At 35.4% G+C, this 141,984-nt stretch overlaps 11 protein-coding genes, 2 long non-coding RNA genes, 2 other non-coding genes and 1 pseudogene across 25 annotated transcripts; 10 read left to right on the forward strand and 6 right to left on the reverse strand.

The window, feature by feature from the left end:
* Nucleotides 1-27,478: 27,478 nt before the first annotated feature.
* Nucleotides 27,479-29,399, reverse strand: LOC131005258 (cyclin-D1-1-like). Of its 3 annotated transcripts, none has more exons than XM_057932136.1 (5): nucleotides 28,815-29,399; nucleotides 28,616-28,702; nucleotides 28,224-28,530; nucleotides 28,036-28,145; nucleotides 27,479-27,883 (listed from the first exon to the last, which is right to left on the reverse strand). In XM_057932136.1, exons 1-5 carry the CDS (start codon nucleotides 29,022-29,024, stop codon nucleotides 27,668-27,670), a joined length of 930 nt encoding a protein of 309 aa, XP_057788119.1. In that variant the 5' UTR covers nucleotides 29,025-29,399; the 3' UTR covers nucleotides 27,479-27,667. The 3 variants fall into 3 exon arrangements, with proteins under 3 accessions (XP_057788119.1, XP_057788120.1, XP_057788121.1); XM_057932137.1 differs by having other exon boundaries at nucleotides 28,036-28,106; nucleotides 28,815-29,382; XM_057932138.1 differs by having other exon boundaries at nucleotides 27,867-27,883; nucleotides 27,975-28,145; nucleotides 28,815-29,382.
* A 9,374-nt stretch (nucleotides 29,400-38,773) lies between these two features.
* LOC131005259 (nucleobase-ascorbate transporter 4) lies at nucleotides 38,774-44,769 on the reverse strand. Of its 2 annotated transcripts, none has more exons than XM_057932139.1 (14): nucleotides 44,164-44,769; nucleotides 43,805-43,902; nucleotides 43,523-43,699; nucleotides 43,337-43,437; nucleotides 43,172-43,247; nucleotides 42,739-42,798; nucleotides 42,095-42,279; nucleotides 41,603-41,699; nucleotides 41,253-41,339; nucleotides 41,108-41,166; nucleotides 40,179-40,270; nucleotides 39,993-40,070; nucleotides 39,453-39,613; nucleotides 38,774-39,365 (listed from the first exon to the last, which is right to left on the reverse strand). In XM_057932139.1, exons 1-14 carry the CDS (start codon nucleotides 44,261-44,263, stop codon nucleotides 39,147-39,149), a joined length of 1,590 nt encoding a protein of 529 aa, XP_057788122.1. In that variant the 5' UTR covers nucleotides 44,264-44,769; the 3' UTR covers nucleotides 38,774-39,146. The 2 variants fall into 2 exon arrangements, with proteins under 2 accessions (XP_057788122.1, XP_057788123.1); XM_057932140.1 differs by having other exon boundaries at nucleotides 39,457-39,613; nucleotides 44,164-44,430.
* A 2,952-nt stretch (nucleotides 44,770-47,721) lies between these two features.
* Nucleotides 47,722-49,169, forward strand: LOC131005260 (cysteine-rich and transmembrane domain-containing protein WIH2-like). The gene is made up of 3 exons (XM_057932141.1): nucleotides 47,722-48,100; nucleotides 48,199-48,424; nucleotides 48,874-49,169. The coding sequence occupies exons 1-3, from the start codon at nucleotides 48,043-48,045 to the stop codon at nucleotides 48,917-48,919; spliced, it is 330 nt and encodes a 109-aa protein (XP_057788124.1). The 5' UTR covers nucleotides 47,722-48,042; the 3' UTR covers nucleotides 48,920-49,169.
* Nucleotides 49,170-55,353: 6,184 nt separating this feature from the next.
* Nucleotides 55,354-59,787, forward strand: LOC131005261 (telomere repeat-binding factor 1). 5 transcript variants are annotated; one of them, XM_057932142.1, is made up of 7 exons: nucleotides 55,354-55,501; nucleotides 56,031-56,191; nucleotides 56,304-56,521; nucleotides 56,991-57,075; nucleotides 58,223-58,306; nucleotides 58,422-58,769; nucleotides 59,226-59,787. In XM_057932142.1, exons 2-7 carry the CDS (start codon nucleotides 56,042-56,044, stop codon nucleotides 59,247-59,249), a joined length of 909 nt encoding a protein of 302 aa, XP_057788125.1. In that variant the 5' UTR covers nucleotides 55,354-55,501; nucleotides 56,031-56,041; the 3' UTR covers nucleotides 59,250-59,787. The 5 variants fall into 5 exon arrangements, with proteins under 5 accessions (XP_057788125.1, XP_057788126.1, XP_057788128.1 ...); XM_057932143.1 differs by having other exon boundaries at nucleotides 55,373-55,501; nucleotides 56,020-56,191; XM_057932144.1 differs by having other exon boundaries at nucleotides 55,388-55,501; nucleotides 56,005-56,191.
* A 5,235-nt stretch (nucleotides 59,788-65,022) lies between these two features.
* Nucleotides 65,023-73,754, forward strand: LOC131005262 (uncharacterized). 2 transcript variants are annotated; one of them, XM_057932147.1, is made up of 18 exons: nucleotides 65,023-65,264; nucleotides 65,592-65,651; nucleotides 66,213-66,306; nucleotides 66,431-66,539; nucleotides 66,630-66,668; nucleotides 66,910-66,993; nucleotides 67,200-67,261; nucleotides 69,493-69,595; nucleotides 69,848-69,997; nucleotides 70,871-70,939; nucleotides 71,045-71,101; nucleotides 71,451-71,717; nucleotides 72,031-72,114; nucleotides 72,186-72,296; nucleotides 72,457-72,527; nucleotides 72,750-72,944; nucleotides 73,117-73,210; nucleotides 73,293-73,754. In XM_057932147.1, the coding sequence occupies exons 2-18, from the start codon at nucleotides 65,594-65,596 to the stop codon at nucleotides 73,563-73,565; spliced, it is 1,920 nt and encodes a 639-aa protein (XP_057788130.1). In that variant the 5' UTR covers nucleotides 65,023-65,264; nucleotides 65,592-65,593; the 3' UTR covers nucleotides 73,566-73,754. The 2 variants fall into 2 exon arrangements, with proteins under 2 accessions (XP_057788130.1, XP_057788131.1); XM_057932148.1 differs by having other exon boundaries at nucleotides 65,026-65,264; nucleotides 66,436-66,539.
* Nucleotides 73,755-74,628: 874 nt separating this feature from the next.
* TRNAP-CGG (transfer RNA proline (anticodon CGG)) lies at nucleotides 74,629-74,700 on the forward strand. Its single transcript has one exon. It is a non-coding gene; the product is annotated as a tRNA-Pro (tRNA).
* A 948-nt stretch (nucleotides 74,701-75,648) lies between these two features.
* On the forward strand, nucleotides 75,649-75,720 carry TRNAP-UGG (transfer RNA proline (anticodon UGG)). Its single transcript has one exon. It is a non-coding gene; the product is annotated as a tRNA-Pro (tRNA).
* A 1,735-nt stretch (nucleotides 75,721-77,455) lies between these two features.
* On the forward strand, nucleotides 77,456-82,295 carry LOC131005263 (DNA polymerase kappa). Of its 2 annotated transcripts, none has more exons than XM_057932149.1 (14): nucleotides 77,456-77,878; nucleotides 78,028-78,200; nucleotides 78,443-78,616; nucleotides 78,724-78,847; nucleotides 78,940-79,040; nucleotides 79,142-79,252; nucleotides 79,923-80,018; nucleotides 80,098-80,218; nucleotides 80,454-80,582; nucleotides 80,763-80,854; nucleotides 80,992-81,103; nucleotides 81,269-81,558; nucleotides 81,671-81,999; nucleotides 82,086-82,295. In XM_057932149.1, exons 1-14 carry the CDS (start codon nucleotides 77,791-77,793, stop codon nucleotides 82,204-82,206), a joined length of 2,061 nt encoding a protein of 686 aa, XP_057788132.1. In that variant the 5' UTR covers nucleotides 77,456-77,790; the 3' UTR covers nucleotides 82,207-82,295. The 2 variants fall into 2 exon arrangements, with proteins under 2 accessions (XP_057788132.1, XP_057788133.1); XM_057932150.1 differs by having other exon boundaries at nucleotides 79,166-79,252.
* Nucleotides 82,296-89,945: 7,650 nt separating this feature from the next.
* LOC131005264 (uncharacterized) lies at nucleotides 89,946-98,629 on the forward strand. 2 transcript variants are annotated; one of them, XR_009095241.1, is made up of 4 exons: nucleotides 89,946-90,196; nucleotides 90,892-91,023; nucleotides 91,534-91,622; nucleotides 92,179-98,629. It is a non-coding gene; the product is annotated as an uncharacterized LOC131005264 (long non-coding RNA). The 2 variants fall into 2 exon arrangements; XR_009095240.1 differs by having other exon boundaries at nucleotides 98,082-98,629.
* Nucleotides 98,630-103,284: 4,655 nt separating this feature from the next.
* LOC131005267 (uncharacterized) lies at nucleotides 103,285-106,307 on the reverse strand. The gene is made up of 8 exons (XM_057932152.1): nucleotides 105,905-106,307; nucleotides 105,197-105,307; nucleotides 104,961-105,095; nucleotides 104,690-104,794; nucleotides 104,298-104,467; nucleotides 104,101-104,200; nucleotides 103,761-104,011; nucleotides 103,285-103,649 (listed from the first exon to the last, which is right to left on the reverse strand). Exons 1-7 carry the CDS (start codon nucleotides 106,157-106,159, stop codon nucleotides 103,769-103,771), a joined length of 1,119 nt encoding a protein of 372 aa, XP_057788135.1. The 5' UTR covers nucleotides 106,160-106,307; the 3' UTR covers nucleotides 103,285-103,649; nucleotides 103,761-103,768.
* Nucleotides 106,308-110,337: 4,030 nt separating this feature from the next.
* LOC131005265 (uncharacterized) lies at nucleotides 110,338-112,773 on the forward strand. The gene is made up of 4 exons (XM_057932151.1): nucleotides 110,338-111,415; nucleotides 111,496-111,693; nucleotides 111,765-111,856; nucleotides 111,939-112,773. The coding sequence occupies exons 1-4, from the start codon at nucleotides 110,777-110,779 to the stop codon at nucleotides 112,630-112,632; spliced, it is 1,623 nt and encodes a 540-aa protein (XP_057788134.1). The 5' UTR covers nucleotides 110,338-110,776; the 3' UTR covers nucleotides 112,633-112,773.
* A 1,980-nt stretch (nucleotides 112,774-114,753) lies between these two features.
* LOC131005268 (prefoldin subunit 5-like) lies at nucleotides 114,754-116,251 on the reverse strand (annotated as a pseudogene).
* Nucleotides 116,252-116,889: 638 nt separating this feature from the next.
* On the reverse strand, nucleotides 116,890-119,555 carry LOC131005269 (uncharacterized). Its single transcript, XM_057932153.1, has 5 exons — nucleotides 119,444-119,555; nucleotides 118,499-118,875; nucleotides 118,271-118,409; nucleotides 117,401-117,486; nucleotides 116,890-117,274 (listed from the first exon to the last, which is right to left on the reverse strand). Exons 2-5 carry the CDS (start codon nucleotides 118,793-118,795, stop codon nucleotides 117,128-117,130), a joined length of 669 nt encoding a protein of 222 aa, XP_057788136.1. The 5' UTR covers nucleotides 118,796-118,875; nucleotides 119,444-119,555; the 3' UTR covers nucleotides 116,890-117,127.
* Nucleotides 119,556-129,168: 9,613 nt separating this feature from the next.
* On the forward strand, nucleotides 129,169-134,955 carry LOC131005270 (vacuolar-sorting receptor 3-like). The gene is made up of 12 exons (XM_057932155.1): nucleotides 129,169-130,066; nucleotides 130,551-131,243; nucleotides 131,323-131,411; nucleotides 131,517-131,586; nucleotides 131,661-131,744; nucleotides 131,820-131,896; nucleotides 131,972-132,053; nucleotides 133,105-133,187; nucleotides 133,269-133,335; nucleotides 134,055-134,183; nucleotides 134,260-134,369; nucleotides 134,489-134,955. Exons 1-12 carry the CDS (start codon nucleotides 129,757-129,759, stop codon nucleotides 134,585-134,587), a joined length of 1,893 nt encoding a protein of 630 aa, XP_057788138.1. The 5' UTR covers nucleotides 129,169-129,756; the 3' UTR covers nucleotides 134,588-134,955.
* Nucleotides 134,956-136,370: 1,415 nt separating this feature from the next.
* On the reverse strand, nucleotides 136,371-137,321 carry LOC131011909 (uncharacterized). The gene is made up of 2 exons (XM_057939811.1): nucleotides 137,231-137,321; nucleotides 136,371-137,125 (listed from the first exon to the last, which is right to left on the reverse strand). The coding sequence occupies exons 1-2, from the start codon at nucleotides 137,319-137,321 to the stop codon at nucleotides 136,371-136,373; spliced, it is 846 nt and encodes a 281-aa protein (XP_057795794.1).
* Nucleotides 137,322-137,378: 57 nt separating this feature from the next.
* LOC131005271 (uncharacterized) lies at nucleotides 137,379-138,936 on the forward strand. Its single transcript, XR_009095242.1, has 2 exons — nucleotides 137,379-137,684; nucleotides 138,693-138,936. It is a non-coding gene; the product is annotated as an uncharacterized LOC131005271 (long non-coding RNA).
* Nucleotides 138,937-141,984: the final 3,048 nt, after the last annotated feature.

Consider the following 141,984-nt stretch of genomic DNA (forward strand, 5'->3'; position numbering starts at 1 on the left):
CATATGTCTCATTCCTTTTTTGACAATATATTCTCTCTCTATATATATATCTAATATTTAAATAATTTTTACTAACCCACTTTATTTTTTTTACACATTTCTTAATCTCTTATCCAAAAATACTGTGACATTTGTAATGGGACGGAGAGAGTAATTAATATATTACTCTTCATATATTAACTATTTACATATTCTACCACATAGTGGGATCTTTTATCCACTGACATTACAATTAGCTATTATTATTAACACTATCTTTAAGGTGAGATATTTTCTCCACTCACGATATACTTAATCATTTTTACTAAAATTGGTGCCATTTCCTCCTACACTGTCAAATCCAGCATGGGACGTTGGGGGTATAACTATACCCAAAAAAATATATCACTAATATTATATAGTACTCCCTCCATCCACGAAATAAACTCTCATCTGATGCTCGATACGAAAACTAAGAAAACTGATAAATGCGTTGTGAGTTAAATAAAAGGGTAATTGACAAAAGTGATAAAGGTGTTGTGATGTGGGCCCATTAGTGATAAAGGTATTAAAGTATAGAATATAAAAGTTATAAAGGTGTTGTGAGGTGGGCCCATGAGTGATGAAAGGTACTCCCTCCGTCCACCAAAGATATGCCACAATTTTCTTTTTCGTCCGTCTCTAAAAAATATGCCACATCCATTTTTAATAGTAGGGTACACACCATTCCAATCACATTTAAAGTGAGACCCTTACTCCACTACCAACTTCACTCACATTTTATTAAAACTTGTGCCGAAAGTAAAGTGACATATCTGTGGTGGACGGAGGAAGTAATAAATATAGAAAATAAGAAAGGGTATAATTGTCAAAAAAGCATAATAGGAGTATATTTCATGGATAAAATTTTAAGAGCAAATGAGAGTTTATTTCGTGAACGAATGGAGTAATATTTTGAACCTCTAAAAAATTTAAAATTGTTCTTTAATTTTATGTCCTTTTTTGCTTCTTTTTTTTCTCCTTACAAATTTGAGCAGAGAATAAATTATCGGTGAAAGAAATGGTGTTCGTCATCTGATTCTCACCTCTTTATAATTTTAAATTTTAAATTCACCACTACTTTCTTAGAACTATTTTTGGAGGACGGGGTAAAAATATTACTCCATCCGTCCACGAAAAAGAGTCTCATTTGGAACTCGGCACAGATTTTTAGAAAGTTTGTTAAAGTAGATGTAAGTAGAGAGAGAAGTAAATTTATAAGGGTAGTGTTAATAACAATTTTAATTGCTTAATCCTAAATTAACTTTTGAAGTTAATATTTTTACTTTAATGATATTATTCCATTAATCATCCCACAATTTAATTTTTCTATCTTAATTCATCCAATTTTCGATTTATTCAATTTCTCCAAACTTTAATTCCAATTTATTCAGACTTCAATACCTAGTGGTTGCATAAAAAAAACCTTACAAAACTTCAAATTCAATCAACAAACTTCGAATTCAGACTACCAAAACTAAAGAATACCAGTGGTGGCATAAAAAAAAGAAAAAAAATTAGTAACCCTCAGACACTAGCCAGCAATTGTCATCACAGGGCAACACAGACCAAGGCAAAGCATCAAATGCAGATTATCCACAAAAATATGGCATCGCCAGCCCCCATCACAAAACTAACAGTTTCAACTCGCAAAGTTGTTTGACCGGTGTTCTTCATCGTCGATGAAGCCATCCACGGCCAGATCCCGATCGGCGTTCTTCATCGTCGATGAAGCCATCCACGGCCAGATCCTCTGAAGATTAGTGATTCGGCCTAAGAGGAATCTGTCAGAGGTGACGCCTTAAGGTTTAGGGCACAATGAGGCGGCGATTTGGTTTCGAGCTCAGAAGGCGACGATTTGAGGGAATAGTGAGGGGTTGTCGTTGTTACCTAAGAAATAGAGAGCGAGGGTTGAAGGGCGACGACGGCGGCGTTCGGGTCCTCCTGCGATTGCTGATTGTTGCGTCGCAGAGAGAGGCGGTCGGCGGCGGCGTTCCTCGTTGGGGAAGAGAGGCGGCGCCGCGCTGCACGATGTCGCGCCCCTTTCTTTAAAATCCCGCTGCCATCGCCGCGTTCGCTTGCGCCATCTACTTAGGCCATCAATGGTCACCGACTCGGGCCATAAGGAGGGGCAGCCTCGTCGGAGAGAGGCGGCGCAAGTGTGGAAGAAAATTAGGGTTCCAAAGAAATGAAAGGAAGTGAAATGTGCTGTGTTTGATGGAATTAAAAAATGGGAAGAGTTTTAACTTTTAATTAAGAAAATAATTAGGATTTAATTAGAGAAGTAAGGAGATTGTTTATTAGGTATTGTGGTGAGTTCATGAATGACAAATAAAGTATATATGAAAAAAAAAAAGATAAAATTATATTAAAAGTGAAATATGACTGTTTTTTATGGACAAAAAGAAGAAGGGAAACAAAGCTCTTTTTCGTGGACGGAGAATGTAGCCTATTGCTGGTCAAAACCACGAGTAGAGGCACAATCTATTGAAGTTTTGGGTTGAGGTTGCGACCGTACAGTTATAAGTAAAAAATGGTTAAATATATGTATTTATTGATTGATTGATAGTGACAGAGGCTTATTAGCCGTCAAATCGCGAGACAGATGGAGCCATGGACGGCGGCACATTGTTTTCTTTTACGGCTGTCTCCCAACTCAGATCCTTGTGTGATCCTATTCCATCTGTGACTCATCAATGGCACCGCATAATTCCAACCCACAATTTGCTTCATCTCTGCTATTTTAATTCAAATTCCGGCAGTGTGAGTGTTCGTTACTTGTATTATTTGTCGACTTAAATAGATCGATTATATGAGTGTAACTCGAATACCGTAGAAATAAATACTTCTTCCCTTTCAATAACACTGGAAAAATAACACACGCAAATTAAAAAAATATACATAAATAAAGAGAGAGATAAAGAGAATAGTAAAAAAAATAAGAAAAAAATAAAATAAATAAGTAAAGAGACGGAAAGAATAGATAAAGTAAAGTATTTTTCTTTTTGGATTGAGATATTACAAAATGAGGCGCCAAAACAAAAATTTGGGACGTTATTATTGGAACGGAGTAACATAATGAAAAAAAAAATTATGTTTAGATTTAAAAAATAAACACTTAAATCACAATTCACATTAACAATTTTAAAACAACGATTTTTTATTTTTTTGGATTGTCCCATAACAAATGTACTTTCAACAACATTTGCACTTCAAAACTCACAATTAACATGAACAAGTCTCAACAAAAAAATCACTAACACAACCAAAAAAATGCTAAAAAAATAAATAATAATAAATAAATCACTATAAATTTAATAGGTAATTAAATATGATACTTCCCACGTCCTATAAGTCAATAACAAATGTCTACATTTTCTTTGATTTATCCCATAACAATGTTATGTACTTTCTAAAAAAAGAAAGAGAATTCCACTACTTTTTATCTTTTTATCCTTTAATCATATTCACCTAAATTCTACTCTCTCCGTCCCACTCCAATAGGATCATTTCTTTTGGGCACGGAGATTAAGAAAACTTACTTTTTAATAGTAAAGTGGTAGAAAAGTGGTGTAGTCCACACCAATATTTAAGTACATCTTTTTTTTACTCAAAATGGAAAACGAGCCTATTAGAGTGGGACATCTCAAAAAGGAAAACGAGTCTATTGAAGTGAGACGGGGAGAGTATTATTCCAACAAAAGAAAAATGGGCTCCACCACTTTTTATCATTTTACTTTTTTATGATTCCCATCTAAATATTCGTGCTGAAAAAAATAGATATTTGTTATGGGACAGAGGGAGTAATAATTACTTATTCGTGTATTACAAGTATACAAATTGGATAACAAATATTCCATACTCGAAAATTTATTGAACTTTTGTTCGTTTAACATACAAATAGTGTTAACGAGTACCTAAACATCAAATAGCTATGAGAAATCTAAATACCTGATATCCAATTATCACCCCGAACTACATCTCATTCACGTATCTGTTGGAATAAATAGCATATTTAATACCATAATTACTTTGGTAATTAATGGAATTAAATGATATTTTTGGAATCTACATGTTGAGTAGATTAATTTGATATATTTACTTGTTCAAATCTGTAAAGAATTGAATGAGTAATTAATGCCCAAAGATATCTATGGTTCGGACCACCTGTTTGTCCCAAACAGTGCACGTGGCGACGGTTAAAGACCGAAAAGACACGACGGTTCGGACCACCTGTTTGCCCAAACCTACGTGGCAGCGGTTGAGGACCGAAGAGACACGATGGTTCGGATCTGTTTGTCCAAACAGGGCACGTGGCGACGGTTTAAGACCGAAGAGACACGCCAGTTCGGACCTCCTGTTTGGCCAAACAGTCACGTCAGTTCAAGGAAACCCCTAGACTACTATAAATAGGGCCCTCCAGAATGAGATTAAACACACCAACGAATTCAGATAATCAATTTGTCATATTAGTTTAGTTTACATACTCAGTCCCAAGTATCAAGTCGTTCGACCGGATAGCGAACTCCTAGTGCTAAGGACTCGTCTATCATCCCTAAACCGTTGTATCTTGGGAGCAATTACTGTAGATCCGCGAGCACATAGCGGAAGTAATTTTGCCTTACGGAGAGAGAATTTATTCTCGCCTCGGTTCTGCATCCTTACATTTATCGTTATTCTATTTTCTACACTACCAAATAACAGTATCGTGCTAAAAAAATCTAACCTTATTATTGGATAAATAAAAATTTTAAAAGTTATATTACGATGGATTCAAATTATGAATATTTAACCTTAAAATTAATCGCTTTATCATTATATCAACACATGCTTCTTTCTATCTTTTATAAAGTGTCTTGCCTTAGGTTCATTGCTGGGGAAAAATTACTCCCTCCGTCTCAGATATTTTGATTCGTATTTTTTTTTGGGGTCATCTCAACTATCTTTAAAACATTTCTTTATATATATATCAAAAGTTTTTTTCCTTTATTCATATTTTCACTTTTTCACCTACCACACTTAACACACTAAGTACTACCCCCTCCGTCCAATTACAAATATCTCATTACTTTTGGGCACGCAAATTAAGAAATATGTAATTAGTAGATAAAGTGAGTTGGTGGAAATTATTTAAATATTAGGTATAGAGAGAAAATATTTTACCAAAAAAGGAATTAGACATTTGTAATGGGACATCCCATTGTGAAAAGTGAAATATTTGTAATGGGATGGAGGGAGTAGTTTCTTAAATGTCGTGCCCAAAAATTGTCTCAAGATAGCCGGAATGGAGGGAGCTTATTTTAATAAAATTTATTAACTGCGATGTTGTAGACTTAGAAGGTGTTTGAGTAAGCTTATTTTAAAGAGTTTGTAAAATATTTCAATAATTTTGTATTTAAAATGATAAGCTCTTAGAGTTTATAAAATATTTTAATAACTTTGTATTTAAGATGACAATTGTAACGTATTCTTGATGGATGGATAGTGCGAGTAAGTTATAAGCTCAGCCGAACCCTGATTTAAAAAGACGAATGAGTAGGCTTAAGGCCCATTAAGGGTGTAGGGGTAAACAACATTAGTCGAAGTTGATATTGTTTTCATTCTCTGTCTAAATTCTGACACTCATGTGTGCCAATCCCCAAACTGTGGACCCTGGGCTACGTGGCATCACCCTGTGTCCCCTTCATCACCACGCGCCACTGCTGCGAAACGTTGGAAAGAAAATCAACATGTAGATCAATTTGGTTGAAAAAGAAAAAAAATAAATTAAGAATATTTAATTACAAATTTATTATGAAAAAATAAAAAATAAAGAGAAATTTCAATCATTCTAATTTTTGCATCTCATGTCCTTAAAGTAGAAAACATAATTTATCACATCAATACTCAAAGAAAAATGATATTCCCCCGTCCTACGAATCTTGACACATTTGATTTCGGCACGAGAATTAAGGAGTTGTAGATTAGTGTTTTAAATGTGTAGTTAATAAAGTATAAAAGTGATAAAGTAGAGGAGAGAAGGTAATAAAAGTGATAAAGTATGAGTGAGAAGATAATAATTACCTTATTTGGAAATATGTCAAGATTCGTGGGACGACCCAAAAAGAAAAACGAGTCAAGATTCGTGGGACGGAGGGAGTATCATATTAAATTATTTAATATCCTATAATAATATTATCATAAATTATAGTGAAAATAATTGCACGAATTTTTATCCATCCTGCTCAAGAAAAGTTACTCATTGTACAAAATATGTGAAAATAGCAACAAAATAGTCATAGTATATGTTTTCCACATTTTTTTCGTCAAAGATAACACACCCTGATAAAGAAAGCAAACCGAAAAAATTCGTCTTGTACAGTAACTATAAACAAAATATTCTAATAGTGCTCTTTAAAACAAACTATTTCAATAATAACATAATTTTTAAAGTATATATCATGAATGTCACAAAATAAAATTATGACATCTTGTGATGAATAGTTATTATGAATGTCACAAAATAAAATTATGTCACAAGGTTTAGTGACATTTGAGGGTATAGTTCATTTTGTGATACATAAATGTGTAGATACTTTTGATACATATGAAAATGTAATTATTGTTTATGACAATATATTATTTAGTTAATTAAAGTAATAAAATAAATGTGTCTATGTATGTATGTGTGTGTGTACATGTGTAGATAGAGCAAAAATATATTGTGATATATGTGTAGCAAAAATATTTTATGATAATTTTAGATGTAACAAATTTAGTTATATGGATCAATGTCACAAAAATTGTTACATTTTTTTAATGTAACAAAGTTTATTTACATTTATTGTATAGATGCATGTGTTGGTGTAGATAAACTTTGTTACACTTAAGATATGGAGTAACAAATTTTGTTAACACATTTATTTATGTTATTAAAATTATGTTAATACTTCATCCGTCCACAAAGAATTTCTTATCTTTCATTTTTGGGACGTCCACAAAAAATTTTCCTACCTATTTTTGGACTATACCCCACCACTTATAATTACTTACTTTTTCATTTTTTCACAACTTCCAATATTAATTATAACATCTTTTCACCACTCACAATACACTCAACAATTTTTTTTCTACTCTCAATGCACCCAACAATCTTTTTCTTAAAACACATGCCACTCCCTCCTAAGAAGTTCTTTCATGGACGGAAGGAGTATTAAACAATTTTGTTGTAGTGAGAGTAAAATCATTTTCTTAACTAATATTATTAATATATATATCTTAAAATAATATATATTTTCAATACGGAATATTAATATTTATCTAATCAAGTTTACTTTCAAATCAATAAATTTATGCAGTCACCATAAACTAGTTAAATAGGGAAATTTTCTATTTATGTAAATTTATTTTTTTAAATTTATTTTACTTTATTATCTGTATCGTAGCTATTTTTTAAGTATTCTTTTTATTATTTTTTTATTTTTTATATAAAAGTTACAAAAAAAATTACTTCAATATGAATAATATAGTAAAATAACTAAATTATTCTTTTATTTTGAAAAGAAAATTTAATAAATAATTAAAATTCCTATTTAACTTAGCTTGTGGCAAGCTGAAATATGGCTATTAGCGTCACTATATTCAAATTTAGAAACAATATATTTTTTGGTGACAAAAAATCTAGCTAGCAACCGAAATCTTCAGTGTAATTTACCTAACATGAAAATAAGTAATCACTTGTGAAACGAAAACGACGTTACTTTGGTTTGAAAATTAATTTTTTTTTTATGAAACTCTTCAGTCTTCTCCACCTATGATGGAGAAGAAAGAAATCTTTAAAGTCTGAATCAATCCCTCTCAGAAAATCCGATTTTCTAGAGGAAGAAGAATTGGGTGTTTCCTCTTGTTTTTCTTACAATATATTTGTGGAATGGTTCATTAGGTCAATTTTATGCTCCACCGTATCTTTGTATTTTGTGTTATTCTTGGAACAAAACGTTGTCTTTTTGGAACAACATGTGATTGGTTATGTAATTTATTCAGGCGGATAAGTTCTTCACATGTGAAATCCTACATAAGTCGACCGCCAACTAAACATGCTGAAAATGTGGGTTCATCTAAAATTTAAGCAAACTCGATTTCATAAGCATGAATTGATGTCGATTCACCCTGAAATTTATGAATTGATCCGATTAATCCGCTAATTCGAGATGGTTAGCATTGTAAATTTTTAACCTAATAAAAATTACAATTTGAATAGCCCGACACCTGATAAAATCGGCCCAAAATTAACTCGAAACTTTATAGGACTCTCGTGAAAATAATGTGTTCGCTTGATTATATGAAAAAAAATTCATTATTTGAGTTTCAATTTCATTACTTTACTTATGAAAATTAGTATAATATTTTTTTTTAAATGTGAAATATAATTTGATTCAATATTAAAAAGTTATACTCATCATTTCTGATGAGGAGTAATATGTGCAGAGTAGGGAAAGAATACAAATCAGAGGAATCGACCCCACTGGCGGGACGAATATGGCAGAAGAGATACACTCGCCAGAGAAGTCAATGCCATCAGAGAAGTCACCACCATCAGAGAAGTCATCCCCCTCAGAGAAGTCACCATCGTCAGAGAAGTCCTCCATGCCAGAGAAGTCATCCATGTCAGAGAAGTTCTCCACGCCAGAGAAGTCATCCACGTCAGAGAAGTCCTCCACGCCAGAGAAGTCATCCACGTCAGAGAAGTCCTTCATGCCAGAGAAGTCATCCGTGCCAGAGAGATCGCCTCTTTCAGAAGGATCGCCAAAGACGCGGAGGATTTTCCCGCGTGAAGATGAAATTCCTGATATACCCTTCAATCACGTCAAACGCATGCACTAGCATCGATTTTACCTTTTTACCCTCAATTGTAATCTATAAATAGGCCTCGTGCTCGTGTATTACATTTTTTACGCTATCATTTGCTCTTGAATACTACAGTTATATTTTGCTCTCGTGCTCGATTCTCCGATTGTTACTTCATCCTTTCCGATCAACTTTACTAGGTATAGTTTACGCCTTTCATTCCGTAGTTTAGGTGTTGGTTTCGTTAATCACCAACTGGCGCCGTCTGTGGGAAAGTTACTGAGCTAGGACGTGAGATCATGGTCGCCGGCGTACGCAGATCTGAAATTCCAATCGGATTTGCGGGCGTTGGCACCAATCGAGCCGATAATTCGGACACCCAGCTGTTTTTAATCGGTTAATTGCGTCTTCTGGTTTAATATACTGATAATCTGCTGTGATTTGCGTTGATTTATGTTGGGGGTGCATGGGGAAAGGTGGCGATGGGCATAAATCATGAATCGGGGAATTCTACGTTTATTCACCGTTTGTTTGGGTTAATTGTTTACGCACGAAGGGTTTCCTTGCAGAATTAATGTTTTCTTCACTGATCTAATGTTTTATATGGGAAAATTGCGGTGTGAAGCTCTGTTTTGATTATGTCGGGTGCTTTTTTCTTACAGATCTAGTGTTTTGCGTCGATGAACTGTGGATTGACCTCGTATCGCCGGTATCTTGGGTTTATGCTGTTAGTATACGGGTGTTTTACGTATGAACGGGATAATTGTGGGTGATCTTCATGTTTTCTCCGATAATCTTTGAATTATGCTTGTGGATTATTGAGTATTATTCTGTTTTTGGGAGGATGTGAGGTTTTGTTGTTAATTAGGGGCTTTGCACTGATGAAAGATTATTTCGCATTTTGTCTCTTTTTTCGTAAACTTCTTTACTGATTAATTCACGGGTTTCGCACCGATTAATACGTCGATTAGTGTTTTGATGTTGTTATCATGAGGTTTGTGTTGCTGATGGGCGGATGTCCTTCAGGCTTGCTTAAACTAGTTTTCGTCCTATGTGTTGAATACTGCCTTACGCTAATAATTTGGGTGATGGTCGCAGTAATCCTGTTGTCTATAAGCTTTGTGATTATTATAGGACAGGATCATGTTAATCTTGGGTTGATTGCCGTGTTAATCTTGTTCGTTTCCTTACATAGCTCTCGTTTATCTATCATTTCTAACGTATTACGCTAATAAGTTTGTTGATGGTTGCCCTGTTTTTGCTTGTCTTTGGATTTCCTATTTTGGTTCTTTGGTTGCTCTGTTTTCTCCGTCGGACATTGATGAGGGTTCACAGGGGAAACCACCGTTATGCGGGCTCTGTTTTCTCAATCTATGCCCTGGGTTTATTTCCCAGTGCATAGAGTTACTGTGTGGGGAATTTTCTAAACGGTCTCTGCACTGGTAGCCGGGATTTCTTATTGGATTTCTTATATCGGGATTCCAATCGGTAATAAGGGGTTTATCCTTTCGTCGTTAGAATGGTTTCTCACTTTGTTTATGTGTAGGTACCATGGGATCCTCTGATGCACACCGCAACCTAGAAAAGGAGTTCGACTCCGCTGCGCTTACCACTGAGGTGCCTACCTCATTGTTCAACAACTTGCAGGGCAACACAACCTTCGCTACGCCACCGGGATTCCCCGCTGTCTCGGTTACTCCGCTGATGGGATTGAATGGTAACTTACAGAGGTCTGCTCTGGTGACGCCAGGATCAGAGGTGCCGAGCTTGGCCCCCACATCTGGTGGGGGATCGATTAACTTTGGGATAGCAGAGCAGATGATGGCCTTGCTCAGTTACGCTAATATGCGCCAAGCAATGGGAACTCCAATGCTGTCTATGGTTCCTACTGTAGCTCCCCTGGTTGGAGCAGCAAACCTGCAGGGCACTGAGGCCCCACCTCCAGCTGCTCAGGAGGTAAACACTTTAGCAATCAACAAACAAGCTGCGATGCCTCTGGAAATGCAAGGGGACCCGGCTGACAGGGAAGTGGAAAGAAGACCAGAGGGGAGCCGGGTCAGACTTAACAGTGTTGTAAGAAAGGAGAGGGTTGACGAGTCTGATAGTCAATCCGTCTCCCTGGTGTTCGAGGAAGAGAGACCAAGGGAGAAGGCTCAGTTAAAAAACCAAGTGTCTCAGCTGAAACATCAACTCCAGGATCTGGAGGAATCACTGAGGGAGAAATCCCGAAGGGAGGACAGGGAACAAAGGTCAGGAAAATCGCACCGGGTAGAGAAGTCCCATCGATCGGAAAAATCGCGCTACACAGAGAGGTCAGAGGAACGGGAGCTGGAGTATTCCTCTGGCAGACATGAGTATAGAATTCACAAGCGCCACGCTCGTGACACACCCAGGGACAGAAGGGAGCAGGGGAGGCATAAGGGGGACAAGAGAGCTAAGACATCAAGGTTCCACCCGATCAACAACCGCAGTCCTTTCTCGGACGATATCTTGGCAGATACCTTACCTAGAAGCTACAAGCCCATCTCACTGGATTACGATGGCACTACCGATCCGGAGGTACACCTCAATCGGTTTGAAGGGTTGGTTACGCTGCACATGTACACGGAGGGCATCAAGTGCCGCATCTTTTCAACTACGCTTACTGGACCGGCTCAGTTGTGGTTTGGGATGCTTCCCCCGAACTCTATTCATTCCTTTGAGGATCTACAAACTCGTTTTTTACGTCAGTTCGCGAGTTCACGGAGGGTAGGGAAGTCAGCTCTTTCACTGATGGACATCAAGCAAGATCAGGGTGAAACGTTGCGGGAATATACAGCAAGATTTAATCTCGCTGCTCTGGAGGTGCCAGAGGCAGAATCGCAAATCAAGAATTGCGCCTATGTCAGAGGACTCAGGCCAGGAATTTTCTTTGACGAATTGCAAATTCGTCCAGCAAGGGATTTTGATGACATTATGGCAAGGTTGCCAGGTTATTTGCCGTTGGAGGATGCCAAAATGGCAAGAAAGGCAGAAACTGATAAGCATAAGATCAAGAAAACCGAGGAAGCACCTGAAAGACAGAGACACCAGGATAGGGCCCCATTCAGAGGGTTGCCTCCGAGAGTATTGCCACCACAGGGAGGAATGCCATCCCACCAGCAGCGCACAGTGAATGAGGTTACGCGGTTTACCGAGTACACACCCTTGAATAAACCACAGGAAGAAATTTTTCAGTTGATAAAGGATCAGCCGTTCTTTCGGGCACCGGGAACCTACCGGACTGGGCCGCCACAGGAGGGGCCTAATAATAAGTTGTGCGAATATCACAATTCCTTCGGGCATTACACGAAATATTGTGGACATCTTAAACACCAGTTGGAGTTACTGGTGCGTCAGGGATATCTCGACCACTTCATTGACAGAGGAAATGAGGGCCAGAGGAGGACTGATCAGAGAGATCAGCGAGATCAGAGGGATCAGAGGGATCAGCGAGATCAGAGGGATCAAAGAAATAACCGGGATCAGCGACAAGAGCAGGGAAACAACAGAGATCGCAGGCTTGATGACAACCGGGATAATCGCAGAGAGGGGGCAGACAGGCAAGCTCCTCCTCCCCTCCCATACAGGAGGGAAGTTCACATGATTTGCGGAGAGAACGGGATGCCCACATCAAATCGGGCCAAAAAACAAGTCGTCAGAGCAGTAAAAACAGGGTACTATCCTAAAAGGGTCATGGAAATTACGAATGCAGCAGAAGAGCCTGCGATCACTTTTGGAGCAGAAGATATACGCACATTGATGTACCCGCATGATGATGCGCTGGTCATTACGGCAGACATTGCCAGCTGCATTATTCACCGCATTTTCGTAGATTCGGGCAGCGCTGTAAACATTTTGTATAAGGAATGTCTTCAAAATATGGGAATCAACGCTCGTATTGAGCCGACAAATGCCCCTCTGTTTGGGTTCGGGGGAGAAATGGTCATGCCCCTAGGATATGTAGAGCTGCCATTGATTCTTGGCAGTGCAGTTGCGGGCAACAAAACAAGGATGGTACGGTTCTTAGTGGTGGATATGCCTAAACCCTCGTACAATGTCATACTCGGCCGGCCTGCCTTGACGGCATTCAGGGCAGTTATCTCTTTGTTTCACCTAAAAATGAAGTTTCCAATCGAGGGCGGAAGAGTGGGAGAAGTTTGCGGCGATCAAACAACATCAAAAGCATGCCACGTACAAATGCTCACACAGTCAGCGAGACAGAAAATGGAAAGATGGACAGAGGGGTCGGACGCTCGGAAGAGGGGGAAAGTGGGCGAGGTGCACGCCCCAGCAGAAGAGCGCCAAGAGTTGGCGGATTTGTTAAAAGACAGAGACTCCACAGAGAAGACCGCGTTGGTGTCCACTAGCGATGTTTGCAATATGATCGAATTATTTTCAGGGAAAGAGGGTTTCCAGACAAAGGTTGGGTCTACCATGAGTGATCAAGTCAGAGAAGAGCTCATTAGCTGTCTTCGGCGAAATGCGGATGTATTCGCATTCAGCACTGCAGATCTAAAAGGAATTGATAGAGAATTAGCAGAGCATTGCCTCAATGTGGATCCCAAGGTTAAGCCGGTGAAACAGCGGACAAGGAATTTTGGGGCTGAAAAGGACGCTGCAATCAGAGAGCAGGTCTATGAGTTACTAAAAGCCGGGCATATTGAGGAGGTGCAATATCCAGAGTGGATCTCAAACGCGGTGATGGTACCCAAGAAAACAAACACTTGGAGGATGTGTGTGGATTTCAGAGATTTAAACGCTGCTTGTCCGAAGGACCACTATCCTCTGCCGAGGATTGATCAATTGGTGGACTCTACTTCAGGATGTGCCTTATTATCCATGATGGATGCGTACCAAGGGTATCATCAGGTAAAGATGAACAGGGGAGACATCGCCAAAACGGCCTTTGCCGTCTGTTGTGGGGTATATGGGTGGAAGAGTATGCCGTTTGGTCTGAAGAATGCAGGAGCCACGTATCAGCGAATGATGGAAAAAATTTTCAAAGACCAACTTGCTAAGAATATCTCAGTATACGTGGATGATATGCTTGTTCGGAGTATGAGGGCAGAGGATCATGTTTCTGACCTGGAGGAGATCTTCACGGTGGTCAGAGACCATCGGCTTATGTTGAATCCAGCAAAATGCACCTTTGGAGTCACAACAGGGAAGTTCTTGGGATATAAAGTCACGCCTGCAGGAATCGAGGTTAACGCCGAAAATGTCAAAGCTATTATGGACATGACGCCACCCAGGGGAATCAAGGAGGTACAGACTCTGAATGGACGCATCACTGCTCTGAGCAGGTTCATCTCGCGATCAGCAGAGTGGAGCATGCCATTTTTTAAAGTATTGAGGAAGGGCAGTAAGTTTCTGTGGACAGAGGAATGCCGAGCGGCATTTGAGGATCTTAAAGTGTACCTAGCGAAACTCCCGACTCTGACCAAGCCGGTCCCGGGAGAAACGTTGTATCTATATATAGCGGTGGGAGAGGATGCGATCAGCTCTGTGCTTATCAGGGAAGAAGGAAGCCATCAGAAGCCCATCTATTTCGTCAGCCGAATTATTCAAGGTTCCGAATTGAATTATACAGAGATTGAGAAGGCTGCTCTGGTAGTCATGATTACGGCAAGAAAACTGAGACCTTACTTCTTGTCACATCGGGTGGTGGTGCGCACTGCTTTACCTTTCAAACAAGTTTTGGGACGCCCGGATTTGTCAGGGAGAATGGTTAAATGGGCTGTGGAGTTGGGGGAGTATGACGTGGATTATGAACCGAGAACGGCGATCAAGGCGCAAGCGCTGGCAGATTTCCTACAAGAAACAACTCGGCGTCCCGTGCCAGAGTTCTGGGTTGCTTTCGTGGATGGATCAGTAACAAAAGAAGGGTGTGGAATCGGGGTTTATATCACTTCGCCGGGTTATGGGACATACCAGTTCGCCATCAAATTCACTTGTCGGTTGTCTAACAATGAAGCGGAGTATGAGGCCGTGGTTAGAGGGGCTCACATCTTGTCAGAGCTTAAAGCCGAGTGTGTCATCATAAAGACAGACTCCCAGTTGGTTGCACAACAGTTCTCGGGAAGTTATGGTATCAAGGATCAGAGGATGAAGGCGTACCATACCAAAATTAGCGAAATGAAAGAAAAGTTCATGGAATTTAAGCTCGAACAGATTTCTCGGGAGGAGAACACGAAGGCCGACCTACTGGCGCGCATGGCTAGCGCAGTAGAGCAAACTTGAAGCGACGAGATTATTTTACTCTGTGATACCAGAGAGATGGAAACTTCGCGGGTGTTCTCGGTAGAGATCAGAGATGATTGGCGAGCTCCGATTATACACTTTCTGAAGACAGGGGAGCGGCTGAGCAGAGAATCCAATCAGAGGGCTCGCTATGAGAACTACTGCTTAATCAACGATCAACTCTTCAAACGATCTTTCACTCAACCTTTGCTAAAATGTTTATCTCCAGAGGAAGCTAATTTTGCTTTGCAAGAAATTCATGCAGGTTGCTGTGGTGGGCATACGGGATTTCGGGATCTTGTGCGCAAGATTATCCGGGCCGGGTTCTATTGGCCTCACATCAACAAGGAGGCCAGAGAGTTCGTCCGCAAGTGCGAAGCTTGCCAGAGACATGCAGGGCGAATCAATGTCCCAGGGGAGCCTATGGGTGTCATGTACGCAGCATGTCCATTTGACAAATGGGGCATTGATATAGTCGGGAAGTTGCCTACAGCACCGGGAGGGAAATGCTTTCTCATCGTGGCAGTAGATTATTTTTCTAAATGGGTCGAGGCCGAGGCTGTGGGCAAGATTGATGAAGTTACAGTGGAGCACTTTATTTGGAGAAACATCTGTTGCAGATTCGGGGTACCGAGAATCATTGTATCTGATAACGGGACTCAGTTCACAGGGCAAAGGATCGCGGATTTCTGCGGCCGAATGGATATCACACAGCGTTTCGTCTCGGTGGCCCACCCACAAGCCAATGGCCAGGTGGAGCTGGCTAACAGAACTATTTGTGAAGGGATCAAGAAGAGACTGAATCAGAGCAGAGGGAAGTGGGTTGAAGAATTGGATACCGTCCTCTGGGCTTATCGCACCAGTCCAAAGACGGCAACAGGGGAGGCTCCTTTCACGCTGGTATATGGATCCAATGCAGTGGTACCAGCAGAAGCCAGATTGGAATCATACCGCATTATCACTTATGATACGGAACAGAACGCCGATCTTCGGAGAACAGAGCTCGACCTTGTGGAAGCACAGCGAGAGGAAGCTCAAATCAGAGCAGCAAAATATAAAAGTGTCATCAAAGCAGGGTACGACAAAAGGATCAGAGCAAGAAAACTGGTCAAGGGCGATCTAGTATTGAAAAGAGCAGACGCGTTAAAGGCAGTGGGCAAGTTTGAAGCAAATTGGGAAGGACCATTTATCGTTACAGAGGTTTTGGGTGGCGGAGCGTACATATTGTCAGATTCAGACGGCAGAACCCTCCCCAGGCCATCGAATATAAATACACTCAAAAAGTTCTATGTATAACTGCTATTTAGCAGGAGTAATCATTTGTAGACCGGATACTCTTTTTCCCCACAGGGGTTTTAACGAGGTCCGGGGCCATGATATCAATAAAACAGATATGTGGTTCTAGGGAATTCCCTTGTGTTGTTTCATTTATTTCAATTCTTGCTTTCTTACATTACATATGCTACTTAACATGTTTGTGCAGAGCATTGCACATGTCACCAGAGGGGGGAGTAGGGTGTATACCCGTAATCCCCAATTTTTAAATTCAAAATGCAAACTGCTTCTTAGCAGGACAAGGGAGAAACAAATACAAAAACTGCTTCTTAGCAGGTCAAAGGGAAAGCAAGCATCAGGGATGGACGTCTCTTCTTCCACGATCCAACACTTCGAGTTCTCTTTCGCTGCCGGGACATGCTCATTTCTCAGATCTACTTCAGCTCCACCACACGCCTGCAGAATATCCAGAAAAATAACAAGTCAAAATGCTACAGAGAAGGAATACAGAAAAGGAGCAAACCAACGCCCAGATCTGGGGAATCAACGCCCGGATCCGGAGAATCAACGTCCAGATCTGAGAAACACGGCAATAATGCTCTCAAGTACGGGAAGTCCGCTCATTACAACCACAAAGTTAGAGATCTGCACCAGAAATACAGAGGAAAAGGCGGAGCCTTTAGGGATGTGAGTGTTCAGAGGGGAACTTCCCTTACCTGAGTGCTTTACAACCAAGATGGGGAAAGATACATAACAAGAGAGGCAAAAGGTTGGCAGATCTAGGGTTGGAAAGGAGAGCAGTTCGGGACGGAGGAAAAGAAATGAGGAATTATAACCTAGATCGCGAAGGGGGAAGGGTATATATAGAGGCGATACTGGGCTTAAGAAATGGGCTAAGAGATAATGGGCCCACGCGAGTTTATGGGCTGAAAACGGAGTAAGGAATAATCGGGCCAACATGTTCATAACAGAGTATTGCACATGTCACCAGAGGGGGGAGTAGGGTGTATACCCGTAGTCCCCAATTTTCAAATTCAAAAATGACTTCTCAACAAGTAAAGGGAAAAACAGAGGGATCACGCTCCAGCAGAGCAGAGGGAAGCGCTCGTAAGCCGCGAAAGTTGGTTGCGCCATCTGGGCCTTCCATGCTCCGCGCAGAGGGAGGGAAGCGCTCGTAAGCCGCGAAAGTTGGTTGTGCCATCCGGGCCTTCCATGCTCCGCGCAGAGGGAGGGATACTATTTAATCGTAAGCCGCGAAAGTTGGTCGTGCCATCCGGGCCTTCCATGCTCCGCGCAGAGGTGGCACATAATCGTAAGCCGCGAAAGTTGGTTACACCCCCCGGGTCCTCCATGCTTCGCGCAGAGGTTGTCCTTAACCGTAAGTCACGAAAGCTGGTCACACCCCCCGGGTTTTCCACGCTCCGTGCAGGGTGTTCTTTCAATCGTAAGCCGCGAAAGTTGGTTACACCCCCCGGGTCCTCCATGCTCCGTGCAGAGGTTGTCCTTAACCGTAAGTCACGAAAGCTGGTCGCACCCCCCGGGTTTTCCATGCTCCGTGCAGGGTGTTCTTTCAATCGTAAGCCGCGAAAGTTGGTCGTGTCATCCGGGCCTTCCATGCTCCGCGCAGAGGTTGCACATAATCGTAAGCCACGAAAGTTGGTTGCACCCCTCCTGGGTCCTCCATGCTCCGTGCAGAGGTTGCACTTAACCGTAAGCCACGGAAGTTGGTCGCACCCCCCGGGTTTTCCATGCTCCGTGCAGGGGGTTACTATTTAATCGTAAGCCGTGAAAGTTGGTCGTGCCACCCGGGCCTTCCATGCTCCACGTAGAGGGTTACTATTTAATCGTAAGCCGTGAAAGTTGGTCGTGCCACCCGGGCCTTCCATGCTCCACGCAGAGGGTTACTATTTAATCGTAAGCCGTGAAAGTTGGTCGTGCCACCCAGGCCTTCCATGCTCCACGCAGAGGGTTACTATTTAATCGTAAGCCGCGAAAGTTGGTTGCACCCCCCGGGTCTTCCATGCTCCGCACAGAGTGCTCAAGCTTGGATGGGAAGCAGCTTGGATGGGAAGCACGAAATCGCCAACAAAGAAATTAACCAAATCCTCGTTAGAGGAGGCGGTAAAATCCTTTCCAGAGGAATCAACCAAATCCTCGGCAGAGGAGGCGGTAAAATCCTTTCCAGAGGAATCAACCAAATCCTCGGCAGAGGAGGCGGTAAAATCCTTTCCAGAAGAACCAACCAAATCCTCGTCAGAGGAGGCGGTAAAATCCTTTCCAGAAAAACCAACCAAATCCTCGTCAGAGGAGGCGGTGAAATCCTTTCCAGAGGAATCAACCAAATCCTCGCCAGAGGAGGCGGTGAAATCCCTTCCGGGGGAAATCAACCAAATCCTCGTCAGAGGAGGCGGTGAAATCCTTTCCAGAAGAGTCAACCGAAGTTCCTGCCAGAAGAATCAACAGAACCCCCACAGCGGAAATCAGAGAAATCTCGAAGGAGAAAATCAAAGAAACACTGACAACCAGCATGATGAGCCAAACCAAGCCAAGCACAGATTCAACATGAACGTGAAAGCAACAAAAACAGCACAAGTAGTGAAAGGGAAAAAACAATACAAGCAGGGAAGAAATTTCATATAAACAGGCCGAGAAGGTGTAATTGCATATCAAAAACGGGAGGTAAATGTTAAGTTCATACAGACCAAAAAATTACAAAAATTTTATTAACTCAGGCAGGAGGAACGGAAGCATCTCTATCAATGACAGAAGGGGCAGGAGCAGAGGCAGATGAAACCGGGGGTGGAACACCACTCGTAGAGACTTGGCCAGAAACGGCTCCCTCTGCGAACACGGGCAACATGCCAGCTTCCTTCACCGCGGGAAGGCGGACCCCCAAGTCCACCAATTTCACAGCTTCTTGTACGAACGTTTTTTCATCTCGATACAGGGAAAAAAGCTGATCCATCGCAGAGGAGGAGGAAGCGGAATCTTCAGAAATGGAGGCCGCCAAATCAGAGGGCAGAGGAGGCACCACACTATACTGGGAAAAACTCCGGGTACTTTTGTTGGTGGGATCCCGCAGCCGGTTCACAAAGCCCGCCAGGGAAGCAGAGACAACAGGCGCATACAATGGAGCGGAGGGCACTGAAGCAGACCCAACCCTAAAAGCGAAATAGGGAATGGCCCTCTCCAGCACTGGATACCACCATTCTCGCTTCTTCGGGGAATTCGCAGGGATCCCCATCAGCCTATTTATTTCCTCATCATTGAGGTTATCCATCAGGGCATGCAAATCCAGGGTAGCGAGCTGCTCCGAGGTCGCCCCTGCCATTTCTAACGCCTTGGAGGCGGACTGCTGTATCACATAGGCAAAGAGGGGTCCGAAATCCTCCAGGTATTCTTGAGTCCGCTTGAAGGCCGCCAGGGTGCCTTCCAGCATCAATCCCAGAAAGTGTTGACCCTGCGGAGACAAGAAATACTCCAGGCGTTGATCTCGCGCCCCCAGGACGTAGGCACGATTCTGCGCTTCCACGAGCGTTTTCTTCCAATCACGCCGAGTCGCCTTGTAGGCTTCCTCATATCCAGCCTTGAACCTAGCCAGGTTCTCATGACTTTCCTTGGTTACCCTTGTTAGTTCAGAAACCAGGGAAGACTTCTCCACATCTGCTTGGGCCAGCTGAGCCTTCAACTCAGCTATCTCTGCTTCAGCCTCACTCAGACGTTCCACCACTCCAGCGACATCATCATCACGCTTGGCGATGTCCGCCTGCTCCTTCTCTCTTTCTTTTTCTGACATATCATAGTCATGAATACACTTAACAGCTCCCCACATCCGAGCCTCCACCTGCAAGAAGACAAAAAGGATTCCGACAGAACAATAAAGAGGTTAGTAATTTCGTTTTTACTATGATAAAAGGTATAAAAAGTAAGGTACCTGAAGAGCTAACTGGCACAACTGAGTAACTAAAACCCCCCGGGTTAGCTTCTCCACTTTCTCCTGGTCCTTGGAATGGACACGAGCTATCAAGGCATCGACTAACGCCTGCCCCGACAGACTCGAAATCGGCCCAGGAACAACATCCTCTGGTTCTTCGGCAGAGGCCACAGCTTTGCCCTTGCCTTTTCCACCTGCAGAGGGGAGGGTCTTTAATCCACCGGCAGGCTTCTTCGCTGGTTCCTTACCCTTTCCCCCGGTGGAAGGGAGGACCTTCGAACCACCAGTGGACTTCTTCGCTGGCTCCTTAGACTGACCGGCCTTCTTCAGGCCTTCTTGTTTCTCCTTCTCCCCCACGGAGATCAGAGAACCCCTCTTTCTTTTCTTCGAAAGTTCAATCAGGGTAACATCGGGGACCGAGTCAGGAGAAGGAACTTCATCAGTAATATCCACAATCTGGATATCCTCTTCACAGGTGCCAGATGCACCATCAGTATTGGGACGCCTGCTCCTATGAACAAGGGCGCCTGCATCAACCTCCTCTACATTAAAGGGGCGGGAGGCTCCCACATTTTCCTCTGGGATTTCTACCACAGGAGGAAGGGCGACTAGCTCGACCCCAATTGGCTGTTCTGAGGGGCCTGTCCCAGAAGCAGAACCCCTGGAGCCATGCTCCCCACTGGGAACATGAGAAGCAACAGCGGGCAGATTGTCCCCACATTTCTTTCTCCAAGACATGTCTGCAATTTAAAACGCTACATCATTAGCATCCGGGTAACAAAAGTTAATATATTTTTCTAATTTATATTTTTTACCTATCGATTTCTTTGGATATAGGGGAAATAGATCATTGTATGCCAGTGCCGAATTGTTCTCAACAAGATATTTACAGTCTAAGGGCTGGGCCTCGTTCATAGCATTAAGATGAGCTATAATACTCAGATCACGGGTTGAAGGGGCGTCGGAAGAGGCTGGTTTATAAGTAGTGCGAGGGTTATGCCACTCCAGCTCCGAAACGTGATACTCGCGCCAAGTGCCGAAGAGGGTGCGCACATAACAGTAATGGCTCAGAAAACCCTTATCAAGGGAATTTAGAGAGGAAAGAAAGGTAGTAGGATATTTGGGAAGACCAGCAAAACTATACAGGGGACTGCCCTGCATGCGAAGAGATTGGGTTTGACAGAATAGTTTGGCGGTATCCCCAACACCGTGAGCCCGACATAGAATATGGAAGGCGTATAACCTTCGGATAGCAGAGGGGGTGACTTGAAAGAAAGGGATGCGAAAATGATTACAAACATCAACCAGAAGGGTAGGAGGAGGGAGCCTTAGGCCAGCATCTATTTGGGCTTTCCAGATGACTATCACCTTGGGATGGCGAAGGCTTTCGGGGGGTGTTGAATCTTTAGAGAAGGCTTCGAATTTTAAACCTTCGGGGTGTCGGGATTTACTCTTCAGTTTCTCCACCGCTGCGACATCAAGACGGGATTCAGGAACACGCTTGGGAGGCTGGGGTGTCTTTCTGGTTCTCTTTTTAGATGGAGAGGGACTCGGAGTAGCTTGGGAATTGTGAGAGAAAGAGGAGAAATGAAGGTTTTCGAGTTCCTGGGGTTGGGAAGAAGAAGATAAAGAATTTTGAGTAGAAGGCGAGCGCGAGGGTTGGGGAGCGGAAGTAGAGGCCATTGTCGGAAAATTTCAAATCCTAGGGTTTCTAAACACACTCAATCAGAGCACCAACAAATTTCGAAACTACTTGTACCAAGCACAAAACTGCAGAAGAAGAAGAAGATGCGCGAATTACCTAGACCAAAGAAAGATTGATGATAAAACCTGGAACGGAAGGATCACAGGAGAATACGCCGGAACAGGAAGAGAATCGCCGGAAAATGCAGGAAAAAGAGTTCGGAAACTTGGAGAAGAAGAATAGTGAAAAATGGGAGTTCGAATCGACTAAGTAAAATATACGCGGGCAACTACCAACATGCGGGATGAACGACACGCGGCATACGGAAATAAATCGACGGCTAAAAATCCCTACGGAAAGGCGAAAAGACGCAAAGGCTAAAAAGTAACCTCAGGGTACGGGAAAAAGCACTGTAGATTGGGCAGGCATTTAATGCAGGTGACATCATCCATATGGGCGAATCCTCTGACTAGTTGCATTATTCTAAAAGTGAACTAGCCAGACCAGGGGAGGGGAGTGACAAAAACACCAGAGAGCAACTCACAGGACTTACCTTTATTTTCGTAAAATATTAGAGTGTTTATATCTTCATGACTTGCAGGGATCAGGGAAAACATCATAGCACCAGCTTTAACAATACTACAATGGTTGAACACGAAGAATACCCGGTTCAACCAGACTAGAGGGGGGAGTGGTTGATGAGGAGTAATATGTGCAGAGTAGGGAAAGAATACAAATCAGAGGAATCGACCCCACTGGCGGGACGAATATGGCAGAAGAGATACACTCGCCAGAGAAGTCAATGCCATCAGAGAAGTCACCACCATCAGAGAAGTCATCCCCCTCAGAGAAGTCACCATCGTCAGAGAAGTCCTCCATGCCAGAGAAGTCCTCCATGTCAGAGAAGTCCTCCACGCCAGAGAAGTCATCCACGTCAGAGAAGTCCTTCATGCCAGAGAAGTCATCCGTGCCAGAGAGATCGCCTCTTTCAGAAGGATCGCCAAAGACGCGGAGGATTTTCCCGCATGAAGATGAAATTCCTGATATACCCTTCAATCACGTCAAACGTATGCACTAGCATCGATTTTACCTTTTTACCCTCAATTGTAATCTATAAATAGGCCTCGTGCTCGTGTATTACATTTTTTACGCTATCATTTGCTCTTGAATACTACAGTTATATTTTGCTCTCGTGCTCGATTCTCCGATTGTTACTTCATCCTTTCCGATCAACTTTACTAGGTATAGTTTACGCCTTTCATTCCGTAGTTTAGGTGTTGGTTTCGTTAATCACCAATTTCATTTCTTTGTATTTTTTTTATCTAATACTTAATATAAAATATTTAGATGTAAAATTAAAAATTAATACTTATTTAATAAAAATGTTGCATCTTTATAACTCTAAGACTTGCATATTAGTTAATATGTAAATCGATGTTGAAATGTTACTTAAATATGTGTGTATTTATTTATTATAAATATAATATTTTAAATAAATTTTTGAGCCCAACTAGTTCGATGGGCTAGCCCGAAACCCAAATATTTAGGGTTAAGGATGGAAATTCTAACTCGAAATTTTTTTCAAACCTTTTAATCCGCACACGAATAATTCATAAATTGATAGAGCTAGCCCGAAACCTAATGGATTAACCCGACTGACATCCCTAGATGTCATCTTTGAACGTATAAAATTTCTTAAACAACATCAATAATATCAATTAAAAAGTTATATATTTACCTGCAAAAATGAAATGATATGTTTTGGCGATAAGTTCCACATCATTTTCACGCATATTTAAGTTGAAGGTTGAACATTCAAATTCGTATTGATTATAACTGCATATGAAGTGTTGAACATTCAAATTTTATACTCCCTCCGTCCCAATAAAAGTGGCCACTTTTTTTTTGGCACGGAAATTAAAAAATTGAGTGTTATATGTTTTAATAGAGTGTGGCCTACAATTGTTGACCAAATTAGTGAGTAATTGTTGACTTAATTAAAGTAATTTTGGCATTTTTAGAAAGTGGCCTACAATTGTTGACCAAATTAGTGAGTAATTGTTGACTTAATTAAAGTAAACTTTTGTCATTTTTAAAAAGTAGCCACTTTTAATAGGACACCCAAAAAGGAAATGTGACCACTTTTATTGGGACGGAGGGAGTATCTTTCTGCAAGATTCAAGTTGTCTTTCAACATTCATTTCGAATTTTATATAATTCAATTTTTATTACTGTTTTCTTCTTTATTATATTTTTTATTTATTTCCTGATATCTGGCTAGTTTCTTATTTTGAACCTAGGATTTGTACATAGTTGATTGAATATGTGTGCTTAATTTATTAATATCAATTTGTCTTCCAATTTGTAATTTATGATTCTTAGTGCTTGATTTCTTGTGAATTACCTGATCAATAATTTGCATGTCTAGCTGTTCAGTTTGAGTATTAAATGTGATAATTGTTCAGCCAATTTAGCAATGTGTGATATAGTTTTGCCTTGAGTCTTAAATGTGATAGATGAGCTATAAGAAGTTATTTTTTGTGGTCTATTGAGAGTTAATTTATTCCCTTGAGACTTGAATGGTATAGGGAATTTATTAATCTATTTTCATAGTTGTTCGTTAGAGAAGATTATGAATAATATAGTAATCTTTCATCAGAGCTGGATTAAAACTGATAATGGAATCAATAAGTTGAATGCATGTGTTTGATTAACGATAGTACATCTCTAAGGTTAGAGTCTTTTATTATTTGATTTATTGTCCTGTTTTTATTTGTTTGTTTTGAGTTTAGTTTTTATTCATTCATCTTATTTGTGTTTGCCTAAATATTGTTAGAGTTTTATTAGGATTACTTAGAGTGATTTCGATTATCAGTCTTTGTGGATACAATATTTTACTTGCTAATTATACTACGATTACACCGTGTTATTTGTGATATTTTTATTGCTATAAAAATAGTGATCAGGACATGTTTTACCTTCATAGTTACTTCAAAACATTCAAAACACTCAAATCTGCAATAACTGATCAAAATTATACCTAAATTTCAGGTATTATTTTGATCAATTAATGCAAATTTGAGTGTTTTGACATCAACGAATTGTGATAAAATCGAATCAAAAGACATCATATAAATGTACAAATCGAGCATAATATGCAAACTAATTCAAGTAAAAAAAATATGTAAAATGAGCATTCATCACTCGGATATATACAAGTTTATTTTGGAGATGCAATGAATAAAATCACCCACCTTCCCCTCCCCCTCGTGATTGTAACAACCATCCAACCATATGCATTTTGTCTTCATGTATGAAAATTACATTTTGTCTTCAAGTATGAATATTACATTTTGCTCCAACAATCCAAATTGAAGTTAATATATTCCCATAGTTTTTGTATCAAATAATTCAATATTTTCCGAGCAATCAAGCTTGACGAAGACTCCCTAACAGTGAGCTTGTTGAATCATCATTTTTGAAGAGCTTGTAAGGGCACTTCACCACCCAATGTAATATTTCCATTGTCCCCTTTATACAATTAAATCCACTTTCATTTTAAGATATTTCAATTATGTAATCCTATTTTTTATGTAATATTATTTATAGTTTGTTTATTAATACTTTGTTTGAAGGGGAGTTTGTTTATTAATATACTCGTATATGTTTTTATAAGGAAAATTACAGTTTAGTATACAAATTATTTCTAACATTTTAAGGAAAACATTCCAAACTATACATAATTACAACTAAACGTCCATATTAGTTACATAAAAATTATCCAACTATATATAACAATGATTAAATACTCAAACTATCAAAATATTTAATAAAAATGTTCTAAATTCAATTTACAGTCATGGAAAGATTGTGTAGCTTGTCGAATGCTAACTTGAATTTTAACATAAATATATTGAAAACTAACTAGCATCAAAACAATTGTGCTTCACTGCCTAAAATTTAAAGGTTTAAAATTGAACTTTAGGATATTTTTTATACTTATTAATTAAAACTATGCAAAAAGACATTTCCTTTAAAATATTGGTTGTTTAGGCATTTATAAGTAATTATATACAATTGACAACATTTTCGTTAAAATGTCAATAATATTCAGGTATTATATCGTAACTTTTCCTTACATATGGCCGAATTAAAGTACTTATTATGCTTGTATATATGAAAATGAAATAAGATCAAATTGTCAAAAGTTTGTGTACCTTTTGTTATTCCAATATTGTTTCTAATCTTGTGTAAAACTAAAGTGAATTGTATATTATGAGGGTTTGATATGTGGCATATATGTGATAAGTTGTGATATACTTTGATTAGAATTTTTTTTATTATATGTCATATTAATATCATATTTGACAGAATGCATTAAACTATATATAAAACGTATGTTGTATTAAAAAATTATATATAAAATTTTAATTCCTAAAATGTCGTTATAATTAAACTATTTGATAATATCACTTTAACTGGTATTATGATAATTAAATATATTCTATAATTAAGATTGATATTACATATACAGCCTCAAAAGTGGAATGAAAAATAACAAAAATAACTGGTATTAGGATAATTAAATATATTCTATAATTAAGATCTGTATAATTTCATCAGACATTTGAATTTATAGAAGGTTGTGTATATCGCACACTTCTTACCAAACAAGATATTATGGCATCATATTTATAATATACACTCTAATAACTCAGGCAAAATATTATGATGTCATAATTATAATATACACTCTAATAACTAATACCAAACCAGCCATAAGCATAAAAAGATAGGCCATTAGACAAACATTAGATTGCTACATATGCATTATTAGATATATAAATATTATATAAGCCGTGACCCAACTGCATTCAATGATACTATCATAATATCATAGATAAATAAAAATGTCATTTGAACTTTATTTCGTAATGATATGCTGTAATAAAGTTTCTAAAACATTTTTACTTAGCTTTTTTGTGGGTGACATAATAAAAGTATTTAAAAGCCCAGCAAATTAAACGACAATGAACCACTTAATGTACAGTGTAAAGTTTAAGATTCCAAATGAAACAACATATATAGAAAAACTCAGATTGAAAATAAAAAACCCTAGAATCTTTAATGCGTTATTGATCGTTCATTCTATTTTCTATATACAGACATATTCAGGAAATATATCTATAAATGGATTTAAAACGCCTAACAAGTTTATCAATAAAGCAAATATAAAAAATCAATTTAAACATCAATTTGAAGAAATAAAGATCGGAAAGAAAATTAAATTAAAAAGAAGAAAAGAAAAAAAAATACTCCATACCAAAATTATTGGAGTAGAGAAGTACTACTTGGAATTGTTTCAAAAGGCAAGAGACCTTTTCTCAACCAATCAAATAATTTCAACTGAGAATTGCCAAACGCACCCCTTTTAATAAAAGTTTCAAAATTAGAGGGCAATTTAATTATACAGAGCTCCCTTCTTGGACTAATAAATAAAGAGTCCATCCTTTTAACATTCAATTATGGAAATAATTACGCCAATTGAATCAAAAGTTTCACACCCTCCAAATCCTTATAAGGAAAAAGGCAAAAATAATAAAAAAGAATATAGGGTTTTTTTTTCCTTTTTCCGGAGAAAAGGGAAGAATACCTAACGCTATCTATGGTTACGATTCCTGTACATCCGGTGCAGACAATCTCGGCCGCTTATTTTGAGGGTCGGCTGGATTTTCGGAGTGGGTGTCGCAGCTGGCACAAGCCGCCGCATCGAGGACGCCGAGAGGACTCGGCGGCGCGGCGCTCACGAGTTTAAGACCGTCGGACGACGGACACGTGTCCAACAAGTATTCCTCCATTAGTTGATGACAGCTTCTCACCATTTCCTGCCCGCGGGGATCGGAAAAACACCAAAATCAGAAAATATTTCCTTTTTAACCCCACCACCCTGGAGAACGTCAAATTCCATTTTACTACCTCAAATTTATCATAATATTTCCACTTTACCCCCCACAGCACAAACGAACGCGAATCTTACTCTGTTTATTCTCTCATCGAGCGTATCGGGCAGATCTGCACCCGCGCCGCCGGCGGAGATCGCCGCGGCTGCTGCAATCACCGATGGAGGAAACCTCATAAAATCTATCACTGATTAATCCAATACAGCGGGGTTTAGATCGACTCTGATAAAAACTTATCAACAGTTATAGGCGATTTGAGTTTTACCACGGCTGGTATTGAGGATTATATTGGAGGCGACGGTGTGAACGGCGAAATCGAAACTCGGCGAGGCAGCGGAGGAAGGAAGCATGGAGATGAAGTGATGGAGGTAATCGAATGGAGTGACGGAGCGCAATCTCCAATTGAGAGTCGCCAAAACCAGAAGCTCCATTCTCTGTATCGTCTTCGGCTCGAAAATGTAGGTGCGCTCGAGTGTTTGCAGGTCTAGAAGCCACGGAACGTGCAATTCCTCCATTTTCGCCGCAAGAGATAGGCAAGCCACTGATAGAAGCTGGAACGACCATCCAGTTTCCTAATTAATTTTGTTAACAGAAAATTAATGTTAAGTTCAGCGCCACTAATCAAAGTATAGATAGATAGAGAAACGGATCAAGTACCGGAAGCGAATGAGCGGCGAGGAAACGGTCGAAGTAGTTGATGGAGAGGAAAGCCGTGACCGGTTTGAATTCGAAGTGTGCATGTACCTATATGCAATCATGAGTGCCATTATTATTTCCCCAATTAATTGCCATCAACAAACTCAGCAGGTATGTAGTGTATAAATAAGTGCGTGTTGGTGCGTGTGTTTTGGCATACCTTGAGGATGGAATTGATGGAGTCCTGGCGAGAGGTGAGGTGGATGGAGCGGTTATGGCAGAGATGGATATAATCGGGGTGGGGCATATGGTGGGGCTCCGAATCCAGCATTCTGGCGATGAGAGCGGTGGATTCATCGGATCTGACGGCGCCGTCGGGTGATTCGTGGTGAGACATGGCGGCGGAGGAGCGGCGGCGAGAGAAGGGCATTGGTGGTGGGAAGCGGAATTGGGGGTGGTGGTAGGGATTGACACATGGCCGTTTATGATTTGTGAAGGAGTAGTACCAGTGAGGACATCTTTGTTTCTCTCTCTAAATAAGTAGCAGCGCGAAATGTGAAGAGAGAGAATTGTGTGGGAGGGAATGGGAATGAGATGGTGAAAGAGAGCAAGGCAAGATCCATTTATGTATGGGCCTCTCAGACTCAACCAAGACACTGCTTTCGAACTACTAGGATCTTGGATTACAAACAAATCTAACCTCATAATCCCTTCCTATTCGGATTCTTTTCTTTTCTTTATTCTTTTTCATTTTCTTGTGCCCTAAATACTCACGACTCGTTTGATATACGGTATGAGGGTTTGTTTGTTAAGTGGTATGATATGTTGATAATATCTTAAAATATAAGTACGTTGTTTGATACTCCCTCCGTCCCGCGAAGCATGACACACTTTTCATTTTGGGTTGTCCCACGAAGCATGACACACTTCTATAAATGGCAAAAATTAGAAATAATTAGGGGTAATAACTATACTTAAGTAATGGGCTAACCCATCTCAATTACTAACCCAATTTCAGCCTATTTTACTTCCTCTCTCTTACGCTGTCTTCTCTCTCGCCCCAAGCGCCGCTCCCCCTGAAATTCTGATCTAGGGTTTTCTTTTGCCGCTCTCCGTCGTCTTCTGCCGCCGTTCTCTCCTACGTTTAATGGCAGACGACGATGGGTGGGTTAACCCTCGCCTCACCCTCACCCTTGTCTCGCCCCATCGTCGGCCTTATGCAGTTCGCTCTTCCCCTCTCCGCCCCCCACCGTGATTGTCTCTGCAAGCGGTGGGCTCGCCAGCGGCGAGGCAAACGAGCATCCCTCGGCCCCCCTCCCCCTCCCCAAGTGGAGGTATGGTCAGTTACGGCGACCTCCTCCCTCTTCCTCCGTCCCACTCCTTCCTCAGCCACCTCCTCCTTCCTCCTCCGTCCCACTCCATCGCCACCCCCCCTCGTCTACCGATTCGTGTTGGATTCACGAGGGTCTTCAACTATTCGAGCTAGAAGCTTAATTCGGCAGGGATCCCGATGGGCTTGGGGTCGCCGGCGGCATGGAGAAAGAACGGTGCGAAACTGGAGTGGAGGTGATGTCGCCCATGGATTTGGTGGTCTGATTGACCTATATGCTATGATTTTGCCTTTGAATGTGGTGGATTTTGCCTCTGCATTGGTGCTTTGAATTTGGTGGTCTGATTGACCTATGTGCTCTGATGTTGCCTTTGAATTTGGTGGATTTTGCTTCTGAATTGTTGCTTTGAATTTGGTGGTCTGATTTACAAAAAAACGATTAAATCATTGTTTAATTCATCTACTGTTTTATAATCTGCCATAAAAGTTTATACAAAGAAATTAAAAAATTTCAGTATTTTGATTATTTAAATAATTAATTAATTAATTAATCATACTTAAATAATCATAATAAAATGAAAATAAAATATGAAGTTGGAATCATCAAAATAAAAGGAATAACAAAAGTAATCCTTAAACACTTATTCACTTTATTAGCAAAGCCATTTAAATCACTAAACGCACTCTCCTTAATTCCCGTGCCGAAATGAAGTGTGTCATGCTTCGCGGGACGGAGGGAGTACGATGTATTGAGATTGGAGTATAAAGTTAATAATTATAATTAAGATTTGTATTATAATATGATTTTTGGTATGATGTATTAACATTGAAGTATTAATAAGAGCATATAAGGTGGTCCCCACCTTATCGCTCCAATTTTACTCTTTTATTTTAAAAATCAATATTTCATTAAAAATAGATACCAACATTACATTAATTAAAATAAAATAAAATATTTAAAACATTACATTGATTAAAATAAAATAAAATACTTAATACAAAATTAAATTTAAACAAAAAGCTCAACAAAAATTAAATAGGACAACAAAATTAAATACAAAAAGCCCACACAAATTGAACAAAAATAGGGCAACTCTCTCTTCTCTTTCTCAACCTCAACGAGCGCCTTCTTCTTCTTCGTGCATATGTTCCAGACGTCTTACATAACAACTCTATCTCGTCTTTCTCTCATTTTCTTTTATTTTTTTTAAACTACGTGCATGCACGACACGCGAACGCCTTTCCTCACCTCTGTGCCTAGCACCATCGGCCGCGTCCAGCACGAGTCCACGCGTGTCAGCGCAGTCCGGCACGCAAATAGTTATAATTAATATTTGTATTACGTATATCATCTCTATATCGGAGTATAAAGTTAATAATAATTATAATTAAGATATGTATTACGTATATCATCCTATGTATACAGAATCTCTCGTAATATTATAATTGGGGATGTTCCCGGTTTGAGTTGGTACGATTTCACATTAAAATCAAATCAAATTATAAAATATAATTTTGTGATTATTAATAAACATTAAAATCTATTAATATCAAAGTTAAATCAAATTAAATTGTATTAATATGATTTGGTGCAATTTGATTTGCAATCTACATATAATATCATTAAAAAAAACAAAACTAAAAGAATAGCAACATGATGGACCGATGGCGATGATGGATGAGTAGGAGTTAGGAATTAAGATTTCAATTTTGTCGGTTAATTTGTAAAAGAGTAAAATTTTGAAGTAGCCAAAATAAAGTATAAAACATAATTTATGGCCACACATTGAAAAAATATAAAATTTGACCATTTTTATTGATTTTGATGTTTTTACCCTTAATGAGGCGGACCAGGTAGGATCAGGCACTTATGGCACTATTAGTGTCATAAGTGTCAAGATTTTACTTTGATTTTATTTTGGATGTCCGTTGGCACTTATGGCACTAATAGTGCCAAAAGTGCCAACGAAAATCCAAAATAAAACCAAGTAAAATGGTCCTTTTGGCACTTAATAAATGTCATACGTGCAACAGAAACAACAGTAATAGAATCAAGAAATCATAAATAGATCATCTAAATCCTAAATGGATAATCTAAACTCTAAATAGAACATCTAAACCCTAAATGGAACATCTAAACCCTACGGGGAAGTGTTTAAAATGGTCCTTTTGGAACTTATGGCACTAATAGTGCCATAAGTGCCAACGAAAATCCAAAATAAAACCAAGTAATAAAATGATGCGTATGGCACTATTAGTGCCATAAGTGTCATACGCGCAACGGGCGCTGGCTTTTTTCCGCGAGCGCGCAACTCACCCATAAGCTTCCAACGGCCGCGAAATCATCCCTGCGGCCGAGCAATCACCCCAGCGGCCGAGTAAAAAGGGCAAATTAGGCATACCACCTAATTAATGGCCATATTTTGATGTTTTAAGATTAGGGGCCAAAAATTGATTTTCAATCTTTATTATGGCCATTTGACTACATTGTTTCTTTGGAAAAATAATTATGAATATAATAATAATAATAATAATAATAATAATAATAATAATAATAATAATGCTAATTAAATAATAAAATATCTTAACGGAAAATGAAAAAAAACATGAATGTGATTGCAATTTTGAGATTTTGTATTGATTTTGGGTGCGCGTAATGTGTAATAAGTAGTTTGTGTTTACAATTGGACTTTTATATGTATTTATAGATTAAAAACATTGAGAATCTTAATACGAATAAGTGATTGAGTAGAACTACAATTTCTCGAGTTTATCCATGCTTTCGAGCTAATCTCCTACTTTATTGGATATGTGATAGCTTCAAGAGAATCATGGTTGTCGCTGAGCTAGCAGCAGTCTGCTCAGGTTGATTTTGCCTTAATTCGTCGGTTTTTTGGAAATGCATATTTTTGTCCTCATCAAATATGTTTCCTTATTTTGATTTTATTTATATTTTTCAAAAACCAAACCAAAATCATAAATCATAATTTTCTAAAACTATAAATCAAACTATATCTTTTAAACCACATACCAAATCAATCCACACAAATACAGTTTGATAGCGATACAGTTTGATAGCGTTTGATTTACTGTTAAACCAAACTATGAACGTCCCTAATCATCATAGGTGTATGAAAAGTTATTTTTCAGCATGTGTGGGTTTATATATTCCTAATTTAAAAATATCTATACTTAAATTTAATACAATGTAAAGTGATCATGTAAAAATAGAAATAAAACAGGTAAAGTCAAATGAATATTTTCAAAAGAAATACTCTCTCTATCCACGATAAATGTAATATTTTTGTCATTTTTCGTCTGTTCTTGATAAGTGTGATTTTTCATTTTAATTTTTAAGATATATAGTTTTATACTTTTACCCTCATTCACACACAATATTTAAAAAAATCTCATCTCACACACCATTAATTATTTAACAATTGAACTTTGGTGGGATCTTTTCCTCACTTTATACATATCTCTTAATACTCCTTTCGTCCCATAAAAATATGCATTATTTTCTTTTTTGTCTGTCTCATAAAAACATGGATAGTTCATTTATAATAATACTTCTCTCACTAAACATCATAATCAATGTGGAACTCTTTCCCCACTCACACTACATTTTACAAGATTTCTTAAAACCTCTGTCGTTCTATTTTATGCATATTTTTATGGTACAAATGAAGTATTTTCTTAAAATCCGTATAATTCCATTCACGTCACATTTATCATGGACGGAGATAGTACATTGTAAGTTGAATTGGATGAAAGAGTGATAAACAAATAAATAAGATAACTTTCGATTTCTTATCATCTCAATTGACTCTATCTTATTATATTTTTAAATATATTTGTATATTTCATGTTTATTAGTTTTTTAGTTCTCAGTTCTAAAGAGTTTATAATTATCTATTAAGAAATTGACGTCTTGAAGAAATTTAGATGTCACTTTATGTCAATAATAATCATGCTAGGAATAAATCATAGCTTAAATGATTTATTACTCTTCATTAATTTGTGCCTCAACATTATTGATTGAGCGATGTAGTCTTATTTAAGCATTTAATAATCAGTGTATGTGCCGACTCATTTAACTTCTAAATTCACATGCGTTTCTAATTTGATAGCCATGAATAATTAAATTTAGAATTTTCAACGCAAAGCTAATCAGAACGAATCGAAATATTTCGATTGGGTTTAAATTTGTTCGGTATGCTAACTCGGTTTGATTCGATGTTGAAAAAATATAATTCGATTTGAATTTGTTCGGCTTCCATTTGATTTGCGACAAACATTTCGAATGCTCAAATTTAAAAAAATCCTAAGCTCCATTGATAAACTACTTCCAATTAAACAAAGAACAAATTATAGTATAATTTGTTTTGGAGCATGTTGGAAACTTATTCATTTTAACCAATTTGCTAATTTTAGAAACTGAAAACCGTGCATAAAAAAGTGTATGAAAATACTTATATTTCTACTTTTCTATGGAAGCAAAGAGGTTTAAAAAAGAAAATTTCCTTAAATAATAAGCACAAAAATTGGAAAAATTAGTTTGGACTTGAGTGTGATTAATTTTGTTTTGGAGTTGGACTCAAGTGGAATTTATAAATTAGCAATTTTTAAAATCACAAACTATTAACCTTGATTTTGTTTCTTATGTGCCATTATGATCACATATTTGGTAGGTAATAAATAATTTGTATAGTGCATAGTATAGATTATACAATAATTTCACATGTTAATAATGTTGGAGTAAAAGAAAGACGCACAGAGAATTTTCAAGAGTGTAGGTAGTTTGGGAGTAGGAATGAGTGTCACTGTACATTCGCGAAAAATACTATGCACCTCTCTCCTACAATAGAATGATTTGATTTGACTATGCAATAAAAAGCTACTACTTATATTTCTCTTTCTTTATTCTTCTATGATTGTACACGTCGGCTTCTTTCCTTTTGTAATATCAATTTTTTTTGTTTTTTTAATTATTGTAAAAGTGTAACTTAAAGATCATATTAACACTTAAGAGTGAAAATTTAAAATGCCCTCCGTTCCAACTAGCTTGATCATTTTTTTTCCTACATAAATTTTAAGAATTTCATGTTTAGTGTGATAAGTGTGGTAAATAAAAAAGTGAAAAAACAGGGGAAAAAACTTTTGTCATAGACTCATAGAAGAAAAGCAATCAAATTAATTGAAACAATCCGAAAAAAATACTGATCAAATTAGTTGGAACACATGAAGTAATATTTATTAAAATATCATAATATTATGTTTATCAACAACTTATACCACCTCAACCTTTTAATAAAATATTCATTTATTTTTCTTTTATACACAATTATAATTCAACTTAATTATATAATCTTTACGTATTTTATTGTTGATCCGCTTCAATCTAAAAAGTTGATGAAAATAAATTTACTTATCCAATGATAATATATATGACATGTGTAATCACCATAAATGATGAACTTGATTTTCTAAAAGTTGGTGTGCCAATTTATGCAACAACCGGTTATTCATGATTTTTCATCCCTTTCTTTTATAAAATATTTTCTTAGTTATTTAGTGATGATCATCATTGATAAACTTAATTTTATAGAACATTTCTCACGCCACTAAACTACTATACATATCATAGACATGCGCGGACGCAGAACAAAGTTTGGAAGGGAGTTGTATCTTTAAAATTATTAATTCGAGATTTTGAGAAGATAAATTTTACACGATTTAGTTTGATAATGGGGAGTTTTGCACAATAATTTATATAAAATATCGATAATTTAATAATTTTATAAGAATGAAAAAAGAACTCCATGTATTCACTAGTGATTATAGACATAAAAATAGCCATTCTGGGTAATAAAGAAGACAAATTTATAAAGAGTTGCTTTGGATAGTGAACAAAATAGTAGGAACAAACTTATCAAATAAAAAAACATTAGTGACTCTTGCGAAAATACCCTTCAATAAAATAATTTACATATTTTACAGATATCTATTGGCGCATCAATATATAATACACTTAGCATTCACACATATATCTCATTTCACTAACAATTTGGTTTGCCTCATTTATCAGACTTCATTGAATTATGATGTTCAATTATTTATTGATCCATATAGGAATGATTAATGTGATTAATGTAGACTTTTTCATGGTAATATATATTGGATCTATAAATCAATATTGATACTCCCCCGTCCCGCCAAGTTTGAGCAATTTCTTATCGGCATGGTTTTAAGGAGTTAATATTTTGTGTGTTAAGTGTAGTAAGTGAAAAAGTAAAAAAGTGAATAAAGGGAAAAACTTTTGCCATATAAGGAAAGTGCTCAATCTTTGCGAGACAACTTAAAAAAGAATACTGCTCAAGTTTTGCGGGACGGAGGAGTATTTCATATAGACATCTTATCATTTCTTTTCAACTAAGTACTACCAAAAATTACATATGCCCTTCTTTTTGCACAGGAGTCGCACCACAAGATAATCTATATACGATAACGGAAATAATTCGACACGATAAGATCAAACACGAACACGATCCATTAAAAAATTATTTGACACGAATACATACTTATACAATACGATTTACACAAACACGACACGACACGATAACAATATGATTAAATAAAACCTGATTACTCATGACACAATAGCCATACGATAACAATAGCATTAATACATTATTTAATAGAATAATAATGTTTTAAGTTTTTAACATTAACAATAATAATAACAAAATTAACAACAACGTTTTAAGTTTTTAACAAAATATAAAATGTTATTGGCAAAATACAAATAATCAGCAATTCGATAATAAACTTAAAATTTACAACTTCAAAGTTACAAACAAACCCTAACTATAAGATAGGAATTAAAATAATTATTTAATAGAATAATAATAGTATTAAGTATAATCCGACACAAAATTATCGTGTCGTGTCACGATAAGAACACAAACACGATAAGACTTAATACTAATTCATTAATTTCGTGAGTGCTAGTATTGTATTTTTGTGACGTGTCCAAAATTATGGGTACTAAAGTATACAATAAAAAGGGAAAGTTTTATTTTATTACTTTGTCATCTAAAAAAGGCCATCCAACATTTTATTTTATTTTGTTTTGTTTTGTTTTATTAGATTACCTTTTCGGTGCTATAGGGCTATCTTTTCATTTGTTTACTCGACACAGCTAAGGGTGCAGTTTTATATTTAGCCATCATTTTTTGCTTGATCTTGAAGCAAAATAAACTTATTGCATTGCATTAATTTCATTTCTTTTATCATTTTGCAATTCTTTCTCATATATAAGTGCTATTCGTACCTCTTTTATATAGATTGCTGTTACATAATACACAAAATGTACAGATTTTACAATTTGAAAATATATTTAGTCTTAAAAGTGATGAAATTATTAATTGTATGATATATAGTGATTCATAGTTACAAAAGAAAAAGAAACACATATGTATACATAAGCTGAAATCCTAGTCATCATGATGTCTTTTTTACAATTAATTTTAACGGACATGATTCCACATGATGACAAGTAACGGTCTTAACAGTTCAATTCGAACGAATTAAATACACATTACGTGAGATCTAATTATAATTTTAAAAATAATGTTATTATATGTACAAGAAACTGATTTTCGACTATAGAATAGGAAGTGTACTTTGATATTCGTGATTGACTGGTCTTTGCTACTTTTCACTAACTCTGCTTACTTATTTTCATTTTTAATGCTCTGTGAGCTACGTACAACTTTCAATACAGGGCATGTGCACAGCTGGTTAATTTTTTTTTATTAATTTTTTCCCCCTCTTTTAAATCTATTTTTTTATTTAATTTTTTTTATATATATTGCCATTGGTGTTCTTTTTGGGGGGCTGGGGTTGCTCGTGTCATGTACAAGGCTGTACTAGTTGGATACTTTGAATTGTTATTTGAATCTATATTAAATATTTGTGATCCAAATGAGATCATGGCATTGATATAAGTACTTATCATTAGATTATTCTATTCGATATATTCTTCTGAAATATGTGTTGTATAAATTTTTTGACTCCAAACATTAAGAAATATTTATGCATTTATACTGGTACTAAATTCGTGATGTAGAAGATCAAATTATAGTATTAGTAGTAATCAATTTAAATACAAAAGTAAATATCCTTAAAGCATATTATTATTTATATTCAAAAGTACTATTTCACAAATTTTTCGTTCATAAAATTACAGGATGGAGCGATTGTGATACATACATTGATGGAACATGCTCTTTATTCTTTATGTTTTCATTTTTCTTTTGGATTTATACACTTTTGTTGTACTTGCAAATGAAGAAATGCATTTCTTGTTGAAATTAATGATCATAATTAACAGTTCATTAATTTCTAATAAAACCATAGCTACCATACTTTACACCTATTTAAAATAAGCTTCTTCATAGATTCACCACAATTATTGAGGAAACCCTTTATTGCACTGCATACAAAAAGGACCGGGACATACATTTGTACTTAGAGTCCTTTCTTTTTGACATAATGCAAAAGTTTAAGCCCAAGCAGCCAACCCACTCAATTTTAGGACCAACCCTATCCACCTCAATATGGTTCGAGCGAGTCAATCGGGCTAAGCATCTTTTCGGCTAGAAATTCCCGAGTCTAATTTTTCTTTCATTGGTTATTCGAGCTGATCGGTAGGTTTCAAGCTGGATTGATATCCGTATTTATAAATATGTGCATGTGTGTCTCACTACACACACTCTACATGATAGAGTATGTAAAAGATTAATGGTGATACAAACAATGGAAACACACCACCAGATACTAACATCTCACAAAAATACACTTAAACATAGATAGACAATCCAAAATAATAAAAGATTACATGTGTAAGTTTATACAAACAACACACACTTGTATCAATTAGTAGGTATCTCATGAAAAAGAAGTGGTATGATCGACTAATTATACATTAGAGGAGGCAGCTAATCTAACTCCTAAGTGCTACACATATGGGGCAAATGGGAAGATGGTTTAACCATAGAAAATCATGAGCAAGATGTTCACATGGATATAAACATATCTATGGCTAATTGGTTGAATTTAACAAAGCCTATTTCTTCCCATGATATGTATTCCTTGAAGCAAAGATCTTATGCATCTCAATAGAAATGACATTCTTAACTTAGGATGAATGAGTGGGTGTTAGTAGGAAGGGAAATACTTGGAAAGTCCATATGGAAGAGAGTAGAACTCTTCACTCCTGGGATCTTTGTCAAAATACTTGAACTTAGCCCACCAGTGCCTGCCACTGTCTCGTCGTGTGTTGGCATGTTTGCGCGCAAGAGTCAGGTCGAGAAACATGGCAATGACTCCTGCCACAGCGGCTGGGGATGTGAAGAAGACAAGAACCATTTTGTTGAACTGCACACAAATACGAGTTAGGCATAATTCCTTCAATTGTAAGAGGAAGTTGGAAAAGCATGGGGGTCATGGATATCAGTTGCATACCCACATGGAATGAGTGTGAACCGGACCGCGCCCAGAAGTTAACACATAGTCACTGAAATATCGTGGCACCGAAAGCCCCATGAAGAAAGAAAATCCTAAAATGAACTTTGTTCTGAAGCTGTTGAGGTTGCAATATTGCAGTAAGCCCAGACCAGCAGAAGCTGTCAAATATGGTTACCCATGAACATGCATTAACATTAATACAATCGTAGTTCAGATGATTTAGGCCAAGAAAGAGGAATACTTGCTTATATTTCCTATAAATAAGCTTACTTAGATATGCTGAAGATAAACAAGATCATTTTGGTCATGCAAAAATTGAGCACACATGTCTAGTTATTTTCTTCTAGTGCTTTGATTGGTTGGACTAGAAAATTTAGAAAGATATCCAATCTTGTAATTCTCAATAAGGCCACATTCACATTAATCATATTTGCCTTCTAATTTATGAAAGGAATGAAGAAGGTCAAGAACAATCCATGTAATCAATTATAACAAGTAAGACATTGCATCTTATTAGAAAAAAGAAGGTAGACATACACATGAGAGCGAACAGGACGCAATACAGAGCTCCCACAATCGGTAGGGGAATGGAAGCAAGAATGGCTCCAAACTTTCCTGTTTATAGTTATTGTAGAAGAAGACTATACTGTGAGAATGAAATGCAGACCAACTGTATCATGTGATAATTAAAGAATAAATTAGAGCGGGCATCGAATAACAAACCTAGAACTGAAAAGAAGAGCATGAACCCCGCTGATATCTGAACCACCCTTCGGCTTCCAACTCGTGTCAGACCCAATAGTCCTACATTTTCACTGCACAAGAATTAAATAAATTAGAGAATGCAATGAAAAGAAATAGATGAATGCATTGAGTGAAAGGTTTGAAAGTGTGATATACAGTTTCTATTCCAAAGGGATCAATGGCAATTTTGAGTTCTGATCTTATGAATATAACAATATATAGTGGCATTTGCACATTGTATCATCGTAGTTTCTCCAAAATGTGAAGTAAAGAGCGACTGAAAATGATCCAGATTGTCTAAATAATCCTTATTAGTGGTTCACAATTCTAAGAATGAAACTTAACTTCAATTCTAGTTCATATTCTAAGCAAGACTTTCAAAGGGACAATTGTGCAACCAGGACTTGAACGCATCTATGTAAATGCCACCACATCAATGTAAGTCAACCAAATACCAATTTTGAAGGCAAATTTCAATTTAGAAAATGTTCCCAGAGGGTTCTAATTATTAGAACAAGGTACATCAAGACACATGCCTATTTGATCACGAGCTTTCTTTTAGATAGACTGAAGTATATAGTTAAGGTAGTTAAGACAAATTTGAGGCCTCAGACTAATCTATTGCATATATTTGAGAAAATTACAATGGGCATACAGTTTTCAATGCATGACTGCATATATATTCTTAATAGAAGCAATCGCGTTCTCACATTTCTAATGAAATTAGGCCAGACTATCATCATTGTGATTCTCCACATTTTTCATGTGTTCTCAGAATTTCTTTCTATTTATATGCACTTCAGCTTTGGACACAATGATGGCATGGATGGTCCTTAATAGGCTTAAATGAAATTAATTCAGATTGCTTAGTTGAGTTAATTGTTTCTTCAGAAAGTTAGCAGCATTACACTGACACAGTAGATCCAATTCCTGTGCCAAATAAACCGTCCAGGAAAATGCCAAATCCCTGTATCTCACAGAAATAAATAATGAGACCGAAAATTATGTTGAGCAACTGCAATCTGAAACATGTATAGTTAACTCTCTTCCTACCAGCCAGCCGATTCCTCGGCTAATAACAGAAGATGGGATATGCGTAGCACTCCCGTATCTAGATGCTGCGATAAATGCCCCTGTTGACTGCAGAAGAAAATAAAGTGGAACTAATTGAAAAACTCATCGTCAAGGAGGCCAGAAATAAATGTGGAGAAAAGACTACTCTAACCAGGCAGAAAAAGAAGATTTTTCATCAAACATATTACATCACTTATCAGTAAATTTTAACAATATCATCACCTGACACAATTATAAACACAAACTTCTACAAAGCGGAAAATGTTGGAATTGAGTGGTGGAAATTATAACAAATATTTCCATAATAATAGAAAGAAATTGGTACGAACCTCAATCATAGCAACAAAAGCTGCTGCTAGCATTACAAAAACTTCTCCAACATTTAGAGTGGGTTGACCCCATTGAATTGGATATGGAAAGCTAATCCTGCACATTAAGCTGTAGCATAAGCACTGGAATCAAGTATTAAATTTTGATCATCAACAGTATTCATAATGTTTGTACAACCATGATACGACCGGTTTTCAAGTATTATTTTGGTAAAAAAGAATACAAAATTATCTTAATTTTGAAGTATTCTTTATTTCAGATTCAAGCTTTCAGATATTTTGCACTCATATTGATGGAAACAATAAATAAACTCAAGTTTTAATGAAAACTTAACCAGCTGTACAAGAATGTCAATTAAACTAGAACAGGATAGTTTCAACCGCTAATTTTGTAATTTCAACCATTTTTAAAAAAATGGTGCATCAAATGCATGGAACTATAGGGTATGTATACTGAAGATAAAAACAACCCCTACAACACTTTCCACTTACCATGATGATCCACTTACAAATCCAGACCGGTCGACACGGCAACTTAACTGGGTGTTTAAGGGCCTATTCCTGTATGCACCAGCTGCTGTCAAAAGGGCTGCATAAGCCCACACCACCCCAACAGACAATAGAACCGCAAAACGATCATAAATAGGACGTTTGGAGCTCCAGAAACTAGGGATGTACTGAAACACAATTTAATAATGCGTGAGCCAAGTACAAAATGTTATGGAGCTTGACATGTTATTTTGTAAAAGTGGCATCAGTAGCCGCAGATAATAGAGTTTCTGCTCTAAGTATGCTCATAAAAGCCAGTATCCCTTTTCTTGTCATTGAACTGATGCTTTGACCCAAAAAGGTATAAAATGGCGAGTCCTGTGTAATTTCCTCAGTTGAAATCAGTGTGATCGTGCAATCTCCCTTATTTGGCCCATCTTAAATCAATTGCAACACAACAATCTAAAGTATGAGCAACTATCGGATTTGACAACATTCAGCAGCAAGCACATGTCAGAGTTCTTCCTACCAATTCTCTTGAAATAAATAAGCTAGAGATGAGGATGCCAATTTTATTGTATAGAACTACATCCTTGAAGAGAAAGAAACTGAGATAATACATTTTACTATAGAGTAAATTTACTTACATGAGAGAACAAAACAAGAATAATTAGCTCTGGAAGCCCAATTTCCACACATTCTGCGAGCTGCAAACATCAACCAATGAAAACAACAAACAAGAATTTGTCAGGTTCTTTTGCTCAGTTCAAAAGTTCCTAATCAATCATCTTTAGTACTCATATAAGTAAAACGCCCTAGGCTCTGATTTTAAGGAAATATGAATTCATCCTATGATACTCCATGAGAAGCACAATTTTGCCTTCACCAAAGCCTTCAAATCTGTACACACTCAATATCTGGATCTCAAAGTTTCGGGGCATCAATGAAGGAGTCTACCTTGGTTTTGCATCGAACTTACAAATCACATACAGATTATGGTTTCAATTCCATGCAGACTTCACTAGGGTACTGAATGGTGAAAAGTTTTAGTTCACAGCTGAATAGAAAGTTAGCTCATACCAGCGGGAAACCTTGTTCATAGAGACCGAATCCAACAAGAGCTATCAAAGGCACAGCAGCAAGAGGGCTCAGGGACCTGCATAGTTAGACTATCTGGATATAGTTATCAGTTATCAATTATTTACAAGATACCAAAAATAGCTTACTTCATGTCTTAGCACCCACCTCACAACAATTCTCCAAATCCCAAGAAAACCAAGGAGCATCGGAAGTACTGAAGCGACCATGAGAGCACCTTGTATTCCCCTCATTGTTCTTAGAAACCTCTTAATCAACGAATGGAGAAAGCATTAATTAACAATTATGTGGATCCTTAGTACTATATAGCAGCTGTATTAAGAACCAACTAACCACTCTAGGATTGAAATAGATGAGATATCTTTGGGCGAAGGTAACATAAAGAGATGGAATTAGGAATCTAAGCGAACCGCCTATCACGACTGGCATCCGGGTTCCAAACCATGTTTGCAGCAGTGTGTTAATTCCAGATACAAACAACAGAGTTTGCATCAGTTGAGCCTTCTCCACCTAATAATGATTGACATTCATAAAATTTAATTTCCAGAAGGGACTTCAGACAAGTAATTAACGAAAGAAATAATATAGGTTGATTGGTTAGAAATAAATACTAACATTGCCACCACCCATGTAAGGAACAAGAATGGTAGGAATTATCACAGTAGTTCCAAGCATTACCAAGTAGTGCTGAAATCCCAGAATCATAGCTTCAGCTGCAATAGATTAGTGCTCAGAAATCCAGAAATGAATCGTATGCTGTGTCTATAAATTGAGCAAAAACTCATGATGTGAAACAACACTTGATGATCAATGATGATAATGTTACGAAATTATTTAGGGATGATCATCCATATGCCCCAATTTAGATGCATGTGAGACAGAGAGCTCAATTCAAAGCTCTGTTTCTGCAACTGGACTAATCCGCGAATCGACACGCATGCATGAACGTTCATAGTAGAGAGAGAGAGGCATACCCCATGAAGGGTTGCTGTTGACACAATAATCAACGCCGGGGAGCTGCTCTTTGACAGGGTGAGGCCCCAATTCAACCACCGCCTTCGCCGCCACCGTCATTTTTTTCTGTGTACAACCTTTCCAACTTAGAGTACTCTCAACTCCCTAAGGGAATAGAATTTCAAGCCTCCCCTTCCTCTATTTCTCTTTCGCGCGCTCTCTCTTAGTCTCTCCCTCCTCTCTATATATATATATACAAACTATATAGTGTACACACACACAATTTTGTTATAGTGTATAGATATGGGTTTGGGGTTATAAGAGCATCCGGAATGGGCTTACTTGATAGTCTACTTGATAGTGGATTGTGTTATTGAGTAAGTAGTGCTGCATTGGGGTTACTTGATAGCCTATTTGATTTTTTTAGTTTTTAAATAGGAGAGAGATATTTTTAAAGAGGAGAAGAGAATTTAAAAAAAAAGTAAAAAGAAAAAAGAAAATTACTCGTGCATACTCGAAGACTCGAGTAGCATTCGAGTAAACCCCCCTGCGACGCCCTACTCGAGTGCAACGCTCTACTCGAGTAGGCGCTCGAGTAAGGGGGTTGCCAGTGCTCTAATTTTGTTAGGAACTTTATGCTATCCAGAATTTCAGACAGTTTATTGCAGTATTTTGGAAATTTGATAGAGTTGGTGGCGACTGGACAACGGCTACAACTCCAATCTGTCGAGTGAAAGTGAATGGGTAACAATTGGTGTAACAAAAATTATCAACCTTGGTTTTTTTACTTTAAATTCTTTTTGATCTCTTATTCTAATTGCTTGACTTGGGTCACGTGTATCCAAAATTTTCCCTAAATTTTTCCAATTAATTTCCATTAGTTAACAAATTGTATGGATCAATAATAAAATGCTAATAAAGGATCGATCCTCGTTAAAACCATCTTAATGAAAATTCAAAGAGAATAACATTAAGATGGAAAAAAAAGTACTTATTATTTATATTCAATAAAGAAAACTCATATCATGTATTAAGTAATTCGAAATCAATGAAGTCAGAGAAAAGAAACCATATTCCACTTGGACAGAGCCACATAAATCAATGAAGTATCGTTTTTGTTTGTCTAAGCATTTACTTTCATTTCAAGAATATCCATTGCAACAACAATAGGAACATTTTAATTACGAAAAAATATTACTCCTTTCATTATGTAAAAATAGTCTCGGGAATAAATTATATGAATTTTAATTACTTATTATAGTTGAATGTATTATGAACGGATAAACTGATCTAGCTACTTTAAACATGGTGTTAAAGTGGATTAAGAGATCCATCTTAGTGAATAATGAAATTTAGTTTAAACTAAAATGGTGAACTATATATGATAATAGATTAATAAATTGGTATATTGGAGATATTTACTAGAGAAGTTTAATCACACTTTTGTCGAGGACCACCCAACAATGCAATTTTATACCAGTTGCATATGATTTAAAATATTCAGTCATTACACTGTATATATAATAGTATGAATTAATGTTTTTCGAAAAAATAATTGCTTTATCAAGGTTTAGTGAAAATGAAGAGAACTTTTGCAGAATATGGGTAGGCAAAGAAGTTGAGAAATGACAAAAGGAAGGCAACCAATGTGGTGAGCAGCACAAGACTTTTAATATCCTTGTTTGACTCTTCATCAATAATCCATCTCGTATTGGAATACCTAATTCACCAACCCAATGCCTTGCCTTTTATTTTCTTGTGGGAAGAAGAGTTTTAACACGTATTATATAATAAATATTTCCTAAATTAAATTTGATTTTCAACTTGTTGAATCGAGTTCTTAATAGCATATTTATAAAGATGGAAAAAATTAAGATAAAGAATTGAAGGATAAATTGAATTTGAATTGTATTGAAGTAGAGAGAAGGGAAAGTTCAATTTTTAATAAGGGAATTATTAATAGCTTATGATAGTTGCGCATGAAATTTTATTTATAGCCTATAAACTGGTCATAATACCAAGGCCTATTAGTTCCTTGCTCAAGTCTTGTTAAAATATCTTTGGTAAAAATTCAATGAAAAAAAAATATCAATACAGAGAAAATAATACTTGATCTAAATAAGTAATATAAATATAATTTGGGTTACACATGTTTTCTTGCGTACGAGATATATGCGCATAGCTTTGTCGATTTAGCTTCCATAGCTGATATTAGCATCGATATACTATGATATATGCCTTCAAGTCTACTAACTGTCTCCCTTAAATTTGATTTTTGTCTTCTTCAGTTCTGACTTTCGTAACATATTTCTCAGCTTTGGATATTCTTAGACTTGATGTTAATTTTCTGAGCTTCTAATTTAACCTATTATCATTTATGTAATAATTTATAGATATTTCAGTAATGCAATCAAATTCCAAGCAATATTGTGAGTTTCATGTGATGTGATTTACGAAAGAGATAGTAAAAGCGTTTAAAAATGATGACTTGAAAGATTTTGTGACCACCTTGATAACAAAATACATTCTTGAAAGTTAAGCTAACTTTGTTAGTAATTACTACTAAAAACTTGGTATATGCACTTGTTTTGTTTGCAATTTAAAGATATATATAACACTTCTTTACGCATATACGTGACAATGTTAAAACATTTTTTAGTAGTGTTTTGGAAATTAAAGAAGAGAGAGAGAGAGAGAGACTATTTTATGAGTTACGTCGACCAATAATAATGTTCACTCCACAAAACACTTTTAGGTGGAAACTCAAGTGAAGTAGTCTTGAGGAAGTTTACCAACCTGCAAACTCGAAAACACCATCTTTTCTAATTATTTTACTATTACAAAAATATGTTCTTATAAATACTAATATAGCTATAGTATTCTTAATTTAATTTTTAAAGATACATAAATGTCTATATTAATTTTTTGGGTTATTAGCATCTAAATACACCAACTTTGAGGGTAGTTTGGTTTTGCACATAAACTTTGAAAGGTGCAAATAAATACATGAACTTTAATGTTGTAAAATTTTTATCACAAATTCAAATATAAGATATTTGAACTCCATAAAAATCTTACAATTTACGAGTTTAGAGATGTATTATACGATATCTTTTAGAGGTGTCCAATACGATGTCACAAATTCAATTTATTCTCAAATTAAAGCTAACGTGACAAATCGAAATATCAACGTGTATTCATCGGACATTTTAAAAAATGACACCGTATAGGACATCTCTAAAAGATATCGTATAAGACATAGCTAAATTCGTAAATCGTAAGATTTTTGTGGAGTTTGAATATCTAATATTTGAATTTGTGATAAAATTGCTACAACATTAAAGTTCATGTATTTTTTTACACCTTTCAAAGTTCATGTGCAAAACCAAACTATCGCCAAAGTTGGTGTATTTAGGCTCCAATAACCCTAATTTTTTTAAATGAGCTATTATATATATACTACATAATAATTAAATCACTAACTTTTATGTGAGCTCAACCAGTTATGAGTTAGCTAGTTTAATTGAAATCTTAACTTTTTAAATATAATATAGATAATGACCCTCTATATTTAGTCAAAATCTATGGAGTAGATTAATTATTTAGTTCTTAGATACTTACTAAGGATGGATAATAAACGAAATTACAAAATAAGGAATTAAATAAGTAAATAAACAGAGTCCGAAAGCCGAATTTATCGTGGGTCCAAATCTAAAGCTGCTCGGAATGCACACACATTACATGTGCAATAATCTGTTTAGAAATTCATAATAGAATTTGGTGTTGCGAAATAAAAATCTCTCTTGTTAGAATATAATAACAAAATTTAAAGTGCGAAATACGAGCTTTTTTTTAGAGTTGCAGAAATCCGATCTGATTGGCAACAACAGAGATCGATCATGAGTTATTACAATCAGAATAATCAACCGCCACCCGTCGGCGTTCCTTCTCCTCAAGGCATGCATTCAAACTCTCCTCTTCAATTTCATGCATATTTATATATGATCCGATCCATCGCATTATTAATTTTATTTGGCCTTGATCTAATGTTACAGGATATCCTCCGCCGCCGCCGGAGGGATATCCGAAGGAGGGTTATCCGCCGCAGGGGTACCCGCCCCCAGGTTACCCACCCCAACCCTACCCACCGCAGGGGTACCCGCCCCCAGGTTACCCTCCCCAGCCCCAGTACCACCCCTACCCCCCACAGTACGCTCCTCCTCCGCCGCCGCCGCAGCACCATAAACCTAGCGGCGGCGATTCCGGTTTCTTGCAAGGATGGTACGCCTCTATTTATATGCATTTCCTTGCTTAATTGAATAAATTTCTTGTGTTGATTTGATATATTTGGTGGTTTAATTTGGGATGTACGCGGCTTTCATTCCTTTCTGATATTGTACACAAATCGATTATCTCATTGATGTTACACTTTATCAGTTAAATATATATTTAGGCAGGTATAATTAGCTAAAAAATCAATTAATATAATGTTGGAAAGTGGAGATAATAGTTGGGAGTATTATATTATGATCTCTAATGAAACGAGAATAGTTGGAGAAATTTGATTAAGCTCTGTTTATTTCTTATCGTAGTGCATTCATGGGATCATTTATGAGTATTGGGGTTCAATTTATACAACATTTCTTCTAAGTCCTAATCTTAACTAATTCTAAATAACATTAAATAAATTAATTATGTAGTCGTGGTTTGTTAATAAACTTGTGTTGCAGTTGTGCTGCACTTTGCTGTTGTTGCCTGCTCGACGCATGCTTCTAGTGAAGAAACGTTGAAATGAAATGCATGGTTGGTCGCTCTCGCTGGCAGTGAAGGCTACGCTCCTATATTCATTTCCTGATTAATTAATAATCATTGTTTAATTTGCTAGCTCTTTCTAACAGCTTGGTTTTCAGTGTGATTAATTTGGAATGGTGAGAGTTTCCAAGTGTTTTGTCTCCAGCTCATCATTCCATGCTTCTTTTCTTTTCATTTATTTATTTATCATTTATAGCAAAATTGCTTCCGATTATTTTAATTTCTACGAAATTCGCCTTCTAATTGTACAGAGAGTATCAATAAGCTCAAGAGAAGAAAAGATAAGAAAATAGTTGTTCGTTGTTGTAAAATTTCGAGCCATTTCACACTCAGATTCTTTATCTCGCGATTATTTTAATTTCTACAAAATTCACCTTCTGATTTGACTAAGAGTATCAATAAGCTCAAAAGAAAAATAAGATAAAAAAAAAGTTGTTCGTTATTGTATAATTTCGAGCTATTTTCACACTCAGATTCTCTATCTTAACTTTTTGTAAATAACAAGTTCGACAATTTATAGATGTTGAATGTGACCTGATTGGGGGCATTCCAAGCCACAAGACACATAGTGTTATCAATTAGTATTAAATTTTCTTTCTATTAGCGAAGCTAATTTATCTACTCATTAAAATTCATAAGTTAATGTTTTTAAAATAAAAAATAAAAAATAAATAAATCAGAAGTTAACTTTCTTTGCTTATTTATATTTGGGCTTTTTCCTAAAAAAAGTTATATTTGGGATTTACTCAACCCATTAAGCATTAGGCCCAATATTTATGGTCCCATTATATGAACCGCGGCAAAGAAGCTAAGGGCCAATTTGGATAAGAATATTTTCGTATTTTTTTTTGTTAATGGTGCTTGAATATATAAAATTTAAGTCTATATTGGTTTTTTCTATAAACTTTGAAAATTGTCAAAAATACACAAATTTTATGATTATAGCAATTTTACCATAATTTCAAATACGCTTAAATTGAAACTAACATGACATTCTAAGTGACAAAAATTAAATAAATTATCAGCAATGTGGAAAAAATAAAATGAGATTATAAAATTATGTGATGTTTTTCTTTGGGACATCTAGTCGAAAAGATAGTGGGCCTCCATCATACCCTTGTGTTTTGCTTGATGAACAACATATCTCAATTTCTCAAAAAGTATTAAGCGTATAGACATATTCTTCTTCGTGGTTGAAGTTAACTATTGCTTCATTCATCCCCTTATAACTTACATCTACTATATGCAAATTAATATCATTAGTTTTATCTATCTAGTTCTATAACATATATATATTAACTCAAAATCAAATCAAGCTTAGATACTTATTTGAGTAGGCATGTTGTCGAGACAAATGGATCACATATGCCTACACAAATTGCACAGTATTCATCACTCAAACTCCAATTCTACAAATCGAGGTCAATATGCACAACAAGATCAAGGATATTAGGATGAATCCCTATTTTTTTGACGGGATGGACCTTAATTTTATTTTATTTTTAAATTATTTATTTCACTTACCCTTGTGAAACGACAACGTTTTAATATGCAATTTGTATGATTTTGTTTGTCAAACCGATTATTTTGTCCATGTTGAATTTTTGAGATGTCATGTGACTATTTCACTTTGGACATAATTTGCCCAATTTAAAATTATGATAAAATTATTAGAGATAAAAATTATATATTTTATATAATTTCCAAATTTCATGAAAAAAATCAATATAGACCCAAATTCTATGTATTTATATACTAATAATCTTTTTTCACTTTTTACCATAATATCTTCAAAGTTTTTATGAATGTTCAGCGCCACTCTAAAATTATAGTTTTACTTTGCATATTGTTTTTGAAAACAAAAAAAGTACTATCGGAGTTTTCGAGAAAAAAGAAATTACAAAAAGAAAAAATTAATTTAACACTTTAATTTACAAATTACCCAAGAAAGAATATATGATTACAAACACGTACATGAATTAAACTTTTACAGCATATTTCGGAATAAAGGCAAGACAACCAAATCTCACGAGGCAATAATCATAATTCATTTGCTTAGGAGTATAATACTATTTGTAACACACAATAATCATATTGAAACTAATCCCATAAAAAAAAATCATATTGAAACTAATTTAAAAACCAAACATATAATGGATATTGACGAAATAAAATTTTGTTTACTTCTAAATTCTAATAGAAATACATTCGAAATACTTCTGAGGATTTAGGCATATTTGTCTTTTCTAATATAATAATTATATATACATATATTATTGTGTGAATATATGAATCTAGCCTATTTCATATTGTAAACTTAAAATTTAGCCTATAGGATTAAAATTTAAAATTTTAGCCAGTTTTTGCGTGAAATGTCCGAAATGCCCTTGTATAAATAGTGAATTCTGCCATTTGCCATGTTGCAGCGTGAATTCTTCTTCTCTCCTTCAATCCTCTCTCTCTCTCTCTCTCTCTCCCTTCGGCTCCCCCTCTCCCTCTCGCTACCCGTCCGCCGCCCGTCCGCAGCGCCGCGCGGCCACTCAATCTCCGGCAGCACCGCACAGCCACCACCACCGCGACGCACAACACCTCTTTCTCATCTCCTCCGGCGACCACAACTCTTGCTACAGCCGCCGCCTTCAACAACTCTCCATCTCTGCTCGAGATCCGGCGCCTGAGCCCTAGCTCCCCCAAATCCAGTCGCCCTCACCCCTACCCTTATCTCTCTCTGGCGAAGAGAAGCCAGATCCGCCGGCCATCCAGATTCAGGCAGATCTTTCTCGATCTCTCTCTCAATTCGACAGATCTCTCTCGATTTCTCTCTCCCTCAACAGATTCTTTATAATTTTCTAGTTTCTCTCTGTGTTGGTGGAGGTTTTGGAGCTGGTGGAGGTTTTGGTGGTGGAGGAGGCAGGTTGGGATCTGTTGCCTCTTCTGCAGATCTGTTGGGGGACGACGATCCCTCCGCCGCGGGATGGATGATACCGGCAATGAGATCCGGCTGCAGGTGGACCATCGCCGAGTGCCTGGCCGGCGGAGACGACGAGTTTGAGCTTGAAAGGCGCAGTGCAGCAGCGAGCGGAGGAGCGGCGAGCGCGCGGAAAGGCGCAGTGCAGCGGCGCCGCTCAGAGGCGACGCATTTTCCCAGGCAAAAAAACCCTAGTTCCATATCTGAATAATTTTGGGGATTTTTGTCTTAATTCCCTGAAAAAAAACTTTAGATCTGAGACGTATGTGAATGATTTTCATTCTAAGATCTGTTGAGATTGTTGATTCAGAGATTGAATGCTGAGATTGTCGATTCGAAGGAATTGTTGTATTTTGATCGTAGATTGAATTGATTCAGATAATATTTTGTTGTATTTTGATTGTTGATTTAGAGGAATTGATGTATTTTGATGGTAGATTGAGTTGTTGTATTTTGGTGTTGTACACAGTTTGATTGAGCTGTATAATTATTTTTTTAATGTTCTTAAATTCACAACCAAATTTATGAATTCACAGCTTAATGTTTTTGAATTCACGACCAAATCTATGAATTCACAACTTAATATTCTTGAATTCACAACCTGATCTATTAATTCAAAACTAAAACTCGAATTCACAATCAAAATAAATTCTAGTTTTAGTTGTGAATTCAAACTTTAAAAACTCAAATTCACAACTACTTGAATTCACAACCAAAATAAATCCTAGTTGTGAATTAAATTCAGGTTGTGAATTCGACTGATTGTGAATTCACAACCAACATAAATCTGGTTGTGAATTAAATTTTGGTTGTGAATTCGTTTGTTGTGAATTCACAACCAAAAAATTCTAGTTGTGAATTAATTTTTGGTTGTGAATTCGACTGGTTGTGAATTAAATTTTGGCTGTGAATTCGACTAGTTGTGAATTCACAAACAAAAAAATCTGGTTGAGAATTCTCACTGGTTGTGAATTGCGGGATTTTTTAAAGGGGTGATGTAAAGTGGCCATTTTTTTTAATTTTTAATGTGGAAGGGTATTTTGGTAACAGTGGCCATTTTTTTATGTTTTTATTTTAGTGGATAATTTTTAAGTTTACTATTTCAAAGTGGCCATTTTAAAAATCCACTCTATATTATTTAAGTACATAATGTGTACATATTTAAGATAATCAATACTAATATCTTACTAGTCCATGAATAAAATTTATACACGACTTTTTTTTTTTTTTTGAAATTGGATCAGTGTGGACAATTAAATTTAAAGATAGTGCAGTGTGGACAATTAAATTTAAAGATAGTGCAATGGCTGAAAATGGTTCTCCGGTCTTCTTTTATTTATGGTTCTTTCTTGAACCTCTCCCTATATATATATATATATATTGAAATCAGGCTTAGTAATTTTTTCTTAGAGTGGAAAGATGTCTTTTTTATTTTTTAATTAAAATTACAAAAAATATCTAAACATAAATAAATAAGCAACTCGCATACAGACAGGGTACATCTATATCACACAAAGGTGAAAAAATAACCGCACGCAAACGAAATTGAATCTAAGACCTTACATAAATGAATAGTTTTTCGGTGCCTCAGCTTTGGCACAGCGCAGAAAGATGTCATTATTGAGATTTTCAAGATAACTTTACTATATACTCCCTCCGTCCCGTTAATAAAGACACAGTTCTTTTGGGCACGGGAATTTAGGAGAGTTAAATTAGAGAGTAAAATGTGTTAGCCTCTTTATTTAATAAATTTAATTAAACTTGTTTAATTCTTCTTTTTCTCTATCTTCTCCTCTCTCACTCCTCCCTAGTCCCTCCCTCACCCCTCCCCCATCCTTCTCAGTCAGTCGAAATTCTCTCTCTCTCTATGAATTTGAGAATCACAGCTCCACCATTGTTGTAACCTCCATTTACTATCTTTTCTCCTCTGACGAAATCGCTGGCGACCACCGTCGAAACAAAGAGCTGCAACACAACCATTCCCATTCCTCACATTTTTTGTGAGAGCAGATTATGAAAAAAATACCCAAATCAAAAATGGAAGAAACAGAACAAAGGGGTGGCTAGGGCTTAGAGCGGCGGCGGCCATGGCTGCCGTTGCAATCGCTGGGAATCGAGAGGGAAAGTGGTGGCTTTGCTGCTGTCACTCTGAATCAGGTGAAAGAACGGCGATGGCGGCTCGTTGTTAGTGATTCGTCGGAGAGAGAGAGACGCCAGTCGATGAGTTGTTGACTGGTGCGTGAGAAAGAGAAAAATGGTGAGATGATCGAGGGAGATGGAGAGGGGCGGGAGGTGCATCGGCGGCTGTGGCTTCGCCGGCGGCGGTTGCTGCGGCTGTGAAGATGGCCGGTTAAGGTTGGAGAAACCATGGCTACTGTGAAGAGATAAAGAGAGAGAATTGGTAGGTTGGAGAAATAGGTTTGTATGTGGCCTTAATTAATTCACTAATTTTATGTTAATTTTAGCCCAAAATAGAAATGTGTCTTGTTTAATGGGACAACCCAAAAAGGAAAGTGTGTCTTAAATAATGGGACGGAGGGAGTATTTTATAGGGGGCCGCTCCAACGAGACCCCCTAATTTTAGTGAGATCTAGGACACGATCTGGTGCGTTTATTTTATCAATCCCATGGCTGATATTGTATCTGGAGGGTGATTTTTTTTCGCAGGGTTCGAATCCTAGAGGGAGCATAATATTTTAAATTTTGTTATTCATCAGTATATACTGCATTGTTCATCAGTATGGCCTGTTCATCAGTATATATATTATTCATTACGAATTTTTAATTTTTTTTCATCAGTATATACATCTTGTTCATTAGATATACGTTTGGTTCATTAATATTATATGTCTTATTCATTATACTCATGGTAGACGAAAAATAGGGGGTCTCACTGGTAGGGGTGAGCAAAAAATCCGAAACCGAATAACTGAACCGATCCAAACGGAAATTTTAAAATATGGTTCGGTTTTTTCGGTTTTTCGGTTCGGATTTTTTAAAACCGAACAAAACCGAAAAACCGAATTTTATTTATAATATATATATAAATATATATATGTATATATATAATATTTTAATTATAATTTTATAATATCTAACTTCTAATATTTTTTAATTTTATAGTTTTTTTTTTGGAATTTTCGGTTTTTCTTTCGAAAATTTCGGTTTTTTCGGTTTTTTTTCGAAAATTTCGGTTTTCTTCGGATTAATTCGGTTTTTCGGTTCGGTTCGGTTTTAATTATAAAAATTTTGGTTAATTCGGTTCGGTTTGTTCGGTTAATTCGGTTCGGTTCGGTTTTTTTTTTTAAACCGAACTAAAATATGGTTTGGTTTGGTTTTAGCAAAAACCGAACCATATAACCGAATGCTCACCCTACTCACTGGAGCGCGTCCCATATTTTTTTATATATATATATATAATTATTTATATATATTAACTCTATCAAACTGCTGAATTACCGTTAATTGACGCCCATACAGTTACATTTTCGTATTGGACAGAAGATTAGGGGAAAAGGGGGGTCTTTGACATTTTGATTATCAGATCTCCAATTCACTATAGCAATCTCCGCCTTCAGGTAATATTTCTTGTGTATTTGATAATTAATGACTTATTTCAGCTGCAATTAGAACCCAATTTCCAGATATTGCCATTTCTCTTGCGAAATTAGGGTTAGGGTTTCCGCTTCTGCGCTCAACCAGTTCTATTTTTTTTTTTGTGCCGTGTAAAACGCCGCTGGCTTCGATTGAGTTTCGGTAACTGACCTACGATTATAATTGGATTTGATCCGTGAAAATATTTGGAACTTGATGGGTGTGGTTAGGATATTTTAATTGTATTTGATCCGTGAAACTAGCTGGTAGCAGATATGTTTGTTTTTACGGATGTAGTTGTCCCCATTTCCTCCTCTTCTGTAGATGATAGGAAAGGGGCAGTTGCTTGATCTTCGAAGACCATTCCTTCTGGAAACTTAATTAATGGTTTTTGGGATTAGCTGAGCTGCTTTGGATATAAACTGAAGTGAATTACTTGAGATTATGCAATTAGCGTTGTTTGTTGCTCTTTGACCTTGGTATGCAGTTAATCTCGTTTTAGCGATCTGTCAGTTTTTAAAATAATGGGAGCACCTAAGCAAAAATGGACTCCAGAGGAAGAAGCAGCTCTTAAAGCTGGAGTCCTTAAGCATGGGCCGGGAAAATGGCGTACCATTCTGAAGGACCCACAGTTCAGTGGAGTTCTCTATCTGCGATCCAATGTTGATCTGAAGGTAGAATTTTGTAGTCCCCAGTTCTTTGTTATTGTAATGCAATTTACATCGTTTTCGAGTTTTTCTGTTTTAGAAAGTTAGATGTTTCTGATTTCATGGTAGTGTTGGTTAGGACAAGTGGAGGAACATGAGTGTCATGGCGAATGGATGGGGCTCACGTGAGAGGGCCAGGTTAGCTCTAAAAAGGATGCATCCTGCCCCCAAGCATGGAGAGAGCTCTATGGCTTTGTCCACCTTTAGTCAAAGCGACGACGAACTAGTAGATGCTAGGTCTCTTGATCCTTCAGGCGGTTCTTCACCAAATGATGGACCAAAGAGATCTATCATGAGGTTTTACATTTTATTACAAGTTTTCATATATATTTCCCTACTGAAAGTTACAAGGCGTTGTCACAATTGCACATAAAATTTTTAGATTTTCATTCTTTCTTCCCTTCCATTTTAGGTTTGCTTACTTTTTTGATAAAACCATGTATGTAGATAAGTTGGATTAGCACATTCTTGCTTCTAATCAGTTATATATGACTATCCTTTTCTTGACTTACGCCTGCGTATCGAATAGCATCACATAAAATTTTGTCACCCGTTTGTTAATGAGCAACCTTCTTTGGATGCATTGTGCTCTGATTTTGTCGACTAACGGCGTACCTACATATTTGATATGTAGTTCTATACACACCACGCCTGTGATTTGGACATACATACTGTGTGTTTCTAGTAACTTTATAGTAGCTCTGTTCTAACTTCTAAATGCCAGGGATCGACTGACAGTGGATGTTTATGTTTTCTGTTACTGAAGGCTGGACAATCTCATAATGGAGGCCATAAGCAACCTGAGGGAGCCTGGTGGCTCTAACAAGACATCAATAGCTGCATATATAGAGGTGATATATATTTCTTTTACTATGTCATTAACTGATTCCTTTTTTGTTGGTTAATGCAAACTTGCAGCTTGTCTGTATGTACTTTGCAATTGACATTGACCTATATGCACATTGACCTAAAGTGCATTCTATAATACAAAGAGGGTACTGCCATATGCTAGTAACTGCATTCTTGTCATATCCTCCTTACTCCTTAGACTTAATTTTGGTGAAAATGCATTTTTCTCAACATATATGTATTGGTGGAGATATAAATATCAAGTGAATTCCTTTGAAATATATTATTTATTGTTTACTGCTCGGACAAACCTATCAGGTGAATATTTTTCAAATTCATTCTTTCTGTTCTTTACTGTTTAGTTGGCTGATATCCATTTGTTTATGATAAGTAACTGTAGAGGTCCTCATGTGGCTCGGAGACAATCTATAGATTTTATTGCATGAGCATGGTCGTGTGCGCTTTCTCTTCCTTCCACAATTAGTAAATTATCAATTCCCTTTTGAGAAACTTAAACGAGTTTACTATGTTTCTTGAGATATCTGAGGCTGGGGAGTTTCAGAGAATTCTTCTTTTTTCTCATTGTTTCATGCTTCTTCTTGTCACTACGGGAATATCTGGATGTGATTGTTATAGTAGAAGTTATTGGGAGAATAATACAAGTTTGGGTGGACTGTAATCCGTCATGAGTAGATATAATATGCATTAATTAACATAGCTGTGTTTAGTTTATGCTTCGAGGGAAAAATTGTTTGATAGAACAGACAAACACTGTCATTATGTTTTTTAAATTCTCAATCTAACACAGCAATTCTTGTGTCCTGGAGTTGCTTTTGTTTTCTTTGCCAGAAACAATAAAATAAACGTATCATTACACTTTTGTTTCCTTGTCGTACTACAATTTAATAATTCCAGCATATTTTGTTTACTTACTAACTGTTACTGTTTATAATTTGGAACAATAATTGATGTTTGGGGGTGCGGCAGCACGCACTTGTACAGTCTACTGATTGTGGACTTGCATGCATTTTTTTTTACCTAAGAGCTCTTGGCTTTGTTCTTGCCTTGAGGAATTGATTGGGAATTACAGTTGCTGAGTCTATATTCGCCATCTTCATCTAATCTCAGTACTAGTTTCTTTTTCCCTAGGATCAATACTGGGCACCTCCAAACTTTAAGAGAATATTGTCTGCAAAGTTAAAGCATATGGCTGCAACTGGGAAACTTATTAAGGTTTCTCCAAATTCTTTTTTGCTCTCAACTTCTATTTCTGAGTATTAATTACAAATCAACTCCTTGAAATCTTAATTTAGCTGATGAAACTTTGAGGTCTTTTTTTGTTTTACAGATGAAACGCAAGTATAAAATAGCCGGAGCTTCCACATTATCTGAAAGAAGAAGGAATCCGTCTGTTGCTGTGGAAGGAAGACAAAAGATTTCTCCGAAAATTGGCCATGATGACATTGGTCATCTCACAAAATCTCAGATTGATGTAGAGTTAGCCAAGATGAGGAGCATGACTCCACAAGAAGCCGCCGCAGCTGCTGCGCAAGCAGTTGCTGAAGCAGAAGCTGCAATGGCTGAAGCTGAAGAGGCAGCTCGTGAGGCTGAGGCTGCAGAAGCTGATGCGGAAGCCGCCCAGGCTTTTGCAGAGGCAGCATTGAAGACACTGAAAGGAAGAAACACCCCCAACATGGTGAGATGTTAATGGCATTCATGTTTACTTCCACAACAATTGCATATTTGTTTGCTACAAGTATGTAGAAATCCTGGTAAATCAGAAATTCATGCAAAAAGTTTCTTTGAAAATCTTGAAATGAAAACAAACAATCTTCAGTTTGCATAAGGATGTGGATTTCCTAATTAACCTATAGAGGGAACTGTGTATACATAGTATACCCATTGAGTCATTGACTGGTTGATTTAACCAACCTCTGTCTGCAGTCACTGACACTTACCCCACCCTCAGATGACGAAGAAGAGTTATCTTTTTGTGCAACTTGTGTTGTATGTATATACTATTTCACTATGACCATTAGTTTGGTAATTGGAGCAACTAGATTGTTAGTTTTGTATGTGTTCACTTATTTACCATTCATGCAGTTTGATGGATTAAATTTTCTGCTCACATGATTTATTTTGGTCTCAACAGAATGTACAGATGATTCATGCGTGATGGGGTTCACTCTCTCTCTGATCACTAGCCGCTTACAGATTCTCTCGAATGAAACCTGGTTGATTGTCTTCCATAGTTCCATGGACTTGATCTATCTTGTAAATATAGCAACAAGATATTTAACCTATAATATGAGGGAGCGGGGAGGTGTTCCTCCAGGCGAGTCTGGCACTCGTCGTTGTCATTTTTTGGGGGTTAGCTGTATGTTGATTCATTCCATTGTAGAAATTGATGCTCGTTTGCTGAACTCTTTTCTGTATTAGTGGAAGATGGTGGAGAGATGTTTGCTGGGAAAGAAAGAAGAAAGAAATAGAAAAAGAAAAAGAAAAAAGAAAGACCCGGTGGTGATAACATAGATCTAGATGTTTGGATCCACTGCTTTTTGTTTCTTTTAATAGGCGTAAAATGGATGGTAGATATGGGGGCAATTCTCTTTTAAAATTGTTGTAGCAGACTGCAGTATACCCTTTTTTTGTTGTATGATAATAATATTGATAATAAGAATTATAATCATGAATCCATGATGGAGTGAATATAACCACCAGACTGCATATAATTTGACTATGATGTACTGCTTTTTTTTTTTTTTTTTTTTTTGAGAGGGACTTGTTGTTGGTTACTTGTGCATTATACAGTTATTACAGTTTGGTTGCTTTTAAGATTTTTTATAATTTGGTGGCTAGAAAATTTAGTGCTTAGATTAGAATGTTTTATATGGCACGATTAATGAATGTATCATTCGTATGTTTTGACGCGTTATCAAAAGAGCTGCATTCCTGTATGTTGTCATCCTAATCCTAATTATTTGATAATTATAGTTTTAATCAAATTTTTAATATGAATTAATAAATTTTAATTGTGAATTAATAATTTTTTAACTGTGAATTGCTAAGTTATAATTATGGAATGATAAGTTCTTACTAAAACCTTAATTACCTATAATTAAAATCAATGAGACCTAACTCTAATGGCAAAGTTGGGGCGCCTAAAAACTCTTTTGCGAGAAGTCTTGGGTTCAATCTCGTCTTCGTGCAGTGTAGTTTTCCACACAAAAGACTCTTTTGTGAGAGGTCTTGAGTTTGTGAGAGGACTTGGCTTCAATCTCGCTTGCGTGCGGTGTAGTTTTCCTACCCTTGTATGGGTAGTGATCCCCCCTGCGTGCGTAGTTTTCCTACCCTTGTATGGGTAGTGATCCCCCTGCGTGCGGTTATTTTCTCACATTTGTGTGGTGTAGGGGTCCCGCTTACATGCGAGTGGCTTATTGAAATTTAATCTTAGATAAATCGTATGTAAATGTATGAATTTCGGCTTATTTTAAATTTAATCTTAGAGAAATCATATGTAAATGTATAAATTCTATGCAGAACACGTATGAAATCATTGTATAAATGGTTGAATTGCGAAAAATAAATTATTTTTTATTTATGAAATTTGAACTTAGGGTCATTAATTCATCCAATTGTATAAATGGTTGAATTACAAAAATTAAAATTTTCGTTATTTATGAGATTCGAACTTAGGACCATGAATTCATCCAACAAAGTGATGAATCAACTATAGATCTATCAACTATAGATCTTAATGATCTAAGGTTAAAAATATTTATTTTATATTTTAAAATGCGTTTTTATTTTAGACCACTCTTATTTATATTATAATATATTTTGAGAGAAATAAAATATTTACTTCTTAACATCATCATGGAGAGTCGGATCAACAACTTGGAGAACTTGGCTCATTAACAACCTTTTACATTTTAAAATTTATCAAAATTTTAATTAAGTCAAAATATTAGTATAGTACTCCCTACGTCCACGAAATGAGTACCCATATTTCCTTTTTGGTCCGTCCACCAAATGAGTACTCATTTCCTTTTTTGGTAAGTGTACCCCACACATCTCACTCACAATAAAAGTGGGTCCATTATTCCACTTACACACACTTAATCAATTTCTTAAAACCCGTGCCACCCCCAAATGGGTACTCATTTCGTGGACGGAGGGAGTAATATTTATTTAGTAGTTTTAGTTATTTAAATAATTGCTACTAAATATAAAATAATAGTTAACAATAATCTAACTACTTCAATTTGAATAGATACAATAAATCTATATAATCTATATATCTATATAAATATAATATACTATAAAATAGGAGTTTTCCCCTCTCCATTTTCTTCCCTATCTCTTTTTCTCTCTCTTCTCCCACCAATCTTTTCAGTTTTCACTATTTTCTCTCTGTATTCCTACTAATTTTTTCTCTCATCTCTCTCTTTTTAATTCTTTTATGAACATCATCAAATTTGATTCATGAAAAAAATCAATATGAATCTAAAACTTAAACTCGTGATAAGATCTTTAATAGTATGATAAAAAAAAATAATCAAAAAGGAATTTGAAACAAATTAGTTATGAAAGAATAAAAATTTAAAATATTTTCTTCTTCTTCTCTCTCTCTATATTTTTTACAACTTTTTATTTATGTTTGTGTATTTATTTATATTTTAATTATATTTAAGGTTAATAGCCGAAAAATACACAAAGTTTCACCAAATTTGCATTTTGCATATGACCTTTAAAATTAGATCCATAATACACCAACTATTGATTTAACAAGGTGAGAAATCCGATTAAAATTAACGCTGACGACAATGACGTGGACTATTTTTAAAATTATGTGGGACATTTTTAACACAGTGACATACTGACATATAAGACATAGAATGAAGGAGATGGAAAGAAATAACGTCACCGCCTCTAAAAATCCAGCAACCGCATCGCCACTTCCTCCCTAGGCGTCGGCAATGGCAGCCGCAGGAACAAGCCACGACCTCCGCCCCCAATCTTTCTCATTTCTCCGACTAATGACAGCAGCGTGAAGGCGTCGCCCCTATCATCGTCCGAAACCCTAGCCCCGCTACCACCTTTTTCCTCTAATTCTCGGCCACGACAACCAAGTGCCGCCACCGCTGACTCTAGCCTCAAGCCTCCTTCTCTGAATTCAGGCAAAAGTGCCACTGCCACCTCTAACCTTCTCCGATACACAAACACCACACAGCAACAAAACTCAATTCAAAATTTAATTACCTAAAGATGCCAGCCACCGCAACATCTAGGATCTAGGATCGAGATGAATGAATTCGTAACTCTCCTGGTTACGGGCGACGGATGTGGAGGCGCAATGGGCCAGGGAAGAACAACGGCGGCAGAACCCCGCTGCTCATCCAAGTTCAGCGAAAAGAGAGAGGGGATGAGGAGCTCGCGCCGGAGCTTTTGCTCGAGGGTGACCCGTGGACCTACTGCACGCCGGATGAAAAACAGAGCGGCGACGACTCGCAGGGCCCAGGATCAACGGCGTGACAGCGCGGCGGACAAGCTCTAGACGGGAAGAAGAAGGTGTCGCGTCCTCCAAGCGGCGGCGCTCGCCGGTCCCTCGGCGGCAGCGGATTGGAAACAGAGAGGAGGAAACTAGGGCTGGCCCCTTTTTCACCTCAAGCACGATTCCACACCCCTATTTTTAATTATACTCACTCAAAACGACGTAGTATTACATAAACGACGGTGCATCCACGTCCGCAAATTCTGGGAGCCACGTCAACTAGGATTTAGGTTATAGTCAACGCGTGTGCAAATTGCAGTTAAATCAATAGTTCATGTATTATGGAGCTAATTTTAAAAATCATGTTCAAATTACAAATTTAGTGAAACTTCGTGTATTTTCCGGCTATTAACCCTTATATTTATTTATTTTGATATGTCGTTTAATTTTAATGTTTATCGTGCATCGCACGGATGAACGTAGTAGTTAGAGTAATATAATAGTTGAAACATTTTTTAAAAATATCACTATTGAGTTGAGTTACAAAAAAGGTTAATTACGTGAAAAATCATGAACTTTGGTGCGATTTCCAAACTTTCCATGAACTATTTTTTTTTTTTTATCAAATATTCCCTGAATTTAAATGCCTGAACAATTTTTCCACGGTTTTTACCTCCGGTGAAGGTTCGGTCTTAGCTGGCGCCTATGTGGCAATACCGAGCTGACATGGCGCCTACGTGGTAATACCTACTTGGGAAAAAAATAAACAAAAAAAATAGAAAATCGATTATTTTCCTCCCTTTCTCCAGGTCGGCCGGTGGACCGCTGCCTTCCTCCGGCAAAGCAGCACTAAGGGCCACCACCTCCGCATTCCTCCTTCGCGACGATCACCTCCCTCGATCTCAGACATGAAGGCCCGCCTCCGCCAAAAACCGAACCCCCAAACTGCCGTTGTTGTGCTCGCGCCGTTCCAGACCTCGTCCACTTTCGCGAACCATCCACCGCAGACCTCGCATCATTCCAAAAATTCTTCTTCTCCCCAGACCTCCACCGCCGCCGTCCACCACTAACCTCACGCCGTTCTTCTTCTTCCCCAAACATCCATCGCCGCTGTCCACCTTTTCTCCCTAAAAAATTATTCTTCTTCACCAGATCTCGCGCCGTCGACCTCACACCTCACTAGGGTTTGCGCCCTCTTTCGCGCGGCGCCACCACCCGACCCCGCGCCGCCTAGGGTTTGTGCCCCCTTTCTCGCTGCGCCACCACCCGACCTCGCGCCGCCTAGGGTTGTGCCCCCTTTCACGCGGCGCCACCACCCGACCTTGCGCCGCCTTTCATCGCTCTGGCGAGAATAAGGAATGAGAGATTTGAGAAACTAGGGCTCTGCAAAACTGAGGGCAGGGGCGGTCCGATGGGCGGCTCTTCGCCGGAGTTCAGAGAGGAGAAGATGGGAGCTAGAATTTGAGGTAAAACGACGTCGTTTTACGCCCAACTAAACGACTTCGTTTTGGTTCCCGTCCGGCAGTGCCATATCATTTGGAGATTTTTGAAAATCATGGAAAGTTTGAAAATCAATTTGGGGATTTTTGAAAATCATGGAAAAATTATTCAGAAGATTAAATTTAGGGAATTTTTGATAAAAATAAAAGTTCATGGAAAGTTTGAAAATCCGACCAAAGTTAATGATTTTTGGCGTAATTAACCCTTACAAAAATTGATATTTTTATCCTGAACTACCAAAACTAAAAGATGAGGTTTATATTCTAATATGATCATCCGCACATGAGAATTTGTGAAAGTAGCACCGGGGTAGCCCCTCCCAATTTTTGAATTTTTTTAATAAATAAATAAATATAGTAATAATGAAAGTTATAATACACAGTTTTAATAACTATAGTATTCATTATTAATTGTTTAACATTTTACATTGATTTGCTATATTTATCCTATTTTCTTTTGTTAGTTAATTTTTAATGTTGAATTTGAGTCAATCCACATGTTAAAGTAAAATTATGAATTATTAATAAAGAAAATTAGTTCATTCTTTTTAGAAGATGAAATATATATATATATATATATTTTAAATTATAGAAGTAGATCTTTATATGTTCAATATATTTTTTGTTGAATTGATTGAATTGTAAAAAATATTTATTTTATTAAGTGACTATTAAAAAAATGCATGCAAATGTACTGTACGAAATGTCAAAAAAAAATTGGCTCGAGGTCTCCCGCCTCCGAATCTCGTGTAAATATGTTTAGACGTCATAGTTGGATAAATTCAACCCTCCCTAAACATAAATCCTAATCATTGATTAAGTTTAATTAATAGTATAATTTTGTATGTAGATAGTAGAAATATCCCGAGACAAAGGAATCCGAATAGCAAGCCTTAAGTTAGGTAATAAAAATTCAAAAATATTGCATAACACTCATATATAGTGATATTCAAATAACAAATTGATGAACTTTTTCTATATAAAAGGAAGAGATCTCGGATTCTATCCCGCTGCCCTCTCCTTGTTCAACTCAAAAGAATAGATAACATAAAATTCCAGAAAAAAAAATTCGTGAAAATTGATTAAATGATTAAAATACAGACAACGCAATCATAATTACGCCTCCTCATTCGGGCTCCAAGGAATCGAATTACAGAAGCCCGGTTCCAGAGCTCCGAATCAAAATTTGTATTTTCCGGTAACTCTTTCATGGTTTTATCTTATTTGCATATTGTGTTTGTGCTTCATGCTTATTTTCATTTTCTAGAATTTTCTTGACGAAGTTTATCTTCTAATGCGTGAAAAACCTTAGTATTTGGTGACAATGTTAATTGTTTTGATAATCTGAAGTTCCAAACCGAGAATCGAATTGGGCTTCGATTAAAGCTGCAATCTTTTTTGTTTTTCTTTATAAATTTGGTGTTCAAGTAATAGGTTGCAGGTTTAGTTTGTGTCTTTAATTGAGTTATGTTTTGAATGTTATGTTTTCGAAGTTAAAATCTGAACGTAATCCGATGTAATTCAGCCATGGATCAAAATCCCAATTACGAATCAATGGTTGCTCGTGTTCAACAGTTGGAGCGAGGTATGCATTCATATACTCTTTTAGCTACTTCATCAAGATTTCTGTTTCTGTTTTAGAAATATATATTCTTAGTTAAATAGTTTTCTTTTTTCTGAATGACTGATTGTGAGTAACAATTGAAATTATCAGCTGCAATAGAAGCTTCAGTCTTTCTAAGATAGCACACGGGATGTATATACGTGTTAACACTTTATGAAAAAACCCGATGGGGCAAAGAGTAGAGATGGGAATCATTCAGGAAATTCTCAAACCTTTGTGAACTTTTTTTATTTTTCTCATTTTCTGGAGTCCTGTTAGTTTCAAGGACTCCACGAACTTATGTTTTCTTGTAAGGGTATAAAAAGTATGCCGGGGTGACTGAGTTGAAGATAATTCATTCGATGCAGCCTAATGTTTGAACATGGCTAATCGAGTTTATAAGGTGACCTCTTGGATGAACGGAGGAATTTCTTATGACTTTCGATGTTTGAGAGTCTATCAGCTGACTAGGATGACTACAGTTATTGTTGGTACCTTTGACTCAAGTTTGCTCATCTGGTGTTATGTTGATCTCTTATGCAGAACGTAATGAACTGCAGAAAGATATTGAACAGTTGTGTATGCAACAAGCTGGACCTGCCTATCTTGGAGTGGCAACACGATTGCATTTTCAGAGGTAGAACTATTTTAACAATCGCAGTCAACTGCCTATAACTGATACCACATATGTGCATTGAGGATGGATCATGTTGTTCTTCTCTCAATAAAAATGACGTCATTCTTAATTTTTCTCAAATTAGGACAGCTGGGTTGGAACAGGAGATTGAGAACTTGAAAAAACAGTTGGCTACTTACACAAGACAAAATCAAAATCTTCAAGAGGAGCTATCTGAGGCTTATCGCATTAAAGTGAGATTTTCTTTAATTGATTGGTTCCACTTGTGCGGATTTCTGTTATTCTTCCTAAATACATCTTGTCTTACATGTTACTTATTTCAGAGCCAAATAGCCGATCTACATAAGGCTGAAGTCTCAAAGGTATATCTCTCTCTCATGGTATAAGCAGAACTGATTCTTCTTAATACACGTTCCCGTATGCCCTACCTTTTGATGTTTAATTTCTGCAAATTTTCTCTCCAGAAGTACCTAATTTTTGTTTTTATATGTTGATATCATCGCCATATTCTGGGTTTAGACATTAAAAAGGTTAGGGATATTGATAAAAAGTTCATATGTCAAGAGTCATTGACTACGTTTTACTGTTTGCTTTCTGTACCAGAATGTTGAAGCTGAGAAACAGCTTAGGTTTTTCCAAGATTGTGTAGCTGCTGCCTTTGCTGAGCGAGATAATGCAATAATGGAGGTAAAAATTTTCTTCTCCCTTGTTCCGTTCTCTACCCTTTCCCACTTCCCAGATCCCTTTTGTCTTTGAGTCCATCCTATTAATGCTTCCTTAGCTTAGATGGATGGCTTAGACTTTAGGCTGTAAGGTGTATGATAGGTGCCTTTGATGGAAAAGCATAGTGGGTCTTTTGGTGGTTCCAATTTATGCTACCTTCTTTTGAACAGGCTGAAAAGGCAAAAGAGAGAGAGGAGCTCCTGCCACAGGAACTGACAAATTTTCAGAGAAGGTATTCTATGTATTTTTTATTTTTTTTACCTTTTCCCTGTTACTAAAACCATGTTTTAAAGCTCGCGATGTACTTTTGTTTTTTGTTTTATGATATTTGTTGGAATTAACGGTTGATATGGAGAGGGGACATGGACAATGAGTGGATTCTGCATCTTTATTCTGTTTAAGCCTGTTTATCAGGATGGTAGCTTAATTTGTGAAATACTACATCTAGAAATGAGTAGGGATCTTTTGTACTTATTGTGATATTCAAGAAAGCAAAAGCTGTTCTCAACTTTTTATTTAAATTAATAGTTGTTAAAGTGGTACCTGTGGCAGAAGGTACCACCTAGCGCAACCTGCGGTGCCTTAAAATGTCTAAGGTGGGTGCTATTCTACAATCACACACGAGGGTGCACTTGGGGCCTCAGGCGAAGCACTCCAAAGGCATGCCTTTGAGACAAAAATTACAGTGATAATTGAAGTTCTGTATGAGGATGAATGGGCTTTTTTCTTTTTAGTAGCTCTGAATATCAAATGATAGTCTTGTCTTCAATGACATAGAAGTGACATAGGCCATATAGGAGGTTCTGGTTTCAAATATCTCTGCTACCAATTTATGTATGCCAGGTGCAGGAATCAGAAAGAAATGTAGTTCTTATTGCGCGTAATATGGCATGCTAAAGTACCAGATGGTTAAACTACAATGCTCCGTATAAGATTTATATATATATATATATATATATATATATATATATATATATATACAACCTTTAATCATGGATTTGCATTCGGGTCTTCTGCCTTTCGTTTTGATGCCCAACTACGATTAAATCAATATATATATATATATATATGTATATATATAGGGTGTCGTTATAGTGAGAACAATGCATTTTCCTATAAAATTAATGCATCACTGTAAAATATAATGCATCCGAAAAACAAAATTTTCGCTTCCTCTAGGATTAGGTGCTGCATTCATCCATCAAGATGACACATCTACCGTAGATCTTCACGATCTAAGAATGGTTCTACGTTCTCATTTTAAATAAGGATTCTCATTTGACCTCTCCCTATATATATATTACCAAATGTGTGAGAAACATTTGTGAATGTGGGGTTATCTGTGTATGATATCTTCTTTTTTGTTCATCTCACATATGGCTTCTCTTGGCTGCAAATGAAATAAGAGTCTTGTCAGGGCCGGCCCTGTTGTTTATTTGGTGGGGCAATTGCCCTGGGCCCCCAAATTTTGGGGGCCCCATAATATTGGCCCAGTAGTGTTAATACCTAGTAAAAAAAAATTTATTAAACCTATTTGTGTAGAACTGATTCTGCCAGCAATTAGAGAGTGAGAAAAAGGAGGGGTTACTATGTGCTGTGCATTTTTTTGTTGCAGTGCAGTGTGACAAGATATTTTAGAGAGAGGGGGGAAAGGCTAATGTAGGCGGCTGAGATTATTTTGAAAAGAAATTGATTTTTATGCATAATTGCTAAACAAAGCTTATATTAAGAGAATTGAGATGGAAATGGGAAAATAATTTTGAACAATTGATAATTTTTGAAGACAATTTTGGCTTTTTATTTAATCATAAGATGTTATCTTCACTGGATGAGAATAAATTGCATAAATATTGTGTTTAAGCTTCAAGATGCCCTGAAACATAATGATAAATTTGACATTGATGCTGAAGATTTATATTCTGAATTGCAAGTGCGTGCTATAAATGTGTTTACCATCTGAAATGAAGTCGCTTGGTGAAATTCTTGAGTTTGTTAAAGTTTCTGATTGCTTTCCTAATATTTCTATTGCATATAGAATACTGTTGACTATACTAGTTGCTGTAACTTCAGCAGAAAGAAGTTTTTCAAAATTAAAATTGATAAAATCATATTTGCGTTCTACATTGTCCCAAAAAAAGTTGAATGGATTAGCGGTTTTATGCATTGAAAGTAGGTATTAGAAAAACTTGATCTGGAAGAAATTATTGATAATTTTGATTATCAAAATGCTAGAAGATCTAAATTATTTCTATAGTTATTTGATCATTATTTTTTAGTTTACTGCACTTTATAGTTAATGTTACATTTGCACGGCTATCTCAAATTTGCTACAACTTCTCGAAGCTTGATTTATTAGGGGGGCCCCTTTTTTTCTTCTTCGCCCAGGGCCCCCGAAATGTCAGGGCCGGCCCTGAGTCTTGTAAAGGGCACAGTATATTAAAATATACTTTCTATTACCTACAGGGTTGAAGAGCTGAGTGCCGAACTTCTTGAAGAAAAGAAACTTGCAGCAAGTCTCCGTATTGATTTAGAAAATCACGAAAGGCAGAATGAGATATTCAGAGAGGTGGTTGTCTAGATTCTTATGATCCATATGGAACTTGAACAAATATGACCTTAACTAACCTCTGCTACATCACATTTGTGACACCTTGATTATTCCTACAGTGTAGTATGTACATTTGAGCATTGTTGTCCTGCCACTTGCAAAAACTCCCTTAATAAGAATCACGTCTTGGACTTTAGAAATGACAATCACTTGCTCAAGTCCTGCCATTCATAAATTCTTCTTTTTAAGGATTTGCTTTCTTCATAATAGGTGATTGATAAATTCTACCACATCAGACAAGATTCCCTTAACAGTTTTACTGATGGAAGTTGGGAAGAGAAATGCCAGTGTCTTCTGAATGATTCAGATGATATTTGGAGGTTCCAAAATGATGAGGATGCTTCGACCTCCAATTACATCGTAAGTCCTAATAAACAATGCTAACAATTTTCCATTCTTACTTGAATTTTGATTGATTAGTTTAGCTGTTCATACGTTGCCTTGCCTGATATCTGAAGTGCATGTGTGTTATTTATTTCTTTGGTGCTATTTGAGTTATATTTTCTCTCTGTTTGTCATTTTGCTGCTCCTTCTATCCCTTCTTCTGGATAATCTCCGTTTTGTTTCAAAACAATTCAGAAATGGAGCATTATGTCCTTTCTATCGCATGCATTTACTTTATAGCAGCAAACTGCTTAACATATCCATGTATTGTAAGAGGCAGATCTGCAAGTTCTTTCTCTACTTCAACTTCTATATTCCTATGAATAGATTCTCTTCTTTCATCTAGAATTTCTTGTCCCATATGTTCAGACTTCATTCTCGAACTTATTTGCATGTCTACATTTCGATGTCATTTGGCTGCATATAATAGGGACTCATTTCAGAGTCCCAATCAATCAGTTATGAGCTTAATTTATTCAATTTACAAATGTTGAGGTGATCTTGGCTAGGTGCCTAGTTATTCCAGCATTATCTTGGAGATGGTGGTTTGGGTACCGGGGTTGGAAGTGCTGTGAGAAGGAATTGGTGTTTGGGTGTTGTTCAGAAAAAAGAAACTGGTTTATCTTGGGAAGACATCTTCTTACTGTTTTTGTTTAATTGAAATAGTGATCAATGATTAGATCAGTGCTTGGGTGAATAGTGAATATTAATGTTAATTTTTCAACAAAAGGATCGTGCAGGATGTATGGTCGTTAGCATTGACTAAGAGCTAGAAGGAATTTTGAATATTAACATATCTATTGTATGACTTACTATTTGAGATTTATTGATTAAATTCCCTTCAGACAGAATTCTCTTGAAGCAGAGATAGAAACTCTGAGGAGAAGTCTGGATAATTTGCAAAACAAGTTTCGAGTGGTGAGCTTCTGATTTTCTTCACTCTTCTAATGCATGCTGCCACGCATGACATCTGCTGTTCCCACGTTGTTGATAGTTGTTCCATTATTATTGACTGATGATTAGGGACTGGAAATTGAAACTCACTTGAAGAAGAAAGTTCGTGATTTGGAGAAAAAGAAAGTAAGAATGTTTTTCTCTGTAGTGAAGATGTATAATTTCCAGTTGCATTTGGTTGCTACTTTTTTTTGATCGAAAATGCGAAAGTTAAATAAAAAGAGAGGATTACATACTATACTTGGGCGTACCCAAGGGATACAGACAGTGAATATTAAGTCACGGCGGGGAAGGGAAGTCCAATTACTCACAGAGTAATAAGACCGAATCACATACAAAGTGAAAAGCAAACTCACATTTAGTTGAGAATAAGTCGCAATCAAAACAAATTGAAGCCTATGTGATAAACAAAAGTCACATCGGGGAGGGGAGGTTCAATTACTTGGTACTTACTTTCAAACTGTGTAATCTGCAGATCCTTTCAAAAGAGAAGAATAAAAAGCGGATTTTGGCATTATCTCATCGCCATTCTCAGTACAGAAATGGTATCAAAAGCTTACTTGATGAGGGATATTTGGAGCTGAAATCAATGAGTGATCTGGTAGTTGAGAAGATCAAGCAGCTTGAACTGAGTAGAGAATGCAATTTGAGATCTTCTCAGATACAAGAGAAAGAATTTGATGAGAGTGAATGCAGGGATGTCCATGTTAGTGCTGATTCTAGTCCAGTTACAATCACTAAGGCATGTTCGAGCTATTCCTATCGTGTCTACATATGTTTTTACCTTTTATTAGTTTTTTTCTCGGTACAAGCTATTCCATCTTAATACCTCCTGTCTAAGTATTGGATCTGTTTAGCTCCTCTATCACTTTGTTTCGTTCAATGATTTTGGTGCAGAAATGAGACCAGTTAGAGAAAGGAAAATAAAGCTGTCCAATTTTCTCTCATTATTTGTTTTCGTTATTAGGCAACGTACTTGAGAGACCATTACTTAATACTTGGTAATTTGGTTTAACTGTATCAGTGTAACATTGGCTTTTTTTCTCCCACTTCAGAATAGTCATCCTGGCTTGCCAATTCCAAGTGCTCGTGAAACTGGCGATGCATCTGAAGCCCTCGCTCTGGCATTGCATGATAAGGTTATCTACAAAACTCCTTCCTGGTTTTATCACTGTAACATCAGACTTATGTTGTTATTAATGGTTTTCAGGTGTCAGCATTATTACTTATGTCGCAGCAAGAAGAAAGACACCTATTAGAGAGGGAAGTAAATGCAGCTTTGCAGAAAAAAATCGAGGAACTCCAGAGAAACTTACTGCAGGTGATTTTGAATGTTTACCTTCTACAATTTATCATCTTTATTGCTCCCAGTTTCTTATTCCGAGAGTCAATTGCCCTATAAGATATTTCCTGGTTTCAGATCTCTATTTATCTTTCCTTATCCCTATCTGATGCTACTTCATAATCTTTTGTTGGTCTAGGTTACGAATGAAAAGGTGAAAACTCTTATGGAGTTAGCACAGCTGAAGCAGGAACTATGTACACTACAACAGTACGTTCTTTCATTTTATGACGAGCTTTGCTATAATGTTTCTTCATATGCATTGCTGTTGTGATGGCATCTACATTTCTATCCGAACTCAAATTTGGTTGCCACAGTAATATTCTGAACTGCTGCTCTGTGTTTGTTAGATTATTATTATTATTAATATAATTATTATTATTGCTGCCATATTTTATCATAGCATCTTTAACATAAGCTACAATGATGCAGAAAGATCGGTCAGGACAAAGTACAAGGAGTTAATCCTGTAGAGACTGCAGAAAGAAGAATGGTACCAGAAAAAGATGGGAAATTGAAAAGTCTGCTGAAGAAAACTTACTTAACACGTTGGGTCGGAGGCTCAGAGGGAAGTGATATATTGGCACATCTACATAATGATAGACCACATCAAGTGGATTTCGCAAGGTTAGAAAGTACTGGTTACAAGATTGGTGGTTGTGGTATTTCCGTGAGTAACATCTTAAGGCAGATGCTCATAGCCTGTATTAGACATATGATGGTCTTCCGTATCCTCCACTACTGCCACGAATCGCAAGTAAACAATAAAATTAATCTTGCTATTCTATTATTCCTACAGGATGAAGATCGAAAACGCCACTCTTAAGGAGAGCCTGGACAGTATGGAGCATCTACTTTCTTCAGTTCGAAGACTCCGTATTTCCCTCTTAAAGGTGACTACTTGTCCCATTTATCTTTACTCAACACTCTATCCTGACCAGAAAAGTTAAGCTTTCTTGCAAATGTTTATTACAGGTGAAAGAGTCAGCCGCAGCAAAAGATGGAAACATGAGCTGCTTTGAAGATCTGGAGCAAGTTATTGCAGAAGCAAACCTTCTGAAGACAGCCCTCGGCAGCTCTCTCCCCGTTAGTTGGTTGGATGAAACGGACCGATCATTGGACGAGATAAGTGGGGCTGCTCGGGATTCTGCGCAAGAGAAAGTAGATCTCGTTTCTGCAGCTGGATTTGAGATGGTGGAGCTCTTGACATTTGCTGCTCAGAATCTCAAGGAGTGTTGCGGTAAGTGAAAAGATGAAGAAAACTCAACATGTGTATATTAGTTTTTGACTAATCCGAAAACAAAGCAGTGTGAAAATAGAATGTATATTACTTGCTCTGTGCAGTGGCGTTTGTTTTAAATCGTGTTGTATGAGTAGAACGAGTTGTAAATTACAAAGCTTATATTTTAGTTTAATTTTAGCACATTTGCTTCTCAATCTGAAATGGCAAAATTGCCCTTTTTTAAATATTTATTTCATGTACATCAATTTTTTTTTTTTATAAAAAAAATCTAATCTATGGTGTGTAATACTACAAATTAATTATTTCCTTTAGATCCTATGACAAACTTACAATTCCTCTCTTACTATTTTCTGTAAATCTGTCTTCTGTTAATATTCTTGAAATAAAATGACTTATTTGCATTTCTAATATAGGTTGTGTTCATAAATATTGTAATGTCTTCCATCATTTATATCATTCAATTGGGGATTATTTTCACATCGGGTGTATCTCAGTAAACATATGTACATGCTTCAGAGAGATTGTTGTCTTGAGTCTCTTGACTAATAATTATTGCCTTTTTTATTCACATGTAAATACACAAATTTTTAGTCAATTAATGAATTGCGCGTGAACTTTAATTTTGGTATCATAATATATAAATTTTCAATTTGTCATGATTTTACCATGGAACTATAATTCTCAAATTTTTGAAAAGAGTGGTGCATAGATTTTTATTTTTTGCATCGTTTGCTTGAATTTGTATAGTATTTTAATTTGTTTCTTCAATCCTCTTCAAAGTCATGGATTTTAGCTTAATTGCCTTTGAAATGAACTTAAATTTGATAATTATAGTTTTGTGGTAAAATCGTAACAAAGTGAAAATTTATATATTATTATACCAAAATTAAAATAAAAACCAATTGGGAGTAAGGCAGTAAATAGACTATAGCCCACCCAAAAAAGAGAGAACTATGTGCGTTTTCATTATCCACATATCCTACGGATCCAACCATCAAAACCCAAAATTAGAAGTTACGAACTATGATATAAATCCGAAATATAATTATATAGTCAAGTATGTCAAATGGGCATTTGGTCTAGTGGTATGATTCTCGCTTCGGGTGCGAGAGGTCCCGAGTTCGATTCTCGGAATGCCCCCTTTCTTTCTCTCTCTTGTTTTTTAAACCCATCAGCCGTCAAGCACAAATCTTCCATCGTAGAATTAGTTTTTTAGATCCCAAAGGGAAATTTTCATTAATTTCGACATAACTAAATATAAAAAGAAATAGGATAAACATGACACATTTAGTAACAAAATCGATCCAACATCAAAAGAATAGAATAAACAAGAGTCCATGCTGGAATAAGGAGCAAGATGCACAAAATTAGCATCAGATGACCTTAGTTACTCTCCTTATTTCGTTTACCATTAATGATTAGATGCTGCAATGACATTACAAATTCCATAAAATTTCAAGTACTAGTGTAGTTAGATTGGATACGACTCATGCTGGTGTTATACTACATTACTAGAAATCGATTATAGTTGGGAGTCAAGATTATACGAATGGGTTAATCCAATAATTGCAAGATTTTTAGTGTTTAAGCAAGTACAAGATCTTAGAGTCAAGAAAAATGTGCACACATTTTTTCAAAAAGTAGCTCAATTGAACGATCAATAAACATTATCGCGTGCTTAAAGCTCATCTCACTTTATTAATGACCCTGACTTATGTTTATTAATAAAAGTGATACGAAAAGAGAAATATGTATTATTCAATTTAAAATTGTAGAAAACAACAATAGATCTTAAAATTCACCAAAAAATTTGACGAGATTAATCACTATTTCATCGACGGATTCCATAAGGTGGGAAGTGAAAGCCAAAATTGAGAATATTTTTTTAAAAAATTCTGAAACTTTCGAACATAAGCTATCATTAACGAATTAGGGAAGATTGCAGGGTTGAGTCCGTGCATCATAAGTTTATCGATCATTCTTTCAGAAGTAGCTACTCAAGCGAACATCGGACTAAAGCCATACATATCAATCTCGAGACCAAGAAAAAACTTATAAAACGATAAATTAAAACAAAATAAACATACTGGGCATTTGGTCTAGTGGTATGATTCTCGCTTTGGGTGCGAGAGGTCCCGAGTTCGATTCTCGGAATGCCCCATTCGTTATTTTTTTAATATCTTTAAGAAATGTGAATGCCCCATTCGTTATTTTTTTAATATCTTTAAGAAATGTATGGAATGCCGTGTGAATAGATTAAGAGTCCCACTTTTTGAGTGTATTAATTAAATAAATGTATGGAGTAAGAGTCTCACTTTTTGAGTGTATTAATTAAATAAATGTATGGAGTAAGAGTCTCACTTTTTGAGTTTATTAATTAAATAAATGTATGGAGTAAGAGTCCCACTTTTTGAGTGTATTAATTAAATAAATGTATGGAGTACACTTGCCAAAAAGAGAAATGTGTACTCATTTTGTGGTGGGAGGGAGGATCACCGTTTTTCCTTTGTTTTGTTATCCCTTTACTTTTTCTAATATCACCGTTTTTCTTTTGTGGGATTTTTATACCTGTAAAAAATATCACCTTTTATATTTTCTCCGTCTCATATGCATGTTTTTATGAAACAGACGAAAAATGAAAATTATTCATATTTTTATACTCCCTCCGTCCGCCAAAAATATTCCACTTTGGCCGGGCACGAAGTTTAATAAAATGTGTGATGATGTTGATGTAGTGGAGAAAGGATCCCACCACTTTATGAGATGTGTGGTTGAGATTGAATTTGGGGTGAGTTTTTTGTAAATAAAGAGTGTTTGTAAGGATAAAATATAAAGGTGGATGGTGGGACCATGGCTTAAAAAGGAAAGTAGTTAACTTTTTGCGGACGCCAAATATAGTAATTGTGGAATACTTTTGGCGGACGGAGAGAGTATAACTTATCGAGTACTACATAAGGGGACTTTTATACTTTATAAAAAATATTAATTTTATACTAATTAAGAGCCCATTTCTCCACAATGGGGATCTCTATACCTGAGCCTTTAAATTTTATTTTCTATTTTATTTCTATTTTAATATATTTTTAAATTAAATTAAATATTTAAGTTAACAACATAAACTTTATTAAAATTAAAATACAAAATTACATTTATTATGAAAAAATTATAATAATAAAAGACAATTAATAACAGATTAAAAAAATTAAAAATAGATTAAAAACATTTAAAAAAATAAATAAAAGACTTATTAAACATTAAAACACATCAAAAAATAGATTAAGAAGTAAAAAAAAAAACGATTGGAAACAGAAAAAATACCTCAAAATATCAATTTTTTTTTCATTTCCCCCCATTTTCCTCTTTATTTTATTTATTTTTTATTATATTTTCAAATTAAATTAAATATTTAAGTTAACAACATAAATTTTATTAAAATTAAAATACAACATTACATTAATTATGAAAAAATTATAATAATAAGAAAACAATTAAAAACATATTAAAAAAATTTAAAATAGATTTAAAAATAGACAAAAAAATTTGAAAGACTTATTAAACATTAAAACACATAAAAAAAACAGATTAAACAGATTAAGAAATAAAATAAATAATAATAAAAAAATGATTGGAAACAAAAAAATACCTCAAAAAATATTTTTTTTTCATTTATTCCCCTCTTTTCCTCGTTAGTGCGCCTCACGTTCTTTCTTTCTCCTTTTCCGCACTCATGCGCTCCTCCGCGTCAAACATCAAGCCCCCCACGCCAACAAGGCAACTCGCACTTATATGTCTAATCACAAAAAACATGTTAAGTTAAAGAAGTCCTCTCTCTTTTCATAAAAAATAGTGGTTCATTTTTATTATTTTGAGATGTCCATGAAAATTAGTTCTTTTTTTATTTTTGAAAACCATCAATCATATTGTGAGTCGTATTCTCCACTTATTACAATATAATTAATTATCATTATAAATAGTAGTATAATTTTTTAAATGAGATCATGACTATTTTTTTATGGAGGGACGGAGTGTTTCCTTACCAAAAGAAAAAGATAAAGAAAAAGAAATTGGTGCCCTCTAGCACTAGATTATTTATATTTGGCGCCTCTCTCCACTTTGTTTTTTTGTAAATTTTTGCCCTCCATCTCTCGGTTTTCATTTGATTGAATTGAGTTCCCCAATTTTCAACACCGTCGTCACACTCCTCAAATCCGCAATTGTTACACCAAAGCAATGACAGAAATTGAAAAGTCAAATTCCGGGAATGATTCGGCTCGGCCATGGCAAACCTACAACACTGTTTATACTACCGCAAAAGCAGGTTTCTTTATTTTATTTATTAATTTAAAATTTCAAGATTACTATTGAATCTCTCCAATATTTACTAAATTGATGTTTGCCATCTGATTATGATGATTGTATTTGTTTATTTTGGCCGAATTGAGCTTATGGAGTCTTGAATTTTTTTAGGGATGGAAGGGGTGGACAAGGAAAAAGTGCAGAGGGTAGTATATGAGATGAGCAAGGGGTCCAAGTATTTTGAACACGAGGAAAAGAAAGAAGCTTACATGAAGCAGAAAATCGAGAGTTTTCGGGCGCAGCTTGCAAAGCTTACGGACTCAGATGTATCACACCATCAGAAGGTATATATTAGTCACAGGTGGAAAATGATGAAGAAAGAGTTGAATTGAATAATTATGATGAGTGGGAGTTTCTTATTGTTATGCCTTAATGTGATGCCTGTCTCTTAAAGTTTGATAACTTAGAAGAAGGCAATAAATGGGAGAATTTGCAAAAGTGGAAGAAGTGAAGCTATTTCGGCTAGCCTATCCTACTGATCGCCAATATAATATAAACTCAATGAAAATTTAAACATCTTTTTCAGATTGCTGATAGAAAAATTGCAGAATTGGAAGCCACCCGTGATCTGTCAAGGATTTGGTTACATGTAGATATGGATGCTTTTTATGCAGCCGTTGAAACACTGAGCAATCCTTCTCTAGAAGGCAAGCCAATGGCTGTTGGTAGCATGTCTATGCTATCAACAGCTAATTATGAGGTTGGTACAGCTGAATGAGGGTTGTATTGATCATGAAGGTCATTGGTTGAGCTTATAATACAATTTGGCAGTTACATCACATGATGAGGCACAGCTATCTTTTGTAGGCACGGAAATTTGGGGTTAGAGCTGCAATGCCTGGATTTATTGCACGTAAACTGTGTCCTGAACTAATTTTTGTTCCAATCGACTTCAAGAAATACACTCATATTAGTGGTTTAACTAGAAAAGGTTAAATGTCACCCTTTCCTCTAGATTGATTGTCTTTGATAGGGATATTTTTACCTTTTACTGAGTTCCTCAGTGCACTTGTTTGCATTTAGTTTTCCACAGGTACGATCCGAACTTTCTAGCTGCAAGTTTGGATGAGGCTTACCTAGATATAACAAATTTCTGCAATGACAAAGGGATGACCGGTGCACAAGTATGTCAGGATGATTGATGAAACATTCATCTATTCCCTTAAATACCATTCGTTATCATTTCATCTCTGGTTTCTAATTTTTCTACTTATATTTTCATAAGTTCTTGGTGATTATGTTTCCTAAGGTGGCTGAAGAGCTTAGAGAATGTATTCACGAGGAGACTGGACTCACATGTAGTGCTGGGGTGGCACCAAATCGCTTGCTTGCCAAGGTGCTCAGTGACAAACACTGAAGATTTACATTTACTTGGTTGCTTATTTTTCACCATTTGTATCATGCATAACTCAAACTTTTGCCTGGTTATCTGGTATTGGAAAAATTACTGATCCAGTATATTGGATGTTAGTGACTTTCATAACAAGGTCTCAGTTTTTGTGAAATCTATTCTGCTCTATTTAATTCACCACCTTGCTATATTAATAGTAAAACTATACTCTCCAAGTTATCATTCTTTTGGAGTTATATTAGATAGTGAAAAGTATAGCATATATATTCTCTTGGTGAATCAAATCCAAATTGAGGATCTTATCTAAAACAAGCGATTTCTAGATCCTATGTTTTAGACTTTTAGTGAAGCTTTTATCTAGTTTCAGCTGTCTCGGGGAGAAAGAGAGTGGAATCTTCTGGAGTCTATATCTGATCTCCAAAAATCACGAGTGGAGCTTTCAAGCAAATATGACAATGTCTACATAACTTTTGAATCTTTAATTCCTCAGAGGGCTAATTTTGACTAACTTTGATATTCTACTCATCCTTTACATGCACTTATATACTGTCTCACTATGTATCACATTTAATCAGGTCTTCACATGTTAGCATGCTCTAATCTATATTTTGTAAATTGTAATGTATGTATTTGGTATTTGCTTACTTTTACGCAGGTTTGTTCAGATATCAATAAGCCAAATGGTCAGTTTATTTTGCCAAATGAGCGTGCGGCTGTTGTGACATTTATATCATCACTACCTATAAGGAAGGTACTTCTCCATCTATTCGTGATACTTCTTGTTGTAAATTGAGACTTCTGTATCCTTATTCTAAGAGGTCCATTTGTAGATTGGGGGCATTGGTAAAGTGACTGAAAATATTTTGAAAGGAGTGCTCGGAATTACGACCTGTGAGGAAATGCTGCAGAAAAGTAGTATCATATGTGCACTATTTCCTCATACATCTGCAGGTTCGTAATCTCTTTTCTGTAATACTCTGGATTTGTTTGAGAATCCCCCAGGTATTGGTTACCCTTCCGAGTTTGGTCCGGAAGATTTTGAGATGCTAGTCAACTAGTTAAGCTACTTAATCTGCATAATGATCATTCTGAGATGTATATCACACACTTCTTCATAATCTGCTGTATTATTTTTATAATACCATTATAACGGAAGTATATTAGAAACTATTTGCTTCCTTTGCAGATTTCTTTTTATCTGTCAGTTTGGGGATTGGGAGGACAGATACGCCTCAAGTGACCCAGAGGAAAAGTATGAGTACAGAAAGAACATTCTCATCTACAGGAAATGAGACATTGATTTTCCAGAAATTAGGTGATAAAGAAAAAAGCTCACTCAACTTTTCTTATCCTGTCTCCCGAAACATATTGGTCTGTGTATGGACAATGTATTCTGGTTCTTTTAAGGTTAATAAGGAAAGTTGAGATTGACATTCTGCTTGCTGCACAGTCTTCAATCACATCCTCAATTGATTTAAGGACAATCTGTTTGCAGTTGATCTTTCAGAAAATCTTTCCTCCGACATGAAGAAAGAAGGCATCCATGGAAGAACATTGACATTAAAGTTGAAAACAGCATGTTTTGAGGTATGATTTGATGTACTGCTGCAATTTTGGACACATGAGTGAGTTGTTTCAGACTCACTCTGGCAATCAAGTTACAGAATGGAGCCTGATGAGATGCTGTTGCAATTTGGCTATATATATATATATATATACTCCAGGTTCGAACTTGGGCAGTGACTCTACCATATTATACTTGCTCAAGTGAGGACATTTTGAAACACGCGAAGAAGCTTCTCAAGGCTGAACTTCCGGTATCACTCAGACTCATGGGTAGGATGACTAAGTATAATATTTTGTTCTTTTTCAGAATTTTATCATATGGGACTAATACATTTGTACATTTTACCACTGAGACTGATGATGTGTACTGCAACATTTTTATCAATTATAGTTCATACATGTTGATCTTGGCTATTTATCTGGATTCTGCATTAGGACTGCGAATGTCACACTTCAGTGAAGGCAGAGAAGGTGTTGCAGCTGATCCTAAACAAAAGACACTTTCTAACTTTCTAGTGGCAGAGGATGCTTCTGGACGAGGGCCCAGAGCTCAAGCACAGTCAGAGTCCAGTTTATGTAGTGATATACAAGAACCATCCGAATCAATTGATTTTGCAGATACCCATCAGATACGAGACTCTGAACACACGGGCACAAGTCATTTTCACAGTGAAGCTGAAACTCAAGAAACTTTTGATCACCAGATTGACAATTTCAATGCAAAGGTGCGTATTCTAACTCATGGTACTCTTCTGTGTATTCAAATTTAGGAAGTTTATACTATCTTTGTTTATTAACACCCCGACCAAACTTTTCTTGATCTTTTTTGTGTGTTAGGTTTCTCATCACGATACAGTTGGAGCTTCGACAGAGCTCCTTCCAGCAGGAACTGGTCGATTAGTGGAAAGTGATTTGTCGTCTGGGCTGTTTGAGGAAATCAGTTTTGATCAACAGAAGAGAAACTGCAGCAACGACGAGACAGGGTCTTCACTATATCCTAGAGAATCCATGTTTTGGTTGAATGACTACCAATGCTCTGTATGTGGAGCCGAACTGCCTCCCAGCTTTACGGAGGAAAGGCAAGAGCATTTCGATTTCCATCTCGCTGAGCGTCTGCAAGATGAGGAGTCGAGCAACAAAAACAGACTTGTTAAGCCTAAGCTAAGGTGATTGTGATTCATCTATATTCAACTTTATCATCACTAGTTTCATACACACCTTTCAAACTCGAAATGTTGTATACTTGTGCCAGGTTCGTCGAGAAGGAAGAGACGAGCTATAATCGACAGAAAAAGAAGCAGAAAAGATCTCCTTCACGGGGTAAGCACATTCCAATCGATGTGTTCTTTGCAAAGACAAGCCAAAACTTCTGATGTATAATAGTAATCAATTTGTTCTTCATAGATCCTATGTATATTTTCCCAAAGCAAAGAATTCATAACAATAAATTATTTCCTGCTCATCCTTTTCAGTCTATAACTGGGCTCATTTGTTTTAATATTGAATTCCTAGAACAAAATATTAGTCGGATAAACCGTGGTAGATTAGTTTAATTGCATGCCCATTGTTTTAAACTATCTTAATTACTTTGTATAAGATTTCTCGTTTGGACAAAGCAATTTTGGTAATGGGCTTCAGAACTTCTCTAAGCGCACAAAACTAAATTATATGCTAATGGATACTTATTTTGCATGAATGAATATTTTTGTTCTTAATAGTTGGATTTTTTTAATCCCACATTTAAATGGGATAAGAATAAAATAAAACTAGGTTAAATGATAAAAAAAATCAAGGGCCTTTGTATATTTCAAAGTTTCAATTCATCTAATTAAATAAGGGTTTAATATTACTATTTTATCTATCAAGATTAATCCTTTAAAATAAATGCCCTTAAAAGTTTTACTCGAAAAATTAGGCGGTGGCAGATTCAGAATCAGAATGGACTTCACCATTTACTCTCCTTCAATTTTTGATGTGTCGTCCCCGTTGAACTCGAGAATTCTAAGACATCGAGCTAGCTATCTCAAAGGAGAATGTGGGCATTGACGTTGAAATTCCAGCCTTTTTATCAACTCGACACTTGCAAAAACTTTGGTTTCATTCTTCTGTAAATCAAGTTTATATGTAATGCTTACCATTACTTGATTATTTCCATAACATTAATTCTCTTTGCATACATGGAGAAAATGTATTTAAATTATTGGTATCAGTATAAAATGTAATAGTATTTGTATCTTAAAATCACAATTATTAAATATTATTGATAATAAGAATGTAAAATAAATCCCACCTCAAAAAAAAGAATGTACAATAAATTTCACACACTCTATTAATGATAACGTGATTATTGCATTCGTTATTAGATTAATTCGAACAAGACATTGTAATCACGAGACTATAATTTCCTGCATGGTTATTTATCCAATACGATATAAAAAATCTACTAGAATTCATTTTTTTTTCTTCCATAATCACGTCTTATAAATCGCATTGCTAATCTACTAGTATTCATTTTTTATTTTTGGGATTCACATTCTTATAAATCATATTGCTTGAAAGCTTTATTTTCTTAACCACCAAACGTAATCTACGAATTCTAATTAACATCACCTGTCAAAGATCCTGCTAGCTAATACTCCCTCCGTCCATGAAAGAACTTTCTAGGAGGGAGTGGCACGGGTTTTAAGAAAAAAATATTGTTGAGTGTATTGAGAGTGGATAAAAGGTAGTTGAGTGTATTGGGAGTGGTGAAAATGTGTTATAATTAATATTGAAAGTTGTGAAAAGTGAAAAGTAAGAGGATTATAAGTGGTGGGGTATAATCCAAAAATAGGTATGAAGTTCTTTTGTGGACGTCCCAAAAAAGAAAGATAGAAAGTTCTTTCGTGGACGGAGGGAGTAATATTTTACTGCATCTAATTAAGGTGTGTTGAAATTGTGTAATTTAGAAGCACTTCATTTTTGTTGTCTACAGGGTCTCAATTAATCAAACCAAACGATTTTACAAGCTCTTCGTAATTCGAGTTTATAATTTTATTTTACAAGATCATGCTGCCTTAGCCTTATTACATGTTTTGGAAATTAATTAATGTGAATTTTCATTCACGGCTATATATAATGGACTGCATCAATATAAAAAGTGGCAATGAACCAAATAGGACAGAGAAGGAAATCAACATGAATTTAATTTCAAGTCTGCCAGAACAACTGAATATGATAATTTTTTTATTTAATTAATATAATATATAATCATTACCATGATTTGTTATAATAGTTAACAATAATAGGTGCACGTACAATAAGTCTGTATAAGGGTTTCACGAATACAACTTCCCCTAATAAAATTAGCCGGATGTGTTTTGGCTATGCAAAGACCATCACAACTGTGAGGGGTATCGGGGTCGCATCTTTTTGGACGTATAGTAAGCTGACAAACTGCTTTGTCGCCAAAACATCCTGCACAAAATTAATTTATTGCAAAATTAATCTAAATATACTTCAATATACCCATAAAAAATAACTATACTTATAGTAAAATATGTACCTGCGACTAGGCTTAAGCAGACGAGCATAGCCAAAAACGACGCCGCGATTTTTGCCATGTCAAATTACGGTTAGTATTCTCCAAAAATAATAATTTGGTTAATCAAGCTTGGATGATGGATATATCTAGCGTTCTCCATGGGCACTATTTATACACATAAAAAAAAAAATTGCCCTTAATGCAATTGGAATTTTCATTTATTTTCATATATTTATAACACTTCAATATCTTATTTGATGCAAAACAAATTATCGTTTTTAGACCAAAAGTCATAAATTATTATAAAGATAGTGTGATTTTGTATGCCAACTACTACATCGTATGAGTAATACTAATTATAATTATAAAAAAATATTAAATATATACTATAACTTTAACACGTCCTACCAAATAAATTACATATTATACATATCTCAGTTAAATATATAATATTTTATCCGATATTGCGTATTAAATAAGGCCCATAATATTACGCACTAAATAAGGCTTAAAAGTATTAAAGTATATCTCCACCTTATAAATCTTTATGAATTTGAGGTAATTATTTCTGTAACTCATTTATATACAGAATCGCACAGATTATGAATGCATGTATGTGTTAGTAAATGATTATGTTTGGCCACCGCAACGGCGCAACATCATCGGTCGTCGTTATTCTCTTAGATCAAAGGGGGGAAAAGGCATATATTATTAATCAGTAATGCTATTTGGATAAAATATGTTCGAATAAAATATAATTAAATATTTTTAAAAATAAATTTATTTAAATTTTTTTGGTTAAAATAAAAAATTAATTGATTTTATTGTTTTTTCCATATTGTAATTTTTTAATAACTTTTTTAATTTTTAATTTTTAAAGTACAAAACCTATAAAAAATTGAATTTGAAATTTGAATAAATTTTTTAATAATTTTTTTCTCCACATTCCTCACTTTTTAAAATTTGAATAATTTTAAATAAATCATTTTTTTGAAGTATTTGACCTTTTTTTTGGGGGGGGACAAATTTTGTCCAAATTAATAGCACTGCTCTATATTAATATTGAAATATGCGGGGCTTATTTAGATAGAAGATTTTGGACCTTTTTGGGCCTCAAGCCTGGGAAGTCCAAGTTAGATTTTATTTTACTTGCTCATAATCCCTTGTTTAATCCTCGTAGCCTTTCAATTAAATTCTTAAAAATTAATAAACTTCATTTCCGTCAAAAAAATAAAATAATAAACTTCATCAAACCATTGAAAGTGCCTTGCAAATTAAAATGCCGATAACGAGGGGAGAAAGAAAAAGACATAAGGAGGGTATAAACAACGTACGACTAAACTTCATATAACATTTTATTGTTATAGTAAGAGAATCACGAACATCATTTTGATTTCTTATACTACTTAACAATTATAGTTACAACCACAATATGTGTGTATACGATCTCTCATAACATCACAAAACGAACTAACAAAATTGGATTTATAACCATGTTTAAAACATGTGAAATTACAACTAATTGAACTTTGTATATCGCAAGGTGTGTTATAAAATTTACGAGTGCAAATTCCCGCATCAACAATTGAACCTACAATTCAAACAATAGAATACATTAGTTTATATATACTTTATGGATTCACAAAATTTCGAAATTAGCTCTATCTATACATAAAAAAAAAAATAGTATGAGAGCAAATTATTCAAACCAAAATATTGGCATTTGTTCGTTTCTCATAAAGGTTACTAAGTAGAATATGCGAAAAGAAAATAAAATTAAACTACACATCACAAGTTAACAACTAAACATTCATTCTCGTGCGATTTTTTAAACTAGTGCAAAAAGTCAAAGTATAAGGTATAATTGATCTCTCTGGACTCTGATAATATAATTAACAATAATCAAAATATCAAATAATCCAGAATTCTAGTAAAATTTATACCCGATAAAAGACTGCAACAAATAACGATAATGATGAGAGCTGTGAATAGCCTTGTCATTTTGAACTTGGAAATTGCTGCTGCCTTGAAATATCTAAATTGTTGGTGCGTCATCTTATAATGTTGTGTATGTATATATACTATTGATATAGCTTGTATAATAGGAAAGTATATAATTGATTGGGAAAATCAAGCACATAATTGGCCTCCAGCCATGGTGAATCTTTGACACATCAATGGTTCGGAGCCAAGATCTTTGGATTGGGATACCACAAATTTTCACATTAACAAAATGTAAAAAATATTTAATATTGAAATTAATTTGTACATCATGCAATAATTTTTCTAATATCAATTGTGTTGTTGATTAGAGTTGTTTCGGATGCAAAATATAAAGGATTGTTGCACTTGTGAGCAACATAACATGTGTATGTGAATAGAATCAACAATTGAGCTTCGTAACTTATAAGCATTCTTGGTGATGAATTTTTTGTTATGTAGAATTTGGTGAGCGAGAGTTATATGTTAGTGTCCGAACAAAACCCTCTATATGTAGTTGAAACTTTATTTGATACAAATTGTTTATGTTTAGTTGCATTTTATTAAATGATTCAAAAACAAAAAATAAAAAGCCTTTCTTCTTCTCCATCATCTTCTTTCTAGCAATTTTCTTTGTCAGCCGCAGCTAGACGACAAACCCCTGCTATTAATTAGCATGGGCTGAGGTTATATATCTATTTTCACACTTATGCACATGCGCTGAAAAATAAGCCCAGGCCCAAAACATTAACCACACTAAAACAATTCAATGAAGCTGCAATTAAAAATAGATAATCTTTAAAAGATCTTATAAGTTGTTTAGGAACTTATAAGTTCATACAAAGTGTTTCGCAAAATAAGTTTCTAAATAGTTTATAAGCTCTAAAAATAAGATTCAAGTGCCCAAAAAATAAGTTTCTCTACCCCAACTTATTTTTTCATAATCTTATATGCAACAATCATTTTACAAATATGATTCAACTATAAATTGTTATTTTCATCTTATGTCATTTCAAGTTCATCTCTCTTCGATTTTCTCTCTCTAGCAAAAAAATTATCTCTCTAACTTATAAGTTCAATTATCCAAACATATCAACAATTTATAAATTTTTAAAAAACTATATGTCTTATAAGTTGTTGGAACGTATAAGCTCTTTAATAAATTTAGCCAAACACCCTCTTAATTTTGAACGAGAGGGAATGAAATCAACTTAATTGGTGGTTTGCGTTGCATGAAATCCACAAAATTCTCAACACCCCAATTGGGGTGTACATTCAATTCGCTTGCAAATTTTGTTGTTTCTTCTTCGCGCCAATCTACTTGGACCGCTGATTTTCCTAGATGATCTAGGGAAATATAATTGTATTCACACACATTTCTTGGATTAATATAATTTCTTTCTTCTTTTTCCTTTTTTCTCTATTCAACAAAATTTGTATTTTATTAATTTTTGCTTCATTCTTAAAAAAAAGTAGCGAATATTTAGTTTCGAATTGTCATTTTTTTCGTTTTGCATTTGCGACGAATAGAAATAATACAAAATGACAAAATATAATAACAAGGGAAGTTTCATTCATTTATGGCTGGGTTATACATTAATATTGTATCCCATTTATATATGTTTAACAATGATAAGTACAGGTACAAAAAGTAGATTTCTTGAAATAATCGTTGACACAATATGCAGCAACAAAATCAAATCCTCCAAGACCACTTTTCTTGCATACATTTATGCAAGAATTTGGATCTCTAGTATTACAAGGGGAAACCAAATCGAACGAGCAGATTTTGCCCCCACCACCCAAACAACCTGCGCGCGCTCGACCAATTAAATTTAATCAATTTTAATTATATGTATTCATATTTATTACTTATAGTCACAGAATATACATACTTCCTCCATCCACGAAAAGAAATCTTAAAATACATACTTCCTCCATCCACGAAAAGAAATTTTAAAAGAGATCAACACGACTCTTATAAAAAATAATTGTTTATGTGAGCAGAGAAATGACTCCACATGTTTTCGTAAATGAATGAAAATGACAAATTAAAACTTCTTCACTAAAAAAAAAAGTGTATACATTAGAAGGGGAAGCTGAGGAATCCAATAATTATTTCTTGAGATATATACGAGAGAATAAATTGGATTTTTTAGTATGTTATTATATTTGAATACACGGTGCATTCATTTTAATTAAGATTTACCAACTCCAATATAATTCGTTAATTGATACAGTTAAATTTTATTAATTATAATTATGATTTAATTAGATCAGATGCGTAGTGAATCCAAATAATAACACATACACACACTGTTGGTTTTGGGGCATTGTATCATATATTAAAGGTCGTACAAATAAATAAATAAATAATAATGAAATTATACCTATAATAAGAGTGAAGCAAAATATAAGTGCGAAGAGCGATGGCAAGGACCTTGCCATTTTTTGACGTTGAAATTCCAGCCTTTTAATCAACTCGACAATTGCAAATACTTTGTTTTCATTCTTCTGTAAATCAAGTTTATATATAATGCTTACCACTAATTGATTGTTTCCATATAATTAATTCTCTTTGCATGCATTGAGAAAATTGTCTTTGCATGCATTGAGAAAATGTATTTAAATTATCATATCTCTTTAAATACCCGTATCTCCTTAAAATATATTATTTGTATCTGAAAATAATAAATATTAAACAGTATTGATAGTAATTTGAGTTTATAATTTCATTTTACAAGACCATACTGTCCTAGCCATATTATATGTCTTTTTGGGGATTAATTAATGAGAATTCTCATTCACGGCTATAATGGCCTGCGTCTATATATAAATTGCAAATAAACCAAATAGGAGAGAGAAATTAAATACTCAATTCGTCCCTCAAATACCTTTATCTCTTTCTATTTTGGTCCGTCATCAAAACATCTTTCTAACCTACTTTTAGAAATAATTGTACTCATTATTACTCTTACAATTAATCTTCACTTTTATAGGACTCATTCTCCATTTATCAAATACACAACTAATTTTAAAAGTAATTATTGTTATGAAGAAATGTAATATTTTAAAAGTATTACATTTTTCACAAAAATATATAAAAAATTTAAAAGAAAAATAATAAATAAAAAATAAACGAAAAATAAAGAAAATACTGAAAGGGAAAAAAAATCAAAATATATAAAAAAATGCAAAATAAAAACAGTAAAATAAAAAGAAAACACAGAAGAAATGCAGTAAAATAATATTAAAAAAAACGCAAAAGAAAAGCACTAAAAAGAAATGCTAAAAAGGGAAAAAAAAAAAGAAATATTGAAAAGAATAAAAAAAAAGAAAATGTTTAAAAAAATGCAAAAAATAAAATACAAAAAAAAAAAAACAGGAAAAGAAAAAAAAAATTAAAAGAAAAGAAACAAAATCAGCAAAATAAAACCTAAAAGAGAAGGGGATATAAAATGAGGGTGAAGAGTTTTGAACCATAGACCTTAGGTATGAGAGAAACTATGCGCCTATAACCATTGCACCGCCACCAACTCTCACTTTTCTATCTTTGTTAACAATTGTATTATATATATAAACGCGCACGGATCGGGTCAAACCCGTCTCAAATCTGCGAATAACCCTAATTTTGCACTCCACCGTCTTCCGCCTCAGCACGCCATCTCCGATTGTCTCCTTCCGACATCTGTGGCCGCGTCCTCCCCTATTCCACCGCCTTCGACGGCGCGACTTTGCCTCCTTCTCGCATCACCTCAGCAACGTCGTCCCCCCACCCCCATCTCTGCCTCCGCGCTGCACCGAACGCCGACACCAGCGCCGCTCCTCGACCTGAAAACTTCCGCCGCTCTGTCACAATGGTAGGCTAGCGTTCAACAGCCGAAATCTAATTCCAATTGTCAATGATTTTTTTATTTTATTTCAATTTTTTGTCAAATACATCTAACTTTAATCAAGTCACGTAAATGAAACTCAATGATTTGACTTATTATACTGTTTATATCTGTATTACGAATCACCCATCCATTTTACGAAATTAGTTCCATTTTAGTTTTCACATATATTCTGTGTTCTTATATTTTGTTATGTGCTCATTTGGTTTTAATGTTTTTGAAGAGTAAAAGACAAGGCTTCGTTGTATTTAGTGATTTATTTATCGTTCTCTAAGTTTGTTGATGCCTATTTGAATCTCTCTGTTTGGTCTCGAATTTCGGTTCGAGACATTATTGTAAGAGGATTAAGCCATATAGTGTTGGGGCTTTGTGTAGATAAAATTCCTTATTTCCTTTTTTATTGATAAAATGGATAAGACATAGATGTCAATAAGTAGATTATAGTCCGAGTACGAGAATGGGGTTGAAGCTTTCGTGAAATTTGCCTTGCAAAATGCTACTGATGTTAGCAGAATATCTTGTCCTTGTGCAAGATGTGCTAACACTAGGAAGACTAATGTTGATATCAAGAGCACATCTATTTTGTGGATCAACTACTTTTATTGTAATGGACTTTTATTGTTGTAATCAACTACTTATATGAGTATTGTGTTGCTATGTAGGGTGGAGGATGGTGTAGCAATATGCCATCTTGTTCGGCTCGGAAGAGAACAAGATTAGGTTCATCAACTTATATGGCCAAACAAGATCAGTTTTGGCGGGTAGCTTGAGCCATGATCAAGCTCAGAATCCCCGTATGATGTTAACTGTGATCCTAAAATATATTGCATATATTTTAAGTTTAAGTTTTGCATTGCATATGGCTCTTTAAATATCATGGTCGAGTTTAATATAAGTTACAACTATGCAAATATATGTTTTGTATAACTGTTTGAGAAATCTACTTTTTTTCCATCTCAAATATTGCCTTTTCAAGTTTGAATTTTCCTTGTAGTTCACTTGATATGCTTGAGTGATATCATAAGCTGAGTACATGAAGCCTATACTGAGTCTTTCTCCTCTCTAGCCTGATTATTCAAAACAATATGACATGTTTATCTGTTTTAAATTTACTTTATTAAATTTTGTCACTCATTCTGGTCATGTTTTTAAATCTTATTTGAGATTTGAGATAATAATTAGTGTCAATCCATTTCGCAGCAACATTGTTTATCTTGAAAGAATCATTCTTTCTCATCTACATATTAATCTTTAACTTATATTCTACAATGTAATGATGTTTCTGGCTATTGTTTGAAATACAGGTACTGATCTACTTGGGAAGCTCTATCAAGGTTCCAAGTGGTGAATTAACAAGAGCTGAACCTATCTACTTGTTCTTGGCAAGAAAAAGGTAACTTCCATAGCTACTATGACATGTATACAATTTGTCATTATTTGTTGGGAACTTTTATGATGCTTTAAATAGTTGTTTGATCAGTTGAATGACAGTTTTTGTCTAACTTGGTGAAGTATCTCATCATTCTAATCACAAGTTTAATGCTCAATCAAATCACAATCAATAAGAAGCGGAACATCTCTAGAACTGTAGAACAATATAATTTTTCGCACACAACTCCTGCATAAAAGAAACTTAATCACAAACTTTAATATGTATACACAATTAACTAATTCAACCTTAGAAGAATTGCTAGCAATGGAACATGCATAAAAGACACATTTGCATTATAAAGTATCTCAACATTCTAATCACAAGCATAATGCTCACGAGTCCCTCTTATGCAACACCTTAATCCTCATGTGTCCTTATGCAACACCTTAATCCTCAATTCCTTATGTGTCCCTTTTATGCAAGAGCTTAATGCTCATGTTCCCTCTCTTGCAACACCTTAATCTTCACGTGTCCCTCTTATGCAAGAGCTTATTATGCAAGAGCTTATTGCTCACAGGTCCCTCTTATGCAAGAGGTATGCTCACGGGTCCCCCTTATGCAAGAGAATGCTCACGTGTCCCTCTTATGCAACAACTTAATGCTCACGCGAACCTCTTATGCAAGAGCTTAATGCTTGCGCGTCCCTCTAATGCAAGAGGTTAATGCTCGTGCTTCCTTATGCAAGAGGTTAATGCTCTTGTGTCCTTATGCAAGACCATAATGCTCACGTGTCCCTTTGCTTATGAAAGAACTTTATGCTCACTTGTCCCTTTGCCTATGAAAGAGCTTTATTCAATTGTCCTTGATGCTCGTGAAAGAACTTAGTGTTCACGTGTTCCTAATGATGATGAAATGGTTTAATGCTCACGTGTCCCTTCTCTTTATAAAAGAGTTTAGTGCCCATGTGTCCCTCTTACTTACAAAAGAGCACAATGCTCATGTGTCACTCCTAAGCAAGAGCTTAATGCTCACATGTCCCTGGTGCTTATAAAAGAGCTTAAAGCTCATGTGTCCCGGTTGCTTATAAAAGTGCTTAATACTCACGTGTCCTTGCTTAAAAAAGAGTTTTATGCTCATAACCCAATGATTATGATATATCTTGATGATCATGTGTGAAAGCGCTTAATGCTCAAATGCCCCTGTTGCTTATCAAAAAACTTTCTCGAATGTCCCTATTGCATATCAAAAGAGCTGCTTATGAAAAGAGCTTAATGCGCACGCAGAGCTGATACTCACATGTCCCTCATGTGTCCCTGTGGCATATGAAAGAGCTTACAGCTCACTTGTTCGTATCAATTATAAAAGAGCTTAAAACTCACTTGTCCGTACTCCTTATTAAAGCGCCTAAAGCTTACGTGTTCCCTGTTGCTTATAAAAGAGTTTAAAGTTTACTTGCCCCTATCACTTATAAAAGAGCTTAAAGCACACATAAAATAGCATGAAGCTCACTTGTCCTTGTGAATTATAAAAGAGTTTAGAGCTCACTTGTCGGTGTCCCTTATAAAAGAGGTTAAAGCTCACTTGTCCCTCATACTTATACAAGAGCATAAAGCTCTGTTGCTTGTAAAATAGCTTATAGATGACTTGTCCCTCTCTTTCTTATAGAAGAGCTTAAACCTTACGTCTCCCTGTCACTTATAAAAGAACATTCAGCTCACTTGTCTATGTCACATATAAAGAGCTCAAAGCTCATGTGTCCCTGTCCCTTATATAAAAGAGCATGAAGCGCACGTGTCTCTGTGGCTTATAAAAGAGCCTAAAGCTCACTTCTCCCTTTTGCTTATCAAAGAGCTTAAAAGTTACTTGTCCCTCCCCATTTATAAATGTCCCAGTCGTTTATAAAATAGCATATAGCTCATGTGTCCTTGATACTTGTAAAAGAGCTTAAAGCTCACGTGTCTATCGCTTGTAAAAGAGCTTAAAGCTCATGTGTCTCTATTGCTTAAAGCTCATATGTCCCTATTGTTTATAAAAGAGCTTAGCGGTCACATGTCTCTTATAGAAGAGTTTAAAGCTCATGTGTCCCTGTTGCTTATAAAAGATTAAAATAAACTTGTCCATGTCCCTACTAAAACAACTTAAAGCTCACATAAAAGAGCATGAAACTCACATGTCCCGATGGATTATAAAAGAGCTTAAAGCTCACTTGTCCTTGTTGCCTTGCAAAAGAGCTAAAGCTCACTTGTCCCCCCCGCTTATAAAAGAACTTAAACCTCACTTGTCTCTGCAACTTATAGAAGAGCTCAAAGTTCTGGGGAAGATCACATTTTCCTTTGGCGTAGAAAAGAGCTTAAAGCTCAGTTGTCCCTCTTGTTTATAAAAATGAGCATATAAAGGTCACATATCTTTATCACTTCTTAAACAGCTTAAAGCTCACGTATCCCTATGGCTTATAAAAGAGCTCGAAGCTCATTCGTCCTGCTGCTTATAAAAGAGTATGAAGCTCACGTGTCCCTGTGGCTCATAAAAGAGCTTAAAGTTTGCGTGTCCCTGTAGCTTATAGAAAGGCTTAAAGCTGAAAGCTCATGTGTCCTATTGGCTTATAAAAGAGTTTAAAGCTCACTTGTCCGAATCACTTAAGAAAGTGCTTATATCTCACGCTTCCCTGCTGCTTTTAAAAGTCCATGAAGCTTACGTGTCCCTGGGCCTTGTAAAAGAGCTTACAGCTCACTTGTACCCGTCTCTTATAAAAGAGCGCAACGCTTATGTGTTCCTGTTGCTGACAAAAGAGCTTAAAGCTTACTTGTTGCTGTCGGTTATATAAGAGTTTGAAGCTCACTTGTCCCTATCGCTTACAATAGAGTTCAAAGCTCACATGTTCCTGCTGCTTATAAAAGAGATTTAACGGTCATATGTCCCTCTTTCTTATACAAGACCTTGGTGCTCATGTGTCCAATGATTATAAAATAGTATGATGCTCATGTGAAAGCGCTCAATGCTCACACGTCTGTGTTGCTTATGAAAGAACTTTTTCAATCGTCCCTTTAATGCTCATGTTTCTCCTAGAATTTGGTGCTCACATGTTCCTATTGCTTATCAAAGAGTTTAAAGCTCACTTGTCCCTGTCATTTATGAAAGAGTTTAACGCTCACTTGTTCCCATCATTAATTAAAGTGCTTAAAGCATAACGCTCACTTGTCCCTGCTGCTTATTAAAGAGCATAAAGCCCACTTGTCCCTATGGCTTATGGAAAAGCTTAAAGGTTGCTTGTCCCTGTCTTTTATAGAAGAGTTTAAAGCTCATGTGTCCCTGTTGCTTATAAAAGAGATTAAAATAAACTTGTCCATGTCCCTACTAAAACAACTTGAAGCTCACATAAAAGAGCATGAAACTCACGTGTCCCTATGGATTATAAAAGAGCTTGAAGCTCACGTGTCCATGTGGCTCATAAAGGAGCTTAAAGTTTGCTTGTCCCTGTAGCTTATAAAAGGGCTTAAAGCTGAAAGCTCATGTGTCCTATTGCTTATAAAAGGGTTTAAAGCTCACTTGTCCCAATGGTTTATAGAAGAGCTTAAAGCTCACTTGTCCGAATCACTTACGAAAGTGCTTATATCTCACGTGTCCCTGCTGCTTATAGAAGACCATGAAGCTTACGTGTACCTGGGCCTTGTAAAAGAGCTTACAGCTCACTTGTACCCGTCTCTTATAAAAGAACGCAACACTTATGTGTTCCTGTTGCTTAAAAAAGAGCTTAAAGCTTTACTTGCCCCTATCGCTTATAAAAGAGCTTAAAGCTCACATAAAATAGCATGAAGCTCACTTGTCCTTATCAATTATAAAAGTGTTTAGAGCTCACTTGTCAGTGTCTTATAAAAGAGGTTAAAGCTCACTTGTCCCTCCCACTTATACAAGAGCATAAAGCTCACGTGTCCTGGTTGCTTGTAAAATAGCTTATAGCTGACTTGTCCCTCTCTCTTTTATAGAAGAGCTTAATCCTCACATCCCCCTGTCACTTATAAAAGAGCATTCAGCTCACTTGTCTATGTCACTTATAAAGAGCTCAAAGCTCATGTGTCCCTGTCCCTTATAAAAGAGCATGAAGCGCACATGTCTCTGTGGCCTATAAAAGAGCTTAAAGCTCACTTCTCCCTATTGCTTATCAAAGAGCTTAAAAGTTACTTGTCCCTGTCCATTTATAAATGTCCCTGTCGTTTATAAAATAGCATATATCTCATGTGTCCTTGATACTTGTAAAAGAGCTTAAAGCTCACGTGTCTATCACTTATAAAAGAGCTTAAAGCTCATGTGTCTCTATTGCTTAAGGCTCATATGTCCCTATTGTTTATAAAAGAGCTTAGCGGTCACATGTCTCTTATAGAAGAGTTTAAAGCTCATGTGTCCCTGTTGCTTATAAAAGATTAAAATAAACTTGTCCATGTCCCTACTAAAACAACTTAAAGCTCACATAAAAGAGCATAAAACTCACGTGTCCCGATGGATTATAAAAGAGCTTAAAGCTCACTTGTCCTTGTCGCTTATAAAAGAGCTTGAAGCTCATTCGTCCTGCTGCTTATAAAAGAGTATGAAGCTCACGTGCCTGTGGCTCATAAAAGAGCTTAAAGTTTTCTTGTCCCTGTAGCTTATAAAAGGGCTTAAAGCTGAAAGCTCATGTGTCCTATTGGCTTATAAAAGGGTTTAAAGCTCACTTGTCCCAATGGTTTATAGAAGAGCTTAAAGCTCACTTGTCCGAATCACTTAAGAAAGTGCTTATATCTCACGCGTCCCTGCTGCTTTTAAAAGACCATGAAGCTTACGTGTCCCTGAGCCTTGTAAAAGAGCTTACAGCTCACTTGTACCCGTCTCTTATAAAAGAGCGCAATGCTTATGTGTTCCTGTTGCTTACAAAAGAGCTTAAAGCTTTACATGTCCTTGTTGCTTAAAAAAGAGCTTAAAGCTTACTTGTTCCTGTCGGTTATATAAGAGTTTGAAGCTCACTTGTCCCTATTGCTTACGAGTTACGATAGAGTTCAAAGCTCACATGTCCATGCTGCTTATGAAAGAGATTTAACGGTCATATGTCCCTCTTTCTTATACAAGACCTTGGTGCTCATGTGTCCAATGATTATAAAATAGTACGATGCTCATGTGAAAGCTCTCAATGCTCACGCGTCTGTGTTGCTTATGAAAGAACTTTCTCAAGCGTCCCTTTTCTTATGAAAAGAGCTTAATGCTCATGTTTCTCCTAGAATTTGGTGCTCACATGTTCCTATTGCTTATAGCTCACGTGTCCCTGCTGCTTAGAAAAAAAACTTAATTCTCATGTTTCTTTGTTGCTTATAGAAGAGCTTAAAGCTCACTTGTCCATCTCACTTGTAAAAGAACTTAAAAGAGCTCACGTGTCATGTTACTTTTGAAAGAGCTGGATTCTCAATCTTCCCTGTTGCATATAAAAGAGTTTAATGCTCACGTGTCCCTTTTGCTAGTAAAAGAGCTTAATGCTCATGTGTCCCAATAATAGCACACTGCTCATATGTGAAAGCTCTTAATGATCACGTATCTGCATGATGCTCAGATATCCCTACTGCTTAAAAAAAAGAAAAAAAAAACTTAATACTCATGTTTCTTTGTGGCTTATGGAAGAGCTTAAAGCTCACTTATCCATCTCACTTGTATAAGAACTTAAAGATCACTTGTCCCTACTGCTTATAAAAACAGCATAAAACTTATGTCTTTTTGGCCTACTGCTTATAAAAACAGCATAAAACTTATGTCCTTTCGACTTATAAACGAGCTTAAAGCTCACTTTTCCGTGCCGCTTATAAACGAGCATAAAGTTCATTGTCTCTGCTGCTTATAAAAGAGTTTAAAGCTAACTTGTCCTTGTCTGTTCTAAAAGAGAGCTTAAAGTTCATGTTTCCTTGTTCTATAGGGCTTTAAAGTCCACTTGTCCCTTTGGCTTATAAAGGAGCTTAAAGCTCATGTGTCTCTTCTGCTTATAAAAGAGCTTAACACTCATGTATTCTTCTTGCTTGTCATTGAACTTAAGTTGTTTCCAGTGATTATGAAATAGCACAATGCTCGTCTATTAAAGCATTTAATGCTCATGCGTCCAAGTTGCTTATGAAAGAACTTGCTCAAGCATCTTAGTTGTTCATGAACAGTGCTTAATGCTCATGTATCCCTTAGAGCTTAATGCTCACATGTTCATATTGCTTATAAAAAAACTAAAAGCTCATGTGTCCATGTGGTTTATAAAAAAGCTTAAAGCTCGATTGTCCGTATCACTTATAAATGAGCTTAAAGCTCACTAGTCCCTGCTGCTTAGAAAAGAGCATAAAGCTCATATCCCACTTGCTCATGTTGCCAACGAAATAGTTTAGAGCTCACATATCCTGATCGCTTATAAAAGAGTTTAAAACTCACATGTTTCATTGCTTTTTAAAGATCTCAATGCTCACGTTTCTCTATTGTTTATGACAGAGAGCTCTTAAGCTCACGTGTCCTTGTCGCTTATAAAAGAGCTTGAAGCTCATATGCCCCCATTGCTTATAAAAGTGCTTACAGCTCATGCGTCCTGTTGCTTTTGGAAGAACTTAATGCTCTTGTTTCCTTATTGCTTATGAAAGAGTAATCTGCTCACGTGTCTCTAATGTTTATGAATGTGGTTTATGCTTGTGTGTCCCTCTTGCTTATAAAAGAGTGAATTCTCACTTGTCGATGATTATTTTAGAGTTTAATGCTTACGTGTCCCTCAAGTTCATGAAGGAGCTAAATTCTCAAATGTTTCAGTTGCTTATGAAAGAGCTTGCTCACATGTCCTTATTGCTTATGAAATAGGTTAATGCTCAATTCTCCCTACTGTTTACAAAAGAGTTCAAACTCATGTTTTGCTTCTTGCTTATGTAAGAGCTTCAAGCTCAGATGTTCTATTGCTTTCGAAAGAGTTTAATACTCATGTGTCCCCATTGCTGATGAACGAGCGATATGCTCAAGTGTCTCTCCTACTTATAAAAGAGTTATATGCTCAATGGCCGCGTGTCGTTTATGATATGAAAGCGCTTAATAATGCTCATGCGACACATGTTGCTTATGAAAGAGATCGTGGTCAAGGGTCCATGTTGCTTATGAAACGAGACGTATCCCTCAAAGCTTGATGCTCACATGTCCCTACTATTTATTAAAGAGCTTAAAACTTTATGTGTTTGTGCTAAGGAAAAAGCTGATATGTCTATCCTTGTATATATGAAAGAGGTCTTTTGTCCGTCCTTGTGGCTTAAAAGTCATAAATGGCCCTTTATAAATCAAAAGTCATAAATTATTAATTATTATACATATAGTTTGATTTGAGACCACCTATGGCATGAGTAATACAAATAATAATTTTAATAAATATTATATATATATATATATATAACTTTAATACATATTATCAAATAAATTACATATTGTAGATATTTTAATACAAAACATAATATATACTGATATGTAATACTATTAAATAAGATTTCTTAATTAAATATATATACAATTCAAGTCATTATATTTTGCGATTGAGAATATACACAAGATAAAATTCAACAAATATATTTCTATTACACAAATAAATAACTACTTAATTTTGTTCTGAATTTCAATTTTTCTATACACAAATTTTATTGATGTGCGTGCGTACACACACACACACACACACACACACACACACACACACATATATATATATATATATATATATTTACGCAATATTATTATATTTTATTATTTTGATAGTTTAAATAACTTAAAGTCATATATTTAAATTTTTGATTGACAATCATTTGTTGATATATTTTTACTTATATATATATGTACACATAATATATTTTTAGTTTAATTTTTTAATTCATCTTTAATATAAATAAGTAATTACTTATATTTTTATATATAATTAGAATGTAAATATAGATTTATAAAATATTTATAGCAAATGTCTATAAATTGTGTGTATGTATGTATGAACACATAATTCATTAAGGAACTTTAAATGATTACAATGTACTATTATTTTTAGATGTGGGATTTGCAATTTGAGTTAAGTTAGTTTAATCAATTTTTTGTGCATATATAATAAGAATTTTTTTTGAAGAAATCACAAAATTGCCATTGAAATTAACTTAAAATTGATTTCAAATTAAAAATTATTCTTTTATTATACTCTCTCCGTCCCACTAAAAATGACATGTATTTTATTTTGGGTCGTCCCATTATAAGTGGCATGATTCTATAAATAAAAAAATTTAACCCTTAAAAAAGTATAAGTCTCACTTTTAATATATTTACATATTCTTATTAATTTTCGTGTCGAAAAGTTTTGAGCCATTTATAATGAGACATGATGAGTATTATAAATTATAGATATTGAAATATACTGGGCTTAGTTAGATAGGATATTGGAGGCCTTTTGGGTTCTCAAGCGGGCAGGCTTTTAAGCTCAAGTTTTTTGGGTCTTTATTTAGTATTTTTGGAATATTTTTTAAATTTAATTCAACCTTATTTACGGACACTCCAATCAGGAGTAACAAAGATTGGATGATGAAAAAGTTGAATAAACAAAGAAACATACTCCCTCCGTCCCACGAATTTTGACACGTTTTTCTTTTTGGGCCGTCCCACGAATCTTGATACGTTTTTCTTTTTGGGCCGTCCCACGAATCTTGACACGTTTCCTTTTTTGGCAATAATTATTACCTTATCTCTCCTACTTTATCACCTTTATTATATTCTCTCTCCTACTTTATCACTTTTATTACCTTCTCTCTCCTACTTTATCAATTTTATACTTTATTAATTACACACTTAAAACACTAATTTACAACTCCTTAATTCTCGTGCCGAACCCAAATGTGTCAAGACTCGCGGGACGGAGGGAGTAATTCAGACTAAAAGATAAATTCTAATGAATACAACTCAAAGTTTATTAGGCATGAGTATAAATACAGTATAATTAGTAATTAATGGAAATTGAAAAAAAGGGAGGCAGTCAATAATTTATGATTAGGGGATGTTAGTGTTTTTGGGAGGGCAGCTATAGACGCAATCGCAGAAGAATTGGGGAGAGCCGCGCGTGCCGCCTTTCTTAATGCAGGTAGATTTGGTCACCAGATTCCAACCAATTGCGGCACTACACACATTTGCGCATGCATCTATCTTCTCTGCGCACATATATTTTATCTCCATCTCGCATGTTGGCCACTTACCAAAACAACCTGTACTTGCCCAAAATTAAATCAAACATTATATCATTATAAATATAATAAAGTCCAATTTTTAAATAAGTTACTCAAATGGTTAAGACACATATAACAAGACATCAAAGTGCACCCTAAAAAAAAATTGATAGGACTATTCTAAAGTTTGTGATAGGATCGAAAAAATGTGATAGTTTATGATATATTTGAGCATTTAGAGAAATATAAAAGAATGTATAGACTAGAGATTTTAAACAATATAAAAATTTTATTGAAAGAATGAAAAAAGATTTAAAATATAAAATCTTAGCATTTTTATATAGCTTGGCAAGTGGCAACCATTCAAATATTATGAATCATATATACCTGTGACAAGGATAAAGCTCACAAATAATGCAACCAAGGAAGATACCAAAAGTTTAGCCATTTTAACGTACGATAGGAGATATTGGATATATAACAATATTCAGAAAAAAAAGGTTATACTGTAATAAAGTTTATTATTGCAGTATCATTTATATATATAGAGTCGACTGGATTTACATATATAATCATAAATTTGATTTGAATAATTTGGTAAAGTAAATATATCGAAATCATTGGCTAATCTTATATATTTAATAAGAAAATAAAGTTTATCATACTTGGCATTCACAAATCCTACCATTTTAATTAAGATGCAGTATTTAAATCATATAGTATAATAAGAAAATAGAATTTCACGGCCTTTCTCCTACATGTAAACTGATTACTTTAAAACAAATATTTATGTCATGTGTACCAAAATATTTCAATTTTTTTTTCTTTATAAAATCTCTCCGTACATTTTATCTGCATTGGAAATTAAGATTGTTTTCACATCCAGAAACTGTATTTGTTCGAGTTTCATAAACTAAAATGAAACTTGGAAATATGAGAATATAATAATAACAACATAATCATTATTATAAATAAATTATGGAATTTAGAAGGTATAAATGAAGAACTTAGATAAATAACAATATATACATGATATATATAATGTTAAAATATATTTAATTGAAATCTTTAGTCTCGTATCAAACTTATAATAATCACTCCATCTAGTGAAGAATTTATACAAAAGCGATCCGAACATTAATCAGCATGTCCAAAGAATCTTTCTCTATTTTCTAATCTTTATTGAGACACATAACCAATTATTATAACAACATTTGTTTAGAAATTTAAACATATATATTCGAGTATTTAGTTGGTATTACTATATGAATTTAAAACGAGAATGCATAGTAAAATCACTTTTTAATCAAGTTTGTAACGGATACATTATATAGATAATATTTTTAAACATTTAAGTTAAAAATATCGAAGAAACATATTTTTTAACCTATTCTATTACTCTCTCCGTCTTACAAAAACATGAACAAAGAGAAATGCACGGGTTTTAAGAAATGTTAGTTGAGAGTTAAAGTAAGTGGAAAATGGATCCCATTTTAAAAGGTGTTGTGAGAGTAATGAATTAATTAAGGAAAAGTAGTGGTGGGTCATGATGTACTAAAATGGAAAGGTTTATGTTTTTGTGAGACACCCCAAAATGGAAAAACGTTCATGTTTTTGTGAGACGGAGTGAGTATAATTTTATTTATCTTCTAATAAATTATTGAATACTATCACAATAAAATAAAATATTAATTTATTTTGTAAATTTATATTTGTAATATAAAGTGATTTCCGGTCAAAAATGTGATCATGAGTTACTCATTAGAGTGATTGATTCTTTAATTTAATGCCACCATGTGATAATTTTTGTACTGGATCTTATATTTCATGAAATGCAACACATGTGTTATGTGTATATTTTGTAATATCATCAATTAAATACATGAGATGTGCATCAATAAAAGAAAAATATATGAAATATAATACTAAAATATAATAAAAATTCCCATGCCCTAATTTAGAGCTATTGAGCACTGAACTTGATTTTATGAACATAATTGGTGATTAATTTTGGATTCTCTCGCGTTTCCATATGTTCAAACAAATATTCCCACTGTGTCGTAACAATATTTATATTGTCAAATATGTTAAACCCTAAAATAACTAAGAATAATCAAGCGAAAAAGTAAAATTAAAGTTTATAATTAGAAAAATGAAGAAAGAAAGTGATGTAGGCAAAAAAAAAAAAAAGTAAAATATATACAAAGCCTTAAAGTTAAAATGAGTATTATCATTCTTAAATTACTTGTCAGAATAGTTTCACAGATATAGAGATATTTGCCCGTATATATATGAACTTTTATTATTTTCTTATTTTGTACATTAATTTTTTTAAAATATAAATGCGTCAATTTTCAATTTATCTAATTTTTACCACGAAAAAAATGGAGAAAAAAAATTCAACAAATTGAAAGTTGGTATATTTAAGTTTAAAAATAAAAATTCATTTGCAAAATCAAAAGATACTAAAAGTTCATGGATTTACATGCAAATATTTCCAATACTATATACATATATAAAAAAAAGAGATCATACAAATCTCTTAGCTTAAGGTAGTACATAGATCATGAATAATGTTATATACAAAAATGTATGAAGTTGAATACAAAAATGTGTATATAAATTCAAAAGTGCTTAAATGCATTAATGAGAAAACACACTAATGCATGATACTACAATATTCCAAAGAACCTAAGGCGACCGCCTCAATGGCCTCATGGAGTCCGGCCCTGACACTGGCTTTACTCCACAGCTCGATAGCACCCAGATCGCGTTGCGTATTGCAAATTCTTGATGCAGCAACCGAATTCACTAGTCAAGTAATCCATATCAGCATCAAGCAGTCCTAAAATAGAGACGAGCAAATTTAAATTCAGTCAATCCTCGAATTCAGGCATTGGACGAAGGCCACCAGAACAATTTCTAAATCGAGTGATGCTTCATCAAATGATCTAACCTGGAAAATCAAATACGAAGATCTTCAATGTCTGTCAAGATATCTGAACTACAAGAGGTCTTCTTATCTGGCAGTTTGATTACAAGCTGACCGCATGCGCCACTTATGTCTTGGCCCATTTGCTTACGAATTGTTGTACGGATGTTGTAAGTGCCTCTAAGTATTTTCTGAAATTTAATGACTTTCTGATCATCACTGGTACTATAACAACTTAGAGAACCAATGGGATTAAAAGGAATCAAGTTTACAACCTGTATGAAATAGCAGACAACGGCATTAGAGTTGAGGGTGAGACCTCTTAAATGTAGCAAGTATAGCAACCTAGAACTTTGAAGGTTACCGATTGCAACGTCTCAAGCAATTTGCCAAGCTGGTGAGCGTGCTGCTCCTCATCATTCACAGCATCAAGCATTATGTACTCGATCAATATCTTTTGCTGACTACAGTAAAACCGAATGAGTTACGTGGTCATGAGAGGTTGGCAAATTCATCATCTGGCATATGCACGCCAAGGAAAAAATGACCAGATAAACAAACCTGCTAGTTTGATATTCCCGTAATGCATTCATTAGTCTTTCCAGAGGAAAAGCCCTTGCAGCAGGCATTATCTGACAGCGGATTTCTTGTACTGGTGCATGCAGCGATACTGCTAGATTCAAGTTTGGTATGTCTCTCTGCAGCTTGTTAATAGCATGTATTATGCCAACCTGTGCACAATTTTGCAACATATCAGAATCAAGCAGATGACTAATGGCGTCAAAGATGGTCCCTAACAACCAAGTCAAGTAGTCACTTCCCGTGCAATTATAAGCAGAAGTTCCACGGAACTAACCCAGTGCTAAATAACCAAGTGATACAGAAATAGGTATGTACAAAACAAGATAAACAGGAAAGACATCGAGCATGAGAATAAATAGCATAGCATGCACCGTTGAGAGGGTAATTTTCTTGGGAGACAGCTGGAAAGGAAGAGCTGTCATGGCTCTGATAGCATCCACCACCGCAGTGTAGTTATTTAGAGGTTCTCCCATTCCCTGCTCACAACAAATAATGATAAGAAAATTGCCATCAACTCAAACTCAAGCCCACACAACAATCACAGCTGTTACAAATGAAATGATCTTCTTGACTTTTGAAGGACAAGCGAGAACATAACTGACAATATATTGAGCTAATTATATTAAAGAGGATATATGATACCATAAAGACAACATTGCGGATGGCTGATATACGAGACGCATGGACTAACTGTTCCAAAATTTCTCCAGATGACAGATTCTTCTTAAATCCCATGCTTCCTGTTGCGCAAAAATTGCAACCCATCTTGCACCCAACCTACAATAACAATAGCATTTTAAAATTATTGCTATATTGAAATGTTGTGAACACAAGAAGGGAACTTAAAAGATAGTGATTCCACGTTCCACAACAGTTACCTGGGAGGATACGCACAAGGTTGACCTAGGACCACCAAGACGAGGTTTCCCATCATATTTACCCAATCGAGTATCATATCTCATTATCACAGCCTCCACAAATTCTCCATTCTAGCAACAAAAAATGGAACCAAATGACATTCATGCATCTAAACCAACCAACAAAATGTCTTGTAAACAAACACAGATCAGATACAGACTATGTTCCACTAGAAAAAATATAACCAACCAAATATGTACCTATGCCAAGGTAGATTCCTCTTATAATACAGTACATTCATTCTCAGTTTATGCACGTAAAAACATATCCCAAAAACACCCAAGATTTGTCCCAACACTGCCTATCATAGCGTAGACAGACACAATCATACTTTCATAACACAAATTTCATTCACATATGAGAACACTAAAGTTTAAGTCTCTTTAGACTTATCAAATTCGTATTTATTCAAGTACTGATTTCTTGCACTGATTTTTACAGCTCCATTTATAAGGGAAACCCGTAGATTTTACCTCAATTGTCTAATAAAGCATTAGAATGTTAGGAAATTACATTTTTTTTCAAAAACCAACTATTTAAACAAACAGCGCAAAGACGCAAGCTTCCAACATTCTGCACATCGAAATATACAATACAAGACACCTCCGGCAGAATATAAGCAGAAGAGTTATAGAAAGAGTAAATTAAACAAAATTGATGGCAGATACCTGCAATTTGATGAGGAGCTTAGTGGTGACCTGGTCGGAAGAATCTATGGCGGAATGGAGAGTGGAAGTGGAGGGTCTGAACTTGGAATCGAGGAGATGGTAAGCCGCGGAGGGCAGAGAAGGGATTTCATCCCATCGGCAATTAGGATTTTTCAAGACGTGTTTCCAGATTTGGGGAATGAAATTAGGGTTTAAACCGGCTACCTCGAAATCGGATTTAATGGCGGAAACGTCGAACACCGATTTGTACGCCATCGGCGAGAGTTGGTTAAAAGTTTGAAGGGTATTGAACTTTGTCCATTGTTATTTGCAACCCCTACTGTCATTCAACTTTATTTTTTTCTAGGGTTAAGAGAGGAAAAATATCAACTTTGAATGAAATCTACTTACAAACACACTCATCCGGTTATTGAGATTATTTTAGATCGAATTAATTTATAATTACATATAATTGAATTAGTCCATGATTATCGAAATAATTTTTTCACAAGGTCAATTCAAATTTATTCGAGATTAAATTAGCTCATGATCACTTAAGTATTAATTTTGTTATAAGAGAGAGAGAGAGAGACCAAGACTCATAAGGTAAAACTAATTTTATATGATATTGTCCCAAATTTAAATATTGAATCATGTCTATTCAATTGAACAATCTATCTGAATACTATATCGTGTAATTAAGACAACAATTTTCAACTAGTCAATTAGAAGCGGACCTAGACTTTTTAGTCAATGAGATTCAGCTAGTCATAATTTTATAAATTCATCAAACTTAATTATTTAAATTTAAATTAGAAATAGTTAATTATATAATTTATTTATATCCTCATAGCATTTCTCTTATATTATTTGAGGTTGGATAAAGTTCGATTCATTAATGGTGAAAATGAAATAACCATAATAAATAATACAAGACACTTTTTGTTAGAGGTGACGATCTTGTATCGAAAATTTGGATATGACCATATCTAAATGTAGGGCATTTATGTTATTTGTACCTGAAGCCAAACGATATAACTAAGTTGGTTATACGGATAATCGTAATAATACTTCAAAACTTTGTATATAAATGTATATAAAACAACAAACAAATGAAAATAAAACTTTGTTCATATAGTTTTACAAATTTTGTAAATGCACAGTAACATAATTTTTGTTGCATCTTACAATATCTATATTTGCATATTTATATTTCTCATCTTCCTATATTATATAAAGACTAAGTTGTTGAAATCTTACATATATAATACTATATGTAGATGAAAAATTAAGAATGCAACTATCGATATTATTTATGTGAGCTGGATCGGAGTGAGACTATTAGCAAGGGTTGCCTCCTGACTTCAGACTCCACCCTATCGATGAAATGCTCATCAGCTTCAGATTCCAAGTGCTGCCTATGGCCGTGTGTGGCTCATTTTGGTTACACTAATTCTAACAATTAATAAAATTAATAATCCCCTTAAGTATGTGAACTTTGTGCTTTTTATTTATAATTTTTAATTTTCTTAACTATTCGTGCTCAAAAAGAACAAACCATTAATTAATATTGAAATGGGGGGATATTTATTTGTCTTTTAGACAAATTTAAATTTTTAATAGTCTCAAATGGCACAATCTTTATTAAAAATTGTGACTTTTAAGGATTTTTTAAATATTGCAATCAAAACATATTTATTGGTGATCTTTAGTGCAACTTTCTTCACTAAAAAATAGGTACATTTCTTATGAAGAACGATATGTCCATAATACAATATTAAATGCAATGAGCTATAGTTTAATCAAAAAAGAAAATTTAAATAAATTTTAATAATATGTAAATAGTAAAACATAAAAATTTCATTAAGTATTTATCATTTTACTTACTAAAGAATTAATTTACAAATTTGTCTTCTAAACTCTAAACTCTCTTTTTTTAGTGAAAAAAAAAGTGAGTGTATGTGAGTATATATGATTGCATTTTTTTAAAAAACTAAGTATATATGATTACATTAAATAAATATAATTTTTATACTTTGTTTGATTCACAAAAATAAGTTTAGAAAAAAATAAGAATAAGATAAAAAACAACAACAATCCGATAACCACCCGCAACTGCTTCTCTTCATCTGATCAAGTCCTGGCGGAGACTTGACCGTAATGCGCGGCGGCGCTAAACCCCGTTTGCTTCAATCCATTTTCAGCAACCGCCGCGTTTCTAGCAGCACAATCCGTCAAGCAATCGGCGTCGGACTGATTGAAATCGGAGCACGTCCGGCGGTGGGAGGAGCCATCGGTGAGCAGAAGATGGTAGCTTCGGCCGGTGGAGTTCTCGGAGAGGCAGCGGTAAGCGTGTTGAGGCCTTTGTTTCTTCATGGCGCGGATGAGGAGCGGGATCAGGCCTTCCATTTTCTGCCGCTTCTGATTTGCTGTGTGGAGTCGAGAATGATGCTCATCTCTCACCTCAATTCAATTTATATAGTGAGATGGAATCTTTTAAGGGCACTGCATTTTCCGTAATGACCTTCATATCCTTAGTCTGAAGAAACATGTGCAAGCTTGCGAAAGTTGACCAAAGCTTAAGGCTTTTAAACTTTTTTACTTGCTCATTAAAAAAGCGTGACGTTTTTGTTGAATATAACTCGGATATTAATATTGTTTGTTCGGAAGAAAATAAAAAAGAAATACTGGTCCTACATAAAATTCGATTATTTTTTAAATCATTATTTTCCCAACTGTGATTTAAAAATTTATAACGCGTTGTAATTTTGACTGGCTGCGATTTTTATTTATCAGTCGCAAACCAACAGAATCTGGCGGCTAAATTTCTCTCTTCTTTCGTCTTATAGGTCGAATGTAGACCAAATTCTTCTGTTTCAGTTTACTGGCTTGCAGCTGACTTTGAGTCATTGGCCATCATATATATAATCGCTCTAATTTTCATTTTATTTATCATGATAGAAATTTACGTCTTCATGTTCTTAATTTATACTTCACGGTTGCTAAATAATTGATGTTTTGGAGGATATTTCTTATATCTCGAGTATCGTAAAGTAATTTACTAATCGTTAGTTACTTTTCACAGTTCCTTTATTCTATCATTGTAGTAATTCATTAAGGTGAAGGTTCATTTGAATAACTGAATATAGTTTTTGTAAATTATTGATAAAACACTAAGTAATTCCTAAAGAAGAGTACTAATGTTTGTTATTTTTCTGTCCCCACTTAACTTGACATGTTCTGTTTCTATTTTTGGTAATCAATTTTCACATGTTTTCTTTTTGAATAATTAATTTTTACAACAATAAATATGGTTCACACACATTTATATTATAATTTTGTTCTATTAAATAATTGTGTCAAAAAGAACTTAAGCCAAATGTGATGAGATAGAGGGAGCATTATTTAAGGACGGACGAATAAAAAAACATTGTAAAAGAAAAATTATATGTATTGTAACAAATTTAGAGTTACATACATATATCTATTTAATGGAAGGACGATAAAGTAATACAGTATATATGATATATATATATGTAAAATTTATTACTTACAAAAATTAGTACATCATCGGATTTCATTAAATTTTGTTTTATTTTTTTGATATATAGCTATCCATCATAAAATATTTACAATTTTGATTGATAATAATACTTATATGTTTCACAATTATTAAAAAGTAATGTCACTATTAAAGTATTTTGTCATTATATATAGTAGTATCATTTTGCTAGTAATAATAAATATGAAGTACTAATAGATTTGAGAAGCGAGACCAGAAAACATTCCCACAGGATGTATCAAAAGTGGATTTTCCATCTTCATGAAACTACAGAGAAACTCTACAACATCGGAAATTTGATAATTAAATTAAAAAAATGAGAAGTTTAGAAACCAGTTGGAACGCACTAATTGAGAACTATCATAGAAGATGGATTTGAATAGATTCAAATAGAGTTGGTGACGGTGTGACTGTGGTTTTGCATTGTTGTAGCAAAATTAAAGTCAACTAACACTACAACTCTGATTTGTATAACAAGGTTGCCTCATCCCATCTCCTTCCACATTTCACAATGTTTCCATCCACTAATTGATATTTGATGTGGTGTTATAGCTTAAACATTTTTTTTTGTGTGTGACGGGTTAAAAACGATATTTATCTATATTTTAAATATATATTTGTAATTTGTTTCATCTTAGCCCACGTTTGATTGGATGTTTTTAGAGGTTGGAAAGGGAATCAAGTAATTGAATCAATTACTTGTTGTTTGGTTTGGATAATGAGATAATCAATCACCCAATTTGTTACCCCTCAAAATAGAGGGGAAACAAAAGAAAGGAAATCCCTTACTAATGATTTCTTTCTATTGTTAACCCAAACATTTAATAAAAGTAATACTCCAATCCAACTCATTTATTTGATTCCATTCTATTTTCATTTCTCTACTTGAACCAAAGGAGCACTAAATTTAAATATGCCAATGCATGTTTTACTTCAATCCAACTCGATTGTTTTTTAATGTTTATTTTCCCCACCAACACAGATTTATTTTTTTTAAAAAAAATGTTTAGTTAAAAAATTAATTAAGAAATTACACCAGACCTCAATTCTGAACTGGACATTCGGATTTGTCCCATCTCTAATTATTTGCTGCGTATATCTTCACGAGAAACCAATTTTATATCTGGTTGTCTTCTTATTATGCGATAAAATTTGTTGGAGACAAATCTAATTTTCTTCCGAGTATAATTAACATTTTAAAGCCTAATTGAATAAAGATTTTTGTTCTGGGTTGATGATTCAACGATGATAATGATATGAAATCATTTGAGCAAGAACAATTTTGTAATTCAGAAGGGAAATTGGATTTGAAGGAAGAAAGTTGAGAAAAAATGGTTAGTTTAAAAGAGGGGGTTCTGTTGAAGCTGGTGGAAGAGATGAAAAGGAACAAGGGCGATCCAATGGAGAGCTGTGCAATCTCAAAGCCTGTGTTGTTGCAAATCAGGAGCATCATCCCCGTCCTCGAAGAAGGCGATCTCTGGCCCAGCCGCGGCTTCTTCCTCAAAGTCTCCGATGCCTCCCATGCATTGTACGTCTCCCTCTCCAAGCAGCAGAATGACATGATCCTCGCCAACAACCTCCAGCTCGGCCAATTCATCTACGTCAACAAATTGGACCCCGCCGACCCCCTCCCCCTCCTGCGCGGCCTCGCCCCCATCCCCGGCCGCCGCCCCTGCGAGGGCACGCCGCAGGACATCGCCTCGCCGCCGCCGCCGGTCCTCGGAAGGCGCGGCCGCGCTTCCGAGTCTTCTCGCAGAAAAAGCGATGGGGGTGTGAGAGCGGCTAGGTCACGCTCCTCGAGCCCCGTCAAGGCAAAAAACGGCGGCGATAGCGACGCGACGATGCCGAAGCGCGTGCCGAAGAGGCGGAGCTGGAGTGAATCGGAGATATTGGGGGTGAAGGAGATCTTCGATTCGTCGGTTGTTAAGCATGAGATGAAATTGCCCTCTCGAAAAAGCGCCAGTGCGAGTGTCAGTTTTTGATTGATTTCCATCTTGTAATTGATCGATTTTTGGTGAGGTTGGTACATGTAATTGCGTGGAAAATGCAGGCTTCGCCGGCTAGGTATGATAGCTCCGACGATAGCTCGAGCTGTGTGTCGAGAAGCAGAGCTGGTGGTGGTGGTGGTTTGGGTAAAAGAGGTAATGCCTCGCTGCATTCGTTGTGCAATGTGATCTGCGATCGGAAAGGAGCAGAAGCTAGAATATCATGGACGTCTCTTCCATCAAATTTGGTCAATCACGGCAAGGTAAGCCATGCCACTAACACAGATTATTAGTTTCTTCATTGATAAACAGAACGATGTTTGGTGAAGCGCAGGAGGTGATCAGGCAACGCGACGTAGCGTTGCAGGCCGCCGCTGATGCTCTGCAAGAGGCTTGTGTTTCTGAGAGATTGCTCAACTCCTTGAGGTGATGAAAAGCATGTTTGAGACTAGTATACAAGCAAATCCTGTTTGAAACTAAAATAGGTGATGATTTTTTTGTGGTGTAGCACAATGTCGCAGTTCCCTATAGCAGAAGGAGATGATCTGCAGCCATTCGTGGACAAGTTTCTGAATCTTGAGCATGATCTAGCTCAGAGTAGATTGATAATGCAATCGCTGCTAATTCCAAGCGCAAGCCCATTTAGAAACCAAGAAACGGAGAGCATTGCGTTGGAAAGAAAGAAAAATGCCAACGCATGGATAAAATCCGCCATTCTTCTTGACCTCTCCCCATGCCTGTCTCCCCTGACTACACCCCCGGATCCCATGAAAGCGAGACATAAATGCGGGTGCATCATGACAAGAAACAAGAGTTGTGATCTAACAGATGTTGAGATCCCTCTTGCATTAGGGTTTGACAAGGAAGATGAGGAGGAGTGCGGCAGGGGAAGCGGCCTCTGCACCGCTGCTGAGCTGGCAGCGTCGTTGCAGGATGAGTGCAAGAAGGTGCTGCTGATGTATGTGGACAGGTATCTGGAGCAGGTGGAGAGGAGGAGCTCGTTGGTGGGGTGTGGTGATCAGCAGATGGCCGGGATGATGTACAAGGTGAAAATGGTGAGTGATTGGCTCAACTCCAGTGTGAAAAGAGAAGGCGATGGGGAGGGAGACGAAGCAGAAGCTTATGTGAGGGCGAGGGATAAGATCTACGCCATCCTGCTCAAGAACGTCGAGAGGACTGCGTCCGTGGCCTTGGACCGTTGAATGTGATGTTGAGGTGGAGGGAAAATGCAATTTTGAATTTTTACTTCAGATGTTGATCTCATTGTACATTGATCACATTTTTTATGTAAATTATTAGTATGTCACATTAGCTGTAGGTGATGTTAATATTAAGAGTAACTAGTGTGTCCTCCCGTGCGATGCACGGCGAGCATCGAATTAAACGATATGTTTCAATAAATAAATAAATAAATATAAATTTAAACACAACCAAATGCAAATATGTTTAATCCGCATCAATTACTTAATGAAAATCCGAATTTGAAAACATAAAATGTTGAAAGGAAAAAACTCCTTTATATATTACAAGTCATGGCAGATAAATATTTAGCAACAAAAGTGCATAAATTTAATTTAGTTTTCCACAAATGCCAAAATCGAGTTCATGCAGGAGTGGTATGATCTTGGAGCCTTTCTTTAACAAAGTCGAGAAACAGTAATTTTTAGAATAATTTAGCAAAAGATTCAACAAAATAAGCACAAATTGATGGCCTTTTTCAATAGTGGTTTGAGTAGCCGCAGTTGGCTGCCACACCCACCCACACAAAGAGGAGAGAATAGATTAGGGCTGGCAAATCGTGCGGGTCGGATCGTTATCGGGTCGACCTGATATCGACCCGACTTGATAAGGCCAAATCCGAACACGACCTATTAAGGGAATGCTCGAACCCAACACGAACCCGACACGATTTATCTAAACCCGAACCCGACACGAACCCGATAACAATACTATTCAAAGCGTGTTGACACGACACGATCTGATTACAACCCGATAACAACACGAATTTGGAGCTGATCTGATTTGCCCAAAATAATAAAAAAATACAAGTAAATATTTAATAAAGGCTAAACTAAAGCATAGAAAGAAATCATGAATAAAAAATTAAAAATAAATATTTAATAAAAATTTAATTCTATCGGGTTACTCAAACCCGACACGAAATTATCAGGTCGACCCGATAAGGACCCGAACCATATCGTGCGTGTTACTAACCTATTAATTTCGTGTCGTGTCGAAAATTGCCAGCCCTAGAATAGATAAGTTAAAAAATAAAATAATTATATATATATATATATATATATATATATATATATATATATATAGGGTTTGGTTCAATGAAAAAGGCCTAAATGTAAGAAAGAAGAGAGAAGTAATCTCATACATTGATCTTATCTAATCTAACGGACATGATTTATTCACGCTATGTTCAACGAATTTTTTCGTTGAACATTCGTGAACATATACAATATTTTTGGGGTTCTGGGTTTCGACTCCCCATATGTTCAACGAAAAAAATCGTTGAACATGGCGTGAATAAATCATGTCCGTTAGATTAGATAAGATCAACGGATGAGATTACTTCTCTCTTCTTTCTTACATTTAGGCCTTCTTCATTGAACCTTGATCTATATATATATATATATATATATATATATATATATATATATATATATATAATTTTAAAGCTATTGTCCTGCAAAAATGCTCCATCGAAATTGATTTAAGTCACTTATGTCTTCTGCGTTTTGTCTTTTAGTTTTGGAGAGTTAATTCTAATATTAATTATTCTTTACGCCTAAAGATAAAGAAATACTAATTTAATTTGACCGAAAAATGGATCGCTGTCTATTACGATATATTCTTGTAAAATCAAGTTAGAAAAAGAAAATTAATTTAATTTGACTGCAAAATGGATTGCCGATTATTATGATATTCTTGTAAAATCAAGCTAGATGGATTGCATAATTCTCTTTCCAATAAAAAAATAAGGCATGAGCATTCAAATTCTAATTCAAAAGGTTTGCTCGCATAAAACTTGAACCAAAACATACATTAGACTTGAATGGCCAATTTTAAAAATAAAATAAGTGTAAAGCAAAATATTTACCAACTCAAATGAAAGCAACTACTAATTAGATAGCATCTGCACTATGATGCCAAGCATTAGCTTTCATGAGTTCACTGCCATATGTTCACCTTCTTTCTTAGTAACCCAATACAACCTTTTCAAAGTAAAAAATGTAGATTAGTCAAAACAAAAATTAAAGGTACATCAACATCTGAAGCATCAAGCGAGAACATATCAACTATGAAATGAGACATCAATTACAATGTTTAAATTTTTAATTGGAATTTTGAGAATTATACATATCAATGGCATAACACAATCTCAAACTAACATCCCCAAACATCGATATTCATCAGCATAGTGCAGTGGATCAAGAGAAAGAATTTAAAAAACTCTCTCTGCTCCTCTACAATCCTTTTCTTGTTACTGAAGCAAAACATATGCAAATTTAGCGAGTACCAAGATGTTATATCCAAAACACAACTATTGTGGGAGGGGCCGAATGCTTCAACTTTACTTGTAAAACCGCCCCTGCTATGCTTCTCTTTTTGCAGCCACCTCAAGAAGTTGGTCATAATTCGACTTAGGCAAAACAATTTTACACTCGCAATAATCTTTGCCTTCTACCATTAATTTCTCAATGAAATAGCCGCTGCTGAGGTTCACCAAAAACTTCTCCGCATCATCCAGCTTTCCCATCACGTAAGCGATATCATCAGTGGCACCAACATCTTCTTCCCTAGCTTGGGAGGACGAAGACGTCATGGAGGGTGGCAGAGGCGATCTCGAGGCAGGCATTGGTGGAGCGGTGTTGGTGAGACTGTTTTGGAGTAGATTGACCTACTCTTTCAACCACCTCAGGTGCTCCACGCTCATCTTCGCCAACTCTATACGCGGTGTCACCGCCATTTTTTCTTCCTGCTGCGAATTCCACCAACATCGATTACTTAAATCTTCTTATATTAAGTCTTCTTATTTTTTCTTTACGCCTAAAACAGTTTGACTGCAAAATAGAATAACAATCACTTAAATTCAAACACATCAGTATTTGCAATTAATTACTCTTAAATATAAATCGAAGCAAATAAATAAATAGAAAAAGAATCAGGTTGAAAGAGCGCACGGCAGAGCGCTGACAAATTAATCTTCTGAGACTTTCGTCCACATAACCCCTGCTGAAGATCCGCGGCGGCGAGCTTCAACGTCGGCAGCAACCTTAGGGCATGAGAGAGATTGCGAGGGAGCGAGTGAAGCATCTGGCGCACGCGCTCCACATGCTTTCCGACCTCGAAGCACTAAAGCTTGAACGATTCGGCCTTCTTCACCGTCGCCACGATTTGCTCGGATAGCAAAATTAAGAATGAGAGGATTTATGCAATTCATTTTTTCGTGTGGCTCGATTGCGTGTTGCTTCTGCCTCTATGGCTTTTGAGCTATTGTTGCTGCGGCAGCGGCCTGTGAGGACTTCATCGACATTGTTAGGGAAATTTCCCAAACCTATCGCGTTTTTTGGGGAAAAATTGAAGAAATTTACCCAGATTGGTGGAGAAGTTTCTTACTGTCGAAGAAATTTCCTCGGCAGAGGTTGAAGAAGAGAGTTTCAAATTTTGGAAATTTTTTATTTTAATGAATTCGTGGGGGAGAGAATGTGTGGCAGAGGTTGATGAAAAGAGTTACAAATTTTGGAATTTTTTTTATTTTAATGAATTCGTGGGAGAGAGAAGGTGTGAATTCGTGGGAAAGAGATATAAATATAGATACCTGTTTAATTTTTATAGTTATCTTTTTTATGGGTTAGTGGGATGTAGTTAATTATATGTGAGTTGAAACTACTGTTAACCGCCGTTAAATAATTAGTAAGATTCTGTTAGAAATTTGACGCTAAATATTTTTTTCCGTTAAACTGCTTCTTTATATAATATATAGATGTGCCACTTTTTTCAAATGGATTTCCTGTTGGCTTTTGCTGTACAGAAGCAATGCAGTATTGCGCCTTCTTTTATTTTATAAAATATTATTGTGTGCATGACTACAATCACACCGGTCTATTATGGGTGATCTAATAGTTTAGACAAAAAAAAAAGGATTATGGAGGAAAATATTCGGCTCGAATGAGTAAAACAAAATAGATCGACAACTTGATATAAATTGATATTATGTGGAATCATAGAAGCGTCGTCATTTTATAATAGTTGTGATTGAAAAATAATCTGTCATTGTTTTACTAATATTGCTATAAACAAAATTCTTAGTTGTGGCCGTTTCATTTTATAATTTTTCGAAGAAGCGGAGTTCATAAAAGAAGGAGAACAAAAATGAGGAGTGAGAAAGACGATTCAAGGATTTAAACCTAAAAGAGATTATTACAAAATATGATATCTATTTGATATATTTAAACACTATTTTTATCCTTTTTTCTTTCTCCAACAAAATCATGTAACTGTACAAATAAATGTTGAATAAACGTCACTCAGTAACCAGCCTTGCATTTCACATACAAATAACTCTATAAAAATCTACATCAAGTAAGCTGCATTTTAAACTATTTACCTAGACCACAATCTTTCAAAAAAAAAACATTCTATCATGTAAATAAACTGAGTAAAAGAATATATCTTAATTCAAACCTACTGATTCTTCTTTATCTTCAAATTGGAAGGGCGGGAGGCAGAAGATGAGGATGATTCACCACCTAAGTCAGAGGATCTGAGTATAAACAGAAGCGTCTCGACTAGCATGGCCCCGACCAAACCAAGGATGCCTCCAGCAGCACTCTATAAGGTAAAGAAACGCGACATCATTTGCCATCAAGAATAGTATGTATATGGCATAGAATACATGTAAACTAGATTCAACTGCAAATTTCATGAAGAATAAAGAAAGTGCAGAACAAAACCTACCAAGGGAGCACTTTGGCCAAACAGGGCTCGGAATGCTGCATACCCAACCAAGTATCCAGTAAACATTGTAACCACAACGTGTAATCCTGTAAGGTCGTCATGATACAGCATAATTAATAGCTAAACTGCAAGAATATCACGGTTTCAAAATCCACATTGAATCTTTAGAGGCAAGGAGAGAAGGGTTGAACTTCATGATTATGAACGGGTATGATTTAGTCAAGTTCACACATAAGAAAAGGCAAGATACGGATAATTGCCATGATCATAACTTTAAAATTTAGAAAGAACAATCAGGCAAAAGTGTTGTTTCTCTTTTCTTTACTAATAAAGTCAGAGGACATGCCGAGAAATCAAATAAGGAACAGGAAAATCTCATAGTTGAAATATAAGAATTCTATGCTACTCCTTTAGGTAATTCCCCAATCTGCAAATTATGGGTAAAATCGTGGGCAAATGCAAAGAAACAAAGTGTTTTATTAAGTATAATAGGTGCAGAGAAACACAAATATGGTTTTGCCTACATATAGACAACAATTCACAGAATATGAAGACAAAACAATATGTGTTAAAATCACTATATTTGTTCGAATTTGTCAGGATGATTACATATTTGGGTACTGTTTGAAGGGGCTGCATAGACATTATCAGTTGCAACAACACGAATTAACAAAACTCAAACTGAAAAGTAAGACATCCTAAATCATTTCATGGAGCTCTCATCATCATCATCTCTAATTATTTTCATACCTATTCTTTCTAACGTTAGACGCGACTGATCAAACACCTTGTATCTAGCTCAGCAGTTTTGAATTGAACACTTGATAATGTAAGTAAAAAAAAACAAAGAAAAAGAAACAAACGGATTACCGAAGCCTAATTGATCCTTGTAAGAAGAAAAAGGCTCATTCACAGGCTTCTTCGGAGTAATGTCCTTCACCAATTCATCGTACGCCTTCCTCTCAGCAGCTTCCTCCAGCTTTCTCAATCTCGCCTTCAGCTCCTCGCTCTATCAAAACAACCACCAAAACTCAAACACACACACACACAAAAACACATTGGAATTAGACATTCTAATCATGGAACAGATGAATCTACCTTTTGGCGAGGCGGGGGGCTGGTGAAGACGAAATTAGAGCCGGCGAGGAGAGAGGATAAATCGGGTCTGGAACCGGATTCGGATCCGAACCAGATCGTTTTTAGGGATTGATAGGGTGCGGTGGACTGGAGGCTAAGCGAGGAAGAAAGGTGTCTGAGATCCTCCGATAGATGTGGATCGGTGGAAGATGTGGTGAGGAAGGAGCGCATCGCATCTGTAACTGATATGATAAGGCCGCCTCCGCCGGCGGTGGTTGACAGTTCGGGGGAAACGGCGCCGTTGGCTTCTGTGACCATCGTAATTCTATTTCGTGTTCCCCTTTCACAGAATTTGCTCAAGAATCAACAAACAATTCTAATTCCCTTTATCTTCCGCAAATTCAAAAGGGATTATAGCAAAAAAATACATGAACTTTGACAAAAGTTGCAATTTTCACCCTAACTTTTAATTTAGCCAAAATATACATGAACTTATAATTTTTATTGTAATTTTCACCCGAGTTTGACTTCCGACGAAATTAGAGCTTAAGGCAGTCAAAAATTCCTACATGGCCTCCGGCGCGACTTCATGGCGTGACTTCGTGGCCTCCAGTGACAACAGGTCTCACCGGCGCGACTTCGTGGCCTCCGATGAAAGCAACGACTCAGGCGGCGAAAGGGCCGGGGTGGGGACGGGAGGAGTATCAATATTTTAATCTTGTGTATTTCTTTGATTTGAAAATTATGGTTCATTAGTAATTTATTTAATTAATGAAAAGCCACATTTGCGCTACATGGTTTTAATTATGCCACGTCAACGTTTGGTCAAACTAAAATTAATCGGAGCTCCATCGAGGTGAAAATTACAACAAAAATTATAAGTTCAAGTATATTTTGGCTAAATTGAAAGTTGGGGTGAAAATTGCAACTTTTGTCAAAGTTCATGTATTTATTGGCTATAATCTCAATTCAAAACCAATTACTCCATATTTTTATTCAATTTATTTCAGATAAATTGCATGAGACATGAGTTATGCTTGTATATCTCTACCAATTGTCACTAGAGATGGCAATGAGCCGAATCCCACTTAATTTTTTAGATCCAAATGTCAGAGTTTTTTTACTTAAGTTCGAATTCAGTTTAGATTTATTGGACTAAAACTCAAATCTAGATCTATCAGACTTGGATCCTTTTTTTCTTTTTTAAAATAAAGTTTAAATTAATTAAAAATTAAAATAAAATCATAATTATTGTCTAGAGTTTTAAAATCATTCAAAAACAAATAATTACATATATCCCTCAAAAAATAATTACACTAATATTCATAAAAAAATATTATAAGAATTTAAAATAAGCTAAAATATAATAATCAAGTAACTATAGCATATATAAGTAGTAGACTAATAGTTCAACAAAATATCGAAACAATTAATTTTTGTAATTGTTCAAAGACATCTTCCATGCTATAGCACTTTTCGATATCTTCAAGATTCTAAAGAAGTGAATAAGAAAATATAATGATAACACACTTATTTCAATTGTATTGTTATAAACGAGATTAAAATTATTATCATATCATTAAAATCAATTTGATCTTCATCTTCATCACAATCTTTAGTAACAGACTAACAACAGAAAAAGAACGTGTGTCTTCTATTTTACTTTGAAAAAAAATGTATGAATAATAATAATAATAATTAAATTAAGATAAAATTAAAGTATTACCTTTAATAAAATTTAGGGTATGAGTACATCTATAAGATGTATAAAATATAAATTAGTCATAAATCTTTAGGGTGTGATTTCATTATAAATAAATAAATAAATATATATATATATATATATATATATATATATATATATAGGGTGCGGTTCTAGTGAGAACCACAATTATCGTGAGAACATAAGAACCAATAAAATTACTGCATCTGCTATACAAATTAATGCATCCGCTATTAAATTTAATGCATCCAAAAAAAATAATTTTTTTGCTCCCTTCAGGATTCGAACCCAGCATCTGCATCCATCCACCAAGATGATGCATCCACCGTAGATCTTGATGATCGAATGGCTTAAAATGGTTCTATGTTCTTATTTTATTAGTGGTTCTTATTTGAACCTCTCCCTATATATATATATATATATATATATTATAATTGGATCTGTGGTCGAATGTGGATCTGGTCTAGATCTCAAAACTCCTACTTCATATCCAAATCCAAAAATTATAGCAATAGTTTAAATTTATTGGGTCAAATTTTTGCAAGGCCGAGATTTATAACTGGGTTTAGGATCCACTGTCATTCCTATTTGTCAAAGATTTTACTTCTATTTCTTGTTCAGTATAAGAGTACAAATCTCAAAATAATAATTGAAGAAAAGAGTAATATATATATTATTTTCCCAATTTGCCCCACTTTATTTCGCTCAAAAGGGACTATGGTAATATTTGAAGATGAATTCAAAAGTAGTCGAAACAAGTTCTAATTTTTTACATAATATGAATGAGTTTAAGGTTTTTTTAGGACAGTAACTTAAGTTGATTTGAAAATTAGGACAATAAATTTTGAACTTGTAAAAATAGGACGTTAATTAATAAGTATTGCACTCGCATGACATTTCTCTGTCAATTATCGAATTTTCGGACTTTTTCGCATGGACCAAGCACACGACATTTTATTTGGAGCCGTAAAAATGACGTGCTTGCCACATAATCAACCCCTCCGTGCAGGTTGTCATGTGTTTGGTCTGTGCAAAAAAAGTCTCAAAATTCAATAATTGACCCATAAATGTCCTGCTGATGTAACGATTATTAATTAGTGTCCTATTTTAAAAAGTCTAAAAGTTATTGTCCTAATTTCCAAATCAACCTAAGCTATTGTCCTAAAAAATCCTCTGACTCTAATATGAATATTGGGTAATTTTGTCAATTTGCAATACAACTACAAAATTGGTAATTAACCTATTTTATTGTAATTTGCATTTTATGGGAACAGATCAAGTGACAACTAAAAAATCTGGAAGACCTAAAATATTACCCTTGTTCATTAAAAATAATTCTAATAAGAGTCGGCATGAATTTTAATAAATATGTTTATTGCATTGTGAATAGAGAAATTTTCTATTTAAAAAGTATAATGATAATTAATTGTATTGTGAGTGGATAATAAAGTTTATTATGTGATAGATAGTATTTAAAAATAAAAAAAATTAATTTTTATGGACATCCCAAAATAATAAAAGAAGACTATTTTTTGTGGATGAAAAGAGTAAAATAGCTTGACTAGACTAGAAAAGTGGAATTTAGTGATTGTCGGCGACTCGGTAGATTGGACATGCCAGTCCGAGCCTTCAATTTGGATCAACCCACCTCAAAATCACGATGGGCTAATAAAATATTATGGCCCAATCTTGCCTAAAATTGGACCAATGTTTTAACAATTTAGGTGTGACCGCCTCCGAGATCAAAATTGGTGAGATGAATTAATATTAGAATTTAAACTGGGTTATTGACGCTTAAATACATGAACTTTGAGTTTATTTTGATTTTTTTTTTATAAAATTTTGAAAATTATCAAAAAATACATGCATGAGTTTTTACTAATTTTATTTGTTCCCATAAACTTTAAGAATTGTCAAAAAAAAAAAAAACACAAATTTTGGCTCATTTTATTTTTTCCCACGAAATATATTGTTATGAGAAAATGATCTAAGTAATTCTTTTATAATTAACTAGCTAGCTTAATTAACTTAATTAATGATAGATGACAATTATTCATGGTTGCATATTTTTTTTTAAATTAAAATATGTTTCGTAACTTAAACGACGTCGTTTTGAAAAAAAAAGAATTATTTGGATACTTTTTTATAACAATATATTTCGTGGGAAAAAACAAAATAAGCTAAAATTTGTGTATTTTTTGACAATTCTCAAAGTTCGTGAGAAAAAGCAAAATGAGTTTTTTTACAACTATTAAAGTTGGTGGAAAAAATTAAAATGAGCACAAAGTTCGTGTATTTAGGAGCCAATAATCCTTCCAAATTTAATTCATTTATATTTTAAAATTTTGTTTATGTTTGATTGCACTTTATCCTGAATCTTTATCTATATTTTAGGGGAATATATAAAAGTACCCAATTATTTCAAATTTAATTTTGATTTTACCCACTTTTTCAAATTGATTCACTCCATGACCATTTCATTTTAAAAATAATAAAAGGTACCGAACTGTGCGCATGCATGTTGCAGAACTTTTTGCTAATTTGTTTGCGCAAATTAAAGTGGAAGTGTTAAGAATAACAAATGTTATCTATGCACAATTTTTAATTGGCTGCGCAATATATTCTTTAATTTGATTCTTTGATTTTATTTTACATAGATTGTAATCTTATTATTTAATTTTATTCTTTTATTTATTTTTGCGCATAGATTTTATTCTTTAATTTTATGCTCAAACTTATACTAATTGCGCAGTGTAGATTTAAATGGGCATAGATTGAATTGCGCATAGATTTAGTTAGATATAAATTTGGAATAGGACTTATATAAGTTTGCACACAGAAGAGTATACTATGCGCATACAATCAGGGATTATGATTAAATTGCGCATACAATCTATGCACAATATAAATTTGCACATAGTATACTAATCTATGCGCAAACTTATATTTAGCATAGATTGTATACACAATTTAATCTTTGTTTGTGCAAAATAAGTTTGGGCATAGATGTTATGTGCAATTCAATTAAATAAGAATTGATTTTAATTTTTAATTATATTCTTTAATGCGCAAAATGCGCATACTGTAAACCCAAATAAAAAGGCGGAAAAATTACCGCAAAGGGGGGATTAAATGTGCAATACAACTGCGCATAATAGGCCAACAATGCGCAAACACACCCTCTGACAATTATACTCAACAGTGAAAAAACTAAATTTTTATACACTCTCAATTATTGGTGTACGAAAATGATTGGATTCACATCTATCAAGAACCAAAGATATATTAAAATAATAAAATAGTCAAGGAGTGAATCAATTACAAAAAGTGGGTAAAATCTAAATTAACTTTGAAAAATATGGGTAGAATAGAATTCCTCCCTATATTTTATCATGTATAAGATCATCTCATAAATTCATACGAGACTCTCCGACTAATTACACATTCGGAGTATCGCAATGGTGAAAAAGAAAAAAGAAACCTATCATCACTAATATAATACTCTGCCATCAACCCAAGAAGGTATATTACTTCCCAATGTTATTTTGATTTCGTAGATTTATTATTAGTATTAGGCCTGTCGATCGGTTCGGGTTCGGTTACCCATACCCAAATTTTTGGTTACCCGAATCCGAAATTGTCATATTTTTCACTAACCGTTCCCGAACCGTTGTAGGTGTTTGGTTACTCAATAACCGCTTCGGTTATTCGATTCGGATATTTGGGTATCCGAAATACCCATTTAAAAAATTAAAAATCAAATAATTTGCTAGATAGAGGATTTGAACCTTAGTCTCTAGAAAATACACAAAGCAATTTATCCACTAGACTAAAGTTTATTCTTATACTTCAAATATATCATAATTTTATTCTAGCTAAGATTCGATTTTTTTAAAATAAATAAATTAATGAATTAATAATTAAAAAATATATAATATATATATTAAATAATTTTCGGTTATTTCGGTTAACCCGTTTCGGTTATTGGTGGTGAAACGTAATCGAGTGGGTATAGATTTTACCGGTGAATTGTGATAGAATGATGAAATATACCTAGTGTTGCTTGGAGATTGAGAGAGAAGAGTAACGGGGGTGTATTCGTTGTGGATTTTCACAGACTTTAAAAAGTCCATGAAATTTAAATTCCATGGAATTCATATAGATTCCAGACGACTTTCAAAGAATTCGTGGTTGGATTTCACCTCGATTTTCACTGATTTTTGAAGACTTTACGGGATAATTTTGGAATTGAATTCCATGAAACCAGCGCCTGCGGAGAACCAGCGCCCGCTGGAAAAGACCCAGCGACCGCTGAGTTCCAGCGAGCACTGGAAACCCAGCAACCGCTGGGTTCCAACGAGCGCTCAATATGGCCTACGAAAAGACATAGCACCTTCCCAAGCTTTGCAAGAGAAGATGGCAGTGAGGCCCACGAAACATTTGCATCTGTCAGTCGCCTATTACTAACAGTAACCTTGACCAAATTTCCTGGAAGTCCATTACTAGCAACTTCTCCAGATAACTTCTTTCCTACAGAAGTTCGTGCAGATGCCTTAACAATATCAGCTGCATCCCCATTGATGGAACCGGAAGCCTTCTTAACAGATGCATTAACTTTGCTTTCATCTGTGGTAGATTTTGAAGGCTTGCTATCTTCTTTAGACGACAATCTCTCACTGACTGATTTTCTTGGTGCCTACATAATGAAGAATAACATGGAGAATGTAAGAAATATTCTTTGGTAGAACAAAATTCATACACCATATTTAACTTGAAGAGAAGCAGATGAAACAAGGACAAAGCCGAAAGCAATAGACTTTTAACAAGAAGCGCCAATACATTCATATTAGCTGCATGTGCAAAATAATTTGCACATCAATGCAGATGAATGAATCAACTTAAATCTGAATAATTGGGAGAGCCAATAACTATTAGCTGACAATGAATTTCTTCATTAATGGCAAAGATGGTCATCGGCATTTAATCCAATGCAGCGTAACAATATAGTACCATTTACTGTCAATAATTCTCTTTTATTCTGCTTAGAAGAACTTTTCTTGGTTTGTGAGTTTATGTGATTACAGGCAGTTGCTATATTTTTCTTGGTTCCAGCGCTCGCTGGTTTTCGTCAGTTGCTATACTAAGTGTGATATATGAGTTTGATTGAACGATTGCTGAGTTCCAGCGCTCGCTGGCTTCTTGCCGCGGGCGCTGGTACTCAGCGCTCGCTTAAAACTTCATGGATTTCAATTCTCGTGGTTCTTGGCCGGATTTCGTCGTGTGTATTTTTTGGATGAAAGTCATTCCGGATTTTAAGTCGATGGAATAACGAATACACCTAGATTTGTATGGATTTTAAAAAGTATGAAACGAATACACCCAGATTTATATGGACTTTTAAAAGTCTTGAACGAATACACCCAGATTTCTGCAGACTTTTAAAAGTCTGGAACGAATACACCCAGACTTTTAAAATCCATAGAAATCCATTAAATTCCAGAACGAATACCCCCCCTAAGATTGAAAGCTTGAGAGGAAAAATGTTGTAGTATTAAGAGTGAAGATAACGTAAAATTACAAGGAGCACGTAAGCAACTATTTATAGATTACACGTAAAGGGTAAAATGGTACATTCATCGCTGGAGCATGCGCCTTGCGTGGTCAAGGCCATCATAGTAAAATTGCCCTCACGCGGGAGATTTTCCCGCATTTCTGGTGATTCCTCTGGCGAAGACCGTTCCCCCGGCGAGAGCGGCTTCTCGGGTGTAGGTCGTTCCTTTGATTTCTCTGCGAGAGCCCGTTTCTCTGGTGAAGTTCATTTCTCTGGCGAAGGTGATTCCTCTGACAAAGGTGGTTCCTTTGGCAAAGGTGATTCCTCTGGTATAGTCCATTTCTGTGATGTATCCATTCCGCTGGTGAGGCCCGTTTCTCTGATAAAGCCAACTCCTCGGGTTTATATCATTCATCTGCTCTGCACATATTACTCCTCATCAATTGGGTTAACCGATACCCGAATTCTTTTTAAAAACGATACCCGAAATCGAATCGATAATTAAAAAATTCGGTTATTGGATATCCAAACCCGAAAATTTCGATTCGATTAACGGATTATCCAAAACCCGATAACCAATTAGACAACCTAATTAGTATTACAAATTTCAGCTTGTGTACGTTGTTTTCATCACATCCAAACAAAAGCTACTAGGATTTCTTATTTTTGTTTAAAGCAACGTGTTTTAAAATATTGTAACATATTAATCAAATCCCTTCAATACATATTGTAACATATCAATCAAATCCCTTCAATAAATTTGGCAGGTGGAGAACGTGATTTTTATTCCTTCTCTCATCGTCGGCCGTCCACGTAAGGAGATAATGTGGCACACTGCCACTCATATAATTAATTGTTTATTTTATTTTATTTTATTTTATTTTATTTTATTTTATTATTGTTATTACTTCAGGGAGCTCAAAAAAGAAGTGGTGGAGATGAGTTTGATTTTTGAATTTCTTTTTTATGATTTTATGATTAAATCAATAAACTATATATATATATATATATATATATATATAGTTTATTAATTTTAATTTGTTTATAATTTATACAAAAAAATGTGTTTTTATTCTAGCCATCCCCTATATATATATTATTGATTTAATCATCAGATAATATGCCAGCTACTTGGTAAGGACTATATATTAATATGTTGTATGATGTGAAATAAACGCTAACGAAACTGACTCATTAAATAATTATATTGTACAATTGTGGTGTACATGTGTGTTTTTTTTTTTTTTTTTTTTTTTTTTTTGTAAATTCATCATGAAAAAAAAGAGATAATAAAAATTTATATTTTTAAATTTCTCAATTCTTTTAACTCATTTTATACAAAAGAGATTTTCATCCCTTATTATTTATTTATTTTTACTCTAATGAAAGATAATATTATCACACAAAAAATGATGAGATAATATTATCTCTCCTTAGAGTGAAAAGAATGAATGAGAAATGGTGAAATTATTATTTGTAGAAAGTAGGGAAAAAAATTAAAGAGAGAAATTTATTTTATTCATATTTTGTTCACGATAAATTTACAATAAATAAAGAACACCCATTTATTAAAGTGCACCACATCAAAATTATTGTATATATTCTTTTATAAGTATTAAAAAATATAGTTTTTATCTGGATGATAAATGATAGGAGATCACTCGCCACCTTAAGATTAAAACTGACTTTTTACCGCGACTAACACGTAGGATAAACACGTTGAAAAAATTACATCAATGGATGAAATAAGTATATAAAATATCATCCTTCAACTCCTGGTCCAGTACAATTCTTGAACATTATCTTATTTTTGAGGATTTTGAATATAATTCAGTCGGTATCAATTCATTAAGTTAATAGTAGTAGTATTTAATATAAATAGGAGAAGACAAATTCAATATTGGTCCCGTGGGAGCAATGACTTTCAAGGATGGGCCCAATTCTTTTACCTTATTATAGTTTTTTTTAGTGGGGTTGCTGTATTATAATTGAATTGGTTTAATTTAAATGTAGGAAGGTTCAACTAGTAAAAATCGCATAACTAAGGACACGTGATTTGCGTTTTCAAAATATTGTCAGGGTATATGGTAGGATTTACAGAAATAATAAAGAATAAGGAATGCTCTAGAAATAGCTATCAATCTTGTAAATGTAGTTTTTATCTCATAAAATTTATTTCTCCAAGCCAAAGGTAATTTATTCATTTAAATTTAAACCTACATTATCGACACGAAAAATTAGATTTTTAAATCATTATATTAGTAGAATCAATACCTTTATCTTGTAGTATAGTTCTATAGTCACATTAATTAATAATAGTATTACTTTTTAATTTTTATACAAAAATAATATGAAATCACTAATATTATACTCTGTAATTGGTCGCGCGCTAAACAATTTTCTGCTTCAATTATATTTATTTTTTTAAATTATGGTACATTTATTATTATATAAGCCCTAAATCTAATAAAATCTAAAATATTTAATAATTTCGTAAAAAAAGTTAATTGAATGAAGGTATATTTTTAGTTGATGTGAACTTGCGGGACCATAATATTATATCTCGCCCCATTTAATGTAATAAAACCTAAATAATTGCAATTTTTTTTTACTGAAATTATATACTCCTTTGATCCACCTAAAGTGTGCCGTGAAGCACAAATTTTAAGAAATGGTTAAAAAAATGTGTACGAAGTGGATTAATGAATTCATCAAAATTAATTTATTAAATAATTTTTAAACGATTTGTTAATTAAATGAGTTTTTAGTAATGATTGAGTATGAATTAGATTAGAAATTATACAGATATGTATATCAAAATAAAAAATACTAGTATATTCATTGTGAATGAATTAAAATGGTAAAAATACCACACTTTACGTATAAAGAGAAAGTATACCATACGGCATATATAATAAAGAAGTAAGTGTAGCTTTCAAAAAAATACTCCCTCCGTCCACGAAATGAGTACCCATATTTCCTTTTTCGTCCGTCCACGAAATGAGTACCCATTTCCCTTTTTGGTAAGTGTACCCAACACATCTCTTTAATTAATACACTCAAAAAGTAAGTCCCTTAAACTATTCACACTACACTCCATACATTTCTTAAAACCCGTGCCGTCCACAAATGAGTACTCATTTCGTGGACGGAGGGAGTATAAAGAAAGTAAGTGAATATTATAAGAAAGCAAGATACAAGTGTTCAACTATAAAATCATACGACACCATACTACATAAATTATAAAGAATTAAGTGTAGCTTTCGAAAAAAATATAGAGAAGTAAGTGAATATTATAACAAAGCAAGAGGCAAGTGATCGGTTATAAAATCTTCTGCTGTCCTCATCATCAGCAGTCACACTTTATGCTTCTTTCCCATTGTTTAAGCTTCTACTATTTTCAATCTGTTTCTTTTGATGAGAAAAATCAATAATTATGTAAAGTGTTGTAAAATAGTACAATAATCAACATTAATTGTAAACAAATGCTATTTTGATTTATTTTTTGAACTTAAATATTCGATTTTTTTCTTTCAGAATTGAAGGCAGGATAGAAACTTAGATTACTAACAGTAACAGTATCTTTATCACTGGATTAAACTTTGTTTTAGATAAATATTTAGATTAAACACAAAAAGCTATCGTATTCGTGTAGTTTTTATATCGGATGCAGACGGATAAGATATTTAATTGAGAAATAAATTATACTAGTATGCATCACCAAAAACGTTTTCGGTAGCCCCAATTTCAAGACAGAAACAGACAACTCCGACGTAAATAAATTCCTCAAATTCGTACTAGAGTATAACACTTTCTGTAATCACTGTTTATTAATCTTTATACTACTCGGATTTCACCATTTTCAAGTCTCCACACCCTAGAAAAATCTCACGCACAGACACACACCCCCACTGCGTGTTTTAGCTGAAGCAAGAAATATAGCAAAGATCCCCTCCAAAGGAAAGAGCTCAACCAAAATCCTGGCCTAGTAGCTTGTTGAAGGAAATGGGGCGTTGTGGAAGATTGAAAGCTGCAATCTTGCTGCCTTTTCTAGTGCTGATTTGGGCGGAATTAGTGGTGGGTCGGTTTCAGGTGGAGAAGAACAGTCTGAGAGTGTTATCGCCGGAAAGCATTAGGGGAAATCACGATAGTGCCATCGGCAACTTTGGGCTTCCACAATATGGTGGAAGCATGGCTGGAACTGTGGTGTATCCAAAGGATAATAGAAAGGGCTGCCATAAATTTGATGATTCTGGGATTTCTTTCAAGACCAAGCCTGGAGGTTTACCCACCTTTGTGCTCGTTGATCGTGGAGGTACTTGTGTGTGTGTGCTGTTCTTCTTCTTTTAATTTTTTTTAATAGAGGTTAAGCTTGCTCTAGATTTGATAGTATTTCATTGTGATGTGCTTTTATGGAATCTTTCTTAATTGAGGGTCGGGTTTGTTATTTATCATGCACACCTCTCCTTCAAATTTGCACTCATTTAGAGGGGGGGGTTACATATGAATTTCAATCGTGCGCTCGACGGTTTAATTTAGGTAATTTGTTTAATTTCCTAATATACCCTTGTGGTTGTTGAGATAATTTCTGTTTCAAGCAATTTCAAGATTCGTTTAACTGCGTTTCTCAAGTGGATTGCTCTCTTTAGTTTGGGATACATTCTTGTGAAGAACTTTCTTAAGTTAGAAAGTTATCCAATTTAGCTTACAGGAATAAAGGAGTTGGAGAGTTAGTTTGTGGGTATATTCTACATTATATTTGTCAATTCCTTCCATGAAAACTTGCATCTTTGTTGCAGATTGCTTTTTTGCTTTAAAAGTTTGGAATGCCCAGAATGCTGGTGCAGCTGCTGTTCTAGTGGCTGACCACCTCGATGAACCTTTGATTACGATGGACTCACCCGAAGAGGATCGTGCATCTGCAGAATATATTGCAAATATAACAATACCATCTGCACTGATTGATAAAAGTTTCGGTGAGAAACTAAAGAAAGCACTCAGTAAGGGAGATATGGTGAATGTAAATCTCGACTGGAGAGAAGCCGTCCCCCACCCGGATGATCGAGTGGAATACGAACTGTGGACTAACAGCAATGACGAGTGTGGGGTTAAGTGTGATATGTTGATGGAGTTCTTGAAGGATTTTAAGGGTGCAGCCCTAATGCTCGAGCAAGGTGGCTATACTCAGTTTACTCCGCACTATATAACGTGGTACTGCCCTGAAGCGTTCACTGTGAGCAAACAATGCAAGTCTCAATGCCTCAACCATGGAAGATACTGTGCTCCAGACCCGGAGCAAGATTTTAACTCTGGTTATGATGGAAAAGATGTGGTGCTTGAGAACTTGAGACAACTATGTGTTTTCAGAGTGGCCAATGAGACCCGAAAGCCGTGGATCTGGTGGGACTATGTTACTGATTTCCATATAAGATGCCCCATGAAGGAGAAGAAATATGGCAAGGAATGTGCTGAAGAGGTTATCAAATCTTTAGGTAGATTTCACTCTTTCTTCATAAACATCATGATGGTTTACCACAAAATGAAAGTATTATATGGCTGCTTGCATGTCAGGTCTTGATCTGAGTAAAATCGAAAAGTGCATGGGCGACCCTGATGCAGATGCAGACAATCCTATTCTGAAAGAAGAGCAGGAAGCTCAAGTGAGTATTTGAACTTCTCTTTTGGGAAAACATTTTTTGTATTCTTTCTATTATGTTGTTGTATGTTTACAATCATTTCATATGCCTACACTAAAATTTTTGTAGATTGGTAAAGGAACACGTGGCGATGTAACCATTTTGCCTACCCTTGTCGTGAATAATCGCCAATATCGAGGTCTGTTTGCTAACTTATGTAGAAATGCATCAAGATATTCAAATGTCACCTTCTTCTAATGTGTCTTCTTTCAGGAAAATTGGAGAAAGGTGCTGTCTCGAGAGCCATATGTGCTGGTTTTGAAGAAACTACGGAGCCATCTGTTTGTTTAAATGGCGGTATGCTTTTCCCTGAGTAATTCAAAGGTTGAGTGTCACGACTACGAACTCGAAGCTGATACTTTCTAGCTGCAGATGTAGAAACAAATGAGTGCTTGCACCATAATGGTGGCTGCTGGGAAGACAAAGCAGCAAATGTTACAGCTTGCAAGGTGTGTGTGTGTGTGTTTTAAATGAACACTGTTTTGTCTCAAGTTTTATCCCTTTCTTACATTCTTTGTGTTCAGGACACATTTCGAGGAAGAGTGTGTGAATGCCCAGTAGTTAATGGCGTGCAATTTAAGGGAGATGGTTACAGATCTTGTTCTGGTATGTTCTGGTCATTTTTGTTTATTTGTTTACCAAGTAGTTCAGCCTCTAGAGCACTGAAAACTATGTCTCTTGGCCATGGTGGTGATTAAGATCTGAAAGGAAAGTCGAGAAACTTAAGCATCCATATGAGACATTATTCAACATAGTCAGGTTCCAAGAAAGTATCATTTTAAAATTCCTCACTCACAATGACAAGTGGTTTGCCTAAAGGGTTAATGGGAATGCGAATCATATTGATGGATGGGGAAATGGCTGTAAATGTGAATGGGGTAATCATTGAGAGATTCTGAACTTCACTTACTTAGCATCATCAATGGGAATGGAGTGGTTGCCCTCTCATTCCCATTCTCCTAATTCATTACCCCCAATCCAGTATTACTAATATTCTGGAAGTGAAGATAAGTTGTTTTTCATTAAAAACTGCTGCCAGAATATAGTTTATTTATTGATGTATGTAATAAATAAAATATATCTCAAAGACGCACAAGAAAGAATTGCACGCAGGACTTGTCAAGTACCCTGCTATAACCTCTCATTCCCCTGATTTAAATAAAGAAGAGGAACGTATGACAACAAAGGTAGAAAACATGTATACTGATGATACTAATATAATGCTAATGGGTAAGCATGTTTCACTGCACACACATAGGCACAGATCGCCCTTTTAATGTCTGAGATAGAGGATGGATTTCGGTTCATGTACCAATAAAATTTTGGTCTTTGTTTTATGGCCATTCCTTACAACCATTTTCATTCTCAATTAATTATTCAAAAATACATCCCAATGTGCTACACATTCTCCAATGTATTCTCTAACATGTGTGTCTTGTCACCTGTATATTTCAATATTCATCCTCCCAAACATTCACAAATAGCCGCTGCTATTTGGATGTCATGGGGGAATTGGTAAAATCAAGTGATCTATCTTGTGCTCATAGCTTTGTAGCATAAAATGTTATTTAAATTCTTCAAACTTTTAGCTTGAACAAATATGTCAATTAAGGTAGTGTTTTTAAGAATATTATTCCTATTCATTCTGCATGTGCAGCAAGTGGGCCTGGGCGATGCAGAATAAATAACGGAGGCTGTTGGCATGAAAAAAGAGATGGAGTCACTTTCTCTGCCTGTGTGGTCAGTGAACCTTTAAACTTGGTTTCCTCATCCCAAGCTAAAGTTTGATAAGAGTGAAAATGTTCAACACGGTTTTTACAGGATACTGACGATGGAAAATGTACATGCCCTCCAGGATTTAAAGGTGATGGTGTTAAAAATTGTGAAGGTAAAGAAACTTTCTGCACAACATTCTTATGTAGCTTTGAAGCTTCTGTTCACCATACTAGACATTTCTCTTATCTGATACTCCCTCCGTCCCACTCCAATAGGCTAACTTCTTTTGGGCACAGAGATTAAGAAAACTTACTTTTTAGTAGGAAAGTGGTAATAGAGTGGTGTGGTCCACACCAATTAAGTACAACTTTTTTACCCAAAAAGGAAAATGAGCCTATTGGAGTGGGATGGAGGGAGTACTATACAATTATTTGAAACAAATTGCATAAAGAATTTACTGTAAAATGCTTGCTGGCTTCCAGTATTTGCTAGAAATTGCAATATTTCAGAATATATGATGGCTCAATATTTGTTCAAGGTGAGATCAATGAATATGAAGGTTCTCCCTTGATCATGTCAAACACTCAGACCAACATCCTTTACAAAATCTGTTGCTATTTTATTTGAAAAATTCACTAGCTAACAAATAAGATGTAAAAAATAAGACATGAATTGGTTAGTCGTATTTGAAAGGACTAAGCTTGCTAGATTGCTAGAAATCATCTTTTTCATCACTTTGTCTTTGTCAGTCTAATCTTTCACGCAAAGCAAATGCCTCCTAACAAGATATTGTCCTCTTGCACACTGAAAAGATGTGAAAGTGGAGCCAAAAGATTAATGGTGTAAGGTGCTTGTTCAATTTATGACATTGGTTTACCGTTTAACGTACAGATATCAATGAATGTAAGGAGAAGAAAGCCTGTCAATGCAAAGAGTGCAACTGCAGAAACACATGGGGCAGTTATGAGTGCACTTGTAGCAGCGGCCTGTTGTATATCAGGGACCACGATACCTGCATCAGTTAGTTGACTGCAAGATTTGTTTTTACTATTATCTATATGGATTTTGCTTCTAATCCTTTCTATTCTTTGTGCAGGTAAGAGTGCTTCCGAAGTGAAGTATGGTTGGAGCGCTGTTTGGCTTGTTCTGATTGTGGTGGGTTTGGCTGGTGGTGGTGGTTATCTTGTGTACAAACAGAGGTTGAGGGTAAGTTTTCGATCTATAAATCGCTTGTTGAAACACAGGTTGGAGGGGTTCGATTTCCTACAAATTCCTGCTCCAACCCCTTACTATTATAACAATTCTTCCCGTCATTGCGTTTGCAGTCGTATATGGACTCAGAGATCAGGGCTATAATGGCCCAATACATGCCTCTGGACAGCCAGAATGAGGTAGCAAATCATGTGGATGAAGATCGTGCTTGAGTATGATTCTGAATGCAACGGTGATGCATATCTCCAACAATGGTTTTGAAGGTAGAGTTATATTTATTGAATGATTTGTTGGATATATAGATAGAATGAGAATCACCGTGATGTCCTTTAATATGCATAAAAAGATGAGGTGGAAACATGTACATTTGTAGCATGTGACTTGTTGTGTGTTTGATCAAAGTGCATCTTTCTTTTTTTTCTTTTTCTAGCCTTACTTAGTTGAACCTTATTAGTGGTTTGTAGCATTGTTAGTGTGTAGTAGTTAATAATGGATTGGTATGTTGCCAATGCACGATGTATGCCACGGATTAAATGGGTGCAATCTGGAACCCATTTTAATAATATGCAACTTTTGGAGATGATGTTGGTTTTTTAAGATGAAATAATGTTCTAGACTAGTCTTGTGTTGTATAATGGATGGTAAAAATGGGTTTGTTAATTGAAATTGCAGGAACAATATGAAGAAAATATAAAAAAATGAAAATGAGATACAAAATGGTACACTGGATTTGAGGTGGCGTTGGCATATCTCGTATGCTATATAACACCAACACTATGTTGTTTGAGAAGAAGCTCAAATTGTAGTATAGGTGAATCACAACGACTCCGGACTCGTTCAAGGTCTGATCTTGGAGGGCATCTGCACGATTCTTGAATCCCTAGGTGTAATCCACATCTTTTCCAAACAATAATCAAACTCATCTCCTCTCGCTTTTCACATCGAGAATACTCTTCACAATCATAGGCGTCACCAACATCTTCGTCACTTGTAGTATATAACCGGAAAGAATAAGATGAGCCAAAATTTGTGTATTTTTCGAGGAAAAATAAAATAAAAGGATAATTGGTGTATAAGTACATGAACTTTACTCATTTTTTGGTTTTAAATATGAACTTTAAATCCTAGTTATAAATACATGAACTTTATTAATTTTTGGTATATAACATGAATTTTAAAATATAGTTATAAATACATGAACTTTAAACTTATTCAATTTTTAACTCATTTTTCATTTTTTCCCAAATTAAAGTTGACTTTGTGTGTGAATTTTGGACAATTTCTTGGTATAAAAATTACAATTCAATTTTTGATCCATTTTTTATATTCTGAATTTCTAGATTTGACTTTCTGAATGACAAAATTGACTTTCTGAAATCCCCAAATGTTAGAGATGAAATTCGCCTTTTGAATTTGTGAAATTTGTAGACAAATATTTATCGTTCACTTTAATATTTTAGTTTTGGGTTAATTTCCTCTCACAAAAAACAATGCCATCGTATCTCAACGACCAATTATCCATGTCAAGATTCAAGCATTACAAATCAACTTTAATTTGAGAAAAATGAAAAACGAGTCAAAAATTAAATAAGTTTAAAGTTCACGTATTTATAGCTATGTTTTAAAGTTCACGTTAAATACTAAAAATGAGTAAAGTTCATGTATTTATAATTATGATTCATGTTAAATACCAAAAAGTGAGTAAAGTTCATTTATTTTATACCAAGTATCCAAAATAAAATAAATCAAAGTTCGTATATTTCTTGAGTCTTACTACTTTCATAGTTGGTGAGAAAAGTCAAAATGGCCCCAAAGTTCATGTAGCTTAAATTTTTTTACAAGTGGTAAAATTTATTATCACCGTGCATGGTTAGAAAAACAATACTTGAACTGTCAATTTATCTTCTTCCTTCTTTCTCCTTTTTTTTTTTTTTTTTTTTTGATCAGTAAAAAATTCCATTAAAAAAGCGGAACGGTACCAGAGGTACCAAAACATCACACAAGGGGTGAGTACTCTTTAGAGCACCACAAGGAAAAAGAAACGTTGGACTCTACAACATGGAAAATTTTGTTCCAACTCCAAAGCCTCCCTTTGATATCTTTGACGACATTTGACGCCTCCCAAGTCTTGTTCTCGAACCTGCTCTCATTCCGATATTTCCAGACCGTCCAAACAGTTCCTATCCACAGAGCTTTAAGGAAATTCCTATTTCTCTTGCCTCTTCCCCCTCCAATGAATGACTGGAAATGCTCTTCGACTCTCTGTGGCTTCACCGTTTCGATTCCAATCCATTGGTGAATTTGATCCCAAACACAGTCGACTTTGGGGCAATGAAGTAGAGAGTGGTCCACCGTTTCCTCTCTCAAAACACACGCGTTGCACCACTGCTCTTCCACTGGAATCATGACATTCCTTTTGATCAAATTATCACAGGTTGGCAGCCTGTTGCAAATGCTTCTCCAAGCTGTCACCCTAGCTTTGTGTGGGGCCGGGGCCGCCCACAATTGAGCCTTAACTTCTTGGAATTCCCCCGTGTGATCTCCTTCAGCCTTAGCACACTCCGAGTATGCCGCTTTAGTCGAAAAGATTCCGCCCGCTGTACTCTTCCAATTCCAGCCGTCCTGTTTGTTTGGGCAAGGAGAACAGACACCAATGACAGCCATCAAGTTCGCCTCCAACTCCTTCTCCCTCTCCCTCAGATCCCTTCGCCACTTAAGGTCCCACACCCACCCAACCTCCGTCCATTTCCCTGCCCCTCAACACTACCTTCTTTAAGAAGGCTCAGATTAAAAAGCCTAGGGAAAAGAAACTTGAGCGGGCTGTCCCCCACCCACACCTCTTCCCAAAAACTGACCTCTCTCCCGTTCCCCAGGATCCTTTGAACATTGTTCCAGAACCACTTTTCTCCCTCTCCCCCCGCCCTCCCAACAATTTTGGACCACCATCCTTTCATCCCTCCCCTTTTCTCGACCTTCCACTCCCCCCTCTCCCCCCTAGACAAGTCCCCATAAAAAGATTGGATAACCCTCACCCACAGCGCCTCCTTCTCCACCAAGTACCTCCAAAGCCATTTGAAAACCAAGACCTTGTTAAACCATTCAATATTTCGAAATCCCAAGCCCCCTTTTATCTTATCGACACACAGATCTTTCCATCTGAACCACGCAATTGATCTAGACTCACCACACCCTCCCCACAATTGATCTTCCTTCTTTCTCCTTTATTCTTAGTTCATCCAAATTTGAACAGATTTTGCAAAGGAGTTTCTCCGCCTGATATTCTGACCGGAGTTCCAATTTAAATAATTGGTAATTTTCTTTTCCTATCTTAAAAAAATTAGATTTCAAGAAGGATCTGTACACTACATCATACATACATATCAGAAGATCAACAGCATACAATAGATAATCTCAACAGCAGAAATCGTTTCCCAAGCAACATCAACATATTCTCACACATGCATCTGCATTTTTCAATTCTCTTTTTCACACAATCTGTTCCATAGAGGGGAGGAATCAGAGCCGATCAGATTTAATTAGGGCTCAAACTGAAAGAAGAAATCTGAACTTCATTTGGGGGAAATAGTACCGTGAACTTAGCATTTAACTACGGCTCCGAAAAGGAGACCTAAAATTTGGGCTTAACTCGAATCAGGTGAACACCTGGTCGCCGAAAGGATGCGCAGTAGCGACGGCGGCGGTTTCGGTAGAAGGGGAGATGCCGATAGAAAAGTGCTTGAGAGAAATATGTCAAAAAAGAGAAATTATTTTTGGATCTTTAATTGAGAATTGACCTAAGTGTTGAGTGTTGGGCTAAATTGAGTTGTATTCATATTTATATATCTATCCCTACATAGATTATAAGCTGTTGTAAGGAGCTTATAAGCTCAGCCAAACGCCCTCTAGGTTTGCTAGATTGCTAGAATTTCAACTTTTTTCATCATTGTCTTTGCTGTTACAAGGTTATCCAAAGAGAAATATGTTAGTTCCTGATGGAAAGCATCTTTTATTAGGCTTTTCATATTAATCTCTTATAATAAAACAGCAGAAAAATAAACACTATTTTGAAATTGAGGTAGAAATGAAGTAGGTGTTATGCTGAATGTTGTGTCACCTAACAAGATGTTTATCCTCTTCCGTACATCGAAAAGATGTAGAAGAGGAGCTTGTGTCTGCACTTGTAGCAGCAGCCTGTTGTACAGTAGAGATCATTATACCTGCATCAGTTAGTTCAACTACAAAATTCGTTTTTACTATTTATCTGTGTGAATTATGCTTCACATCCTCATTTTCGTTGGTCTTATGTTTCTTGTGCAGGTAAGAGTACTACAGAAGTGAAGTATGATTGGGGCTCTGTTTGGATTGTTTTGATTCTATTGGGTTTTCGGTGGTGGTTAAGGGTAACAATTCTTGTTAGTTATGCAATGTTCAGTGCTGAAGGTTTGATTATTTGTTTATTTTAAGTCAAATTCTTACACATTTCTTGGTTCATCAGTTAGGACTATATAGTTGAAATTTATGTCAAATCTCAACCGCATAATATAAGGAAAAGTTTCTTTTATGACAATTTATTTTTCCCTGATTGCATTGTCGGTCATATATACCATAGTCACGTAGATGAAGATTGTGCTTGAAAGTGATTCTCAATGATTGTTCTTCTGTAAGGGTGATGTACCTGACCTTCCATCTCCAACAATGGTTTTGGAGATAGAATTATATTATTTGAATGATTTTTTGGATATAGAGTTGGAATGAGAATCACCCTGATGTATTTTAATATGACAGGTTGTGCCTCCTAGTTGCACGCAATCAATTGCGTCTCTCTCTCTCTCTCGGTGCAGAGAGAATCAAGCAATATTAGATTTAGCAGAAATGTGTATTAATTAGTTAATAATGGGTTGTTACAATAGAATGCCCTCATGCCACAGATTAAACTGTCTGTCGGGGCAATCTGGAACTCATTTTAATAATGTGCAACTTCTGGAGACGATCTTGGTTGTGCTTTTAATATGAGACATGTCTGAGTCAGTATTATGTTTGGGGCTACTTTAACAACAAGATTAGGTCGAAACACTTACATTAATTTGGTAGCATGTGACAGGTTGTGCCTCCTAATTGCACGCAATCAATTGCATCTCTCTCTCTCTCTCTCTCGGTGCAGAGAGAGTCAAGCAATATTTGATTTAGCAGAAATGTGTATTAATAAGTTAATAATGGGTTGTTACAACAGAATGCCCTCATGCGACAGATTAAACTGTCTGTCGAGGCAATCTGGAACTCATTTTAATACTGTGCAACTTCTGGAGACGATCTTGGTTGTGCTTTTGTTTTTTTTATTTAGGGTGATTGTGGGTTGTGCTTTTATTATATTGGAATAATGATGAACACTTGTTGCATATTGAATACATAGATCTCAAGATTACTGACATAAATGATATGCCTATGACTGGGTTGAGATTTTGTGTGAAATTATATAGATCTGGTTTATACAACTGCTTAGAGAAGTGTATATACACTGTGCTTATTCATTTGTTTATCACTCGTTTTCTTGTTCTTACCCTTATTCGACGTGCGTTCTTGTGTGTGTGTTATATATGGTGCTTTGATTATCATGTTAAAGGTGTGGAACTGCTGAGTGTAAGAATATTCAAACTGTTTCTGGCAGATTAAGAGTGTTTTGTTTTTTAGTTGTACTCAAATTGGGGTTTCTACTTTCTAGGCCTCATACTTTATAATCGAATAATACTGTTGTTGATGTATTTGTAATGGTATTTAAAACTACCATTATTTTAATCGACTTCATAGTTGACATCTTCTATTGCCCTACCAAATGATATAGGGAATGTAATGTATGTATATTTCTGCCATTCTGTCACCATTCCGGATGGCCAATAGTGAATATTGAATACTCATATTATTGTTATTATTTATATCTGTCTATATAAATATAATTAAAGTAATTTAATTCTCCCCTCAAAACTCGAGGGTCATAGTTTTCTAATAAATTGATTCCATCACTTTGAGACTTTAAAGAGTTGGACTATGTAAGTAATAATCTTCCTATTTAGATTCGAATTCTAACTCGAAAATCGAACAAAATTTTACTCTTAATACATTTTAGGTCGTTCGATTTTAGGTGTTGAAATCTAAATTTAACTAAACTCGTATTGTCGGAATTTTTTTTATACAGGATCTTCATGAGAAACTCAATAAATATTACTCATATTAGTATTATGGGTCCAAATCTGAATCAAGGATTTATTTATTATTTATTAATATGGAATTGAGAAATGGCTTTAATAGCATATTAAAATAATTTGTGTATGATTCATTTTCCTCTCTGGCTCCATGGAAATTAAAGCATCATGTTCACTTCAAATGAGTAACATGATGTAGACATACTTATTTTAATCGAATCCAAATCAAATAAATTAAAAAATATTTCGATTACATTTCAATATCAATACGAGCATGCTCTATTTTCTAATTATTGGGATCATGCTCTCTGATTAGAGCTTAAAACAAGTTTATCGTATTTAAACAAGATCGTGCACATCCAAATTTGGGTCAAATGGAATTAAGCCTAATAGTTTTATAAGGATTTCGTGGTTGAGTTAGTATAGATGAATGATTAGATCTCTCGTCTGATTAGTATCATAATAATCAATCTTAATGAGATTCATGACCATACTTGGTCCAAGATTCATAATTTCAGTGTGGTGTGTCATGTGTGGACCTCAAAATTATCTTAGATTCATAATTAGAGTGTGTTGTGTCGGTGTGTGGACCTCAAAATTATCTTAAAATAATTGTATGAGTTTAGATTTGAATCTAAATTGTGTGGTTTGTTTTTATATTTGGATATGTTACAAGTTTTAAGATCTCAATGACAATATGAACCTAGAATTCCTATCTCTTAATTCGGGGTTGAATCTCATCGATAAAATCTTATAAAAATGGAAAGAATCGAGCGTAAGAGTCGAGGATTTGAATTTGGAATGTATTGAGAGAGAGTGTGTGTGTTTCTATTTAAAGTAAAGTGAATAATAATCTCTGTTTTTATTTAGAAAATGATACTAATATTTTTTTATTTGTATATGAAAATATATTTATAGGTAACAAATTAATCCTAACATCAAGAAGCTCTAGACATTAGAAAAAAAAAAATGGATAAAAAAATAATCAAGAAGCTCATTAGCAAGTCAATTTGGTCCAAGCCTCGCTAAAACTAATAAGGCAAAAATTTAACCCCCCCCCCCTCCAAAAAAAAAACTCATCTCGTCCCACGAATCTTGACACATTTCTAAATAAAGTAATAATTATTACATTCTCTTTCCTACTTTATCACTTTTATTACATTCTCTCTCCTACTTTATTAACTACACACTTAAAACATTAATCTACAACTACTTAATTCCCGTGCTAAAACCAAACGTGTCAAGATTCGTGGGTCGAAGGGAATAGTACTTGACCTAAATGAAAATATGAATATAATTCAGGTTATGTGTATTTTCTCTCTCAACTTAATTTATCATTCTGGCTTTCAGAGGTGTAATTTGTGTGAAATCTGGTCATTTTTACCATCTTCAAATCGGATTCATGTTGTCTT

The sequence above is a fragment of the Salvia miltiorrhiza genome, chromosome 1 (genome assembly GCF_028751815.1).
Source record: "Salvia miltiorrhiza cultivar Shanhuang (shh) chromosome 1, IMPLAD_Smil_shh, whole genome shotgun sequence".
In the NCBI taxonomy this organism is placed as follows: Eukaryota; Viridiplantae; Streptophyta; class Magnoliopsida; order Lamiales; family Lamiaceae; genus Salvia; species Salvia miltiorrhiza.

Bases quoted from the DNA above. Each gene is read 5' to 3' on its own strand.
- LOC131005258 (XM_057932136.1), bottom strand. From the start codon at position 29,024: ATGCCCTTCTCTCGCCGCCGCTCCTCCGCCGCCATGTCTCACCACGAA. The intron at 28,531-28,615 runs GTACTTGATCCG...AAAATTAATTAG, and splicing joins TCGCCGCTCATTCGCTTCCG to GAAACTGGATGGTCGTTCCA. The intron at 28,146-28,223 runs GTAAAACTCAAA...TGGATTAATCAG, and splicing joins AATCCTCAATACCAGCCGTG to TGATAGATTTTATGAGGTTT.
- LOC131005259 (XM_057932139.1), bottom strand. From the start codon at position 44,263: ATGACGGTGGCGGCGAAGGCGGTGGTTGAATTGGGGCCTCACCCTGTC. The intron at 41,700-42,094 runs GTAAGTGGAAAG...CTTAATGTGCAG, and splicing joins TTTGTAAGTGGATCATCATG to GATTAGCTTTCCATATCCAA. The intron at 41,167-41,252 runs GTAGGAAGAGAG...TGTGAGATACAG, and splicing joins GCCGAGGAATCGGCTGGCTG to GGATTTGGCATTTTCCTGGA.
- LOC131005260 (XM_057932141.1), top strand. From the start codon at position 48,043: ATGAGTTATTACAATCAGAATAATCAACCGCCACCCGTCGGCGTTCCT. The intron at 48,101-48,198 runs GCATGCATTCAA...CTAATGTTACAG, and splicing joins CGGCGTTCCTTCTCCTCAAG to GATATCCTCCGCCGCCGCCG. The intron at 48,425-48,873 runs GTACGCCTCTAT...CTTGTGTTGCAG, and splicing joins TCCGGTTTCTTGCAAGGATG to TTGTGCTGCACTTTGCTGTT.
- LOC131005261 (XM_057932142.1), top strand. From the start codon at position 56,042: ATGGGAGCACCTAAGCAAAAATGGACTCCAGAGGAAGAAGCAGCTCTT. The intron at 56,192-56,303 runs GTAGAATTTTGT...AGTGTTGGTTAG, and splicing joins GATCCAATGTTGATCTGAAG to GACAAGTGGAGGAACATGAG. The intron at 57,076-58,222 runs GTGATATATATT...CTTTTTCCCTAG, and splicing joins CAATAGCTGCATATATAGAG to GATCAATACTGGGCACCTCC.
- LOC131005262 (XM_057932147.1), top strand. From the start codon at position 65,594: ATGGATCAAAATCCCAATTACGAATCAATGGTTGCTCGTGTTCAACAG. The intron at 69,596-69,847 runs GTGGTTGTCTAG...TCTTCATAATAG, and splicing joins AGAATGAGATATTCAGAGAG to GTGATTGATAAATTCTACCA. The intron at 73,211-73,292 runs GTGACTACTTGT...TGTTTATTACAG, and splicing joins TCCGTATTTCCCTCTTAAAG to GTGAAAGAGTCAGCCGCAGC.
- LOC131005263 (XM_057932149.1), top strand. From the start codon at position 77,791: ATGACAGAAATTGAAAAGTCAAATTCCGGGAATGATTCGGCTCGGCCA. The intron at 79,041-79,141 runs GTATGTCAGGAT...TATTTTCATAAG, and splicing joins AAGGGATGACCGGTGCACAA to TTCTTGGTGATTATGTTTCC. The intron at 80,583-80,762 runs GTGATAAAGAAA...ATCTGTTTGCAG, and splicing joins ATTGATTTTCCAGAAATTAG to TTGATCTTTCAGAAAATCTT.
- LOC131005267 (XM_057932152.1), bottom strand. From the start codon at position 106,159: ATGGCGTACAAATCGGTGTTCGACGTTTCCGCCATTAAATCCGATTTC. The intron at 104,468-104,689 runs GTGCATGCTATG...AATTGTGCACAG, and splicing joins AGAAAATTACCCTCTCAACG to GTTGGCATAATACATGCTAT. The intron at 104,012-104,100 runs GTAACCTTCAAA...TATTTCATACAG, and splicing joins TGCTTGAGACGTTGCAATCG to GTTGTAAACTTGATTCCTTT.
- LOC131005265 (XM_057932151.1), top strand. From the start codon at position 110,777: ATGGTTAGTTTAAAAGAGGGGGTTCTGTTGAAGCTGGTGGAAGAGATG. The intron at 111,416-111,495 runs GTCAGTTTTTGA...TGGAAAATGCAG, and splicing joins GAAAAAGCGCCAGTGCGAGT to GCTTCGCCGGCTAGGTATGA. The intron at 111,857-111,938 runs GTGATGAAAAGC...TTTGTGGTGTAG, and splicing joins AGATTGCTCAACTCCTTGAG to CACAATGTCGCAGTTCCCTA.
- LOC131005269 (XM_057932153.1), bottom strand. From the start codon at position 118,795: ATGGTCACAGAAGCCAACGGCGCCGTTTCCCCCGAACTGTCAACCACC. The intron at 118,410-118,498 runs GTAGATTCATCT...TTGTTTTGATAG, and splicing joins GCCCCCCGCCTCGCCAAAAG to AGCGAGGAGCTGAAGGCGAG. The intron at 117,487-118,270 runs GTAATCCGTTTG...ACGACCTTACAG, and splicing joins CAAGGATCAATTAGGCTTCG to GATTACACGTTGTGGTTACA.
- LOC131005270 (XM_057932155.1), top strand. From the start codon at position 129,757: ATGGGGCGTTGTGGAAGATTGAAAGCTGCAATCTTGCTGCCTTTTCTA. The intron at 131,244-131,322 runs GTAGATTTCACT...CTTGCATGTCAG, and splicing joins AGAGGTTATCAAATCTTTAG to GTCTTGATCTGAGTAAAATC. The intron at 132,054-133,104 runs GTATGTTCTGGT...CTGCATGTGCAG, and splicing joins TGGTTACAGATCTTGTTCTG to CAAGTGGGCCTGGGCGATGC.
- LOC131011909 (XM_057939811.1), bottom strand. From the start codon at position 137,321: ATGGTGGTCCAAAATTGTTGGGAGGGCGGGGGGAGAGGGAGAAAAGTG. The intron at 137,126-137,230 runs GTCAGTTTTTGG...GTTGAGGGGCAG, and splicing joins TCCTGGGGAACGGGAGAGAG to GGAAATGGACGGAGGTTGGG.